This window comes from Amphiprion ocellaris, chromosome 7 (genome assembly GCF_022539595.1).
Source record: "Amphiprion ocellaris isolate individual 3 ecotype Okinawa chromosome 7, ASM2253959v1, whole genome shotgun sequence".
Lineage (NCBI taxonomy): Eukaryota > Metazoa > Chordata > Actinopteri > Pomacentridae > Amphiprion > Amphiprion ocellaris.
In genome coordinates, this window is record NC_072772.1 from 30,470,981 (window position 1) to 30,615,159 (window position 144,179).

Consider the following 144,179-nt stretch of genomic DNA (forward strand, 5'->3'; position numbering starts at 1 on the left):
ACAGGTCAGGACAGTTCAATCCGGGAAGAAGCCAGTGCATTAAAGGCACTGATGAGACGTTGATTCATTTGGAACTAAAAGCAATGAATAAAACATTGGGTATTAGCTTCAGATCCACCTGCTGCTAAGATCTAAAAAAATGAATATAACACAGATAAAGGAACAGAGAAGATGGACTGAGTGGTTCCAATTTAAAGACAACACATTTCACAGGTTCACCTTTAAAAATGATCCAATGAGTCTGACATTGAGGATCAAAAAAAAGGTAGAGTGACCTCTTTTTTGGATCTTTTCTGAGTGGGGTAAATCCATTTAGCAACCTAAACACAAATAAATATCTGTCTTTTATGACTTGCATTTTGGTGCAAAATGTGAAATACTCACATGACATTTTGGTGATTTCCATGTGTTTTTCCCCTTACAGGTGCTAAATTTCCTCACATTTTCTTTCAGTTTGCAGTTAAGAAACCCATATTATATCCATGCTCTGAGCTGAAAACTGCAATAAAGTAATTGGTGCCTCTTCTTATTGGGAAAGTAAAAGTCACTCAGCTTTCTTCCAATATTTTTAAGCCGAGTCTCAGGATAGCAGTGTCTGTTTGGTCCAGACGCAACTGGAGTGACTATAAAATTTGCCACAGACATTAGTGCTCCGTCCACCAGCAGGTAAAAATTTAATGGCAAAATGCATCTAGAATGAATGATTGAATTCCCTCCAGCCCCAGCAGTGTTTTATAACTAATGTTAACATTTTAATGTCAAATTTTAATGCCAGAGTGCCATTCAGAGTCAAAGTCCATCCATTCAGGAGTGGATGGAGACGAAGCAGACCCATGAATCAATCATAGAAAAAGACAAATATTAATTATAGCAGAGATCTTATTAAGGTGACCTCAGCAGCAAACAAAACATGCACCATGCACAAAATTCTCTTTTCCCTCCCCAAGACTGATAAAACAGAAGTGAAGGTTTAGTGTGTCAAAGAAATTTGCAAGCAACTTTGCACGATTTCAAATATAAAGAGTTTGCAATGATTAATGGAAACTCTCAGTGGATAAGTTCAATCACTCAGTAACTCAAATTTGCTTGCCTCACACCAGTATAGTAGTTTGTTAAATTATGTGGGTTGCAGAGAGTTAGTTCTATCAGCATCTATGGGCATCTTTCTGTTGGATGTTTAGGTGCGTTAACCCTCGTGTCGTCCTGCGGGTCAAATTGACCCGTTTTAAAGTTTGAAAATGTGGAAAAAGTAATTTCTGATGTCCACATTTTTTTGTGAATGTTCTTCAAGAAAATATCATAAGTTTTACTGATATATATGTAATCACTTTAGATATTTTAAAGATTTTTTTGGAAGATTTTTACAAATTTTTTGAAAATATTTACAAGAATTTTCTTGCCAAATTTGGGGGATTTCTTTTAAATAAAATTTTTAAAGGAAACTTTAAATTTTCTTCCTGAAGGTTTTGCAAATTTTCAGAAATTTGAGGATTTTTTTTGCTGAATTTTTGGATTTTTTTTTTTCAGACAAGTAAACAATATTTTTGGTGCCCATAAATGAAGACAACAGCAGGGTTAAAGAATTTCCTGGACACAATATTCAGCGCAACAGGTTGTAAGAATGACAATATGTGGATTTCGGCACAGTGCTGGTTCATAATTTGACAGTCTAACCAGAAATGGTGACAAAAGCTCTACTCAGAAACACAATGGTATTTAGTGAGCATGTCTGCAGCAAATCAAGATGTGGGAACAAGTAAAAAAGGCAATGCTGAGTATGTTTCATGTTGACAAACCAACAAAGTAATGTTCAATTCCAGAAAAAAGGTTAACATTTGGTCATGTAAACATCCATCCATCCATTATCTATACACCGCTTAATCCTCAGAAGGGTTGTGGGGGTGGGGGGGTGGGGGGCGAAAGCAGGGGACACCATGGACAGGTAACAGTCTATCACAGGGCTACACATAGAGACAAACAATCACACTCGCATTCACACCTACAGACAGTTTAGAATCCCCAATTAACCTCAGCATATGTTTTGGACTGTGGGAGGAAGCCAGAGAACCTGGAGAAAACTCACGCATGCACAGGGAGAACATGCAAACTCCATGCAGAAAGATCCAGGTCCAGGGCAGGATGCTGATGAAGAAGATAGCACACCTTTTTGCTACAGATACCTTCTAGTGTCACTCCTTCATTCAATTTCCCACTGTTATCCATAGTTCTTGTCTTTTATTTGTTACTGTGTGTCAGACCCTCCTCTTACCTTTTGTTGTCGCACCTTGGTTATTTGCAACTGTTTGCCAGACTCCTTCCCTCTTACCTTTTGCTGCAGAGACTCCTTGATTCAGTTACCTTTTGTTCTTTGTTGTATTATCCTCTGTCAGTGATCAGCAACCATATGCAAATTAACCACTATTCACCCTTGTATTTACATGCGACCCTATCCTTACCCTCTGACCCACCCTCTGACCATCCCTATAAAATGTGGACTCTGCAAACGTTCTGGGTTGGCTTACCTTCACAGACTCATGCTCTGTGTTGGTAAGCCCAAGGTATGCTGGAATGCCAATAAACACCCCACTACAGAAAACTTAGAGGGACTAAGAGTGAACTTTCTTCAACAACACGACTTGGGGATCTTCTAGCTACAAGGCGACAATGCTAACCACTAAATCACTGTGCAGCTCTGTATAAAAACATATGTGCAGATTAGATAATGTTTTTTGTTGTGGTGTCCACATTATAGATCATAGAATTTGGCCTTGCTCTAACATTAAATCAAAGAGCTAAACTGTTTTAATCGTGGTGTTTAAAGCAAGTTTTAAATTAGCACTGTAGACTTCTCCCACTCTCAGCTTCAGATTGTATCATTACTGACACACACAGATCATTCATTGTTCACATTACTGCTGCCATCAGGTAAAAACCTTTTCATGCCGGTGACCCCTTGACCTCCATGCGTGCCTCAACGCTGGGTCAAGTTTCACCCACTTTCATGCATTCAGCTATCTGCACGGAACCATGTGACCGACTGTGACAGGAACAGCTAACTGGGGAGATTATAAGGTCTTGGCCGAGGTCCGCTCTGAGCCAACTGTTTTCTTGCTTGACCTTTAAATCTCCCAATGCAGCCCCCCACCTCCCCCCTCCCTCCCTTATCCCCAGATTTACACATCCATCCCATTCTATTTCCCCACACAATGGGAGCGGAGAAAAGTAGCTCGGATCTCCAAATTGAATCGGCACCTTCTCCAATCTGCAGGGATTTGGCCGAAATCCAAGATCTGTATACACAAATCACCATTATGTAACTTTCACTTCCCGGGGGGAATCACACCTGCAGGCAAAATTTCAAGGAAGTGTTGATTTCTTTTGAGCTGAGTGACACATAACACCATTTGGGAACTATTTGCAGGTAGATATGATGTGGTTCAGCGTAGGCCAGACATTTTGGTACACAATGTATGCTAACGTATCCCGCAACCTTGTCAGTATCAATTTACCACTACATTTTGGAGCTTTGTGTAAATACAAAGACGCAATGCATCCCATGGCCATATTTCAGCGCTATATTTAGCAAATGTTTAGAGAAGCAACACATGGCTGGAACTACAAGGGGGAAGAAGTTTAATCAACAAAATTAGTCTTTTTTCCCTCTCAGATTTAGTGTGAAATGTGTCTCTCTAATGAGGCATCACAGCAGTCCACTTTTGCTTTAATTTCTTATGAGGGAGCGTTCCCAGTTTATCAAATTAGCTGGTGTTTTTTGGGAAATTTTCCTCTAATAGTACGCCATATGTCATCGCACAGGGAGGAGCCTTTCAAACAACAAAACAAATGACTGCTTTAAATGCTGCATTTGTTGACACTGTTTTTAATAATGGTTCCAGCAAAGCCACTCTTGCATTCAAATGTATTTATAAAGTAGCACCTTATCTGAATTTAATGACATGGATCTCGTTTTCTTTCAAATACATCAAACAGCCCCGCAAAGACAACAACAGACATGTAAAACCAACACAGTTTTACCAGAAACAATGCACATTTCCTCCATGTAGACCCTCTGTAGTGGAGCTAAACAGGCAGCTGCTAGACAAAAGGGCATGAGGTCATTACAATCCTTGTCCTTGAATGTAGCCAGAATATCTCTGTAGTTCGAGAGCGAGATTATATTTTCGTGGAAGCATTTTAATTGAGTGTGAAGTGAGAAAAAGTCTGCCAGGGTCACAAGACAGTTCACTGGATTTCTTGAATAGACATTTTTCCTTGGTGTGATGCTACAGAATGTGGTTTTTTTAAAAATTTTTATTTTAGGATTTAACCATGGAGACAAACTGAAAAGTAGTTGTCAAGTTATCTTAACAAATTTGCTGACATCTTCTAGCGGCAAGAGAGCAACAAGAAGCATAACAGTCAGACAAATGAGTTAATGACGACACAATAACAGTAGTAAATTATGCCAAACGAGGCTCCGAATCCTAACATGCTGTGCACTTTTTGCTTCCTGACAATAGAGCTGGTTTTAGAGGTCAAAAGACAACTTCAATTATAACTTCCGTAATTACTGGACTGGTGCAATACAATGCTGGATGTTGACTCTCTCCGCAAAGCTGCTCCTTTAATCCCTCTGTTCACAGTCTTCAGCAGAACATGGCACACTTCCCTAATTCTCATTCTCTGCCACTCCTGCCACTGCCAGGGGGGAACCGACCGACTGGCCGAAAATCCAAACATCACAGAAACCTCCAACAGCAAACACAAATTAGCTCTCTGTATCAGAAGTCCCAACAGTTTGTACATTTGGACACCTAAACGTACAGAACATCGTGACTCAACAGCTTAGAAATGATTTTATCTGAGGAATGTTTCACTGCCACAGAAGGATTTAAATCACTCATAAGCCTTTAATTGCATGCTAATGCTGCATTAGCCTTAGCATGCGATGCAATGGCAACACTTAATTTAAACTCACTGAGAAAAAAGTTTTTTGTCATTTCACCTTTTGTCATGTTGGTGTCATTTATGCAAAAAAATTGTGCTACTTTTGGTAAATGCAATTGTGTTCCTATGTGAACAGGAAATCAAACGCCAGATAGAGAATTACATGCAACACAGGAAGTCTCTTACAGTTCATCTCTTACTGTAGCTGCAGCAGAGTCTGCTGGAGGGCCCTACTTTTCGGACAATTTCAGGATGAGTGTTAAACTGTGACCTGCCTGAACAGCAAAGTCACAGCTCAGCTTTAAATCACAGCGTGGATCCCCCGACAACAACGCCACAGAGACAATTTAATACTTGACTTTGTAAGTTTTAGGAGGCTAAAGGACGTTTGGGAATGGATGAAGACAGGGGTATAAACTGTTATTTGCTGGGATATCGTATCCGAAGGGTTTACTGATACGGCAGAGTCGCCCTCCTTGTGTATATGGTTTATGTTTCAGAGAGAGCAGAATCATAATGAAGAGGAGAGAACATCTCTTCAACATCTCGGCTGAAATGTAAACTCCAAATATATTCTTTTCAGCACTAGATTGGCTTCGGGGTTGCTATCAGATCATGTGTGCTGCTACCGAAACACTATTATTATTACATTTTACTTCCCCTAACACACAATGAAGCATGAAAAAAGTGAGATACACATACATTAAAATAATATAAAACTGACAGTAAGTAATAATTTATGGGTCCATCTTTATATTCAGTCGGTAAAAACATTTAAATGCCAATTGTTAGCAATATAATGCATTTTTCTTGTGCAATACCTAACTGAAAGCAGTATAAGTGACTATTTGTACATTAGCCCTAAAGTGATCCAATATAACATACTGTAGATGACTAAAAAGTACAGTATATCCTGCACACACTCACGTGTGTGCACACACACACTGACATTAACCTGAGGGGAGTGCATGTTTTAATTGCTGACACTATAGCTTCTGGCTCTCTGAACCAAATGGGTCCCCTTGCAGGATACATAATCCATTATCATAAATCAGATGCGCCAACACAGACAGGTGCTGCATGAATAATTAAAGGTCGGTACATTAGCACTTGTGTAGAGGCATGTGTTTGAGCCGACGTCATTGAACAGGCTAAAAGCACCACAAAACCCCTCTATCCACATTAAACAGCTTCATGCTTTGCACTACAAATGATGTACAAGTTGGAAAGAGGAGACCAACCTCACCATCCTCCCCTTCAGAATGCATCCAAAACAGACAGGTCTGAAAGAAGAGTATCCAAGGGATAGACAGTGCTTGGAGCAGCGTTCGTCCTCTCTTCTGCTGTGTGGTCCTATCTCTTGTGGTTGAGCTGGTACCCTTGCCTGAACCTGTGCGGGTGAGCCAGGTTATTCTGCCTCTGTAATGGAGTCCACAGGGCTGGAGGCAGAGCAAGCAAAAGGTCTGCTCAAGCACGCGGGCTTTAGAACTACAGATCTCCATGCTAACATTAATTACACTTCAGGCAAATTCATTTGGATTTCTGCCCAGTGAGAGATAAGCTTTTTACTGCAGACAAGGCAAGAGAGGAGCCTGAGAGGAAGAAGAGATACTCTTGATGCTGCCCTATTTGCCTCTGCAGAGGTTCTTTTATCACACAAAGTTTTGTGGCCTCTAATGCCACGTGTGTGGAATTCAATCTTTCCATATTTTATATAACACTGGGGGAAAGGCTTCTTCAAGAGCAGAACTGTCTGACAGAGCAGTGATATGATAGCAGTTACAGAAGCCATATAGAGACGTCACAGGAAATATGCATTGCTTAAAGTGATATATTTTGGATGCATGAAAGTGCTAAAGATGAAAATGAATAAATTAAACTGTGTTTGACCGATAAGGGTTTTTTAGGGCCAATGCTGATGACAATTATTGGTAATCAGGAAAGGCTAAATTTGGACGCTCTCCTCTGTTTATGTGGAATCGACTGAGATTAATCAGTTTATCTCCTGTAGTTATCTCTGCCGTTCTTGTCTATTTTCTTAATCTTTTACTTTTACTACACAGATCTTAAAGCATTATTAATTATAGTTTTTCAGACTCTGTTTCAGGGTGATCTCTGGCTGCAATCTAACTTAGCCGCTAGCTGTTAGCATAGCCTTAGCCACTGTGAGAGAAGCTAATTTGCGGCAACGACTTGTGTTTCTTGTTCAGTTTCTCCTTGAGAGACATTTCTGAGACCACAGAGTGACATCAGACAGAGAGAGGAGCTGCATCAGACCTAAAGTAGTGCTTTTAATTTATCAACAGTCGGTTGATAAAAATGCAGATACCGATAATCGGCCCAGAATAATTGCCCAGGCTGACAATCAGTCTATCCCTAGTTAATGTTGATGCTTTTCCTAATTGTAAATTAAATAACTTTGGATTCTGGATGATTCTGGATGCCATCTTTGACTTTGGGAAACTGTGATCTCTGTTTTCAGACTTCGTACACAACATAATTATCAGAGTTATCAATGATAAAAATAATTATTCATAAGACCAGTGCATCTTCATGATTGTTCGTTTTCTAAAAGTTAGAAATTACAAACAACAAGCATTTAAAAAATATACATCACATTTATTTGTACTGACACCAGGAGTCCGTACAGAGTTGTCTTTGTCTATTGATGTGTTTGGGCACTACAGGTAAGTACCTGTTTCCTACTTCCATACATCCAACAGTCAACGAACTGTATTACCAAGCATCGCTACCAAAAAACAGAGTTTGACAGAGCTGACACACACCACTGTTTTGTCTCTAAAGGTAACACAATGTACAAAAAGCAAGTCTGGAAATAGTAAGATTCTTGGTTCCATAAAAAACTTTTTTCCCCCCCTCAATGTGTGAATAAGAAAACAATGCACTTATCTCTACTGAGCTTCTGCTGCATTGCTTGTTAGGCAGCCAAGGGGTAAATTGATGCAGATAAGTAATGAAAAGAAACAGGCCGGCTGATCCCTGTATTACTACCACAGCAGCTTTCGAGGAATTGTTCATGCTCTGTAGAGCCCCAGAGCTGCAGGAGCCGTCTGGAAGTGGTTAGATGCCAGTCAACGAGAGGAACACATAATGTTAAAGTAAGTGATTAAACAAATCTTTCCCCACAACGTACACTACAGTACAATACTACTGTGATGTTGGAAAGAACTGTGCAACTTAAACGTCCAGGGCCTCGATTGAAACATGGAACTGAAAATGATGAACTCTGAAGCGCTGCATGTTAACTGGCAGACACAATCCCCTTCGGCAGGCCTCGGGCCCTTCGGGATGGGTAAGGCCAAAGCAAGCAGGCAGTCAGAGGGAATAAGGGAGCAGAAGACTGGTGGCTCCCTTCCACGAACATGACGACAACACAGTGGCCTCACCAGGAAGCTGAAGGCACCAGAAGAACCAGGAGCAGCGATGTCCATGTTAGGCTCTGTGGCAGGCAGTGCACCGAGCACTGGTTGCTTTTTGCTCGGACACCTAAGAAAAGCAAGAAATAGAAAATACATGCATTCATGTTTAATGCTAAATAACTCCACTGATCTTTGCCTGAATTTTGTGTCTTAAGAAGTTGTAAAAAAAACAGCCTTTGTTCCTAAAGGACAGAAAAACAACCTTGAAGGAAACTGGCGACATGGAGTGAAACAGCAATCCGTCGCCTTGAAAAGCTGCCTGGTCGCACACAGGAATGCAAACTTCCGTCCTGTTACTTGGAAGTTAATTGGCTATGCAGGAGTAGGAAGGCTGGTGTGGGTGAGGTAATTAAAACAGTATTAGCCAAAGAAAACTTGGCCCGCACAACAGCTGTGGTGACTCAATTAAGGGCAGGACTTAAGATTGCTACAAAGAGGACACAGCCTGTGCATAGAGATTGGATTTCAGAGGTCGTCAGAGGCGAGAAACCAGCTCCGAGCTTACCAGAGGAGGTGACAACTCGGACTTGGGAGCTGACCGCTCCCTCTCCCCCTTCACTGAGAGCTCGCACTTCAATGATGTAAGTGCCTCCCTCTGGCAGTGAGAGCATGGTGGATGGGTTAATGGTTCTGGTCACCTGGTTGTGGCCTCTGCCCTCCTGTTTGAGTAACACCTGCAGGACATGAGCGCATGGACACTTCAGCTTTACACTGTTTTCATACTTACAAAAAACACATTAGACTTCGCTGCAGTCCCGTCTTTTCTTAAAACACACAGTAGCTGTTGGTAGATATGCTACGCTCTGAGAACAGTCATAAAATACAAATTTGTGTGCATAGAAATGTTGGAAAAGAAGCATTTTGGCAAAACCTACGCCCAGCTGACGGTAAATATACACTCTCATAATACATTTAGTAATTACTTTACCTGTGGTTTCTGGATCAATGTTAAGATAAATACATTTAACATGATTTCCCATAAAATAAGTTAAACATAAACACTAATATTAATTGGTCCAGGAGACCGTGAAAGTAAAATCAATGTTAAGCTCTCAGGTTATCATTTATTTATATGGCAATCTGCTATTAATAATTAGTTGCTTATATGTTCAACCAGTTATAGAGGAACTGAATTCATGTGTGTTCAAAGTCACAGGTTGACTGCTGCCTATAGTATTGTGAGACGTGTCCATTGTACAACAAGAGGTAAATAAAGAGCTCTCAGGTTGACAATCTATCAGGAAAGTCAAGGACAGTAAATACAACAGAACCATAAATGTGAATTTACACTTATATAAGTCTCTCCTCTGCTTTAATATTTTTCCAAAGGGTCATTACCATGTACCCGATGACATCCGATTCATTGTCTTTTGCCTTCACCGGGTCCCAGCTTAGTGACACGTTGTTGCCCTCCTGAATCCACATGAGGTTGGTCGGAGACTGAGCGGGAGCTACAAAGAGAAGACAAGAGTTTAACATTCTTCTAAAGAGAGTTTCAACCAACTAGGTCAATTGCAACACTTTTTACAAGGGGATTTTTGAGCAAACTTAACAGGTAGCCTGTATTCCATATATAGAAGAGCATGATTAGTGTCACTGCTGCACTCACGGGCTTTCCTGGTCTTGGCTGTGACAGCAGCACTGGCAGGACCCTGGCCGATGCTGTTGAAGCCTTTTACTGTGATGAGATACACACTGTTTCCTTCTAGTCCTGTCAAGACCATGGATGTTTCGTTTTTCACAGTCCGTTGTTTTTTCCCCGACTCTTCCTGCTCCATGTCTTTCCAGTAGCTGACCTGTTAACAGGAATTACAGGCTGAAAAATTACTGCTCTCAAACCTCAGCTCATGCACAAAAGCCCGGGTGCTTGTGTGAAATGTCAAATGCTGTGTTTAAACGAAGAAGGACAGACAAGAAATTCACAACAACCTCATATCCTCTTGGTTTTCCAGGGCCAGGATTAGGAGGTTTCCAGGTCACCCTAATTTCTGATGAAGAAATGCTGTAAGCTTTCACATCAGATGGCGCTTCCCTCGGCTCTGTGAAACAAATCAAAATGATAACGATTATTAAGGGTTGAAAACTATCCCCTCTGTACCTTTAAAGTCCACGAATATTAACTCGCCTCCCTCAGCTGAGTGGATGATGACCACTTTGCTGAATGGTCCATCTCCCTTATTGTTGTAGACGCCAACCTTCACTTCAAATGGGGTGAGAGGAGGGAAGGTCTCGTCTCTGTATTTGTACATCGTGGAATCAGCTGAAGTCACCATCTTCTCCTTCCAGCCTCTGGTCCCGTTGGCTCGAAATGCAACGATGTACCCAAAGCCCTCACCGTTTTGGAACTCCTCGGATACAGGCTGGAAATATGGAAGAGTGGGAAACAATCATCAAAGAGTGTCTTTCACTGAATTTGAGAGCAAAAACTGGATTAAAGGCACTTAAACTCTGTGGCTGAAAGTGCATCATTCGCACATTTTCTCATCTGGACAGCTCCTTCAGTACAAAAAACACATTTTCCTCTCTGGTAATACCATATAACCAGCTTTCAATTTCCCTCCCATTTACTGTAACTCTCTGCCAGTGTTAATAAAGATGCAGTCAGTCCAGAGTAATGGAAACAAATCATATCTGGCTCAGTTGTGTCCATTCTGTAGCTATTTATCTTCCCATGTCTGACAGGAGGATTTTTGGGACCCAGCTTTTGTGTGCCGGCTTCACTGATTATCTGTGGTTTTCCTGAAGTGGTGAAACTGGGAGCTGTCTTCCACAGCTGCTCTGTGCTTAATCAAATCAAATGCCAATTTATTAAGTGGGCTCGAATTTAATTAAAATATGAGCTGCAGGGATTAAATCTTTGGCTAAATTTAATAAATGACAAACACCTGTACACCTGTTTTTGGCAAACACGTCTGCCGCTCACGCCGTAATGCGTTGATTTGCATAAGCTTCACAGCAATATCGTACCCCGAAGGCATCATCCATATTAGCCATGTAGTCTACAGAGGGATCGAGTGGTGGATGGAGCTGTAGTTCACATTTCATTCAACGAGGACCAATCACCATGACTACCTAATTACAGGGATGATCTGCGGGAATGAATTAGCTTCCATCAAAGTTATCATCAGAGCCGGCAATGCTTTTAAAAGGATGCCAAGGAATATGGGTCTTCAATAAAACAGCGTGAACAAATCAGAGAGTCAAGTTTGGAAACACTCGCAGGTGTAAGAAGTGAGATAGCGTGGACACGGTGTGACGGGGGCTGAAACAACGGCGGTGAGTCTCGTGGATGAAATTGTGGGACCTGCTGGGCTCGGCGACGGTGACTGTGAGGGCATCGCTAATGGTCGTCCCTATGGCTCTCCCCGAGAAAAAGAGATCTCTCACAGTCGACTCTAATGAGACGGCTGAATGAAGCTGCAGAGACTGTTTAGTCATTCATCCTGCTTAATAACCCTGGCCACCATGGCCGTCCAGGCTCTGACAACTCTCCACAGATGATTGGAAAGGCAGAACTGCCACGCGCTCACATGCCTTGACTGCCAAAAAGGGCTAACATTCCTGCTCCGTCTCCTTTAATATCCATCTCCATTGATCACTGACGGAGTCCTGATTTATTTCCAAAAGCATTTAGTAGAAACAAGAATAAATAGGGCAGAGCTAAAAGGACTTAAAATGCCAAGTACCAAAAGGGGACTGCTGCCTCAAAGTGGGACATCTCAGCATTGTACTGTGATTCACTTTAAAAACTGACAGACTTATGGATGGGTGACAATTCCTGTAGTCCACAATGGGCAGAGAGAAAACATCACTCTTGAGGAAGTGCTTTCATTTTTTACCACAGCACGCTCTGTACTTCAGTAGTGACTGAAAATGTCTGAATAAAAACAAATGAGGAGACTAAGTAATGTTCACTCTTGGTTTTATGCTCAGGCACTTGCTGAAAAATCTAATTGTTCTGGCATTTTTTATAAGTGAGACAGTTTTTTTTGAGCCTCGACGAGAGAATTCTGGGTCAGAAACGGTTTAGCTGAGAATTACTTTTTGTAGTCACTCAGTTTCATTCGCTCTTTAACGGGTTTTTACCGAACACCAATCATGGTTCCGTGTAGTTTTAAGCTTCAACATGTGGTTATAAGGGGGTTGTCATTGTGTTATACTGGCCAAGCTAATGACACTCTTGAGTTATAAATAGGAAATAGTCTACCACCAAACACCATCCCATCTGGAATGGACATTATCCCCCATAATGTGCCACTGAGGTGCACTTCTCCTGATGTGAAGGTTATCTTCCCAGTGGCAGTTGGGCTCCCATACTTAATAACTACAAGAATAACTGTCAGTTGCCTCCACATCTGTTCACTGTTCCCCTGTTAATGTATCCTTCAACTGATCTCAATTGCAAATTCTCAGCTTTGCTCATAGTAATTCTGTACATGCATTGCCCCGAATCTGGCTGAGAGCCAAGCTGTCCACTTGGAAATGGCTCACACTAATATCCTCTTTTACTTGGTGTGAGATTTATTACATTTTGTACAACCATTGTAGCTCGAGATTACAAACAGATATTCATAAACAACCCTGGATTTAGTGGGAACGACTCCGGGAGTCAAGGTTAATCATCATTGTGCCTCTCTGGTGGGACCAAATTTTAAATTCACTACATCTTAATCACTTGCCTGGCTGATGCAGCTCTGTGTACTACACGGCCCAGCTGGCCTCCTTTGAGCTATGTCAGCAACTTTTGCAATTGTGGCCGAGTTATGCCCTCTAACTCTAAGATCCTGGATGGTTAAACAAATTTCAACAGAATAAATTGGGACGCTGTTTAAAATGCAATGAGCTACGGTCTTGAGCAACTGTTGTGCCGTTGTTAATAATAGAGCAGGAGTTTTTACCCTGTTGGTAATATCTTCACAGCTTGCAAAACTGTGACACATGCTCTATAAATCTGACAATTAGGAGTCAATGATAGCTGCTTTAACACCCTGCATATGTGCTGTAAATAAATGCGGAACGCACCCGCAGACTAACTATAAGTCAGTTGAGAGTCATTATATTAAGAAGTGTTTCAAAGCTAATTGGTTCGTATCGGAAAATGACATCAATCAACACGTTATTTATGTTCCAGTGAAGGAAAAACATTCTGTGAACAGTTTTCCTTCACTGGAATAGCTGAAGTCTTTCTACTAACTTGCCACAATTCAATGAAAGCAAGTCAGAGAAAATCATGCAGAATACTACAGCAGATGGGTTGACCTGGTCTCCCTTCTGAGATGGAAAAAGGTTGCTTTGCTCTAATGATGAGCGCTCACCTGAGCCCCTCACAACCCATAAGACCCTCTCTCCAAAGGTACAGGTAGCTGTGAAGACTCCAGCCTCAACCTCTGTGTTATCCCACTGGAGATGATGTGCAACTCTCTTTGCCTTTTTCTATGAACAGGGTCACGGCTTCTTGGTGGTTCAGTGCATCACCAGCTGGGTCAGTTTGCCTTTGTGTACAGCTGTGAAGCTGTCCAGAATGTTTTGCTGACCAGCTGGTTTGCTGAATACAGGACTGCCACAGTAGTGATACTAAAGGATGCGTGCTCTCTGTTTTTTTTTTTAACCTCCAAAACGAAGAGGTGTGGAAATTCTTTTAAGAATTACAGCAATCATTCAGCAAAACACATTAAGGGCCCTTCTTTGAGCCCAATCCAACAGGGGTGTGCCGCACACTTTGGTGTCCTTGTGACCAGCTGGGCCTGGCACACCTGCAGCACACTAGACAACAGGTCGAGAGAAGAAAGAATATATTATCATGCATTATAAGTGGGTGTGTCGGAGCATGTGATACTCTTGGCCACACATATTCACTACTTTTATTCCCTTTAAACACAGGACTTTCCCCGTTTCCGTTTTCACAGAGGATACTCCTTGATTTCTCAAATGTACAAAACTGAATCATGTTTTCTGGCCATAGCAGTATCCCGCTGAATTTGCACATAATGATCCACCACGACGCCATATGTTCAGCGAAAGTGTGAATTTTTTTTGTCAAGTTGTATAACTTTATTTTTAAGTCTAGATTTGACAGTTTTTCAGTGTAAATAATTGCCAACAGCTGTCAGCTTAATCTTTATACTGCTACGTAAATGTGATCCTCATAATGATGATGAATTTGAATTTTAATTCAATAAATATGTATATATTTGTCGAACATCACAATAAAATGTCACATCATATTGGTAATCGCATCAGCATGTCTATCTGTATTATCATTCAAAATATGCATTTCCAGGTAATATTCGGGCCAGATTTGTTCAAATGAAGATGAAGTGTGCAGCTGGGTCCTTGTTGTTTTTGGACGGAGTCAACTGGCAGGAATGTGGTACTGAAAAAGTTATTAGTGGCGAGAGAATTTTTCATTAATTTAAGATTTTTAATAAGAATGTGAAACTGCAGAATGAGAAGTTTGATGTAACTCAAAGGTTTCTGTGGTTGACACACAAAATTTAAACACTGGATCAGTTGCCTATTTGTGGCTAGAATGTGTGTAACATCACCTGCTAGAGACTGCAGAGTCTAGAGAATACAAAACACAGAGTGTAATCTACCTACCACCTATGGATTACAGAGTACGGCTAAGAATCACTACTCATTAATGTTTAATGTGGCACCACTGCCATGATAAATAAATAAAACAGAAGTTCTTCTGACTCTGTGGATCAGGCTAGTTTGTGGAAGAACACAAAATGAATGTGGAAAGATGAATAAAAATTTAATAGATGCATCGGTGTGATGTCAGGGAGCTTTATGTGGGTGTGATTTCACAGAATAAGGTGAAGAAAACTTGACTTGTCAACCACGAGTCACTAAGTTTGCATCTGCACTAAGTCCGCCACAAATACAAAACTTGCATTCAGTGTGTTGCAAAAACATACTAGTTCACATCTAGAGTCTGCACAAGAACACGGAGGAGTTACATTAACTGAAACCAATTTTATCAATAACACGAAGCTGTGCCACTCCGTCACTCAGATCTAACATCTTGTTTATGAACTATTATTGAAGGACTGTGTATACAAACAGTTCTAGTTCTGTTTTGTCTATTTATTACTTCAAGTTGATATAAAATCCGCCTGTCTAGTTAAGAATACCTGCACACAACAGGATATAATTTCCCCCGTGGGTGTTTAGAAAAGAAAATGTTAAAGACTGTATTAACCACGTAGAAGCTGTATGATCTGAGACATGTTACTGACCTGCTGTGCTCAACTCAGGTCTTTAAATACCATCTGTAAACCCCTCAACACGTTCAGCCTTCCTCCATTTTAAGAACATCTCCAGACTCTCTTCATCATTTTCTCACTTGAGCTGCTCAAACTTTTCTTTATGTTTTAATTAGATCCCGCTTTGATGGTTTTGGGAATAAGACGACAAGCAAACTCAGGTCCTCGACACACAGCGAGCGGAGCTGCGGCTCGTCACCATATTTCACCTCCAGTGTACGCAACTGACTGTAAGCTAATTCAATCATCTGTGTATCGTAAAATCATTAGACCATTTCCTTCAAGCTTAGAACCACAAGGAGCAGCGTCGTCCATCAACCATGCTTTATCCCCCTTAATAACGTCTGACAAGTATTCCCAGGAAACAAAAGTGAAGGTTTTTAATGAACAGCACATGCAGTGGCAACCTCTACATGATTATTAAGTCACATTCACATGCAAGATTTATTACTTAGTGACTGTGAAATTCCTCAGTGAACAATGGCAAAGCCGTAGTTTCGGTGCAGATGTTTAAAGCAGTGGTGTAGTGGTTAGCACTTTCGCCTTACAGCGAGAAGATCCCTGGTTCGCGTCCCGGCTTTCCCGGGATCTTTCTGCATGGAGTTTGCATGTTCTCCCTGTGCATGCGTGGGTTTTCTCCGGGTACTCCGGCTTCCTCCCACAGTCCAAAAATATGCAGGTTAATTGATCATTCTAAATTGCCCATAGGTGTGAATGTGAGAGTGCTTGTTTGTCTCTGTATGTAGCCCTGTGACAGACTGGCGACCTGTCTAGGGTGTCCCCTGCCTTCACCTGAGTCAGCTGGGATAGACTCCAGCACCCCCCGCGACCCTAGTGAGGATTAAGTGGTGTATGGATAATGGATGGATGGATGGATGTTTAAAGCATGTTTCAGTGGGATCGTTTTTACTCCTGCATTACATTACTAATCCTCAACCTGCAGGTTCTGATGTGTCAGGATATAAAACATTTCCTTTACATACATATTTAATATCATATTTTTAATCCTGGTGAGTAATGCATTCTTAAATGATGAATATTTACAGCATATAGAATTCTTTCGATTTTTAATTATGTAAATTGTCCTAAAAATAATCACCACTCTGTGCCTTTTACGCCTGAGGATTCAACTATCACAGGCACTTATAGGATCATTTCATAAAAATAAAAATCCCAAAATGAAACATCAGCATTTATATTTATCATGTTGTTTGGGGTTACATTTATTATTAAGCCGACGCTGACTTGCTCTGGTCGATTACGATCATTATTTCTATTTGTTCCTTCTTCAATGTGGCCTGGAGGACTGCAGCATGCTTTTTATTTTCATTGTGACGCTGCAGATTAATATAAACCTGCTTTAAGGGTGGGAAGATTTTATTTGTTTTTGCAAGTAACAGGAAATATGAAAAACACAGTTTGTTGAGCCCAAAGGTTTAAGGAATCATGCTGAGGTTGTCGATAAAATATTACTCTTTTAAGTATTTGACTGCATACTTGCATACTGGGTGAGAAAAAACACAATATTAAGGTATCACTATATTTTCTAAAGTTTATGAAGTTGAACAAATTTCCATTTCATACTCCGCTCATTGCCAGAGGAAAAAATATTTGAAAGCAAGGGATTTTTGAGCAGCTCCCTGGGAAACTATAACATCTTTATCTCCTTTTTTTTTTTTTTTTAAAAAAGGGAACCAAAAACATTATTTTTATGTGAGAGAAGCCTATAAAAAAGCTTCCATTAACAGCTGCTAATCTGAGTTTGCTTAACTGGAAAAACACAGTCCCACTGTGACATTTGTGGTTTTTGCACATGTTGTCACACTTGTGCTATGAGGGGGAAGTTCGGCAGAGGACCTACCTCCCATGAGATGACCAGTTCGTGCCTGCGGCCATTCCCTCCACTAACGTTGGCTGGTGCCACCGACGGGACTGTGTGAAACAGAAAGGTTAACACTGCACCACTGGTCCAACATTTAAAAAAACAAAACACACTTCAGCATATTTTTGGAAAGCTGAAGTGAAGATCCTGTTTTTGACCACATAAATTTGAGCTAACTTTAAACTCATAAATGGAAACTTAAAAATTTAACAGGATCAGAAAACATTGCAGAAGTAGCTTTTGTCTCGTCTTTCATTAAAAAATCTAATTGGGAACCATTTGTGGGTTCAAGTCCTGTGTTTTGAACTGGAACCTTTTGGCTGACATTTGAATAATGTATTGTAACTTAAAAGATGGATTACTACAACAGTGAGTAGATACAGTAATTAGTTTGTTAATTATGCTGAAGAGATGGGACAGATTAAATAAGCCACTCTGGAGTGACCACTGACCTTTGTAATTATTGCATTTTATAGACAGGAAACGAGCAGTTAGTGGAGGAGCACAGTGAATTTCTGCACACCATAAATAGTGTATTGTACTGTGTCGCTGCCTTGGGGCATTAAAGAAGAGGCCGCTTTAGCAGTAACATTAAACTTGTTGAAATTTATATAAGCAGCTTATTTTCAACCGCTTCCCCAATTAAAACTGAGTATATTAATAATGGGGGTATAACACTGTCATGAAGTGGCATGTGGGGGCACCGGCTAATCTCTGCACAATAAATCGACAATAAATCACAAGCTGGAGTTTGGACACGGTATATTAAATGATAATTGTCTGGACTTTCACCACTAATGGATGTACAGAATTTACCTGCTTCTTTAGTCCGAACTCCTCTTGAAGGTGCACTGGGATCTCCGGTCCCGATGGCATTGCTGGCCACCACCCTGAACTCGTACTCCACCCAGGGGTTGAGCTCCACAGCCATGGCCGACTCCAGGTCCCCTGTCACTGGGTCTGGGTCTGCAGACGTGAACGTTGTTTGTGTATTTATTTATTTATTCAGAATGAGCATCACATTACAGTTGCTCCACTTAGGTTCTAATGACGCACAGTAGGAGATGCACAACCAGAAGTGCTCCGCTTTGAGGGTATCAGACAGACTTTTAAATACAAACTCCCCCCAAAGAACAGACAAAGCAGACAAGGTAGAGTTTTTTTAATGTGCAAATATTCAAAAGATCAGACTTTAACCATGCGACTGAACAGCTCCTTCACTGCTAAAGACCAAGTAAGAACTGGCACAGGGCTGGCAGAGCAACACAGCCTGGATTGTAGCCTACAGGCATTCAAAGCATTAACTTTAGACTAATGATGAAGCTTTGATATTATACCACCAAGAATCTTGTCCAATTACTTCAATGAAACTGTAAAAAAAAAAAAAAAAAAAAAAAAAAAGGTTCCAGTTTCTGTACTGTTGCCACCTGTGTGGAAAAGCTGAGAGTTGACATTTTAACCTCATAACTGTTGTTTCATTTTAAATCTAGTCTGCAGGACTATAGAGCTAAAAACAAAACAAAACACAACACTGTCTTCATTCTTAAGGACTCCACAGTTTTTCACCTTCCCTCCAGATTTACTGTGACTTGGCATATTTTGATACCAGGTGTTGATGACACACAATTTACTTAAAACTTGGTATGAGACGTTTTGATGCATGAACAACAGCTTACTATCAGCTTAAGACCGCATTTGGAGGTATAAATCATTACACAGAGGGAAGCTTATTTCAATCAATTTTTGCAGTTTCTGCAGAACAGCGCTACGTAATTAAATCACATACTGGAGATGGGGAAAAAAAATCCAGTTTTATGAATGCATTTAGAACAGAATTACAAGGACGTAATACAAATAATCTAGTTTCTTCAGGACTGCCATAATCAAGCTTTGTCAATATTGATCGTGCAATAACAAACAAACATTGACTGAAAGCATATCCATGTCACAAATGAACCCGAGGTCTCTGAAGCAGTGGAGCTTATATTCTTATCGTCCAAAGCAGCTCACAATGAGACCACTCTGTCAAGCAAGCTGCTCTTCAAACATGAGCTGATAACTGTGTTTGCAAGGAGAGGGAGCTAAAAGCCCAATCCCCTTTATGCTAATCTTAACAAATTCAACACTGACAATATATCACAGAGTCCTAATTGTGCTTTATCGAATTAAATGCAGTTGAACGGACATAATGTGAGAGGAGTGTATACAAACTATGATTTATATATCTGTGGGGATGAATCATTATCGCATCTTAAACTCTGCTATTATTATCACGCGGCATATTAAGATGGATTACACACAATGCTTAGCAAGCCTTCATCCTTTAATGCTAAGTGATAATAATTGATGGTTATTCTGTCAAGTTTCCGGAAAAAAAAGAAGATGCTAATTCATTTCTAAGTGGCGAAAGTGCATTTATACTAAATGAACATGGATAAGTTTTATGATTCAAGCCCAAAAGGTTAATTTCCTACCCACTGCTGATACGACACAGAATAAAATTCACACCAATGACATTTGATATGGGCTCAAATTACTTTTTGCTACGCTCTTCTGAACAACAGCCAAGCTCGACCATAAAAAGACAGTGACCTGCATTTCAACTTCTGAAGCTGGCACCTAAAAAGAAATCCTTGGGTTTATGCTACTGACGCTATAAGATTCAAAATTTAACATATCATGTTAATATACAAAAATAAACAGCTTCAGGAAATTCAGTTCTATCTCCTGAACGCTGTGACCTCAACCTAGCTGGGCTGATTCTCAACCTCCACATATGACTTTGGACAGGATTAAGGCCTTTGTATACGGCCCCACATTAACCTCCCAGATCTAGAGGCTGCAATTTGCTCCTTATTGATTACCTGTTTTGACAGTTTGCCAGCCTAATGAAAATGGGCTCCGGGCCTGTAAATTGTAGGTGCTGATAGGGCTGTGGTTGTCCAGGCCACGAGTCCATGACAGGGTGGCCGTGGTGTCTGTGATCTCCTCCACTATCACCACTCCAGGGGGTCCAGGAGGGCCTGAGTGGAAGAAGACACAGATTAAATTATAGGTGTGAATGTCTGAACCACCGCGTGTCGAGACAGAGGGCGAAAACAAAAACAGTCTCCGCTGCGGTTTGAATCAATTCTTTGCTGGTCCATTGTGATGTCTTCATCGTGGATTGTTACAATTAGACACACTAATGGATGTAACCATGCAAGCATTAGGACGATGTGCAGCTGTGTGCATATGGCGACAACAACAGTTCTCCATCGTAATCTGTACACAAACAAACAGAAAAGAACATGAGATACTAAACTGAACAAGGATTCAGTCTGACAGAGATCCGTTGCCATGGATTTCATGCTGATTAAGGAATACTGAGGCTTTCTTTCTTGGGTTTTTCGGAGGCAGTTTGCCAGTTCTGCTGAGTACGACTGCGTGGTAGACCTTCCTCTGTTCTAATACAGCTGAACATATGTTTACCTCCGTCTTCAGAGGTAAAAGTAATCTGCAAGTGCAGCAAACATCTAAGGACTCCAGGGGAAACAGCTGTACATGAAAAGCTGGCAGGTGGTGCGCTCAGTGAAAATCAATGTACTGTGTCCCCAAAAAGTGCCCATTAAAAGGTTGCTGAAAGGGGCATTTGCATGTTGGGATCCAAACAATTACTTTTGAAATAGTCTACTCATGTCCATGTACTTGTATTCTAGGAGCAAAAACTCTCAAGGGCAGTTTCCACCTGGAATACTTTGGTCGCCTCCAGACCTTTGAATCCATCCACCACACCGACTTGACTGATTCATTTAAAGCTGTGACATGGAACAGCTATTGGTCCAATCAGCACCGCAGGAGAACTCGTGTCTAGTCAATCAGTGCCGTGGGCGGGACTAACATTATTATCAAGCTGTCGTCAAGCTGTGAACCAAGGAGGAGCAATAAACAGCACATATAAAGAGAAAAAAGAAGAATTTGATATGACCCCCTGGGCTAACAGATTTGTTTTAAAAAAAAGGCAGCATGTACTCTCAATTTCATCTTAATTAGTTTTTACCTTGCTTTACTCATGTCTTACATGTCTCAGCCTTGGGGCAAACACATCAACATTTTGGCTTAATGCCAGTTTGGTAGCTTCCTCACCAGTTTTTGATTGGCTCTCATGGACAAATGCCTTCAAAAACCAAAAATCCATATACTAACTTTTGCGAATCTTTGTCTCAGAGATATATATGCTCAATATACAGATCAAATACGCTGATATATTTTTTTTAAATGGGGCCTGTGAAACTTCTTAAAAACTTTTTCAGAAAATTTGCCAAAAATTGACATCATATGGCTTTGAACTTGCTCCAAAGAATCTAGCAGTACTACATTTGTGAAAATCTGGCTTATTGCTCAATAGTTGTGCGCATAAATGCAGCTCCAACATCAACCCACTGGTGGCATTAGAGTGCTTGATGTGCAGAAATTAAACTATGTGAGAAGAATCTGGGGACTCTCACCAATGGGTGTGCCAAAATTCAACACTTCATGATACAATTCTGCAGTCTGCCATTGATCCAATGGAAAAGAGGAAAGATGAAGATTAAGGAGAAGCTTAAGTAGAATAAAAGGTAGAAACACAGCGGGTGCCTTTCTGCTTGGCTCAGTAATTAAGCATGAGAATAATAAGTTAATTCTGTTCCATGGTCGTGGATTAGTTCAATGGGGGCACTGAGTCACTGCCTTCAGTAAAGAGTGTAAAAGACGTCACAGTATATCGGTGCATTGACCGACAACAAGCTTACCTCGCACTAAAAGTTCAGCCTCTGCAAACACTGTGTCAGCACTGGTCTGGGCCCTGCACCCATACTTCCCAGCATGCTTCAACAAAATGCTCCTTATCATCAGATCCACTGTTGAAGACTGCTGCAATTGGGAAAGCAAAGCATAAAAAAGTTAGGTATTAGGAAAGCCTAAATGTGCCTGACACAAAAAAAAAGTGTGATTCCTTTACATCTTGTAGAGGCTCATGTGGCTTGAGAAATTCCTGTTTAATTCAGGTGCTCGCTTGGTGCTACATTCTTCAGCTACTCGTATTTTCTCTCTGTTCAAATGAGAAATGCCTAAGGCAAGACTGGGAATGATTCAAGGTCTACAGGCAGCTGTTTAGCACGAAACCTGATTAAAATTACAAACCATGCACCAGCTAGGCTTCTGTTGTGCCGGTAAAGGATTGTCACTGCAAATGCTTTCTCTCCAGAGCATGGGTTGTAGCAGAGGACACATCGGGACAGATGTGATTTTAATATCCACTGTTGATAAAGAAACGGTAACATCAACAGGACCCCCTGCTCTCTTGCTAATTTGCATTTAATTTCAGTTTATGGTTTAGTCGACAATTACTTTTTTTGTATTGTGGACAGGGGAAATATAAGTTGTTGTGGTATAAAAATACTAAATTAGGTTGTGTGAAAAGCATTGAAACTTGATCACCAATTATTCAAGTGGCAGTAACAAACAAGAAAAAGATCAGAAACAATTCAGAAGCGAACAAAACAGCTGAAAAAAGTGAAGGTGAAATGGGAATGTTAACAATGCAGCCTTGAGGCTGAAGACAGGCAAAGGATGAATAACTTTTTTTGTTTTCTTGACCAATTCTACTTGATTAAAATTAAACAGAGAGAAAGACTGCATGGAAGTGTGCTTTTGCAGTTCAATGCAGGACAAAACACAATGGAACTGATGGAGAATAACTATGTTTTTACAAAGCCATAATTAGAAAAGGAAAAATGTTGGCAGCTTATGTTAAATATTGACAATGTCTCCTTTCTATTTCTCATTCTGAATGACTGCTGACCCTGTTCTGACCCTTACTACCTCTCAAAGCCAGGATCAGTTAGTCTCTATTAGTTTATTCGTTTTCACAAAAAATGTACAGGGGCAATTTTAAACAACAGATTTGACTGATACACATGATTGCCTTGGGGCTTTCTGACCTCCAGCAGAACTGATTATTTTTCCGGTATAACGTGTTTGGTTTAAAATGGTAGTAAATCAGAATAAAGGGGAAAATGGAAACAAATTCAATAAGTTGAGCCACAAGATCAACAGATTTGAGCAAAAAGGAAATCAAATGAATGGAAAACAAAATGCAAGCAACAACAAGCAGACATGTGTCTTACTTTTGCTCTTACTCTTGCTCTTACTGTTTGGATGTATTCAAAGTGGCCGCCGTCGTGCTGGAAGTTGATTGGTCTCTGGTTGAAGAACCACTGGAAGGCCACATCCAGCGACGTGTCATGCGTCGCCTTGCAGCTCAGCACCACGCTCTCCCCCACCGTCACCTCCACTCTGCTCGGGCTAAGCACCACACGCATGGCCTCTGAAAGCACAAAGCTGCTGCACTGTCACCTCAGGCTAACCCAAAGCTCGCGTCAAGCAGCTGCATTCCACTGTGACATCAGCGCCCGAGCCATCATGGGAACCCAACCCCAACCTGGGCAAAAACACTCACCTTTAGTCAGATAAATATCCTGGTTAGCGCCGATCTAGACTGTATGCATCTATGACACACACTGTTACACTGTTAAAGTGTGTCCTTGCAATATGATTCTTGAATGTGAAAGCCCTTCTTCACGGCTGAGCAAGCACAATAAATTTCCTGGCACCCGAGCAAAAGGTGGGGGGAAAAAATGACATTGGGGACTGTTTGCTGGTGGCCGACTTGTGCTAATTTGGCAGAAAATAAAGGCCCCCGGGGCGTCACTTACCTTTTACCCACAGTATGGCAGTCATCTCTGCCGAGCCCAACTGATTCTCTGCCCGGCACACATAGTTCCCCTCATCCGCTCGGCTGGAGTTAACAATTTTCAGAGTGTTGTTCCGTAACAACATAATCCTATAAGAAAGGACACAAAAATCAATACCGGTATGAGTAACAAATTCATGTACGAACAGTTGCACTACAAGTTCAAGCTTGAGGTTTTATGTTTGCGGTTGTGTCGGGTTACAAGAATAGTAATATTCACCAGGGAGGAGATTACAAAAGTTAAAACCACCTCCCGAGATACTCCTGAAACAATCATCCACTACAGATTCCAGCAAAATATATAAAGCAAGAATGTGTTTACAGCTAATAGGTTGCTATCAATGAATGAGGACAAAAATCATCAGACAGTTGCCTGTTTATGTTACGAAAAAGCTCAGAGGACCGAGGAATGTGCAGTCAAGAACAGCGCTTCTATTTACTGTGCATCTTTTAGCAAAACATGAAAAGAAAGGCTTTTTAAGCAAACATCAATCAATCATTTAAATGTGGTAATGAATTTGATTTGCAGATACCACTAAGTGCCTCTATCTGGAACAGGATTAAACACAGATTTTTTAAAGATACAGTTAATGAGGTACAGGTAATGAGGAGACATTTTCAGTAAAAGAAAAAAAAAAGAAGTGACATCAAGGTTTTGATGTCAAGGACAGAGAAAGACCATCATTTCTGCGACTTTCAATTTCGGCGCGGTGCTCGACCTTATCTGATCTTGTGCCTTTGAAAGCACACAATAGGCTGCAAATTGAGCAATTACAGTATAATTTTAAATTCATTAAAGGGAAGTTTCAGTACAAAATCTGCACTACACAACTTGAAATAAAACAGATGTGAGTCTTTGTTCCTCTGCATCAATATTTCCATAAATCTAAACAAACAGTGCATTCATCTGGCGTGGCGCTCGTGAATCCACCTGACAAACCCTAGATGTTGCTGCATTCAATGAATCTAAAGCAAAAACTGTCAAACCCTGATGTGCATATCACCGAGCTGTCCTCCAGAGAAACACAAATGTAAGAGAAGGGGGAAAAAACAGACCGGCAAAACTATACACCTGCATTCATAACTAGCCCCTTGTCCAGCTGAGGGACACTTGCCATGTGGTCTTAACATTTCGCTCTGACTGGTAAGTAACAGCTGGGGAATTTAGAGCTTGACATCAGATAGTATGGGATGTAACTGTATGCAACAAGCCTGGAAGCAGGTGTGCGAGCAGATGGCTAAAGAGCAGAAATCACGTTTAAATATAGTATTGTGATCGCGCCGAGCTCTTGTTCTTCCCTCAGCGTCCACTGCAAACTTCTTTTAGTTGAGGAATAAATATTCATTTGCCATTTGTTACATTTTTTTTGGAAATTTTGTTTTTACTGGAACATGATCAGTTGAGAGGCTGACTGGAAACATGGTGTGACGGAGGGGGGTATGATATACACAGATCCCTGACTGGATTCAAACAAAGGGTATTTCAGTTGGCGCTTCCAAAAAGTTATTTTATATATGAAAATCAAATTCATCCCAAATCAAACAATGGAAATAATAGGGTGTATGAGGTTTTCTTGTCTGTTAATTCAATTCGTATTGTTTGGCATTTATATTTACAACACTAAGCTCTTTCATCATGAGCAAGGTGATTGAAACTGGCAAAGGGAAAACTCACGAGGGTGTGACAAAATGCAGCACAACATACACAATTCAGCAATAATCTGCAGCCAGGACACACTTTTCAAATTAGGGTGGAAATTCACATCCGACAAGGACACTGAGGCAGAAAGGACAAGATAAGGACTGCTGGGTGTACAGAGTATGCAAATCAATTCAACCTTAGGAAATTTAAGGGAAACACTGGAAGATCACAGCAAAAATATAGCCTTTGAAAACACATTTTCAAAATCTGAAGCAAGGCTTCTCAGGTGAAATCAACCACACTGCTACTCCTTATTTACATCAGTAGCCGATGAGGCACTTTCTTCACATTTAGCAGTTTTTATTACAAAAATGCCAAATGCTTCATTTACTGACTGATTCTTAAACAAAGGGTCTGTGGATTTCAAATGACTCTGCTACGTACTTTCAAACTAATGGGATTAATACTTTCAATTTAAGAGACAAAAGCCCTGAACATTAGCGGAAATCCATGTTAATTACGAACCTTCATTAAGTCAGCACAGCTGTCAATTCCAGATAAACGTGAAGCTGTTTCGATTCCGCCCCTGTTCTTCCAAGAATAGAACGTCTCTCAACCCATAAACTCTTTACTAAAGGTAATGGCAGAGAATCCTTGCAGGAGTCACCCTGGCCAGGAGCTGAAAGCTGCTCTTCTTTATTTAGTCTTTTCTATATTTTTTTTCCCAGATGGAAATCACCTTTTCACAAGGTTGAGCTCCAAGTGAACGGTGACTTCTGTAAACAGTGTTATCCAGTTCATTAACTTACTACAGTGCTCTTAAGTTGCTACAGACGTCCTATTAGAGTATCAAATTCAATTAGTGTTTCAGATCATCAAAGCTGTAGCTGCTTAAGAGGAATCTGAGAGAAAAGTTCGAATTACTGACAGGAGAGACGATGAAGAAAAGGAACCGCATACATATATAATGACAGCAACTACCAGTGAATGATAAATTGCTCTCAGGGCAGAGATTAACTGTTTTGCCGATATTTTTCGTTAACAATTTCAGGCCCTCTTGGGACAACTTTATCGGAAGTCGGATTAAAACACGATCAAGGTGTTCAAACTGGTATGAATCTCTTCACGGTGAACACCAGCAACGGTGAAAAATTGATTTGCGAGGGTTTGACAAATACCTCAAAGGCTTTATCTGATCCAGAGCAGCCACAGTCATTAATCACCATTTTAGGGCAACACTTTCACAACCCATCCATCAGCTCTAGTGATGAAAATAGACACCCCGAATGACCTCTGAGGGCTGCGTTTCTTTGACTAAAGAGTAAAATAACTCACAAATGTCCACAAACCAGTGAAATGATAAACCGATGGCCGCATACTCTGCTACCATCCACCTGTTAGAGGCATAAAGATTCGTCGCTGCCTGTTTGAAGGAGCCACACACTGAGGATCTGATAATCAGCTGGATGCCCTTGCTGCGAGGCTGTTGAACAGACTGCTGAATCTTGGCTGATAAACAAAAGGTCTCATTCTCTCGCTCGAAAACTTGAGATGCTCAGCAGTGACTGAAAATTTTCAGCGGCGTCGCTCAGTTTGATTGATGGGCCCTCGTCCTGCTCAGCCCCCTCTAGGTGCGACGGAGAGATGTTCCTCATAAAGGATGATGCCTCAAACTGCATGTGAATTCCAAATGTAATTGTATGGACTAAATTGTCAGCATCCTTGAGAAGGAGGTGGGGCTGAGGATGAGTCTCCGGAGCCTTGCCGGTACCTAAGGTGTTTTATTTTAGCGGTGACACTTAATTTCAGTTACAGTAATGAAAATGTGATGTGTCACAACAAGACATGTATACAATACCTCCAGGGCCTGAGCCCGGATGATAACAGTTGAATTTATGCCGTAAAACCATGATGAATAACAATATAAAGATATTGAGCGAGACAAACTTTTCATGGCTTCATACATATTTTACAGGGCAATTAACTTTCTCTCATAATATTCTTTTCTCTAAACTGTACAGAGGAAGAAAATCGGATGCAGTAATAACACAGAAGCGCAGTACTGTAAATCTAACACAGTCTTCAAAGAAAATGTATACAATCCATCCCGGCGATAACAGCAGCAATTAAGCCATCCTCAAAGTCTAAAATATTTCATTCCAGACACTGAAACACATCCTCCAACCTAATATCATTTTGCAATAAGAGGCTCGAGGAAGATCACAAGTTTTACACTTTGTCTCACTTTTCCAAACCAGGCTTAAGCATTAACATGATATACTGTGCAAATGTAAATGTCTGCTTACATGAAGTCATGGCAGACTCTAGCCTAATGTAAAATGGGCTTAAGTGTGATATTATGCCCTTAATATATGAACCCAGGTGTCAGCTTTTGTGCAGGCAAGCATCAACTAAAACTAAAGACTTGTTGAGCTGCATTTTCAGCTCCTCACAATATGCATGTTTCCTTACACAGATCTCTTACTTTGTGTATTTTAATAATAACAAAAATGAGCCATCCAGTACAGTAAAAGTTACTTCTGCTTGAGAGTGAAACACAGAGCTGCTGTACCTCTTATTCGGCTGTATCCTCCTGTCACCTCTCTTCCATGTTATCCGAGGTTTGGGTGATGCTCTCGGTTTGCATTCCAGCGATACGTCTTTTCCAAGCGTGGCTATGACCCGCACTGGATTGGGGACAAACACAGGTGCTGACGCTGTGGAAGGCAAAAACACAGTAACTTAAAAAAAAACACTCTTATTTTGAAAGGATGTCCAATTATCGTCTTTGAAACGAGCCCTGAATCAAACGACTGATAAAGGTAATAACCAAACAAAGCAACATAAAGTAAAACAATACTGCCTTTGATAAAAATATGAGTAGCCAGTTTTTGCTAAATACCATAGTAACTAATTGTCTGCAACCTGCTCACAGCCTGCAACACAGATGGGATTTTCTTGTTATTCTGTTACTGCTGAATCTGTTTGCCTCACAACTTGACCTGCTTATTTGTGACAGTTTCTTCTTTAACCTGATAGCAAAAAAAACAACAAAAAAACCCCCCAACTTCATGCTTAATGCAGTTTTAATCGCTGTGTGGTTGCTATGTAATAGGAATGATAATAATTATAAATATAACACTAGTTCTGCCTCTTCAACTGTGGCATTTCAGAGTAATTATTTCAAAAATGCTCCAGGGTTCAGACGGACACATCGTAACTCAAAGCGCTGCTAGATCAAAATAATTATTACTTTCAATGAAATAACTAGAATTTCAACATGTAGTAATACAAAGCATGCTTCTGTACTTGAATTCATTTAAATATGATTTAATATATTGTAAAATGTGTCACACTTTGTCTTAATTCTGTGCTTATTTAGTAACCACAACCAGTATATAAATATGCATTTTTTTCGTACACCCTAATTACTGAATAACTCATCGTTCGCGCACATCATTAACATGATGACATGGTCGGATGATTTGTAACTGCTTCTATGAATATTGTTTTTAACCCACATTTAAGCAGGCTGCCTGTGTGAATAATAAATACATAAACATTTTCAACAATTATGACTTGCTCAGGAGAACAAATTAAGCGGTAATGGCCTAAATACGGCTTCAGGCGCTCAAGTAGATGCGGGTCTGCTGGTATACAGCTGCATTACACATCAAGGCCATCCACAGGCTACAGGGCTTTGTCAAGTGTGATTATTCAAATGCTGAATGATGCTTCATAGGTGACATTATACACAATGACAATTCAATCCCATCTGTAGCTACAGGCTGACCCTCCTCCCCGCAACACTTGTGTCTTTGAGCCTGAGTAGTTGTCTGAGTGGCAGAGGTCCCTCTGGACACGGGAAGTAGCGGAAAACAGAGCAGTTGCTGTGTGTATTTGTTTTAATCAAAATAAGAGCAGGCCTGCAGCTGGTGGCAGCAGTACCCATATTGCTTCACCCGCCACCCTCCCAGTAGAGCTGGATCTGGGACAAGATCACAGACGTGAGGGCAGCCGCTGCCCCCCCGTAGCCTCCAGTGATCGCTCATCTGCAGGCTGTTATTAGTCATGTAATCTGTCCTGATAGTGTTTGCTTGTGGACATCTCCGCGGAGCACAGGTCACTGAGAAGATATGCCTGGAGGGTATGGTTATGAAAACATTCGTCAACAGCCCCCAAATATCATCAATGTGACTGTGACTCCAAGGAAGGCACAAAGCACCTCCTCGTCGGCTCAGATAAACCTTATTAAAATCTAGAACTTCTGACTCTTGCAGACAAACCTTGAATTTAAATCAACGGAGCAGCGGCTGTTTCACATGATTTTTACACTGACGGTTTACAGGGTGGACAAAGAACTTTGCCGATTTGCAGTAAGATTTTCAAAATGCCAAAGATTCCCCTTCAAAAAAGGGCAAGGCACACAGACAGTAAATCAAACTGTCCCTCGGGGAAACATGAAAGGGGACTGGGTGTGACCAGATGTGTCTCAGTAGAAGATGACAAGGAGAAAATAGCGAATCAACACAGAACAGTGGACAGCTATTCAGCATAACTGGTATGTTTTTAGCCTGAAGCCTCGAGGCTGAAGAGCAGAGTTTCCTTGGATCCTGGAAGTGAAAGTGATGCAGGGTTTGCTGTTTACAAAAAGGAGGAAACTGTACAATGTGTTTTAGCAATTACTAATTATGAATGATTATTAGATGCACACTGGCTAATAAATACCTGATGAAAGTCGTGTCCAAAGTGGAGATTTGTTTTTTCCAAATAATGGGGATTTTAATGTAGTCTGGGCTTTCATGACAAATGATAGAGCGGAGATAAGACCCTAATGGAGTCATTAAACTCCATCAAAGAAACCATTGATGTCTCTCTCCTAGTGTTTGCTCCCATTAGTATAAATCTATACCTACAAGTCATTGGTTTTCATTCTACTCAGAATAATGTAGAACTGCTCCAGACTCTCTTCAACTTGATGCTTGCAGACACCTCATTGAATATAACCATAAGAGTTGTTCTTTTATTCATGCTGTCCACTGCACTGGGTTAAATCAGGGACCATTGATTGGCAATCAGCACATCTCACAGTTCAGCGTCTCCCACTTGCATTTCAATCTCCCTTACCTATCATCCGGTACCTCATTCAGGATGTCGATACTCAGTCTGCCATTTTATTCTTTGCAGAGTATCAAGAAAAATGCTGAGAGGAGAAGCAACCTCGCAGAATTAACATCACTTTTTGTTTTAAATAAATTAACAAACATAATTCATGCCTACCTAAAATCTTGAGTTCAGCATTCGAGTAGATGGCACCATATTTGTTTTCGGCGACACACTGGTACATTCCTGAGTCCGTCTGCTGCACTTTGTGAACGGTCAGTTCCCCATTCACTATCTCCAGCCGACCCTGTGAGGGGAAAACACATCACACCTGAATATAGTCGCACTATACATGATAATCCTGCATACAGTGGATGTGTAGTTTCACTAGAATAATTCAGATGTCTCACGGTACAATCAACAAAAGGAGACTGTACTGTGCGGTAAAAATGGGTACCTGAGGTGTCAAGGGCAAACCATTACGAAGCCAGCGATAGGTGGGCCGGGGCCTCCCAGTGGCCTTGCACTCCCACTGGAGCTTCTCTCCACTATCCATCTGAGTATCATTAATCATTCTGACCCACTGAGGGAGGGCTTGAAGATGGGGGGAAAAAAAGAATAAGTAATATATCCTTGAAATGCGCACAAGGCACAAGTATGGTTGGCTGTACTTTTCACGAGAAAGAACATGCACGCACAAATACGCTTTGAAAACACAATGCAAGAAGTTGTATTTAAGTTTAGAGCTGCAAAGGTGAATTAATTAAGCAGAAAATGAAATCACTGAATAACTTTTGATGGTTTTCTTGTCTTAACATTACAGTAAACTGAATATATTTGGATTTTAGACTAAAAACGAGACATCAGATAACACCTCTAAGGGCTATCATAAATTGAAAGTGATATTTTTGACTGTTTGTGCATGTTTATTGATTGATCAAGAAGTGTGTCAATAGACAAATCGATTCTAATGACGATTGCTGCCATCCTCTTTAAAATCACTTTTAGTTTATAATGTCTTAAAACTAATTTCCAAAACATGCAAATATATGTTTAAAAACATTCCTCAACAGACAAGGTTACCTACAGTGACAATCACTTTATGTTATTTAAGCCTTAAAATAAACTTTGCTATTGATATCTGTATTCAGTCTCTGGATGCTTGCACACAAAAATGCTTGAATCACTGGAAATCCTTGACACACTTGCTTTCCTTGCTCTCGCACTGCACTCAACAGAGTTAAGAGGTAGATAGAGTAAGAGGGTAAAGGTTTAAATCTATGTACAGTACAGACCTTCAAGGGCTTGTGTCTGGGGTTATACAGTAGTAAACCCAGTATAACAGCCCTCTTCTAGTCAAGATCTACAGCCCAGACAAATACTCACTGACAGAAGCCACCCACTGAATGAGTTTGCCTAAATTATGAATCTAGTATTTGCATGTGCTGTGTACAAAATATGAAGCTGAGATCGTTGTGGGGCCCAGAGTTACACAGATGTCACAAAGATTAAAGCCACCGTCTCCTTTCCAAGTGCTGATCGCATTCATGTTTCTGTGTCATTGTATAACTAACACGCTCGGCGCTGCAGGGAGGTCGTAATAACTGTAGGAAATGAACGAGTAAAAACACTTTATTCAGCTGAGACTTGATTCTGTGCAAAGTGCGAAAGCGCTCCTGCTTTCTTTTTTTTACACTTTTTTTTGCTTGTATCATGTTTGTAAAAATGTTCTTTCTTCCCTCCACTGCTCGGCTGGCCATGGCCTATGCAAACTAGGCAACGGCCCTTCCTGGGGGCCTCTTTACCAGCCAGCCTTTTTATTTTTCTCTTTTTTTCCTTTCCACAGCCTACTTGCTTGTGTTTCCAAGGCTCCATCCACATTTCCTGTCCAACTCCACATACTGCGGAAAATCTCTGTCACAGCCTTAAGATCTGAAACACCGTATAGGCTGTATGTTTTCCTTTTCATCTTGTAGTCTCTTTCAATCGAGTGTGTCTTATCTTTGGTTGCAATTTTTTCAATTCTTGCACATTTACAAGATTCTGAAATTTACCAGAACCTTTCGCTGGGGCAGGATCATTCTGTCAGTCTTGTGTGGGGGAGGAAATGTTAATCAGTCAGTCACAAACCCAAAGCCTTCTCTTTTATTTGAATCCCTTTCATTTGTACTTTTTACTCCTATGTATTTATTTTAGTCTCAGATAAGACATCTACAGATGCACATGGTGTCATCAATACATATGTAATTGTACCCATCAGGCGCAACTGGCATGTATTAGCCAAAAGTAGACTATATTTCTTGGGACAATTTAACTAATTGGCAATGTTGTGCTATTAGTTTATGACCAATGTAATAAATTAATACAAATGAGTAGATGTATAAGGTTTAGAAGACATACTGGCGCTGACTTCACTATAGTTGCGATTTCTTTTTGTTTAGACAAAATCTTTACAAAGATTTCTGACATGTTTTGCTTTGTTTGCTCTTTGTGGTGTATTTCTTGTGTAGTGTGTGCAGACAGGAGGACGCCCCCCCTATCGAGCCGTTTCTCCCACGATAACATGCCAAGCACGCTCCTTTCTATTCTTTGCATATGGCACCTTCGGTAGAATACTTTTTCTGTGGGGTTTGATTGAATGATTATGGGCAGGAAGGTCTCGCTCACAATGAAAGTTCAAACTACTAGCTGACCTGTGTAAATTACATTTAGTGTGAGGCTGCTACAAATTAGGCTCCCTATTCTCCTTGTGATGTCAACAGAATGGAGGTTGCCAAGGAGTGCAGGGCCTTGGAAATGTGTCCCACCAAGGTTGAGGCAGTCCATTATCTTGGTTCTGTGCACATGGCACGCACAGAGAGGAATGGGAGACATGCAGCCTCACAGATAAGTTCGTTGATTGCAGGCAAAGGCAGTAAGTCAGGACTGCCTCTGGGAGCATCTCATTATTAGAAAGCTGAAAACTGCTTTTAATTAAAGTCCAAACTAGAACTCATAGGTAAACCCATGTCCATACTAAACAGAAATGTGTAAGAGACCGTGCATAAGTAAAACATAAATGTGGTAAATATTGACTAAATTTGCACTCTTAATGCTTTAGTTGATGCTTTCGGTGATAAGCATTGATTTAGTAAAATGAATTACTGTGTATACCTGAGTTAGTTTTACACTGAAACTGTGTTAGTAGAAATAAGATTTGGTCCCAATTATAAACGTTCCCAACATCGGCTCTTTCTTTAATTAAGCTTATTATTTTAATTTTATTTAACACTATAAGATCTGTTAACTAAGGTTTATGTTTTTTATAGGGGAAAAGCAGAAACAGGTGCGCAAGTTAATAGTAAGCATTATAACTCCCAGGGCATGCATCTATAAAAGCCACTCGAGAAAAAGTAAAGAAAAAAAAACAATCGTATTATGAAACTACAACAGCTAAATAGAGGTGTAGCTCAGAACAAAACACACCTGACTACTTGTCTAAGAGACCCACATCTCTTTCAACTCAAAGAAACAGCTCATTTGTTGCAGTGATAGATACTTCCTCTTGGATTATCTGGGATGGATGCATAATTAGTCCTCAGACAGTTCTGCAAATTCCCAAGCCTTGAACTGGAGAACACTGTAACTAGAAGAGATTATCTGGTGAAAAATGCTTGGAAACTGCAGAAGGACTAAAATAGCTCACAGAAATGGCAGGGCGGTTACTTAGATGACTATTCCTGGAGTAAGTACATTAAGACTCGTGCTAATGCAAGCGTGCTCTTTGACAATGTATGATGGCTGCACAAATGTAAAAGATCTAAACAGATCAGCAGAGGATAGGAGTCGGAGCAGTCAATGGCCGAAGGATCACAATGCACCACATAACCCTAAAGTCCACTGTTTGACCAATATAGACAAAAAAAAATCCCACAATGAACAAATAAATACAGTAAAAACTATGGAAATATGGTATACTCACTGTAGACCTGCAGATGTCCTTTGAAAGCAGTGCCTCCTCTTGGATTCTCAGCTTTGCATTCATAAGTTCCCGAGTCCTCCAGCTGAATATTGGGAATCTCCAGCACAGCCTGAGACTTCCGAAGTCTTGCTTTCTTTGGGATGTTGCCATTTATCTTCCTCCATGTTATTGTTGGCACTGGACTGTGAGAAGAGAAGAGCAGCGTTATACACAATACTCAGCAACACAGGGGCTTCAGAAGCATTCACATAACGGCACAGGGTGTAAACTGCAACGATGCAATTCACTACCGATAATAAAAAGTGACAACCTTATGGTTTTCTTTAAAAAAGAATGTTACATTACAAAAGTAGAGTAATATGAATGTTGCATGTTCATACATTACATTAAAAAGACAACCATGATATAAGTTCTCTCTAGGTTTTCTCTGGAAATCCGAGTCCCTCAGTCCCTTTTATTATATTGCATGAAATGTTATATGTCCAAGTTTAATGCTCCATCATTTCATTCATAAATCAAATGACCTAAATTTTGCACAGCAAAAACAAGCAACTGGAAGAGTTGTGCTTGAATGTTGAATGTTGTCAATTTCTTGAATACATGAGTAGCCACAATAAGAAGTGAGTATTAGAAACACTGTGGCTTTAATGTTTTGCTCTTCATGTAAATATCTGACCTTTGAAGCACTCATAATATATTTACGATACCAATTGACCTGCATCTGAAGATGCATTTATTAGATCCTCCTTTATTCCAGAGGAATAAGGACAATATTCAAATCAGGTTATTACAAAGGCCAGAGAGCTTTATCTGATTAGTATTCATGCAATGTTATCCGTCCCTGTTTATTCATGAATTTCCCTATAGATGCTTATGATAGATGACTTGCACATGCAGATACAGAATGTCTTACTATATGTTCAGTATCAGTAGTCTCTTGTATGACAACTAGATTTGACAGGCCTCTGAAAGATGGAAATGTGACACCGTACAAACCTCCAGTGAACCCATCAATCATTTAGCCAAGATGGAAATGTTACATCCCTGAGCTTTTTTACCAGTTCTAAATTCACAAGGACAGTGAAGGGCTCTCGGCTGCAATGGACTCAAATTAGGATTCACATCATGCTTCGTATTAAACAAAGTGATTCTTTTTAATTTTGCACTGGAGGTATGTGTTTTACGCTTTTGGGTAAACTATTGCTTTGAAAACTTTCCTTTAATTTGTATTTTCCAATAGCTAATTAAGTAATTTGCAGCAACATTTCACTCTCCTCACATCAGTGATAGTGTGAAGCAAAATAGTAAATAATAGTTTGTACGTTCAAACACTCTTGGGTTACTGGAACTTGAAATTTGTGAACATGGTTACACCAACTAGCCCCAACATTAAAATCACGTGCCTAATATTGCTGCCTTTGTGCTGCCAAAACAGCTCTAAAACGCTGGATATTTAACCTCTTGGGGTGTCCTATGGTTTCTGTTTGGAGGCCTGGTCACACTCTTGGTCATGCTCCTCGAACCGTTTCTTAGCAGATTTTGCAGTGTTGCGTGGTGCAGTGCCTGTCCGAGAGTGTTTTTGCTATGGGAGGACGTTCTCGGTTTGCAGCAGTGTTCAGGTGGGTCAAAGTAATGTCCACATAAATGCCAGGACCCAAGATTTTCCAGCAGAACATTGCATTGCAACAGGATGATCAATGGTATTTACTTCACCTGTCAGTGGTTTTAATGTTGTGGCTGACTTGTATGCTAAACCAGCAATAAAAGTGACTCTGTGCAGCATGTCTACCAGGAAAAAATAATATCATCAAACACTACTAGTGTACTGTAGGTCTGTGTTTTGTATCTGGCTTTTTCATTTTAATGCCGCTAGAGATGTAGAGACTTCAGAATCAGTAAATATAGCATGGAGTTGTTTTGAAGCACTTACTTACAGAGACCTTTGCTCCAGCTTAACTCTTTATTAACCAGAGAACAAAGAAAAATCTATAGAGACCTCGAGAGGAAGGAACATGATGGTGAAATCCATGTCAGAATTTTTCTTCTTCGGAGGATGAATAATGAGCACCAGGCCAGTACATGCTCACAGGACTCGGGGGTGGACAGGAGAGAATAGGTTCACTCAGTTTAAAAATGATAAACTCTTCCTGTCAGCGTCCTCTAAAGCTGCTGAATTCTGCTCATTCTGGTCCATTTCATCAACGTATATAAACTAAACGTTTTACACCCCAACACTGTGAATGTGGTACACATTGGAGTTTATGTAAGGCGTTACAGTTTTCAATTTAAGAGTGTACCCAAAGGCGAGTGCTGTAGATTACATCTTAATTAGCATTCCACACAAATGCTGTGCCCTCATCTGGACTTGTTCCATAATAAAGGTTCAAAATTAAATCTAACACCAAAATATAATGGAGAATTGCTTTCCTTGAGATCATTAAGACCTAGATAATAACCAACCATTTAGTTCATTTTTGCTAAGCTCTCAATTTCTTGGTACCTTTAGGAAATTGTAGACTATTTGGAAAGGAGTATTGAAACGAAACACAAAGACACATTCACCTGTATGGTCCGAGCACAAACAAATGTCTTTCAAAAGCATTACGAGTATAAAATGTGCTGTGTTAAGAGGCACTTTTGATGCTGATAATGTGGTTCTGTATGGCTCAATGAGAAAAGTAACCGCAGGCTTCAAGAGTTTGGTTCCCTCTGGGGTCACTGAAACTAAAAGTATATCCAGTACTCCAAGGCAATTTGGATGAAAGCATCCAGCACATGCCACATATTATATTTTAAGTGGAAATGAGTGGGTTGAGTGTGTAACCTAGCAAAATTTAAAGGCTTTTTGAACTACACTGAACTTCATATTCCAATCTCCCTTGAAATGAAAGCAGCTAACAGCAGCATTGCACTTTACGGAGCTGCTTGTAGAACCAGACTATGAAGTCGGACTTTTAAATTGAATTTGTTATTTGAAAATGTGCAAGTCGTATATCATCATCTATAGGTGGATTTTATCATTCACTGTATCTGTCTTGACCTTTCAATCTGAAAACAAAAGTGGATACAAGCTGAATGGATAGATACTGCTAAAGAGCCACTAAAGGCTGAATGTTTGTGTATCAATGAGGCTGGAAGGCGGACATGTCCTCCATCTTGGCTGTCTATATAATAAATCTACCTTGTTGCTTTTCTGTCCATATTGCATTTATTGCATGTCTGTGCGCCAGGAAAAACCAATCGCTCTTTAGTTTTCTTATATTTTTTTTCAACTGAAGTTTCTGTGAAGGATATTCACAAAGTTCTAAAGACAGAAGGTTGTCATATTCTGTAAAGATTATAAAGTCCCTTGAGGCAAAGTTGTGATCTTTGGTTATATAAGACATGGATTTGACTTCACTTGAAACCAGTAAACTCACAGTTCATATGATGACATTGAGCAGTGTCATATTTTTAATTTAAGTTGAGTCTATGACTGCTTAAAGAATGATATAACTATTGATAACAAAATGCCTTTTAAGCCTAACAAAGATGTGATTGGTGAGCTAAAGCTAATGTGAGAACCGACTGCAAAACACTAAGCTGAACACTGAGTTATTGGACTGAATTCAAGTCTTGTTCACATAAAAGTTGTAATAAGTCTTTAGGAAAAAGTGTTAATGATGCCAATTTCCAGCCAACTTCTACTTTATTTATCTTGTTTTGTATGATGTTAGCTGAAACAGCACAGAAATAGAAGAGATCTCCTGCTACATGTTGTTTTTACAAAATCATTCTACCAGTTACTAAAATAACACACAAGGTGACCACAGTTCCAAACTTCTTCAAGTTAAAAAGACTATTTTTATTGTTGCGTTTTTCATTATCATTGCCTCATTGTTCTTTTTGCCCTTGACTGTGGTCTACAAAGCACTGTCGCTGGTAAATATCACAACAGACAATCACATCAAGGAGCTCTGGCATTCACACACAAAGAGCTTTTCTGTCTCGTACTAGATAGTGGTGCCATCATACATATTGATCAACAGGAGTACAAAACCCATTTTAACTTCATTTTCGGGGCTATATAAAGACTGGCATTTCTTAATAGGGTTCATTGATAAATCATTCATCTCTGCATAAAAGGGTAAGTCACTGGGATCAGTGTCTGACTGAGAGCCATCATGCACAAATTACTTCATTGAGGGAAGCACAGGCCAAGAACTCAAGCTGTCTGGCTGTTCAGCAAGAATCCAGCAACTCCCGCTTTGCTTCATGGGAAACACCGAGGGGTGTGAGATTATAATGCAGTGTCTATATATTTAGAAAAATGACTGACCATAATGTGGATAATTAATTAAAATCAAGGTAAACAATTATGAGGCACTTAGTCATCTGTAGATTAGCGACTGTTTACACTTAAGATAGGAGTCAGAAATGAATAATTTATGATGACTAATTCTAAACAAAATGGAGAAGGGATGATATAAGATTGTGCTGTGCAATAAAAATTATTTCCTGTAATGTCAAACACCATGTCAACCTTGTTGGAAATTTGAAAAAAAGGATTAAAATGTTTTGAATTGAGTTCAAATTTTACACATAGGTTGCTTCCACTTACAGTACAGTTTAGTCATTACAACAACTCTGATAATAAAAAAAGTAAACTTGCATTTTTTTTTTTTTTTAAGGGAGAAAATGCATTGAAAAAGCAGTAGTTTTGTAAACCGTGAAGCCCAACTTCAGCAACTGTGGTAAGTGGTTTGGGTTTTAGTCTCTGTGGACAAGAGTGTTTTCCCTCCTGGCAGACAACTATTACCAGTTTCATTTTTTCAGACACATAACCTTGGCTTTCTACATTCATAACAGACCCTGAAAGCACCCAGGAAACACAGATACATTAGGGCTCTCAATTATAAGAGCACATGGGTCCCTCGGGCTGAATTCCCCATTCAGTCTTCCCTCCCTACCCCCCCATGCACTAACATGCCATCTAACAGCAGAGCTACGATGCTGCACTCTCTACACTCACTTAACATACTGCCTGAAGACAAGATATGCCTGGTTCCCATTCAGGTAATGGAATAATGTAATTTAAAGAAGAGAGAAAACACAGGCGGTATTATCTAAAGGATCTCCCAGCAGCAGAGCAGTGATAGGCTGTAGTTTACTCTTCCTAGTGATTAATATGATACCGCTGTAATAAACAACTACGTATATTTGTGCAATATGTCCTTGTTTACTTACTTCCCTAGAGCAAAGCACTCCAGCCTGACAATGACTCCTTTGGCAGCCAGGACAGATGTAGGGAAATGCACTTCAATTTTGGGCTCATATTCACCCATGACACCTGAAAAAAGGTTAAGAAAGAGGAATGGCACACATTAGAACCAAATGTATTGCAACGGTTACTTACAGTATCCCTCCATTTCCCACCATTTTCTACACAAAGACCAGGTGGACTTAAAAATAACACAGACATCCATTTCCTGTTTCATCCGTAATTGTTTAATGAGCATATAAGCGACAACTCAAAAACAGATTCTTGATGTTGAAATCTCTCAGAACACACGCTACATGAAATCATGCAGTGTGCAGGTGTGGAGTGCACATTATGCACACCATCTGGCGTACCTTTCAACCATCCACCTTCATTTTATACGCTGTTCATTAATAGGGATATTGATACCGGTTTAAATCAGATTCAGAGCATGTAACTAAACAATTATGCTTTTGATCTCCACAGAAAATGAACTGAAACATGGGCTGTTGATTATAAAATGAGTTTAACTAATTTCTTTTAACAGTTTTTTATGTTTTATTATGTTTTGCAGTGAAATTATTTGGGGATATAAGATAAATTCTACACTAGCAGCATGTCACAAACTGTATAAGAAATAGCAAGAGAAGCTCAAAAGCTGCACCATCACCAAAACAAACCACTGGGATGATGTGCGTACAAATATTCTCCAGTGACAACAACCGGGAAAAGGACTCTGTTGTCCTGAAGAATTAGTAATCCACTCAGCAATCCGCAAACACATTGCAAAGGACACAAGTGACAGCGTGTTATCAGTCTTGCTAAGTGCCACTATGACTAACACCTCCTCTCTAAGTCGTAGCCAAAGGACACGACTTCTTTGTTTATTCATCTGTATGTTGGGCCGGCCATTTATTTCCATTTGTGTGGCAGATATGTCAGATGGCTTTGAGCGAATTTGGAGAAACAAAGGAAAACACCGTCATCTGGGAAATACATACTCTTATCTGGTTAATTAAATAGAAGCTAACTGGAAATGTTAAATATATACAATTACTGCATATGAACGCCACTGATGGAAACACCGCTGCTAACCCCAACACCTGCCTGAGCACACATCAAAACACATCAGAACATATGCAGCGCGGCTCCACATGCATTATAAAGTACATGATCAGTAAGACAAATGACCGGTGTGACATTTGAGAAACCATAATTACACTTCCTACGTGTACCTGACACTTTTTATGTGACAAAATGAATGCAGCAAAGGAGTGGGGTTATTGAACTGTGGCCCACTATGTATGAAAAAGGAGTTTTATGATATTTGTTCCAAAGAACTTTTCAATTTCAATCTCATTCTCAACATTTATGGCTCCAAAGCAGCCCTTCACATATAATGAATTTGCAATATTTCATTGGCTCTTGCCATAGTATATTCAATATCATATTCAGTCTCAGTGGGTGGACTTGATAGAATTGAAAGGAATAATGTCTAGACTCGGCGTGCTAAAACATTACCGACCCTCACTCGCAGCGAAGCTTTATATTTTATCTTCCAATTTCCTTTATTAATCGCATGAAAATTACAGTTTTTTCCTCCTGTTGTGCTTTTTCCACTGAAAGCCAATTTCAAAGCAAGATGCCTGATCTAACATTTACTGGAACTTCAAGCTAATAGCATTAGAAAGCGTTTTATTAGCTCTCTGATCTGGCAATTCATGTGTCTTCAGATGCCTATCAAAAGCACTAATGCTGGAGTAAATTCTGAAACTTTGAAAGGAAAATACAAAATATCAGCAGCAGAGTCTTGGCTTCGGACTTCAGAAACACATTTTGCAGGTTTGTAAGTTTTAAGAGATTCATTACACCTGCTTAAATATTCATGACGTGACATCTCCCTCTTTCTTTCTTCATCTCCATACACTTGAATTGGTCCCGTCAATGCCTAGACAGCTGGACTGGTCTATCTAAAAATAATTATACAGCCACATCCCTAATGTGATACTCACTAAAGGAAGCTGCCCTGAAGGGACTGACCCTCCATCTATACTGCATCAGCAACGATTTAAACAAGGGACATGATTAATATTCAACAAATGGTGTAATAAACCAAATGACCTCATGTCAAGTTGCTTTAACTGATTTTGCTTTTATTGATTTTTGTCTAATGTGATGGTTTGATGCTGGAGGCTGGGAAAATAACACTTTATCTAATTAAGTTATTTTTAAAAAAATAAATAATGCTACTGTATGCTCTTCTTTGCCAGAGCAATGGTATTTAATGGTACAGATTGTAGATGAGAAATTTTCTTGACAGCATTCTTGAGGGTAAAAAAACAACAAGGTATTTTTACTAACAGTATGTTGGCTAATAATCCAATACAGCAGGAGGCCTTAGGTTTTCAATAATAATCCACAGTGTAGTCGGGAAAACATGCACATATGGGGATGGCATGTTCCTGCAAACATTATCTTTCACTGATTTTACCACCAGCATGCAGCCAGAAGATCGAATATAACAGTAACAACATCACGGGGGCCGCAACCCAACAAAATACCTATTTGTAAGTAAAAAATGATATGAATATATTGATAAATTTGGGCTGCATTCTTGTATTTATGGAGTTTATGCTCACACATAACTGATTCTAGCTCCAGATGGGTAATTCCCATGTAGTTTCTCTACTAATCATATTTTTCTTCTTAACAGTTGAAGGAGTAGAAGTGAGCAAAACGTCAGAATAAAGAAAACTATGTGTGCACATGAAGTAACCATGGCAGATTGTTCCTGCATGGTACAATGCCAGAGGGGTTTCAAACAGGCTGTGCAAAATATCTAAATTTTTTATTTGCAGCTATTTCATTTCACTGTAGTCTCCCCTTTCATTAACAGACATATGCTTTACGTGTGTTCTCATCCACAACCACTTCAAAGCAATCCACAGTAACGTTCAGCAGTGGATTCTATTTACACCAAAGCATTAAATCAAACAGATAGTATTTCTGAGATGAACTCTGTGTGTTCAAAAACAGCGCATTAGTCCGGAGTTCAGCGTTTAGCCCCGTTCTGCTGAAGGTGGATTGCGATTCGTCGATCAATGGCCTCCAGCTGGGTATAATGGAGCCCAGATGCTTGTTTTGATTAAGAGAGTCAGGGTTGGAGCTGACAGTGGTGAGCTGCGCACAGATCCAGCCTGAACTGTCTGCTGTGTAATAATCAGTCACTTTTACTGAGGCACAGATTGCAGTGTCTAATTGGTCAGACTCCAATGCTTGAAGGGTGCACACAGCACGGCAACATTTGGGTGACTGCTGTGAGGTGCGCCAATGTAATTTTCAGCATTTTAGACCCAAGTTCAAAATATAGAAGGCTGCTGAGCGTCGTGAGACTAGCTAGGAGAGAGTTGCCAAGGCATACTTTGGCATGACGGACGTACAGGTGTAGAGACTTGATTTGGCCATGTTGGGTTGCAGGTGAGCATGCTGTCCATCAACCTGTGTTTTATGGCAGCGTATCACATGGATGCTGCAAAATTGATTTCTCTTTCTTCACTCGTTGTCGGAAAAATACAAAATTCTGCTTCTTTTTCCAGCCACGAAGGCTAATAAAATGGCAACAGCAGCCTGACCACATGCCCTTCCGACTGCATTTGGCATCTCAGCTACTGAGAGACACAAACCAATTTGGCGTAGTTCCGTGCAAAGTATTATGTATGTCTCTGAAGGCCACTTCATACAAGGTTATGCAAATACAGAGCAAGAATCTTGCTGGAAGGCATGTAATCTTTAAGAGGTAAATTTGTGTCGTAACATTTGGAGCAAACCTGTTTCTGAGGCACAGAGGCCATTTCACAGCTTCACCAGGGATGTAATCTCAGTGGCTCTTTGAAACCTTGACAATGACAGACACCTGTGTGAAGTGATGGACGTCTCTCTGTGTAGTCAGATGTAAAAAGCCTGTAGGTGAAATCCACACCTGAATCCAACAAACAGCTCGACAGCATGGCTCCTGAGAGGCTAGTATAAAAGAGCAAAATCCCATCCACAGCAAGGGCCATTGATTCAGTTAATTTTATGCAGGAAAATGATTTCCCTGATGGCCAGTTTCACCAAAGCACATTGTGAGCAAAGAAGGCTCCCCACTCTAATGTTAAAGCATTGCTCACTATCTATTTACGGTGTGTATGGAATTCAGAACGCCTTCCACTAACACAATGCTCAGTGGAAAGCAGAAGACCGGCCCACTTTTATTAAAATATCTGATGGTAAAATTTTTCTCAAAACGCATTATGATACAGCAAAGTGCACCAGCGGTGGATAAAATATGATTTTCATCTGTGCTGAACAAGTTCAGCAGGAGAAAGCACTGCAAAACATCTGAAAACTATTGCAACATCTTTCTACTCAAATGAACAGACGGAGGATTCTGCAGGATTCTCCATTTGGTTTTACCATTGAATACTCACCGTCGGTTTTCAGCGTCAGAGGCGTTGGGGGACTTAGAACTTTTGCATTCGTCACTGTGTTCTTCACCAGACAGATGTAGCTTCCTACGTCAGAGGGTTGCACCTTCGAGATGTAAAGGTTTCCTGTGTCCTGGGAGATGAAGCGCCGACTGTCCTCAGCAACAAAAGAGGGGAACTCATTAAACACCCAGCTGTAGATGATCTCTGTGAAAGCAAAGGAAGACAATACATATTAGAAAAAATGCAAGTTATACACTACCGGTCAAAGTTTTGGACACACCTTCTATTCAGTGTTTTTTTTCTTTATTTTTACTACTTTCTACACTGCAGATACATACTGAAGACAGTAGATGGTTTGGGATGAGATGGACCACAGAGTGAAGGCAAAAGGGCCAACAAGTGCTCAGCATCTCTGGGAACTCCTTCAAGACTGTTGGAAAACCATTTCAGGTTCTACCTCATGAAGCTCATCCAGAGAATGGCAAGAGTGTGTAAAGCAGTAACCAAAGCAAAGTGTGGCTGTTTTGAAGAATCTAAAATAAAACGTTTTGACTTATTTCAAACTTTTTTGTTTACTACATAATTCTATATGTGTTCATTCATGCTTTTGAGGCCTTCAGTGAAAATCTACAACGTAAACAGCCATGAAAATTAAGAAAAACATTAAATGAGAAGGTGTGTCCAAACTTTTGACTGGTAGTGTGTGTTGATTTTTAAAATCTTTTTATATGTTTCTGAAAGTAATCTATGAACTTGGTCAAAAACCCTGTGCCCTGCACTGGTTCTACATTCTTGGATATTCTGAAAAAACACAGTGGCTTTCTTTAATATTCTATTTCAGTCTCTACTTCTTGATTTTCAATAACAATACTAATTTTCACTCTTTGTAGAAAATTAATAGGTGATCATTGACTGAGTTTCTTACAAAGCACAAACCTGGTTTTGCATCTGTTCTTATCTGACATGTGGGCTATTGCTGTGCTCTGATATATAGTTCAACAAATATACCTTTGAAACCAATGTCAGACTGAAGAAAATGATCAACACTAGCACAACATTAGTCTTACAAACACTGTAAATCACTGCTCAATACCCATGAAACAATCATAAATTAAAGAAGTATAGTTTTTGTACAGGGACAAGCATCCTAAGCATCAGTGTAAATCGACAACAACAACAAAAACAGGGCCTTAATCAGCCTGTTATTTACAGTGTTATTTTAAATAAATCACAATGCCATCAGAAAGGTGAAACTGGCATTACAGCTCATTATTTCAGGTTGGACTGATTCCTCTGAGCTCGATCATGTGTGTGTATACATACGTTCAGGGTCATTAAACAATAGGAGACGTCCTCTAGTGTAAACTCAAAACAAGACAGAGCACAGAAAACGATTATTCTGACTTTATAGCTAATAATCTTAGCGTGATTATCAAGGCATTTGCATCTAGGTTGAATCTTTCATAATCTATTCATGAATACCAGTGGGTGTGAGTGTAGGAGAGAAGCTGGGAGACTTGACTGTACAGATGTGGCTCTGTTTAGTATTCTTTACAAATCATACTGATATGCAAATGAAATATTAAAAAAAAGAGAATGGATGGATGAAATATGACTACGGTACGCTGACAGTGTGCTGTTTGCTTAGTGACTGTTGTGCAGAGTTCTGCACGGCCACATCCATCAACAGAGGACTGTCAAACACAGGGACAAATTAATCCATTTAACATTCCTAACAATATTTCACAACTCTTTGATTGTGCATCCGTAATCCATAATAAAAAATGGATCAACCTCTTGTCCTCTTGGTAAATAATAAATAATGGATAATTCAAAGATGCAAAGGCACGGATTTAAGCTAATACTTGGTTGGTGGAATAAGAAGTAAATTGAAATCAAATAGTTTTCGAATATTGCATGTCAACAAATTAATTTGCAATCTTGGCATACTTTGTTTAATCTACTGAGAATACTACTTATAAACATGATGGAAGTAGAGATAGAGGGACAACAAAAACTGTATGAAACAGAGAATGATAACTTACTACTAAACATATACTGATGCAATAAATTTAAATATTTTCCACCACAAACAATCAGCATTGCCAAAAATATTCAAGTTCCGACAGGTTTTGCTCGAAGTTCATCATACTTTAGCCTCATAAAAGGTAAAACACTGTTTACCAAAGAGCATGTAAAGATGATCAAAGCCATGAAATGGAAAATAATAAACTTTTCACATCTCAGTGACTCCAAATTATTTCTACTCAGGAGACTGATCTAATTTAAGTGGCATTTTCATGTCGTTGAATCCTCCCACTGCTAAGATTGTTTAACACTCCCTACACAATATGAATTTAAGGTATGACACGCTCGGACTCACTAAGGCATTCATCTTCAAATTCATCTAAAAACTTATTTTAGATGTAGGAGATCATTATTCATTTCATGTCAGCAACGTTGAAGAAATAAATTACATCTTACCTGCATTATGTATTTGAGCATAATCTGGAAGCATGAAAAAAGAAGCATCAGCTGCCTCCCATTTAAGTAACGCTAACTTTCTGAGTCTAGCAGGATTAGTGTAAAACCACTGTTTGTACAGATAATCACAGGCAAAACTAAACATTAAAGATGCAGAAGCTAGTTTTAGTTGAGGGACTGTAAGCTTTAAAATATAAATCTAACTTTTCCCATGCAAGGCTTCCTCATCCAGCGCTTTGTACCTCACTTTTTAATTATATTTTTAAACATTAATACAGTGAACATCAACAGGAAGCAAAAAAGAAATGTTATTACATGGCAGTAATATTGAACAAGCCAGTGCTCCTTCAGTTAAGTTGCAGGTTGCACACATGTGGCACGATACTGATGTGATTTTAGATTTATTTTCTAATTTCTTGCTGATTTGTCTCTTACAATTAATTTAGCAACCTCAAACAGACAATTCAAAACAGGAATGCAATGATTAAAATCTATTCGCATTTTTCTGAATTGCACTTTAAGCGGCTGAGCGGTTATAAATATATAATACATTCTGTATCGATTTACTCGGTCAATCTAATGCAAGTAATGTAACATGAGGGTTTTACACTGTGTCATTATGACTGAAACCTGCACCAATTTTGTAGTTTAGAGTAGCAAGACTGCAACAAATTCTAAATGACAGAAAATCACTATTTCCATTATGCTTCTATCAGTCCATAACATCATCTCCAGTGTTGGATTTTAATTACATGTCAATCACCTTTTCAACCATTTAAGAGAAAATCCTCCATAAAATGGTGGCTTGATTCATAAATTGTGTGTGAGGACGTACATACACCTGTGATTGTTGGAGAGTAATCTTCACCTACACTTTAAACCGTCTGTCATTACACATCCTTAATTGCATCTTTTTTTCTTTTTTTTTGATGCGCTATTTTGTCACTGACTCACTGGCTGCTATTATGACATGAAAAGCGGCGTCCAGAAACGGGCATCGGTGCTGAAGAGCAATTGGCATACATTCCCACGGGTGCAGAGTAGCAGTATGACAGAGCTGATGCAAACAGAAAACCTGGATGATTCATGACTCGCATAAGAGCTCACATTAGAGGACAACTGTAAAGTGGGATATTTCAAGATGTGCCATTCGAGAGCAGTGCCTATCCTCTGTCTATGTGAAGTAATTGGCTGCATAACATTTCTCTCCATTTCTAATGATCCAGCAAACTTCATCTCTGAGAATCTGGCTCTGTTGCTGCCATCGCTTATCACACTCATCATCTGAACAGCATGGATGGATGGATAGCAGAATGGACAGCTATATAAAAAAAAAAAATCATGAAAATACAATGTGATAAATAAATAAATATATTGAGAGCAATCCTTCACGTTGCCACAGTAATAAAAACATTACATGCTGTGATACAAATTATGACAAATAGTGACGGGTTCAAGAACAATCCCAAAGGAAATGGAGAGAAAAAACACATTTTGTTTTTCTTCTACTGAGTGCGACTGAACAGCTAAATTCTTACCTGGTGAATGAGGAGGAGGGGTACAGATGAGGACCACACCTTGACCTTCACGCACAGAAACTCCACCTCGGGTCTTGGGACTGAAAGCTCTAAGATCTAGAAAAGCATGAGAAGACAGCTAGCGATACAGGAAAATGCAAAATAGTAATGAAGAATTTTCTAAAGGAGCTAGAAAGTTTCTATTATTCCTGCAGAACTAATGCTTCAACATAACTGAAGATAAAGTTCACTCTCTAATTAGTGGTGGTACCTTGGGTTTCATACCTCGCATTCAAAAATCTGCAACCAGATAATTCCTGGAGATCCTGCTCAGAAATCAGCTTAATTAACTGATAAAATAGTTGCTGATTGATTTTAGGCCAATCAACCAACTGATGAACTGCCTTATCTTGTCTACACAGCGGTTGAACTGAACAAAAGTTAAGCTATGGCTCAAGTTGAGCAAACTAAGGTTCCTGATAAAGAAAGGACAAAGACTATTATCGTGGAGAAAACAAAACCAAAACAGCAGCAGTAGTGGGTGTCCATGATCAAAGTTAAACGGTTTACATGCCCACGCACTAAATAGCAATCTGCATCCGGCATTTGCACAAAATGCACCGGATTTCTACCATGACTAGAGGAGAATGGACTGGAACAGGATGACAAAGACAGTTGCAAAGCCATTAAAAACTATCCTGTAGATGCAACGGGCCACTGTTGTTGGACTTCAAAGTGATGGTCATTCTTTGTCTTGGTGCTCTGTAAGCTAAAGAAGAGTTTTCTCAATTAATTTCTGAATTTGTAGAGCTGATTGGACCAAATCGAATTTGATCACTGAATCTACGGTGAAGAACTGGAACATCTCGAATACCTTAGGTTTCAGTTTGAATGTATACATCGGTTTGTTTATGCTCTAATGTGGTTGTTTTTCACAGAAGTAGAAGAAAGTAGCTTTAATCTGAAATCCCAGAACTGAAGCCTTTTGGAACCTCATACTGGCTGTTTAATTTTTGAAGCACTGCCAAAAGTGTTGAAATCTAGTGGCAGGCTGCTTGACCCAGGGCGGGTCTCTGAGTCTGCACTACTTTCCTCCATCACTTTGAGGCACAGTGTTTACCATCACCCTGCAGCTGCTGGACAATTATTCCCTAAAGTGACTTATAAAACCTGCATCTCTGGGACAGTTAATAATGATCATGGTTCACGGCCTTCATCATACAATATACCATGCAGTCAACTTCTTGTCAAAGTTTATTTCTGTATTTTTCAACACATCAGTGCAGTTTCTTTCCCATTTTCACCTCATTACAGCACCAAGTTGCATTTCAATTTATGTACTGGTTGCATAAGCTTTGATATATTTATTTTTTTACATTTTAGCTCAGCCGGTGGTGACAGTCAATGTGATGCCTCCTGACTCACTATGAAAGAAACAGCTAAAAGACAGAGAGAAACAATATACAGAACCAAAAGGTTAATTTGACCCATTCAAAAAATTGTCAGACTGAGGAAAGAGGAGGTATCCTAACCATGTCAAAAAACAAATGAAATAATAACAGAGAATAGTAAATATTTCATGTGGTATGCTGCACCATCTCAGCAGAATCAGCTGGGACAGCAGACCGATATAGAATCTGAATTTGCGAGCGTTCAATCCACACTAGAAATCAATTTGCCATCTCCATCATTTTCTGTGTTTAAAACAAGCCACATCCGGGACTGAACAGAAAGTTTCTCAGCTCCTGACAGGGAGCGATTTTGGAATAAAAATACACAAAATTAGAAATTCTGAGCTACAGCTGACTACAGATAGCATCTCTTGGTGCCCAATGTTATTTATAAATTAACTAAGATTGATTGAACCTTTTACCAATGATTGATTTCCCACACACCGCTCTGCCAATTTAGATGTTAGATGCCTTTGTTCAAACTAGGGGCTGACAATATTTCAGTAAAATACATTTATTTTCCCTTGAAAATACATTAAATTGTGCTGTTTTGCACTTACTTGCACCTTACTGTTGATGTTTTTACAGGCAAGCTCAAGACCTACCTTTTTATTCAGACTTTTGATTGATTGTATTTATCACTCTTCTTAGAACTACTTGTTTTTTAATTTTAATATTTATTCACTCATTTCCATATTTTAGTCTATTCCATGTATCGATTTTTGCTTCATGTTTAATATTTTCTTATTCTGTTTGTCTTTTTTTACCCTTCACCCACATCCCTATCTATTATTATTATCCATCATTTCATTTTTATTCCTTTCATCTGTAAAGCACTTTGTTACATTTCATTTGTATGAAAAGTGCAATATAAATAAAGTCTGATTGCTTATTCCCTTTTGACTGTGTGACTCTCCCAGACACTTTTCAACCATCAAACTACCACTGAAATGTATTTCATCACGCTTCAGCCATGCAATATTTATATTTAATGACTATCTAAAATCTTATGCTCTCAATATTTCCCAATACTGAGATTTTTTTAAGATACTGTATCAAAATTCCAATATTTTGACACTACCACTGCCTTTGACTGCAATCGTAAAGACAGTTCCATCATCTTGGCCCATTTGGTGTGTGTGTGACGTGCGACTAATTTTGATTTATTTGTGCTAACAATGCGCCACAAGAGTTGGGATGGAAAGCCGATGATTGTCACTATGTTCACTATTGATTCACAAGCAGCTGTCACCAAACTGTCTTTTCTTGTCAGTGTAGCTTCCTTCTACCACTTTTCCCAGTGAAACTAAACCATAAATCACGTGTTACCTTTAATCAGTGTCTGTAATTGGCAGATAGACAATGGTCAGGCCACATAGATTTTTCATCTGTTGATAACCAGAGCAAGACGTGAAATGACTGAGTGAGTAATTAGTGAGTAAGTAACACAGACAAAAGACACAAGTACAACAACAGTAATTAGAGACCTGCAACATGACTGTTGGACTTGGCAGAAACTACATGTGTGTGTGTTTCTGTAGATACCTGCTTCTCTTCAATCATTCTGTCAGGCTGCATATGATAGAAAAAGAAATATTGTGTCTTCTAAAACAGCCTGTCTAATTTAATAAAAATATATGTGACTTCCTCCTTTATGCATTTCTATTTTGTGACTCTATAAAACTGCAACAGCATGATAACAATTCAGCCTACAGAACAGTATATCCAGTTTAAGAGACTCATTGCACTTGTTGAAAACACCCAGTAATGGAGGATGTCTTTCTTGGGAAACATCTCCAGGCACACGGGAAATTATACATTTTACATTCCCGGCAACAGCAACATTGGTCATTAGAGAGAAATCAGAGAGCCACCTACATAAACCTACCCCACTGTTTGATTGTCAAACGCGAGGTGCAATATAGACATAATGAGCTTGTCGCATGTGAAATGTTTAGAAAATAAACCAAATGCAGGCCAAGTGGGTGTTTCAGTTCAGAAATGAGATCAGCACTCATATATTACGGAACGAGGAAATAAAGTTCAAATGAAACTCTTTAACGACCTATCATTTCCCTTCGCAAACTACAATTATGTAACCGAATCAATATTAATGACTTTTTAATAATGTAAAGACAGCATGGTCATTAAAGCTTCCTCAAAAATTACAAGTCAACATATGTCCGTATAAATGTTTAAAATCCAGAAATGCAGTGATGAAATTTGCAGCAAGCAGCAGAGCAGGTTCTCAATGTAAATTAGTTATTTCAAGGTCAGTATGAATTCTATCAATGGGCAATAACTCCTGACAATGCAGGGCATCACACAGTGGCACGTGTGTGTGTGGATCTTTCAATGCTCAAGTCAAAGCATCCCATTAATGTCATTACTACTGTACTGCTCAGAGTGGCTCGATACCTGAGCCTCAGCCAGACTCACGTCTGCAAAGAGAGAAGAACTCTTTGGGGAGAGAGATCAGAGGCCTCCTTTCTGCTTGCTGCCTTCAAAGTCACGGCTGAAAAGCAGCCCAAGTGTGAGTTCAGCAGCTCAGAATTTCAAAACAAAAAGAGAGGGAAAAAAAAGCATCCTACTGAAACATCTTTGGAACAGTGTATATGACCGGTGGATGGAATATAGAGAGTCTTGAGAGAACCTTTCCCCATGCACTCTGGCTGGTCAGCTCTTAACCCTCCCCTGATATCCTGCATGAAACAGGGCTGTGTTCAGTGCGCCAGCTCGGCACAACAGAACCTGTCGACTAGACGGTGTCATTGAGTGTCTTTGTCCAGCCCCACAAAATCCATTCTGGCTACCACAACTTCAATTAACTTAGCCCATATGGCCTAAAAACTTTCCCCCCCCTGCAAGATACAGGCACAAAGCTAAAAGTTTAACAAGAAAAATGCAAATTCTCTCATATGTGTGACTGTAGGTACAGGGGCAAAATCTCAAGTAAGACAACAGTACCACAGTCTTAATACTGAAGTCAAACAGGCTGTTAACTGCTTAGTAAATAAGAACTAGCTCATTTTTTTCACAGGCTACATAGAGTATCTAACCATTCAGGTGAGTTGACTCTCAAATCCAGGGTTTCCAGAATCATATTATGGTAATATAGTCACCTGTGCTAGAGTTTCTCCACCAATACAGACTGAATTTATTCCATTCTTATGCAGTATAACATTAGGCTTATCAAGTTTCAGCATTCTGTCCTCGATTTAAACCTAACCTGAAACCTGCAGTATGTTTATGAAATTCAGACACTGCATTCAGACCAGGTTGCAGATCTCTGCTTCATATTATAGCAGCTGCAGTCTGTAATTCAGAGAATGACGTTTGCAATTTAAAAACATAGCTACAAGAGGCATGCTGACTGTAGGTGATAGAGAAATTGGATATTAACTACATAAGTCCAGTAGGTTGACCAATTTGTTTCAGGTCAATAAAGCATGCAGTTACTTCATTAAATCAGTCTGTTTATGAGGAGAGGAATTGCCCACATGTATCTGGATCATGTAAAGCAATCAACAACGGTACCACTGCATGGAAATGTGCAGTGCCAACATGAAAAGGGAAGAACAAGTTGAGCTCCACGCTGAGTGATAAATACCCACCATTTGATATGCTGAAAGAGCAAGGGAAGGTTCTGCATTCAAATGTGTGCTGCAGGGCACCTTTCTTTGTTTCTGTGGCTCGTCTTTTGAAGGGCCACATTTTAAAGGAATGAAGACTATTGCACAGTGGTGCTGCTGAATATGTGTACCGCATAAAGCAAAAGAAATGGTCACACAAATGTGTCACTTCGTAGTAAACAGCCATGGGTAATATTGAAGACAGAATAAATCTGGTCCAGGGATGAATTGACTAGATAGACCTTCTGCTTGCAGATTAGCAAGGCTCAAAATGCAGCAAACAGCAAGCTCATTTAGGAAACAACTGCAGCCTTTTCGATGGACATGATTTTAAATTCCTATTGTTGTTGTAATGACATTACAAAACAGAATATGCAGTTCTCTATAATCAAATTTTATCTGATATCTGTTAATGAAAAGCCTTATGTTTCCTGCATATAAATTAAATTATAAATTAGGAAGAATATAAAATTATTTTTACTTTTCCAACAATTGAATATCAATCTATAATTATGTCTGATAATGCAGACTATGGCTATTGACAATGGATGCCATTTACAGCCGACTGCCCTGCTCTCAGCGTCACTGATTATTTATGAAGGTGGAGCTCACCAGCACATACTGAGAGCAGAGAACCCACAGCTTCACAGGAAGTGCTACACACTTGAGGTTTTATCTCATTATACAGCACACAAACTCGAGTTGAAGATGACGATGCTTGTTATCCAAAAGTCGACCACTAACTGAGACATTACAAGCAATTTATCAAACAGCTGTTGAACAAGCGGAACAAAAACTTACAGAAACATGACGCAGCACGTGGTAACACACTTCACTCCAGTAAATAAGAAGAAGAAGAAGAAGAAGCGCAATAAAGACACATAATGATGTCGCCGGCTAATCAACATTTAATATTTTGTCGACAAAGTTCCCCCATTGCTCTTTGATCATCCACAGACACACGAATGAGCTACAAAGGATTGTCAATTATATGGTTGAGCTACGACAACTGAGCTGTGCATCTTAAATTTACTTGAATTCCAGAAGATTTTGAAACTGAAACCTCTGGAGAAATGTGCGTCCCAGCGGCATCAGGAGGATGACAGAGAAAATGAATGATGCTACAGGGTTATTAACCAGCTTAATGTAAAAGATCTGCACCTTCTGAACAGACGGCTTCAAGGGTTGCGCGCAATTTGTCGATTAAACAATTAAACATTACAGCTCTCACTAGTTGTCATCAGAAATACTAGTCGGTTTAACTCATTATTAACATTTTATTAGTGTATAATGCCAGTTGACTATAGTTACTAAGCTGTTAGGAAGGTAGCTGCCACTAGGGGGAGCTGCATCAAGAGCAAACATCAGCTTTCCTCACTCTGCCCTAAAACAAAAAAACTCTAAGTGGGACATCTTGTGGAAAAAAAAAGCATTATTTGGCAGTATTTTCATTGAGAAAATGAAAATCAGGCTTGGCTGCATCAGAATAAATTTACATGTAATCGATTGACAGAACAACGCATCTCCGTTAACCTGCAAGGTACACATTTTAAAGTTTATTTGTTAACTTTTAGGCTACTTAGTGAGTTTTTGCCATGCCATACAAGCGTTTATATTCAAGTTGCAAAAAAACACACATTTCAGCTGCATTTAAAATAAGTTTTGTTAATTGAAGAATGCGATTAATGGTTCACACAATTAATACACACAATAGCTTATTTTTTTTAAACTTAATGATTAAATTGTGCACAATTTTGATTGTTTTCTGTCTCTCTTTAACTAGTTCAACTTAAAATTTTCATTTAATGAAAGGGGAAATGAGTCTTAAGATAAACATCCCTTTAGTTAACTATTAATCAGCATTTATTCTGTAAAGTTATACTAGTAGTTTGTCAGTGAGGAAAACATTTATTAACCATGCCTTTGCCACAACACACAAATAATTGGCAGTTATTTATGTGTGTTTAGCAGTAAATATAAGTTTCACTGCTTTTTTTTTTTAAACTGTACATATGTAATACTGTTTGCTCTCACTACACCAAGCATCAGGAATTCCCCCACATGGACATTTCTGAGCTTTTTTTCCCCCAAGATGGCACAACACAACATTTGTGACAGGTGAGATGTGGGATGTGTTGCTTACTCAAATACTCTGGTACGACAGAGAAAACCGCACATTTATTCAGCGAGTGATATTTTAGAGCCGTGGCTGCAAACCTTTGCTAATGTACTGCACTGCGAGAAAATGATGTGATTCTGGGGAAAAGAGTCAAATAATAAGGATAGAACTTTATAGGCGATTATAGGCAATTTCTACAACACCTTGAACTTGGCGCAGTCTGTCTGTCGCTGCATCTTTCCACATTATTCCCTGTCACGCCTCCAACAAACAGGACAGTGACTGACCCGACTGTTATGAAAACTAGAAAATCCAATTTTGTGCAAAGGTTGCTTGGCTGAAGCTTATATGTGACAAGTGGTCCTAATCTCGGCTGCCACAAGTGCCAGTCAACCAAACACGACCCCAAACATACCATCACCTCAAATGGGCTTGGTGATTTCTACTGACTACTTTGTTTAGTGCAGATTTTCGCAGCAAAGTTGCATGTAGCAGGTTGATAGCCTTGCAGAATAGAGAAATAAGCACATCATATACTATGCATTGATGCTATTAAAACCTTCCTTTCACTAAATTTAACAAAACAATATTTTCCAGCTCATTTTTTTTACCTCAACAGTCTTTAAACATTACAGCTCCACATGGCTAACACTGAGCACATGGATTATTAACGTATCAGTACATCACCAAAGCCATTTCTTCATTTATATTGACACACATGCTGTTTATACCAACACAGCATGTGCTCTTACTAAAAAATGGCTAAACAGATGCTAAATAAACTGCACATTTCACCACCAAGCTTCTCTAACATGCCAGTATCACCCCTGCAGTTAGCGACAGTAATGAAGGAATCCCTCTTTTCCTCCAGTCATGACTGTCACGCAGTCCTCCTGCTTTAAAAATCTACTTAACCTACTTAAGTAAAATTACGTAAGTATCAGCAGCAAAATGCAAAGTAACTGTACTAAAGCCAAAAGTATTGGTTTGGTCCCTCTGACTGAAATTATAGATGACACCATTAGATGATGAATACTGAAGCATCAGTGTAAAAGCAGCATGTTGTAGTTGCTGCAGGTGGAGATAGTTGAACTACTTTATATGCAGTTATATATGCAGATAGATCTGAGGGGTTGTCAGATGATTAAAAAGAAAAACAAAGTTCTAATACAGAAATCTGCTTTGAGTTTTTGGTCTTTTCCTCTAAGATTTTTAGTGAGATATTGAATCATTGGAACATTTATAGAAATAAAACCCTATGAGGAGCTTGGAGGGGAAAAAAACTGCAGTTTGTTGGAGCTGTTTGAAATGTTTTTTTTGTCAGAAGTCATAAGCCAGGAAGATTGAGAAAAACTGGTTCAATCTTTAGCAATGTGTTCTATCAAAAAGATTATTGTATTATCCATTGTGTGCAATGCTCATACTAAAGCTGTTAAATAAATGTAGTGGAGTAGAAAGTGCAGTATCTCCCTCTGAAACGCGGTGGAGTGGAAGTATAGAGCGGGAGGTTTGGAAACAATGTCTGGAGCCAATTTCTAGCAGGTACCAACACAGTGTGATACTCGAGTGCTCATGTTGCTTGCTGCTAAGCAGGCAGTTCTTGAAAAAGATGGCAAAACTTTCCAGCGTTATGCTATTTTTATGGGAGTTAGTTTTGAACTACAACACAGTGAAGGAAAAATCAGAGGAGGCACTGCAAAACACTGCACCCATTCTTTAGGACACAATGCTGGCAAAATATCATATAAAGAGAATTTTGCAATTTGCCATAATGAATTTGATGGGTAACAATGCCAAACCAGTGCACAGTGTTCATGCAGAACTATAAAAAGCAAGTATTGTATTGGTCACTTTCAGCCCCACTTTAAAAAAAAAAGGCCTCAAGCTCATTTATTTTAAATATGTATGTGACCCTTAAGTGGAGAGAGGAGGAGGCGAGGATCTGGACAGTTGAGAGGACAGATGAGGGTACATGCTGAAGGGCAGCTTGTGTTCCTCACAAACTAGCAGCACTTTTTTTGAAGCCCGTGTCTGTGCTTTACCATCTGGCCATTTCAGCCTGCCAGTGCAGTCTGGCTCATATTTAAATTGGGACCGGTCTTCCTTTGATTTTCGTTCACTTTTTTGATCACATTTATACATATGAAACTTTATGAGGGAGAATAAAAAACTGAAGTGAAAAAAACCCTTAAGTTTTGTTGGCCTTAAGAGAACGGTGCTTGAATAGAAGATGAATCAATCCCTGTCTTCATAGTTTTAGTCTAATCTTGCCATTTGTTTCCTAAGTAATTCTGTAACGACTGTAAGTCCCCATAACAGCACATGAGACCGTGTACTTTTCTTTCTAGCGAAAGCTCAGTGACTGAGAAGGCAAAGTTCCCTGTAGACATGCCAGTAAGGCTATTATGGTCATTGCTCCTGAGGAAACTGCAGCATACACCAACAATGCATTTTCCTCGGAGCATACTGCCCCTGGTCTTTCCATGTGAGCTGCCTTAGCCTATGATGATGTTTTGGAGGTAGGCCAGGGGATTACTGAGGGAAGAAATGTGATTTTTTTGCTCTCATTTACCACTGAGACAAAGCATTTGAGGGCACATACCCTGTTAGCAGTGCAACTAAACAGTATCAGATGGAGCCAGTGGGAGCTACATTCAGCAACAGAACCTAACTGTAGACGGCATAGTGTTTATTTACCCCTGGAACCAAACAGGTTTATTTTGACTCAGAGAGACAAAGAGCTTGAAGCCAATTACTTGCTTCATCTGAGAGGCAAATCCTTCACACCCTCAGTCTGACTAATAAAATGTACATTTATTTCTTTTCCAACACAGACACACAGATTCTCCTGCAAGGGTTTCCAACTGTTATTAGATTATCATATAGGATGAATTTTAAAATATTACTTACATGCAAACTGTAACAGGGCATCTCGACTTAGCACAGTCCCAAAGCTGTTCACTGCTTTACACTGGTACTTCCCAAAGTCAGTGATTTCACTCGCATTGGCAATAATTAAGTTTCCATCAATAAAGCTGTAGCGGTAATCTGCATCCGAATCCACTTCTGTCCCATTGATGTACCAACTGAAAAACATAAGAAGAATAGCAGATTTTAATACATTTGTGATGAATGACAAACTAATGAGCTGTGAAAGCTGAACCGCAATTAGGAGACAGACAAATATATGTTGCACCTGTATGTGGGTGGTGGATTCCCTCGTGCCTCGCAGTGCATCACCACTTTCTTTTCATCAGAATCCAAAGGAAAAATAGCATCATCTGGTTCTTGGATAAAAACAGGTCCAAACTCTTCACTTTCTATGAAGGCGGGGAAAAAAGAAACAAACAAAAAAACAAAGAGATAAAGGCGAGGATGATTGCAATTATCACAACAGGAGCACCACTCAGTTTTACTATCCAATTACCTTCGCTATTATTCCCCAGCTTGGTTAGTGGTGGAACCATAGCAAAAGAAGATGTACAGCTCCATAAAGCGATGCAATTATAAACAACAAAATAGACGGTAACAATAACTAGCACGGCACTCTGCAGCAGACAGTCGATTTTGGGAAAGGTGATATGCAATAATGTGCAACTGATCTGGCTGTTTGACACTAGAAAGGCACATTAGTGAGTCAATGACGAACCCTGGAAGCTGTTTTAATTCTAAAGGAGACAATGTCTTAAGCTAGAAGTGATCATATGATGAGTATACTGTTAATCTTGTTGGATATGATTCATATTATTAAAAAAAGAACATTAAAATGTCACCTTTAGGTTCAGCCCTTGAGCTGTCATTTACTTTTACACCTTTTGGCCGAATGCTTGATCCAAGTGAGAACTTTGCAGTAATATTTCTTGGTCAGATTTGGGAGTGAACTGCAGGAAGTGTACATCTCCTGTCTCTATGGCTTGCTTCCTACTTTCACCTATTTCATATTAAAGCACGCTCATTCAAATAATGTTGTCCAGTGGTAAACAACCGTGTTAAAGGAGCTATAACATTAGGAAGATACTGTTATCTTTCATCTCTTCTCACGGATCTGTTTCTGTCCTTCGACAGAATAATATGATGACCCTTCCACTGAACAGAAAATAGGCATTTTTTTATTTGTCAAGGGAGGAAATCTTACAACACAATCTTATTTTTTTTTCCTTGTCAGTCCTCCAACATGGTTTACTGCCTTTGTAATAGTCTGCAGCAGGCTGTATTTTTATTTATTTTTTTTAAATAACAAGCTCTAAATAAAATAAGCCTATAGTAAAAATGTCATCTACAAAAATGATCCCATCTGGAATTCAGACATTTCACAGCAAGTATTTAGTGTGTGTAGCTCTTATCTTTATGCATTGCTATGATATAACTCAATTAATGTAAAAAAAGAGGCAGAACATTGCATTTAAATTACAAGAGCTCAATTCAAATGTATATGTTCATACCCTTCATGTATTGTTTGACTGCAATATTCTGCACTTTAAATCCAATTCAATTCTGCACACATACCAGCATTAAAATCCAATCAAGAATTCTTACATAGTTTCAGATACTACACACATGTGAGTGTAATTCAAGCCTACATGCTACCCTCAGGTGATCTTTTCAGCTAGATTAGGTTCTGTTATTCAACCTGTAGGTAAATTAAGCAGTAAACTTTAACATATAAATGCTACACGAATCGCTACTAGAAAATTACCACTCACGCTTTAGCCTCATTATAGTCTGCTCCCTTCAAAAGATATCCCAAGTGTAAAGAAACCTGACATTTAGAGCCCTGATTATCTGTCATTATAAGGCACAAGGCATAATCCATGTGTGTGTAGTGTGCAAAGGAAATACTGTCACACTTTTACTCCTTTCATGGGTTGAAGGTTGCCGCATGCATGGGTCACACATGGAAATAATGAGGGATACATTATTATTACTATGGCCATGAAAAATGGAGATTTACCTACTTATTTTAAATCCGTGCCTCCTCATAAAACAGGCTTCAGTAGCAAATACCCAGCTGAATGGTGCAAGATAGAAATCACTCATACTGTCAATCAATTTGTTATATCAATATGAAATGTAAATGTAGAAATGACAGACGTTTTACAGCATCAGGAGTACAGGAGAGAAACACAACACCAGGAAAATGCCACAGATTAGATGAGAGATTAAAGAAATCTGACACCTGACAATGACAAAAAAAGTTGAATCTAATGTAATATAGAATTAGTCCAGGGAACGATTCATTAACTAAAGAAATAAAAATGTAATTAAATTTAAAGATAGACTTATGAATTTAAAGCAGGATAATTCCGTACTATCTAACAATATATTTATTAAGTTAGTGACGGCATATAGCCAGAGAGTGTTTTAGACATTAATGCAATGAAATTTACATGAAAAACAAAAATGCACTTCACTGAAAGCTTAAATTACAAATGCATATATAATGTAAATTTTACAATATTCTATTTAATCTGTACAAGTATTACACCTAAGCGGCACAGTTTCTTGATCTCAAGTTCTCCTGTTGTTGATGTAAAGTCGCTCTCATGTAAAACCTGAACTCTCCCACATATCGATGTGTTTGTTGGTCTGGTGTTTTCTGCTTGACAGTCCCTGTTGTAATTCTCTTCTGTTTCTTCAGAGCACTCTGCTCTTTGATCCAGCCTTCTGTTAACACACAAGTGATGCACTTAGTTTGGAAGGCTTTCCAGGTATATTGCATCTCCGAATGTCAGACTGTATGAAAGACTGCTGTGTTCTTCAAAAGAATTGTTCTACAGAGGACAATGTATTTATGAAGCTTCTACGCCCTGCAAACATTTGGTCTTCGTATTTGCATGTATGTAATTTATTGCACTATATATGTGTTAATGCTGTTTATTTAAACAGAAATAATCACGCTGAGCATTTAGATTCATCTGGATTGTATTTGATCTGCGACAAAACCAATACAACAATGCAAGTCACTCCATTTTGAATGCTTGTCACCATTTAGGAATGAAGTGACAAAATGAGAATCATGGCTTTTTTCTCAGGGTATATGAAATCTTTCCAACCCTTTGTCAGCGATTCACTGTTCTACAGGGAAATAAAAAGCTTTTGAAGTAATATCCTAATCACTGGGGGAAAATGAATCAATATTAAGTTGCAAACCTTGCTATGCATATAAAGCAAAGCACCGCAGCGCTTGTAGCGCTACTAGCGCTAAAAATAAATGAAAGAAAGACAGGTCTCTACATTTTCTACATCTTCTTTTTCACAGCGTTGACTCTGTCCATCCATAATTACACTGAACAGTATCAGTATGCTGCACCTGCCTTGCTTAGCTTGGGGAGTGGGTCATGAAGTATGATAAAATATTGCTATTTCAAACAAAACTGGAAGATTTCTGGTGTGAGGTTCAGCTTAAAAAAATCAAGAGGTGATGCTGGATACTATCAAAGCCCAGCAGAGAACTGGGAGAGAACACCGGTTTCCACCACGGGACATAGTAACTGCAATGAATTATAAATCAGTAATTGTGATGACTTTATATGATGGCTTCTGGTTGTGTTCAATTCTCCAATTAATTGTTATCTCCCAAACTCGAGGGATTTTGCATAAAAAAAGGCTGCAATTGCCACGATATTCAATAGATGTGGATGCAAACACCTTCAAATTAAAGCTGAAAATTGGCACTTAGCTTTACAGTTATTGTTTCATTGTAAATTCAGTGTGTTGGAGCTCAGAGCCAAAACAGGAGTGTCATTGTTCTTCCTGATAGTGCTGTAATTCTGGTTAACACCTGGACCTGTTTCTAAATCAGTATATAATATATATTGTGTTGCAGTCAGCCATAGAAAATGGTGTTTCGCTTGAGCTCACATGTGAAACTAATTGAAGGTTTGATTGACTTCAAAGAATTAAATAAATAGACACTGAAGCACAAATGTTTCATTTTGCCATAATCATCAGATGTGAGACAATATGGGAGACAATTTATATTGTTTTGAATTATTTCTGGAACTGTGTCAACCTGCAATACATTTTTCTGATCATCTGAAAACACACGAGTTAAAAGGAAAAGTGAGATTTTAGTCAGTGATTCTAATCCAATACACATTTTGCCAAATTCAGTAATTAACTCCACTAATTAAAGAATGATGGTGAATCTGGCTTATGCTAACTTTATCTAAGTTTTTTAAGAAGCTAAATATCCACAGTCTTTCTCCAGAATCAGAAGCTCTCCCTTTTAAGGACATACGCAAGAATACAACTCGTCTAAATCAGTCAACTTCAAGTGCCATGGCCATCTGTCAGTCACAGAGCCAAAAAGCAATAACCCCTTTACCCACAAAGGTGCATTTCTTTTTGGCATACATTTTGTCCACTGAACATCAATCCTGTCCACTGGTATAATGATCTTGTCACCACTGACAATGAAGAGACATTACCCTCACCTTGGTTATAGAGACGTAAGTCATTTTATGGCTACATAGTGATAATGGTGTCAGAAAGTAAAAAAGAAAAGAGCGAAAGATGTCCAGCAAGGCACAAAGAGGACTGAAACAGAAATAATGGCAAAAAGGAAGAAAAAGAAGGCAGGAATTGTCACTCCTATTTGGTGGCTGCTTTTAATGTGACTAACGTCATTACTCCCAATGTGTGCTGATCCTGTTTGCCAATTCAGCAACTACTTCAGATTTCCATTAATTAAGCACTCCAGATGCAATAAGCATGATGTGATTAATCATATAATAAAGCATCCAATGTGTCATTACATTCTCCAGAATTATTCATTCTTCAAATCAGGACAGCAAGTGACCCATATAAATTTATGAAATTGTGTTTCCTTGCTGTGTTTGTGGTAATAAATCTTGCCTTCTGACAAAGATATCCATTAAATCTACAGCTTCTATACTGACAGGAACACAGAGAGAGCTGGATATTGCCATGATCCCACTTCAATTTCATGAAGGGCATAACCCGGGCCACGGCAGACCATGCACAGTGATAATGGATAGGTAAGATTCATTTTCAGACCAAATCCAAACTGACAGGAAGCCTGTACAGATAAAGTGAGACTAGAGATGGCAGACTGTTGGCAGAGTGCTGAGATAGCACCATGAATTCACACCAATCACATTTGGAGGAGTCCAGCTACACTCTGAAGTGTCCACTTTTAGTTTGTCGATTTCAGCAGGTGAGAACACTGTCATCAAAACTCGTGTTGAACCTCCCATTTGTGCTAAAACTACCTAAAAATTCAGCCTTCTGTTGTGCATAATGTGACTACAGGCCAAATGGTCAGAGCTGAATGTGTCATCCAGGACTAACAACAGTAAATAACCCCCAAAAAAGTGAAGCTCTGCAGGCATAAGGAGACAGATGCTGACAGGTGCTGACATATATTTAGCAATAATCATATTCAGCGTTTCCTTCCTGCTTTCCTAACTAATGAACACCGCAGTGTGTAAATTATGTCAAAGTGTGCACAAGTGTTCATTATCCTTGGCGAAAGTTGCGGATGAAGTCTGTGCAGGAAGACATGTTTTCAAATCGTCCCATTAATGAGCCATTTTTATTTAGATTTGCTTTTGTGTACAGTTTACTTCTCTGTGTGAAAGTAAACTTTGACAAACCAAAAGGAAAACTTTTCCATTTTGGTTCAGACAAGAGCAAACAAACTGTAGGTTTGACTGCACCATTAGTTTTACCTTCACTCCTGTAGTCCTCCTGAGAGCTGAGCAGGCTCAGGGCTGACAGAGGGTGACTGGAGAAAGCAGGCCAGTCAGGAGTCGCCAGCCCACCACTGCTGTGTTGTCGAGGTATGCTGCGAGGGCTGAGCACTGACGAAGACCTGTCTGCTTTCATTCGTAATACCGCTGCATATGATATAGGCCTTGCTGCAACAGCTCTTGCAAAATCTGAGGGAAAAAAAGATGAAACAGTCAGGATTTTAAGTGAAACTGAAGTTGAATTTGTCAAACGTGAAAAAAAGGTTCTCTAAACATTTAGAGAAACATTTGGAGAGGAAAGAATGATGCAATTGCTTGCTTATAAAGAACAGCACTATTCTACTATTCTGTGTCTCATCCAGCTCTATCAAACTGAAGTCAGTTTTCTATTGTGTGAGAAATCAAATAATTTGCAACAAACTAGGGTCTACAAGGCAGGAACAGGAAGCAAAAACAAAATGTTGAGACAGTAGAATAAAGAGGTGTCACAGTTCAGAAACAGCTCTGACTGAAGTAGGTGAAAAAAAGCATCCCACAATAAATAGAAAATGCACTGGGACAGTGTATGTCACAGGGAACTCCCCTCTAATCATCAGTTCTTTCCATATTCACGTCATGAAAAACAAGATCTGAATTTGATGCTCTGAATAATTCTAAATATATTCCTCTTTAAGGGCTAATATCCACTGAACCTTCAAACCATGGCTCATTTTGTGAAAACATCCTCAAATTGATTCAGTACCACCTCAGGCTCTATGGATAAGAGACATTTGGAAGAATCTTAAAAAAAAAATAATAATAATAAATAAAAAATAAATAAATGAGGGTCCTTATTTTTGTCACCGGGACAGAGTGAGATCTGAAAAAAGAAGATATTTTCAATTCTACCTCATCAAAACTGTAAATTGGAGTAAATAAGAACCTTGTAACAACCAGTCAGTGACACTGATGTTTGTGAACCTGCTCCTGAAATTCTCAGCTGCAGCCCTACCAAATGTGATGCAACAGAAATGAAGCACAACAAACGCTACATCAATTTTAGTCATAGTAGTAGCGGGCGGATGTGAATGTGCCACGCTTGGTGACCTCTGAAAAATTGCACCGGTTACCTTCTACAACAGATATGGTTTGGTACATGGTCCTCCAGGGGGGAAGAGGTTAACATTGCAATCATTTTCCAAATCATCACCACGACACGAGTTAAAAAGGAGTAAAATTACCTGTAAAGACCCTAACTTCTTTGGTGCAAACATCTTGATTCTCTATTTCGAGAACAATGCTGGGAGTCTTCCCCATTTGGCCCCTCATGCAGTCTGTCTCCTACTGGAGCATCTGCTGAGTAGAAGCCATTTGATGTGCTGTCTAAAAAGGCACTTATAATGCCTTAGGTGGAAACATGCAGTTCTTAAAAGGAAACAAAGATATGCTGCATATTCTGGAGATCACTGTCATCAAAGTCTCAAATTGAGTAAAATGGTAAGTGTAGCAGAACGGGAGAGGAAGCAGCTTCCTTTTAAGTAAAAGAGTCCATGGAGGTTTAGAATAATATCTACTCTGACGAAGTAAACTGCAGTGGCGGCTGTCACTAGTCATAGCTGTCACTTTATTCGTCTACTTTTGAGGAGTTCAATCCACTTTATGTTCGGCTACGTGCCAATGCGTCGTACTGTAAATATAACAACTCAAGATTACACAAACAATCCTCTTTCCCATCATGGCTGATCATCAATACACAATTTCCAAAGCTATTGTACAATGTAGCTAAAATAAATGGCTGAAATTACTGATGATATGGCATCGTTTCTGCGCCAATACAATGCTTAAACTGAAATGCAAAAGACTAGAAGCTTGAAGCACAGTAGAGTATAATCAGAGCTCCTCAAAGGGGGTGGGAGTGTTTTGCACTACATGATATGTGCAGTGAAAGAACTGAACAAAATTGAGAAATAATTATGTGTCCTTGGGGACTTGTCAGCTGCAAAAATACTGCTATCTACAAATGGAGAGCGGGCAATTACTGTGTTACATATTCTGGGGAGAAGCAGGATATGGAACTCCATTTGAAATTAAAACTATTGTGAGTTTGAAAATTGAAAAGCAAAGCAATTAGTAGTTGGTTGGTAGTCAGTTAAATCATTTATCCTGCCAAGAATCATCTCAGTTGAACCGCACTCCAGCTGCTGATGCCCACTACTCTGCTGAGCCCTTCACTGCTGATGAAAAGTCGTCTTTGAATGATGGAAAATTTTTAGAACCACATTAACTTCATTTAGTGAGACAAAGTGGAACAGTCTCTTAAGTTAACACATCTACTTCATTGTACCTCCAACAGAATGCCACCAAAGGGATAAACGCAACCCATATTATACAATTTCTGATGTTTAACAGACACTTAACACAGAATACCAATTAAATCACATTTTAAACAATGGTGTTACCTAATAATTGGTATTCTGACATCTGATTAGTCTGTTGCCTAGTCTGAGCTGATCAGTCTGACAACACGAGCCTGTAAACCTGACTCAGGGCAAAGAAAACCTATTAAAAAAACACATAAAAAAGCTTTCCTGGGCTGCTGTAGACATTTTGATTCACACATTGATACAGTGTGGGTTTCACAAAGTTCTGCTTATCATCATGTTTGTCACACTGGGAAAAAAAAAAATTCAATTCACACAAGCCTCATAACATAATCTCTAGCTTTTTATCTGACTGTGACCATCTGTTAGCAACACACTGGATTTTAGCCCATTCACGTATGTATAAAGGCTGAGCGATTCATTTTGCATCAAAATCGTGAAATGTGAAACAACGAAATTAGCAAAACGCAAAGGCTCCAGTTTAAGGTATACGAGTACATTACGCAGTTCATCTGACTGTTGGGTCAATAGCTTTACAAATTCATGCACAACCTCCTAGTGTGATAGCATCTCATGTGGCAATGCTCCATCACACATTTTAAATCTGTTACACAGTGAATACTGAACCAAAGCTTGCTTTAAAAATTACACCGCAAATCAAACCCCAGTATCTGTCAGAGAAATCACAATTAGATATTTTCCCCTAACTGTTCAGCCCTAGTATGTACGCAACATGCGCTCTCTGACTGACAGCTGTGCTGTGACAGTTGCAGTGTGGTTGAGAAAAACTGAGAGTGATGACAAGGAAGCAGCTTGTTATAAAATAGGTTGATCCTGTTAAAAGATGACAGCTGCACTGACTTCATTTAGTCAAGGTTCAAAATACTGTCAGGACAAATGGCTCATTTCTCTCACTCAACACTAGATCTACATGCAAACTTGCCATTTCACGTCAAAGCCAGCTGCCACGCTGCTGCTGTAGTAATAAATGATAATGTAAATAGATTAATCAGGTTTAATTTGTTATTAATAATAAGGACTATGTAATTATGAATGTGATAATACAGCATGTATCATTCTATAACTGAGTCACAGCACTGAAATCAAATCATTAGGATAGGCTGAGATTCTCAGTTCTGAGAAATACGGGCCAGGAGGAAGTAATTAGGACAAAGAAGAAGTGGCTCAAGCAAAAACTCGTAATAAAACAGTGGATGTAAGCCCTTCTCCCTACAGTGTTACAGCAACCTTTTGCTGCTGATTCAGACTGGGCCAAGGCCATAAATAAAACCACAGGTGTGTATATTACGGTGAAAATGCAACATACTCAGTTGCAGAGAGCACAGGACTTTAGCAGAGTAGTCAAAGTGCTTTAGCAACACTATAGTTTCTTAATATAACATGGCGCTGTGGGTAGGTTGTCACAAACCTGACATACTCAGATATGATTCCATGGTTTATTACTATTAATGTCATTGGAGATGGTTGAGGGTTGCTGTATCGGATTATACTTGATGTAGCTGGATGTCCCTACAGTAATAAACTGGCAAACCAGTAACAGTTCCTGACAGCCAGGTTGACTCTGAGGAACTAAAGTACCTGGTCATGGGGGATATTAGGATAGATTTTCTGACATTTCTCATTCAGCTGTTTACTCATAACTACTATACAAATTGTATGAATATGTCGCATTTTAATATTTGAATGAGTCATTTTGAATTTTAAGTAGCAACAGCCTATTAATCAAATTTATGTGACAGAAAATTTAATAAATTACAAAATGGCATGCTTTGGATTTCATATTTCATGAGTGTTTGCTTACACATTTATCCTCATTTCTGTCATAAAATATAACAAGGTTACAGGGACACTCTGTCAAAGAAAGTCTATATATCTTCTGTACTGTTTTATCAAGTGAAAGTTATAAAAGGCATCACTCCCCTTTGCCAGAAAAACACCATTCCTGACTGGGGCTAAATCCTGACAAATACAGCATACTAAAAAAAAAAAGAGTCTCTTTTGTTTGTTTGACTACTGAAGCCGACAGGCACTTGCTCTTGTCAGCTGTCACCTTCATCTGATAAAAGCAATGACCCTTGCAGATCCCACTGATCCCTATCTTTCAGAGGGTGCAAAATCAGAAACACTCATTGTTGTTGAAAGGGCTGCACCTGCTGTATTTCAGGGAGCTCTAGAGCAATGCCATCGGTGATCGTTTCAGGTCTTAACACCACCTTCATGATAGCATCAACAAAGGAGGCAACAGCCATTTTATACTTGAACAAAGAACAAAAAGCCAAACGGTGCTGCTACATTGTCCTTATTATCATACGTATGTCAGACTATTAGACAGTGGGTTCACTGTTATGGAGATTCTACGTTACTATATTAGTCTGTGTTGTTGTGCAGTATAACCAAAATGAGGACACTAACACGGCTTTCAGACAAAGGACTTTACATGCAAACAGACCAACAACAGAGGTGAAGGTGAAGCTAAAGGAGGATGACATGTCTCGAGTCAACAGAGGTGAGACCTGGGGAAACAAAGCCTGGGGAATCGCTGAAAAAACTCATCTACTTGGATTAGGTCACCAGGTCTGCACTGCACGGGAGACAATGTGTGGCTCTTGCGAGGCTCTGTCTGCAGCCTCTGGACTGTGGTGTGAAAAATTAATTAGAATAACATACACTAAGTAGGTGAGACACTCATGGGGGCTCAAGTAGACGGACATGATTAGCCATAGCCTGTAAGATTAATGAAGACCTTCACAGTGAGATTATATTGACTGAAGCTGATTATGCTTGAGACCATTTATTCAGCGGAATATCATTACAGATAGAACAATCCATACATCATATGCAACCTCACCTCACCTTCTATCACAGCGGACTACTTACTAAAACCCAGTCTTTTTTTCTGATCCTCAGCGTACTGAGGGGACCGTATGAGTTGCTTCAACCTTGCCAGCGTGACGACAAAGCCGCAGTGCTGTTGTGTGATGTATGGTATTAATGTGTCATACCACCTAATGGGAAGTGTGGGAGTCATTATCCAGCATGCTCTGTTTTTACTGCCATTTATTATTATTTTTCTCTTTTTTTTTTGTTTCTGCCTAAAATCCTTTTGGAGCTGCAGCATAATCCTACATTAAAACGACACAAAAGTAGAGGTTATATACATTTTCTGCATCTACAATATTAAACAAACTGCAGCAAACTTGTCTAACTGGCTTCAGGCTATGTGGCACATGGTACAAACACAGGCACACTGTATGTATCTGTGTGCTCTGAAATCTAAAATCCCCTGGTACTGATTAGAGTGTTGATCACTGAACACACAAAAGCAGCTTGACTGCCAAGACTTGATTGTTGTGCCCAACTTCTCATGCCCACCAAAATCAACAATGACTTTTTTCTTGTTGTTCTTCGTCTTTTTTTAATTTCATTTCCTTGGCTCAAGTTTTGAGTATAAGAGAGGCTATGACAACGAGGCTCTGCTGCCAGTTGGAGGTAGGCCACCAGTCCCTGATGGTGAAACCAAAAATAGTTTCCACATTTCTAGCTTTCAAAATGCACAAAGTTAACGCAGGATTGTGACGACTGCTTAATGTAAGCACTGACAATGTCATTTGGGCTAGTGGGATGTTCTGAAAAAGCAGTTAACCCTTTATGGCTTTTCCACAGCTTCATATTTTAACGTTTATCTTCTGCAGCAACATATTCTGTGCATGGTCCACCTGTGTGTAGCGCATGCAAATTCTCATTCGTTTCCCCACACCTAACTGTATTTCTGGTGTGTGACTCCTTTGCCCTTGTTGAAAATTACTTCATGCATCACTTATACAGCACTACACATCTATATTCCCTGCAACCCGCTTTTAATACTGAGATACCTCAGAGTTAGCCGAGGAAAAGCCGAATTACCATTCCACACTTAACACTCCAAGCAACATGGTATTTCAATCAGCAGCTGACTGGAAGGGAGTGAAGAAAAAAAATGGCCCCAGACATCATGCCTGCCCAACCCACTTTCAAACATGAGAGAAATCTAATTGTGCTGCCCTCTCTGCTTCTATGTGATTTCAATATCTATGGCATGAAAGGACTGGACGGCGGAGACAGGTACAGAGGAAAATAAAACAGAACAGAGGAGCTACTGTCTTCAAAGTGAGCATTTTCAGAATATTCACAGAGAACAGTAGGTCAATAATCCATTACACAAACCATCAGGTCAAAAGTATTATAATAGGCAAAGACAGCATCACACCCCTTGGGAGGTGCTGCTCAGGGCTCCTGCTGCTGGTAATACTGAAAACCAAACCGGCACTCTAACTAAAATGTGACACATTTCTGATAGTTGTAAGTGCTAAAAGCATACTCAGTTCTCAGCACTGCTCTGACTAGGGTGGAAAACCACTAGTTGCTCCGACATTAATGAAGTAATTGCTGGGTAAAATGAACAGCTCTTCTTAATAACAGAACACACACATTTAACATTCAACATTAGAGCAGTCAGCTTTGACAACTGCAACATGTAAACATTTATTGGTGTAAAAAGCAACGTCATGATGGTATCAGCACTACAGACGAAATGCACAACACCAATTTGACTTCTTATTTGTTATCAGTTTCCTGATAAGGCGATACTCAGCTGTTAATGTGCGGATGGATGATGACAGGAAGTCCAGGAGATCTGATAAAAGTCCACTGAGAGCGCTTCTAAAATAAACACACATGGATGAGATCAGAAAATTTCTCCCGAGGCTGAAACAGAAAGAGAGCAAACAAAAGTAAAGACCTGTCATCCCAGGCCTGAGGACAATACTGATGTATAGCGTGTATCTTATTGCAGAGTTTTTATGCCATGTCTATTAAATTTCATTTGTCTACACTGTGATAAATCTCCTGACCCTGTCATTCAATAAAAACATGTGACATTAATGAGGAGGGAATGCAGACCAGAACTGCATAACTAGAATACAGGAAATACTGCCAACACCAGTGTGGGTGAATGAATATATTTCTATATATGTACAGAAATACCACCTGAATAATATTGTTCTTAATAAAAACCAAGAATATATTGCAATATCTTAGTTGATTTTGTTTAATAAAATCTAAATGGCAATTTTGATCCTTGCGTCATTTCTCGCTCTCTGACTCAAAAATCGTTCCTCTTCTGTCATCGTGGAAGATCTTCCGAAAACCTAAATGCACTTCAAGGAAATTTGAAGTGAGAAGACTTCTGGAAGGCGCTTAGAGCAAGAAAACACAGTTGTATCTCGCACAGAAGTCTTTTATCAAGTGGCATGACACCTAAATGCTGCACCTTTATGAGAGTCAGTTTGATTTGACAGGCGATAAAGCTGTGCAGCAAGTCATAAGTAACTGCCGTCGCTTTAGACTGACGCTATGGAACGAAGGATTTTTCATTTGGCAGCTTCGGCTCTCTGCTCTGCCCTCACGTCCTCTTCCTCATATCTTTCTCCTACATCCTCGCTGGGAGGACCTCAGATTGCGAGGAAGAGAGTGAGGGAGTCACGTTAGCATAATGAAAAGCACCCATAGTCATATGCTTCTCTCCACATGGGGACAGAATGTGAAGTTGGACTATCAATCCAGAAGTAAAATCCTATAAGGCCTTTTAGAAAAAGTCTAGCCATTTTTTCTGAGAGGCAATTATTTTACCAAGCAATAAGACAACAGAAGGCAAAGTAGCAGCTGTGGGCTGACACTCCTATAATGAGCAAGCAGAGCAAATTCTGTCAACTATATGCACCGAAGGTACCGAGTAACCAAATCCTGATATCAAAAATCAATGGACAGAATTGACTCAACCGAAACAAATTAACTGCACAACCCACTAAGTCCCTGTTTATAAAGTTGATAAACTAGTTTAAGTCTTAAAAAACAGAAAACCCCCAGCTTTTCCAGCAGCGGCTTCTTTTGTAATGTAATGTTCAGAGGTTGAAGTCCCCTTTAAACATCTCTAAAAACAGAAGTTTCTTAAGTGCTTGTGTGGGTATGAAAGGCTTTCAGTAGTTTATTTCTCAAGTCTGACTGAGTCATTCATTAACCTGACTGACTTAGATTGAACATGATGTGATGTAAACAGTTTTGTCTTTTTAAAATCAAAAACAGCACACAAAAAAAAAAAAAAAAAATAATAATAATAAAAACATTGTTTTTTGTCCTTGGAAGACAGCACAGTATGTGACAACCAGATAACGAATGGGCCTCTTGTTTTCTCTTGAAGAATTTACTCTAATTGTACTCCATTGTGCCTTAATCTGCCCTAAGAGTCACCCAAGTTGGATGGTCAGTACCGCAGTTTACTGAAATCTCTGCCACTTTGACTTGTCCTCTGCTGTATCTTTGAAGCAGAGCTGCTGAACAGGTATTAATCTGATCTGAGTGTTGACATAGCCAGATGCATATTGCAAGTTGAAGTGGCTTAAGATGTGACACTGCTGAGGAGCAAAAACAAGGAGGAGATGGAGTGCTACAGTGTTAGCAGGGTCGATAAAGCAATTCTTTTAGTTATCTAACTTTCTGTTTTTTTTATTATTAAGGTCCTCTGCAGGCGAAGATATTGTTAAATCCTTCCCTTGGCTTTTTGCTTTTACTGCCAGATTTAGTACTGTACTGCAGTATCTTGCTGTGACATTGTCTCTGAAGGTTTTATTGTGACTGAAAAGTCACTGAAAAGTTGTTGTGGAGTTTGCAACTTCTAAAGAAAAAAAAACTTTGATTACAAACTGTTATAGAGATAAGAAATAATAAGTAGTGAGTTAGTATAGCTTTTCCATTTCTCTCACACACTCCCACGCGTCTCCTGAATTACTTTTATGAAATCCAATGGAAAGTAATCCTTATGCTTTACAGACATTGGTTTAAAATGCATATGATTTGTCTACAACAACTCTATAAGTGTTATGCAAATAAAAGCACACACTGTCCGTCTCCTGCTGGGGTCTAAAGTAACATTACCACAAGGGGCTTGTTAGTGACTTTTCCTGCTAATGCTAGTGGTGGCAGCTTAGGAGCCCAGACTCTGGTTTTCTGTTTACTCATGGGATTGTAACCTGTTCAATGGCGGGAAAGGCTGTTGTGTTTTTGACGTTGCGTATACTTGGTGGGATAGTGAGATTACCATTTTTTCAAGAGATGGAAAAGGTAATTTGCCATCTTCATCTGCACAGGTAGTCTGCACATCTTGCAGCAGCTGCTGTTTATCCAGCTTTAGAAATCCTGTCCATTCCCAGTGTTGTGAGACTGCTCTTCTTGACTATTTGCTCGTCTTTGACCGATCTCTGCCTCTCTGTGCTGTAGCTCGTTTCTATTTTTTCACGAGTGTGTGTGTGGGCGGGTGTGTGTGTGTGTGTGTGAGTAGGAGGGTTGCTGCCAACAATGGTGCTTTTTTTTCTGCCTGCTTTTGTCTTGTTTTTTTCTCTGTTTATGCCAATTGGCAAATGCTAATGAAGATTTTCAGTCATCATAACACTTGACCAGCGGGGTGTGAGTGCTACAACACAGCACAGAGTTGAATTAAAGGTGCATTTTTATTTACTTTTGCACCTAACCTTACCAATATTGGTCTCATAATGCCAGGAGGAATATTTCCTCCCTGACAGCTGCGTCACACTGTGTCCTGCTGTGCTTGTCGGGGGGTGCAGCTGTAATGTTATCAGCAGGAAAGCTGCTTGTGCTCTGGCCAGGACTACCTTCCCTGCCATCAGAGGCAGAGCTTCTGGCACCATCGCCACCACCGCCAGACTCAGGTTGGGTGCCTTTTTTAAATAAAAACAGATTTTTTGGCCTGAATTTCAGACGTCTGGGGGTTGAGGTCTGTCCATCTTTGTTTTGGAAAGACACACGCTTGCTGGCAAAGCTTTTGACGTAACAAGTTGTGGTCAACAGATTTGCTCCTTGTTGTGTGGCCCCTCCACATACACATTAAAAAACAGACAAGACACACACACACTGTCAAGTATTAGAATAAAAAAAAAAAAACTACTGACATTGTAATGAATGTAAAACACCATTTTGACCCTTTTAAATCATATTAACAAATTTTTCTACATGACAGAAAATAGTCATTATTTTGTTAACTAATAATAAAGACACATATACACAATGCACAATATTGGCTATGGGAATATTCTATGAACAACAACATCAACACAAGACCAGAATACTTAAAGTTACTGATTAAGACTTATATTACACCACAGACACGTAGTCAATGCTTTCTAGTCCACTTTGAGGACACTAGATCTGCATTTTCTTGCATACTTGGCAGATGACAGAACTTATATCATGCAAAGCCTAATGTGTGCAGACATGGAAAGCATAAAGAGCAGCAGATGTAGACTAGGGTTACCAAGCAAGTGAGATAAATTTATTAGAGGTAGCTAGCAATAGAAAGATAACACTGGTCTACAAGCAAAATGCTTCCTGGATAAGAGTAGTGAAATTTTACTAACTTTTGGTCACTTTTAAAGAAAAAATAAGTCAGAAGTGCCAATTAGCTATAGTTTTCAAGATACAGTATTAGGTCAAATTGTGAAATTTCTTGAAAATTAATGAGAAATCGAGTCCCATTTCAAATGGGAATATATTTGTCTGAGACATAATCGATTTAAAACAGTGATTCCAAACAAGAATACTATCATGTTGAATAGAAATTTGATTGAGCATCATGTATTTGACACATTACTTGCAGAAAACCTGTGTCTTGAAAGTTAAGGTAATGTATTAATGTAGAGATATTTCTTGGATCAGTAGCACGAGTTGACCTGTGGATTATAATTCCCATGCAGCCGTTTTCATAACTGAAAAGTTGCCAGGACCTGATATTTCTACGGAACTCTTGTGTTTTTTTAACTCTGGAAGCAGATATGCCTCGAAACTGTGTAAACAATGCAGATAATTTCTGTTATATTTGTGGTGAGGTAACCTTTGCATCACAAAAGCGGACTCTAACAGCAATGGTGAGAAAAGCATACCATCTTTATTTTGGATGCAAAATAGGTGACCAGGACAAAAGCTGAGCCCCACATTATTGCTGTAACACATGTGCATCAAATCTACGCCAGTGGCTCAACAAGAAAAGAAAATCTATGCCTTTTGCAGTTCCAATGATTTGACGTGAACCAACAGATCACACTACTGATTGTTATTTTTGTATGGTACCCCCAGTTGCAAGTGGTATTTCCAGAAAGAAAAAGTGGACAGTGCAGTATCCAAATATTCCATCAGCTCTTCGCCCTGTGCCTCATGGAGAAGACCTACCAGTTCCTGATGCACCAGAATCTTACTCCTTGGACTCTGATGATGACCAAGATGATGATCAGGATGCAGCTAGTCCTGAGCCATCAACATCAGCTGATCCAGACTTCAGGCTGTCACATTCCTCTCCTGAACCACACCTTATATCTCAGAGTGAACTGAATGACCTAGTCAGGGATTTGGAACTGCCTAAGAGTGAAGCAGAGCTCTTGGGCTCCAGGCTGCAACAATGGAATCTCCTGGAGAGTGATGTCAGGATCTCTAGCTTTCGTGATCGCCAAAAAGGTCTGGTTGAGTTTTTTCTGATGGAAGGTGATCTGGTTTACTGCAGCGATATCAATGGCTTGATGACAGCGCTTAGCATCACTCATGATCCAGATGGATGGAGACTGTTTATCGATTCATCCAAAACAAGGCTTAAAGCAGTTTTACTCCACAATGGAAATGTTTTGCCATCCATTCCAGTTGGTCATGCCGTTCATATGAAGGAAACATATGAAAATATGAAACAGCTCTTAAGGTGTATAAAGTATGAGCAACATCAGTGGCAGATTTGCGGTGATTTGAAAGTGGTTGCACTCGTACTTGGGCTACAGGGTGGATATACAAAGTACTGCTGTTTTCTATGTGAACGTGACAGCCGAGCCAGGGAATCTCACTATGTTAGGAAAGACTGGCCGCTACGACAGTCCTTGGAGCCAGGAAAGAAAAATGTCCAACACTCACCCCTTGTTGATCCCCAGCATTTGTGCAATAAAACTTTAACATTAAGTATCTTGAAAAGAGTAGCCAACTAAGACTTTTAATGTTTGTTTTTCACTTAATTGTATCAAATTACATAAGATTTAGCAAGTTTTATCTCTGAAGCAGAGACTTCCCAAAATTTTGTAGACCAGTGTAATTAAAGAGAGGAAATTACTTCTTCCTTTTAATATAAGCTGTTTTTGCTGGTATTTATAGATTGCTCACCATATTTTCTCTCCAAGTTCAAACATTTTCTCCACAGCAAGAAATAAATCAACCAACAGTTTATGTTGCTATTTCTTTGTAGGGTTGCAATGCATAACCGGAAGTTGCATATCTAAAGCACTGGGTTCAACTCAAAAAGAAGAATCAAGACTTTCTCTTCTAAAGATTTTGACAATTTATTCAGTCTAACCATCCCTAGAGAGTTAGGCTCAAAAGTTAAGAAGCAGTTGTTTCCTTTTAATAGTACAGTATAACAAGCAGACAAGTGAGGTCAGTGCTGTTTGTATGACTCTTATAAATGAAGCTCTGAGAGAAACCACGGAGTGCACGAACCCTCCTCTGGTGGGTTGAAAGAACCATTAAAAGGGCAGAATCCATTAGTCAAACACATGCTCCAGACCGGCCAAGGGAGAGACTTGATCTGGACTTAAAATTGTGCACTCACTGCAAATTACACTAGTAGAGATATGATACCATCAGAAAACTCAAGCCAGAAGAGGGAGCAGAGCAATGTCATGGTGAAGTGTGGATAAAGCCAGAAATGTGCTTTAAAGGTATTTTGGACAAGCTTTTATGTCTGCTGAATCGAGGTTTGGTTTCTACTTTTTAATTAAGAAGGAAAGTATTTATTAAGTAAAATTTAGCTGGAAATCTCCCACGCCTATTCAAAACTTGTCATGCAATTAGAAGAAGAAGAGCATAGCGGTAATGTGGCTGCATCTCTGGCTGACAGTCAATATGTTTCTGCTATTTACGGCCACCATAGATGAATGCTGAACAGGTATGAAAAATCCTGTCAATTATCCGAGACTCACAAACCAAACAAAGCAGGGAATATTGAAAGAACTGTGTCATTTTCACTTCTTCTCAGATTTCAGTGCAAAATTCATCACTTCAAGTGTGAAAAGCGTCGTCTCTCACATCCATAAATGACTGTTCACCCTGCTGCGTCTCATTTACAGCTGCCATGTCATTATAGGACATACATACCATATCATTTCTTGGAATATCAGCACTTACGAAGATTATTCCGAGCATCTATCTCCTACTATTATTTCTCTTTTTTTTTTAAATGTCTTACCTGAAAGGCCACTGATGACAGACAGGAGGAGAAATGGTTTCCATGGTGACCCCATACTTGTTGAAGAGGGTCCCTTCTGCAAGAATGTTAGCAGGTCTGCTTCTTCATTAAAGCTGTGCCTACAAACACAGAGAGAGAAAAGAAACATCAGTTGGTGGGAGGATGTACATCTGTTTGTCACATACATGCAGAAGGACATTGAGGAGCGCTACGGCCGTCAGTCCATATCACTGTGCAAATCTCGCTAATGGAATCTGCATTTACATTCTTGTCTCATGATCACAGGGATGTTCGCACTACACGACGTGGCCCACAAGAGAGCTACACATGACAAAACTGCCCCCACTCTACAATTTTCATGTAGGATTACACAGTGGGTTACACTCTGCTGTCCCTTTGCGGGTTCTACGCACGCTCTCTAATGGGTTGCAGTCTTTCACAGCCTTTAAATTCCCATTATTCTACAGAACTGACACACATCCAGTGTTGAGGAAAGAAAAAAAACATGCTTCATGGATTGTGACTGGCACCCACATAACTAACTAGGCTGCTGAACTGACACATGCATGCTCCAAATTCGTAGTGTGAATAAGTTGGCAATAGTATCACAGTGCCTGGGCGTGCAGGATGGGGAATGTTTTATTGCCACTGTGCATCGTGGAGTTTTTTTTTTGCTTAACACTTGATAGTTCCTAAATTAATAATATAATCTATGTAAGATTTGAACAGAACGTGGACGGATGGAGGTGCAAAATCATCTGTTTTCAGCCCCTTTTTTTGAGAGTTTGTGGTTAGTTTACACAGTCTGAATAGTTTCGGGGAGTATAAAGGCGTTCCTGTTGTTGCTGCTGTTTAACCCGTCACACTGAATTCCAGCTTAACTCGACTGAAACTTCTTTTCACCTCCAGCATAGGTGCTTCACTAAGTTCACCTATTCCCACCAGACAAAGATGGTACTGATTTGATTTGATTTCTTTCTGATACCGAAAAGGGGAAAATACATCACACAAAATGAAAAAGAAACCCAAACCCTGAAAATAACCCTAAAAACGAGTAGGATGAAGCTGAATTAATAATGAACTTGTAAACTCCCACACATGTCCGTACATTTCATATCTTACTGTTTTTTATTTGTTTCAAACCTCACGTTTATAGGCATCTGACGAAACCCCAAGAACACCTTTACTTTTTCACATAATTACATTTTTCAAGCACTCCTTTTTTGATACTTTTTGATATTGCCGTCCAAAATATTCCATAAAATTTCCCCACAAACTGATAGACATCTACTCTTCAAAATGTAAATTTCCTCCTAATCCATAGTTTCAAATTGAACTCATTGTTTGCTTTGAGTCCTGAAAGTATTTGTTTACTGATGTTGAAGATCACCTTCTCAGACCCGATAACTGATCCCTACCATGTGCCTACATAACAATCACAGTCAGATTAACTGTGTTTAACAAACCGTTGAGCATCAAGAAGGAATGCTGCACTGCAATTCATTCCAAAAAAATGCACACAAGTCCCAACGTTGAAGCTTTCATCATACTTTGCTATAATCTTCAACACCACCATTATAATTTCATTATGGGAATATGACCAAACTCTAAAATTCAGGGGATACTTGTGTAAACTGCATCCATAAGCAGCACAGATTCTCTCCATTTTAGGTCAGAAAGACGAAGAATAAGAGAGTAAGTTGTTCTGACCTTGTTATTCTCTCTCAGTGCCATTCGTCTCCACACAGAAAGTGGCATTTCTCCATTTATCTGAGAGCAGTGAGAATTTGTTTGAAACCTCCCTTTGTTTCTCTTCCTCTCTTATCTCAGTGACAGTGTCTCTCATCTTCATTTAAGTTGTCATTTAGATAATTAATGCGGTGGCACAGACAGCTCTGAGGGTTGAGGGAAGCATGTCCAGATCCAGTAGGAGTCGTCTCACATTCATCATTTATGCCTCCTTGTCTTTGCCTCACCTCATTTGCTCCCCTGCAATGCACACTGCACCAGCAGCAGCATTAGTGGGTTAAACAATTAGTGATTTAGCAATTAGGCTGTTATTTAGAGATGGAAAGAAAGAAAAACAGAGAGAAGGAAAGAGAGACAAACAATTACATCTTCCTTGTAATCTAAGCTGTTTTTGCTAACTGTTTGCAGGCTGCTCGCCACATGTAATCAGCTCCTCTCTGTAATTTCAGGCCTTTTTCTCTGCAGCTGGAAATACATTAACAAACCAAAAATGAGGAGAGATCGTTGATGTTGCTATTTCGACGTTTTCACTCCCTTTGCTCACTCATGTAAAGAACTGAACAGCCACAGGTTTGCTGTCTAGACAGCTGTCTGCGCAGGTTGGTGAAAAGCGCACTCGGTTTTAGAAAATCCTCGCCCTCCTTCACCTCGCCGTGACCTTCCTTGCATCTCACTTGCATACAGGGGCGTAAAAATAGAACACACAACAGCAGTGTGACAGAACATGAGCAGAGACGGGGCGCATACATTGAAACCCACAAATCACCCCCGGAAAAGGAAGCTTTCTCTGTCCCATTGTTTTCAGATTCCACTTTATTCTTGACTGTATGGATCAGCTTGCTGTCATACAAACTCCTAGAAATGTGCTGCACTGAACAACTTCCACAGCAGACAATGGAGTCGGAAACACCATTTGTTTCTTGTGGATTTCTGCAGAAATGGGAATTGCTGTAGAAACCCACCAGCAGCTTCTCTGTTTCATCGGGCCTATGCTTGCATTACATTTTGCATATAGAGCGGTAGTGTCAACGTCAGGTACTAATGATGCCAGCACTTAACAATGCATTATTTCTACTACAGAAATCAGAACTACTATCAAATTCCACTGACTTTGAACACTCCTCCTGCTGTAGCTTGACTGGTATGAGTCATGAAACTGCTTTACTTGTAGTAAGAGTCAGTGGGGAGCAAAATTCACATCAGTCCACTGCACACTTAAGCTGATGAGGGAAACAGGGCTGCTTTTCACAAACTCATGCACCTTCGGTAAGCCAGTTTCTGTGACATGGTGATGACTGGGAATCTCACACTCTGGCTGAGAAGACATTGAAATCCCATATTATCAACATGAGACAATGGCTGGTCATCAAAAGCAATCTACTGTGTAGGAGCTTCTTCTATTTTTCACAGCCCGCAGGGCGTCTCTGGACATTTCCTCTCGCTTCTTCCAGTGCTTGTTGCAAAGTTGTTTGTTGCTGTCTCCTGCTGCTAGCATTACCAAACTCCTTCAACTCTGTGCTATGCTGGGTATTCAAATGTTTTATCAAATTTGTTGTGTTAAATGAGGTGTTGCTCATTCCTCCTCTTCATAATTTAGTGGAGCAGAGAGTCGCAGCCTGCTTTACTTTAGTTGTCACTGCTTAGTTTAAAATCTCTCCTCACTGATGCTGTTTTGTGAGGCCATTGTAATATTGCCATAAAGTGGCACCAGATGTGTTGCGTCAGTGAGGTTCCACAATTATGAGTACATGAGGAGGACATGTGTACAACTTTGTCATTGAAGGGCTTTTTTCCACTTCACACCAAGGACCAAAGCAAGGTTCCTGTCTTGTTGCACTGTTTAGTATAGTATTGATTTCACTTTGCATTTGTGTGAAGGCACTGAAGAACTTTACATAACATACCTGGATTCTGTCACTTCACCTAAATGGGTGACAACTCCCTGTCCTTGACACTGACTGGTGTGTTTGAAAGGGTGTCATTTCAACAGAGAACCTCCAATCGTAGTATGAATGAACAGAAATAAATGTACAAATTCATTCCATTGCTGCTATAATAATATTATGGTATCGGTTCGAGCAGCACCAACTTCAAGTGCAATACTCCGTACTAGTTTGAATTCGTCAAATGAACGTCCTCCTACTCCTACTCCTCCTAGACGCACTTTAAATTGAAGCTGGAGAATACTCTACCACCTTAATGGATGGGCTTGTTGGGAAAGTGCCCAGAAAATGAATTTCACTTCTCTCAGATAGATTGTTTAGCTGTCAGTCTGATAGCACACTGGATAGTCCGATGATTACGTTTTACACAAAGCGGGATATCAGCTGAAGTGTTAATGGCTCACAGACAAGCCGTGTGCATATGAGGGCTTATTCACGAGAATACTCACAACGGATACTCACTGTTGACTGATCAATATCAAAAATGTGTATGTGACATTAAATAATCTCTGGTATTCAGAATAACAACTGTAAAGTCTCTGTGATAATTACAGTGAATGTCGATAAAATGACAACATGCATTGTCAAAAAAATACATTTCTTTGTTCTCACAGTAAGTGGCGTGAATTTTTCTCGACTACTGTCAAGTACTTATCATTGTGAGAGAATATGGTTCCCTTGTGTGTATCAGATAAAGTGCATCTGTACTCAGAGAACCTAAAGTTCATCCCACTTGACTGCTCAGAGCCTCACTCTGCCACACATGTCATTTGTGGACTCAGTTTTCACTTTCCAGTTGACTATACATTTTACATGGGAGAAAAAAACAGTAGTGGAGCTGCTTTTGATTCACAAGAGACGAACCTTTACAATGCATTTAACGGTGGCCTCAATTAGGAATGCATTCCAACAAGCAGGAGATGACGAACAAATATCTTCAGAAATACATAATGCAGATACTCTTCTGCTCTTTTTCACTTATACACATAAATCGCTATGCAGGCTTTAAGTTCTGGAATGGCATCCTATACTGAGAGACGCTGGCAGTCTGTATTATACTGACACCTGTTTTGTATTTCATAAGCCTACAAAAACAGTACAGTAACTGTCACCACTCCACAGTATCCTGCAGCTTTTCTAGGTGTGTGCAGTGCATCACACGGAGGCTGCGAGACTGGATTCTGCAACACTTCTGTCCGGCGCGATCACAGCTCTGCCACGCGATTATTAATGAGGCAGTGCAGAGAGTGCAACAAGAACAAGGCCCACTGACACTTCTCAGTGTGATGCTTCTGCTTGATCTTGTTGCTGTGCTTCCACAAGGCGTGTTATACTTGAAACAAATGCAGACAAGTCAGGCTGAGACTCGACAAACCAAGTCACAAACATTGCCTGAAAACACTCCCACAGTGGCGGTATTGTCACTTGTTGCTGTTATTTTGTGGTGTAATTTCGAGACAACACAGGACAGGGACATGGTGGTGTGCTTTTGACATTTTTCTAAAAATTGTATGAATGATCTGTTCGCTTCCATTGCAGCTGGAGACCCCTTGTGCATTTTCACCAGTTCTGCTGTAGAACTGTACATGAGCTGTGTTTGTCAGCGCTGACAGTTTGTGTATTTTTGGTGGAAATTCAACCGACCTGTCTCTCTGTTGGTGTTTAAAAACAATGATGCCACGGATCTCACCCTTTCGATATTTTAACAAAAGGTATCGGTAGAAAGAAATGTTGAGTCATAAAGGCAGAGAGGAGGCCACGATGACAAATGTACTACCCAGATATACCAAGATTGTGATTGTAATTATCGTTTTTGCACTCCCTCGTCTCACCTTGTCACCACTTCCAATTAGCATACATCTTGTGCATCAGGGAAGGTAAGTCTATCAACGGATGAGACCAGAAGTTTAATCAGTGCCATCCTACAAGAGTAGGCCACTTGTTACTGACGGTGCACACATACACATGCATGTGTGTTTAGCCGTGATTTAACACTGTGTATTTTAAATTACAGCAGTGACAGCATTGAAATAGACAAGAAATGATAAAAATAAATTATTTGTCATTCGTTCAATTCAATTTTACAACTTTATGATTCTTATTTTATGTATTGTCTGACACATTTGTTCCTCTTCTATGAGTAATCCTGTCAAATTTTCAGATTTGATCAAGCATCTCCAAGGCATATCAAGTAAATAAAGTGAGCACTAATACAGTGGTTCCCAACCTGGGGTCCGGAGATCTGAGGGGGACACAAAGCTTTGTCTGCTCTAAGGCTGTGATGTTATAAAAAATAGATTTTTACATTCTGGATAAAATAAGAGTAACAGACTCACTGTGTCATCACAAGTCTACCTATAAAACATTTTTAAAACACATTTTTTTGGTCTTTCTTCAAAAATCCTTTGCTACTTTGATGGCCACACCTCCTTGACCTTTCAACTTCTCTCCACGCTTTCTTCAGGTTGGCTCCTAGTTCATCCAGATTCATTAGTTTGTGTGCAGTTAGAAAATTACTGATGGGAACGATGTCTGAAAAACGCAAAACGGGTGAAGATTCATCAGTACCTAAAAACTCCGGCTATACCTCGAGAGTTACCTTAAATTTGGTTTTATTAAAGGACAAGACAGAATTATGTTATTTGTGGTGAAATGCTCGTAAATGACAGCATGAAGCCAGCGAATTACGGCGACGTCAGGAAATAAAAGGCAGAAAGATATTCACAAATTCGGACTTCCGGCATCAATAACTCATTAAATATACGTTGTCTAAACATAAACGATGCCTCTTTTCCATCGTTGTAAGGTAGAAAATGTGCTACAAGCCCAGTTTAATCAAAACTAGCTTTCCTCCAAGCTGCAGAAATAACATTGGTGTCTATGAGCAGCCGGCTGGGCTGGGCTGGGGCTGGGGTGCAGCTTACCGGGGGGCCAAACAGGTTGGGAACCACTACACTAATAGTTGTAGTAGCATCTGCATCGCATCAACAAATGCAAAACAATTAACAACTGGCACTGGGAGCCACCAACACTTATCGCCTTATCGTCAGTAAACATATGAATATACAGCATACACGCTAAAAATACGTGTAGGAGGCAGCGAGTGAATGACACTTCACTGTTCTATTATGTTCAGTTTGGCTGCATTTGCTCATTGATTTGTGGATGCTGTGACACGAACACTTGAAGGCATGAGCATATATTACACATATCACATGTAGTGACATGAATATCTCAACAACTATGGTTTACATCGCATACACTGCAAAGCAGTACACAACTAAGACTGTATTTTACTGCACTTGTATGTTACTTATTTACTGCAGTAAAGTAAAAATCCAGTTTCTGTGTAATTACAATTAGTTGATGCAGTATTATGATTACTTTTGTGCATAGGCAATTAGGTTTTATTTTTTAGTTGTAAAAGCCTTGAGATTTATTAACACTTGAATTAATAGATTGCACAATAATACAGCATGCAGAGTGTTTAAAGAAATTAGAAAAGCTAAATCATTTGTTTTACGGCATAAATACAAAATGAAATGATGCCAACTTTCTACCTGTGGAGAGAGGACATATTGCTTGGAGATATGTTTGCGTTTCAGCTTGTACAAGCTACTAAACTCTTTAGAATAAGTCTTGCTACACATGTTGGAGGTTTTAATCCGATACTGATATGAATATCACAACAGTTATTGTGTAGATACTATAAAGCAATAAATATAGGTGAGGTTATATATCTACTGTAGGTAAATACCCAGTTTTTATGGAATTACAAATAGTTCATTTACTTTTGCACGCCTTTTATGTATTTTATTTTTAATTGTAAAAGCCTTGTGATTTATTTACACTTGAATTAAAAGCGCCTATATTAAAAAATAAAACAAAAATATGTAGAAATCAAAATGATCTGTTGTACAGAGTAAATACAAAATGAAGTGATGTTGACAGGACACATTGCTTAGAGATATGTTTGCATTCCAGCTTGTTGAAGCTACTAAGCTCTTTAAAATAAGTCTTGCTACACATGCTGGAGGTTTTAATCCAAGTGCAAGGGGTGAAGTTAAAACATGATAATACCAGGATTACTCTCACCACCGTCTGACTACTCTGACCAAGCCAAGCCTATTGTTAATAGGACATCTTTTTCCGGATTAGCCCTTTGCTAATTCATGTTAAAGCCAAAACAAGTTCTGAAAAAAGAAAAAAAAAAAATAACAACTAATAAGAGGGACCAGGTGCAGGAAGGGATAATGGTAGCTGCTGGAGAAGTGGGCTTTTGATTGGCTTTTTCATTTTATGTTCCTGGACTGGAAGTGGTAAAGATGAGTGGCTTTACACTGAGTGCTTCCTTCCTACAGTCAATACTGCTCAACAAGCCCTTAAGCAAGGCATTTTTGTGGCTTTGTAACTACACATGGATCAGCAATAAAACTTCCCCTATACTGGAAAACTACCAAGTATCTGTGCAGGGGGAAAAAAACCCCTCCAAAAACACCTCCACTACATTAAAGAAGGTTTAAAAATAGAAAAAAACCTATCGTATACAACTTCTTCTTGCTTGGAGGTAGAAGGTATCGTTTGTCCCAGTATCCACCCCCTCAGTTGGTCAAGTTCCCACTTCTTCACTTGTCACTCATCTAAAAGAGGCGTCTGCTTAGAGATGGCATGGAGCCTTGGGGTGAGAAAAACAGCATGTACGAAGCTATCAAAGGTGAAGCAGGTGGTGAATCCAGCCAATCTGCTACAATGTCAGTGTTCATGTTGTTTTAGAAGAAATCCTGTCTGCTGCACATTTACACATTCTGCTCTGGGGTGTCTTTACCATTGTTACCTCGGCTGTGGCCAACAGACTCTTCGGCCGTGCCCAGAAACAAATCATGTAAAAATCTCAATTCAAGCAAACAGAGGGGGAACCAAAATTCATTTATTGCATAATTTATTTGCCAAAAAGCAGGTTACATGTTGTAACTTAATGGTGCCACTTTGCAGATTTTCTGTTTTGCATCATGTCATCGCTCTGCTTATGACTGGGATCCAACTGTCAATTCAATATCCTACAATCTCCATGTCAACTGCATTCATTATTTTTTCATTATACCCAGAGCATTCCAGCAAATCCGGCCGGCAGCTATTAAAACTTACCTACGCCACTCAGATCTGCAGTGGGACTGGGAAGTCCTGAGGGAGTTCTGTGTTAATGCAAACCTCAACCTATAACTGCAATAACTGCTGTAGAAAACATCCTCAATTATACTTACACAAACAGCAAAATATAAAGACATTTTTCTGCGACTTCCTCATAGAGAACTATAAGCAGAGCATTGAATGTGGTGCTATTCTTAGATTTATTTGTGTAAATGAAAAGCTTTTTTTCTCTTTATAGTAAAGAAATAAAAACTAGCAAACAGATTCTAATTGGTGTAGGTGTAGGTGTGTTGGCGTATGCACAGCTATTTATAACAAAAGAATGAAGCAAAGAATAAATGAATAAATAAAAAAAATAGGATGGGAAACAAGACTCCTGACTCCTACAGACCCCTTGGAGTTTCTATAACTTCACTACAGTGCATTCTTCCTTTCGTTTCTTTTTTTTTTTGTAAAAGTTGAATTGTTTTACTGATGTGTCCTAGTTGTATTCATTATTTTTGTTATTATGAAGGTTTGCTGTCTTTACATCTCTCCTGGAAACGAGATATCATGCTTTATGAGACTGATTAAATAAAGATTTAATAAAATAGTGATAATAAATCATCTACGTGCATGTTTAAAGATTAAGCTGTATTCATAATATTTGAGAAAAAATTGAAAAAGAAACTAATTTATCAACAAACCAGTTTTATAGTCTACTTCTTTTTGCGCAGCTGTGCACAAAAAGAAATGTTTGAAATCATCAAAGTAGGTCATCAATAAGTGTAACCCGAAGCACATTCATTCAGCAAGTCATCAGATTATTCTACTGGCTTGCTAAACATCTCAGTACTATGATGTTCTCACTGCATGTCTATGCATAAAGAACGACAATTAAGCCATATTTCTTATTATGAACACAATTAATGCAAATACACAGTAAATATTTGCTATATTGCTCAGCCTTAGGTGGAGCCGTTATTGAGGAAAACAAACCTGGCATAGCTGAACATATGTGTGTGTGTTTGCAGGGGAAAGTCCTGTTTAATTAGGTAAAAGCCTGTTGCTGATTATTAAGCAGAAATCATTTTCATGTCATTTATTCTCCACTGAAAACGACATACAGCTTTCAGGTGTGTGATTTTTTTTTTGGTAGCACCGCACTCCACAGCGTAATAAACCTGAATCCGGTCACTTTGCTGAAGAGCAAAGAGACAGACTGTAATACTGATGTCATGTGCACAGAGATCCCGGAGCTGCAGAGACAGTGAATAATGACCCACAACTCCTGAGACACTACAACAGCACCCGTGGTGATTTTACTGGGATATTTCCTGAATCACAGCACTACATTCAAGTAAAATTCATTTTGATGCAATATTTAATACTAAAATCCTCTGAGCCCACAGCGTCATTCATTAATTCAGTCTCTCTGGCTCGGCTCCAAAAAGGTCACCTAATGACATCATGATTCAAGTCTGGATGTTCGGCTTCACAGCAGAGGGAAGCGCCGTGTTTGTAGATGCTGAATTTCGTGAGCAAAATAATCTGAATATCATGATGTAAGTTCTATTTAGAGAGGAATTTCCCTTCAAGGATATTTTTAGCAACTATATATGTACACTGATCAGCCATAACATTAAAACCGCCTGCCAAATATAGTGTATGTCGCCTTCAAAACAACTCTGGCATCTGAGGCATGTAGACTTGACTTCTGGAGGTTTCTTGTGATGTCTAGCATGGTGACTTTATCAGCACATGATTTGGACCCCGTAGGTTACACGGTGGAGTCTCTGTAGATCAGGTTTGTTCCAGATCATCCCACAGAACCTCGATCAGATTGGGGAGTTTGGAGGCTACGTGAATGCCTTGGGCTCATTGCCGTGTTCTTCGAGCTGTTCCTGAGCAGTTTTGTGGTGTGAATTTCCATGTTGTGGTAGGTGGTAGATGTCAAAGAAACATCTACACGAATGCCGGGACTCAAGGTTTTCCAGCAAAAACACTGCATTACACCAAGATGATCAATGTTCACCACTTGTCACTGGTTTTAAAGTTATGACTAATCAGTGTTCTTCTGCAAACATTCTTCAAAACTGGTGTGAAATTTCTGCTTTTCTACAATCCTTTACACTTTTTTAACACTAATTTTATTGTATGTACCAACAATTTTGCACCTTTATTGTAAATACCATCAGTTTTTGCACCATTTTTATTCATCCAGCATGGTTTGCCATGTTAATTGCACCTTATTTTGCACATTGGTTTCCTTTCTTAAATATAAAATCTATCTATCTATCTATCTATCTATCTATCTATCTATCTATCTATCTATCTATCTATCTATCTATCTATGTTCCTGGTCAGTCTAACACTGATGATGGCAGAAATAAAGGCAATTCGTAAGTCTCACAACACAAATGTTCCAGGCATCAAGCAATGTATGGTGCAATAGCAATTATCAGCATTCCCAAGAAATGACTTCTTCACATTTCAAGGCTGTTATCATTTCTCCACTGAGTGTGAAGACAACGTCTTATTTAAACTAACTCCAGGGTAAACAGGGTAGATGATTCACTAATTAGCTGCTCTTTAAGAAACAGGGTTGGGAATTGTTTATGATTTCATGCTTCAGTCTGATTCTATTACTTGGTGTCAAAATCAGATTCAGAATCAACTCTGAATTCAGAACACTTCTCACTCCAGTTCACTGTGTGCTAAACCATTCACTCCAGTTCTTTGCTCACTGAGCTGCAAATGAACCAAGGCTCGCTGTTAAGGTTTTGTAAACTGGTTTAACCTGGAAGCAACTCGCAGTTTTCATTCTGAATGAAAATTCTGAAATTCAAGTGTAATCTACTAGTCAACATCACTTGTTATGCAAAAAAGCTAAGGTTAATTCATCAGTAATTGAGTGCTAAATATTCAAAAAATACTTGACTTGCAAAACTAATTAAGTCATTAAATTTAATATGTGCAAATCAATGTGTTTTTTTTTTTTAGAAGATGAACAAGACAACTCTAGTATGTATGAGATGTACGCCATCTGGGTTCTGCCTTTTCTGCCCAGTCAATATACTAATATGATTTTAAAAATCGATTATTGGCATTCATGAAGATAAGAATCACAGCTCCTATGTGATTTTTTATTTTTTTTTAAATCAACCCCTTTCAGGAAATATGCCCTGCTACAAGTATCACTGCTATGTCCTAAAGCCTCAGTGAGCTGCTAGCACTTGATCTGTACATGGCTAAAAAAGAATTTTGTGTCTAATTATGCCCCAAAAAGAGCAAGCTAATTGGTTCCTACTACTCTGTGTAATAGAGACAATTAAGGATACTTTTTTATACCCTTGCAATAAGTCATCGTGACAAAAAAAGCACACAATTCCAGCCCTGAAATATTACTCATACCATTAGTGTGTATTAGTCCAGATCCACCACTGTCTCCCACACAGACACAGAAGAGAGAACTCAGTTCTGCCCACGCTTCACTGATCAACATTCACTGAGAATAGCTGGTGCAGATAAAAAAATAAAGTTAAAAAAAAATGTGAATGTCACACAATACGGGAGGAAATCCTGGGGATGAGCGCATATTGTCTAACTCTGGCCTCAAACCTGACATTCAACTGACTGCTACAGTGGAAGCAAACGACGTGTGAATCATCAGAAGCAGCCTCCTATTCATTATTTGAACAATTTATCCGTCTCCATTTCCTCCGTTGCACGCGACATCCCAGAAACTACTGACCTGATTTCGACAAAACTTGGTTAAGTGATGCGTCTTATTCCTAAGAACCAGTATTTCACAAATTTACAATGATTTGCCTCAGGTGCACACAGAAAATGAAGTGAAACCATAGCCACAGTTTTGATTGACGTATACCATCATGAATTTTCAGAGATTATGAATAAAGCAGTTCATCATGACAAATGTTCCCCATACTAACACAAGCAATTTTAGATTTTAGAAAATGGATGTTGTCATTACATGCAGCACTTTTTTCCCTCATCAAAGGAACTTCATGTTGTATGTTAACAAATTCAAGCTAATTTAGTCTCCGTTTTTGTCACAGAATTGTTCAGATCACAAAAAGAGCAACGGCATTGTGCCATTTGATCTGAGTTCTAAATGGATACATTACATGACAGACATTAAGTACAGTACGCAACAGAAAACTGTGCTCCTATGATCACTGATGACACCCTCCTACCTTCAACAGACGTCTGAAAAAAGACACAATTAATAGGCTGTTATAAAGCAGTGTAGACAAATCCACTCTGAATAGTGTTTTATTCCTACTTCACCGGGTCTCCCCACACACAGTTATCTCTTCTGTACGTTTTGTTCTTCGTTTCTCCCACCCAGCAGAGCTGTCTAAAGTCTCCTGCCGCCACTTTTCACCCCTCAATGGTTTTAATTGTCCTGATGACCTCAATCAAAAGACAATTACCAAAGGGGAGAACGGCGCAGGCAATTATTGTCTTCAACACGAGACAGAGCACACCTTAATGGAGCTGCCTCCTTTCACAGTGGTAAAATTACATGTGCTGCTGGGATGTTGTGATGAAAAAGTGAGCATTAAGTATGTGTCTGAAATGCTTATGTGCCCTCAGAGAAGCCTGAATATGAGAAGACACTGACACTTCAAAGCCAAACGAGCAAGGTGGCACACTTGCACCAAGGTATGTGGAGGAATTCAGGGCAAGCTGAGATGAGTTGAAAAATAGGTTAAGAGGGACTGTAAGCATACAGACATTCTCCACTTTACTCTCCTATTATGAAAATGAAACAATCATTTTCGGAATTTGGCAGTCCGATGATTATTGACTGTGCATATTGTCATTGCAGTCAAAATGAGGCCTATTCCATAAACCTATATCATCATGAAATGCATTGTCTGACACTGTTAAAAATCCATCATTGTTTTAAGAATCAGTGCGTGCAGGGATGCATATTGAGAGCTGCTGAAATGACAGTCATTTCTTGGACTGAGGGAGGAGTAAGACAACAGAACTGTTTATCATTTCCGCAGCTGTTGGGGATCATGGAGAGGGCAAAGTGTTATTTGGTATATCTGCAAAGACACGGACAATCTATTTCGCAAATAAATCCTCAAAAAAAAAAAAAAGCAAATGGGAGTTTTGGATAATATATTTGAGCCCGTGCAAAGTTAAACTTAATGCAATGTCACATTATGATGCAGTGTAACACACCATGGTCTTAAGTCAGGCGAGGGAATGTGCACAACAACAGTACAATCAAACAGCGACTGCATTCCTGTTGAGTTAGGCAGATTTTAACAGGGCCACCTGCCTGCATCACCTGCCTTGTCATAATACCAGTGTATTTACACAGACATCTAGTCCTCTGAGACCATTAAATTACATATACCTGACCAAATTCCTAATGCTGCATCTGATCAGTGTTTTTTCCTCCCTTTCAAACAACGCATGCTACAATGCTGTTTCCTTGAAACAACCAGAATGCCAAGTCATTTTAATGTTTCATCCGCGGCAGACTCCACCTGGGGAATTACGCTGACCCGAGGTAGAGATAGCTGCCAGGGGAGCACACGCCATCATGAAGCCCGTAAAGCCTGAGAAGTGGCATAAAAATCTAGCTGTTTCACCACGGCTCATAAATCCAAATGTTGTCCTCAAAATTTAAGCAAAGGTAAGAAGGCGAGCATATTTTCCTTTCTTCTCTCTGTGTTGTGAGCACGTATAGTTATGAGAATGTTAATGAATTTTAAGATGATGAATTCAAACTGGCAAAAGAGCAATTCACCCTATACATTACTGGCATCTAAACTATTTAGTGTATATGCAGTAAAAGCTGACCCTCAGTAGTGCAAGTGATGTTAAAACTGGCAGTAATATTAGCTGCAATAGTGGTAGTACTGCAAGTTAAAGCAGCTGAGCACCATAGCAGGCTGCAGCTGGAGTAACACTAAATAATACCACACCATTGTCTTGCATTAACAAAAAAAAAAAAAATCCTGAGGCATATTATAAAAGCTTTAGATTAAAACAATCCTTTTGAACTGACTGGGGCTGAGTCATGCTGCTGCACCTAAACCTCTCCGTTTTGCCGTGGCAAGGCCATATTGTGCATTTTTCCTCAGTTATCTTCCCTTCTGAAACAAGTGCCGGTTGTAAAATTGACAGCCTAAGTGAATCTTTCTCTAAGAAGCTATCTTTAGTCAAAAATATAGACACCAGCTTTGCAGAGGGCACACCAGACATCGGCCATGATTTATTTATTTATTTTGTATTATTTATTTGTCCTTGGCCAACTTACACGAGTTTTGAGCCAATGTAACTTCTCTAGGATGTTTGTGCATCGCCACACTGAATTATCTGTGTTCAGAGTTTGACACTGGAAGGTTGCTGGCGAATTCATCTGCTCTGTGCTCACCTGAAATGTCATATATCTAGAGTCATGATTGGTAACGTTACCACCAATTTAGTTTCAACTGGCAAAGACCGATGTGGAAAGTTGAAGCCTGCATTATACATACGCTGATAGGATTCAGGATGGATGCTTTTGTGGGCACATTCTCAAGTGCAGGAAAGTAATTATGTGTGTTTTTGGAGAGTCCTAAAACGACCTTCACGTCCAAATGACTCCAAAGTTGTGACTCATTTATTTGTGCATTGTTTGTGTGAGGAAAATAAACATTTTAGTTCCATTCATTTTCAAATTATGAGCATGAAACATCAGATAAATTGTGATAAATCGAGAAATAATGAGGCACAGATGGTTTTTTGGTTGAATAAATGATCTACAAAAGGAATGAGACCACTTTGGAGTCATTTGGGTGTTAATGAGGTGCTGACAGAAAGGGCCTATACTTAAAGTTTTAATATTTAATTGCTTAAATTGTTTAAGCAGTCATTTTTTATTATGTGTTCACAAATGAATTTAAATCGTTGAATGTTAATTACTTTTAGATTTTATTGGTTTGATTGTTGCTAGTTCTAGTCTTATTTTGATCTATAAAAACTAAAGAAATTGTAGAATAATTTTTGCATTTTGAAGTATTCTGAAGCTAAAACGGTCACCATTTTGGTGTACATTTACCATGGTTACTGCTTCTGATTGTTGCTCCTTTTCATCAAGTATTAATTTTACTGCAGCAACTCATTCAGGAGACGATTCACTCCCCTGTATGCATTTTAATAAATGTAGATACTGCAAAATATGAAACAAATTAAATATGTAAACTTTCTAATTAATTACCCACAGCAGTGCTGACACAACACTGGATGTCCAGTGGGGAGAAGACATTTTACTGAAAACTAGAACTCAGAAACACCTTCCCTTTTCCTCAGGGCAGGAGTTCAGCAGAAAAAACATGCAATGCCAACTGAGTGACAATTCCTTTACACTGATAAATATTCACTGCTTGCCAAGCTGTTATTGAAAGTTAACAAAAGGTGACACTTTATTGAGGTGAACAAATGTCAACAACACGCACAAAAGCAAGTCACAGATGTTACAATGCGAATTCAATTAGACAACTCAAAGAGTGAGAAAGCGATTAGCACGAGTCCCTCTCAAGCGGCCTTGTTTCTTTTGAATCGTCTTTTTTGTGGATGACAGGCTATTTTACTAGAAAACCATCTGTGACAAGCAAACAGTGGAGTGAAAAGAGCACCAGGATACCTTCAGAGCTGTGAATGATGTGTGTTAACCTCCAGCAACAGCCTGAATGCCAACACCTGAGCTCCATCAAGGCGCCAACTTTAGATCGGCTCATTGGTTCAAATGAGCATCTGGTGATCTGTTTGGATTGCTTTGTCTCTGTGTATCCAAATTTCATTTTAGTTAAGCACTAAAATAATAATCATTATTCTCCAGCAGGTCAATTCTTTGTTTTAATAAGATTACTGTCCAGTAAAGTCTTTTTGTGAGTCCTGTGAATTTTAATTGCTTTCCAGAATCAAACCTGTATTTCTTCTTTACAGAGACAGTGTTTAAATCAACCCTATCAAAGCCAGAGCTCACTCAGTAAATGTCTTAACAAGCTTGTTGCATCTGAATAAACTTTCCTTCTGACAGCAGCAGGATAAATCTTTTATAGCTAAATTAAAAGATCTGAAATTCTCAGATCCATTTAGTTTAAGCTTCCCAAAAATCTATAGCTACTGTGCAATTTCCACCACTTACGAGAGTTGAGTAAAACACGTTCCCCTGGGAAGAGGCTCTACTCGCTCCTCTATTGCTTGTCACTTGCGTCGTCTCCCCACTTCTCTGCGTGGCGCACATTTCCCCAGAGATACATCATATTTACTAGTTCCAGGAAGACACACAGAGGGCTTGTCTTATGTTTGGCTTTGTGTTTTTAACTCCAACAGTAGCATGTTCAGATAAAAACACTTGCTGCGCTGCAAACTGTGTTTTTCGAGTTGAACAGCAAAGTGTGAAACAGATTCAAGTTTCCTGATAGGACTTAGTTGTACTGTGATGCCGTTCCAAAAAATCTTTGGCTTATTATGAAGCAAGTAAACTAAGAAAAAGTCAGTCTGATTGATTGCTTTCAGAAATCAGCCAAATTCCCACAGCCACTGACGCAAGTGGTGTCTCACTTTGTAATGGAAGATTGGAGTAAATATGAGCAAACAGCTCTTAAGATCATTCTAGTCTCCAGTGTGTTTTAAAAAAAAAAAAAGCATTCCCAGAAGACCTCTTAAATCCATATCATGCCACAAATTCAGCACATGTAGCAAAACAAACAGACAGAGTCACGTCAGCTGCTCTTCACTGACGTTCCCCAAAGAAATACAGTCTAATACTTGACTATCCTTTTTATTATAAACGTATGCAACCTTGGTTAGTTTATGCATTTAGAATTTTGTACCACATTGAATACTACTCAACTGTAACCAAATCTATGTTTGACAGACAGTGAAATGCTTTAGAAAAAGCACACACACTATACGTCATGTAGATAAACTGATAAGAGAACTGGCAGGAAACAGTAGTAAGAAAGTAGAAGTGTGTGCAGAAACTCCCAACTAAAGCCTGGTGGAGTTTATGGCTGACCCAGTCAAACTTCCCGCACCTGGTTCACAGTAAAAGCAAAGTTAAAGCTCTTTCCAGATTCTACATAAATTCAGGTCTATGCAATTTGTTGTTCTCAACATCCCCTCGTGGAGCAAATCTTCAGCTGTAAAAAGTAGCCGTGCACTTAAACTGCACCAGCTCTCGCTAATGCCTCTCCCACAACATCACGACCATGAATTTCCATCTGTACAATCCATCTAGATGACAATAAGATAATGGGGCAGCTCACCCCTCTCATTAAAGAACACCAGAGACAAATCTGTGCTCTGAATACTTAGGAAATTAGCCAGTTCAGCTGTTTCCAGCTGTTCTGTCGAAACAATCATGGGGCATGGCACTTGTGTGGAAGAAACTTGTACAGCACAAGGCACCAAAAGTATAAATTATCTCCCACAAAACCATGCCAGAATAGAGTTCAAGTCGGATTTCTGTGTGCATTAGAAGCCTATCAGTGGGTGTGTCATCATGAAAAATAAAGAAAATAAGGGATGAATCATGGAAATAGCGATTTTAGACAATGCAATTAGTAAATCACAAAGGCTGCACTTTGGGATCTATGTTATTCGAAGGGGTTGACTCAGGATTTGAACTATCATGTCAGAGGTTTAACAAACTCATCCTCCTTGTCTGACTGTGTTTGATGGTATCTCATCTATTAGACAGTGAATTCTGAACTGAAGCTTGACTTTCAAAAAATATTGCAAACCACATCAGAATTGCAATAGCTGTCAGAAAAAATTTCCATTAGTTATTTTTCCTAAATTGGTCAGCCTTAGTTAAGATGATCTGACATGGCTCAAGGATGACTCACAGTCTGGTGTGTTGGGCTCATAATTCATCAAAAAAAAAGAAAAAAGCTGAGTGAACTTTCTGCAAAGGTTCTCTTTCATTCCAATTCTCCTATCAGACGAGGGGTTCAGAGAGGTCACGCAATGTGGTAAATTTACTGGATCTGAAATAGCTTGTAGGGCTCTGTCTGCCCATGCTCGATAAAATTCTGAGCATGATTTGTAGGCTAGGCAGTGTGGCTCGATATAAAATACATTTTGCTCTTGCTTAATTGTTGTAATTAAAATCCTTTCTCTGGCCATAAATGAAACATATTTACAGTGTGACACCCAAGTCTGCCAAAGGACACAATCCCTAAAAGCAACTGGTTATTTTAGGATCTTCCTTTCCTTAGAGAATATATATGAATTAATCAGTTCATTATAACCTTAAAACAGTGGCAAAACATTGCTTTGCTACAGGCAGAGGCTGACACACACTAAACAACCCCTCACCCAGAAATATCCCTCTGTAATATCCCTCTGTTCTCCTGCTTGTTGGACAAGGACGACTTGTTTTAATTGTTTTGTTAAAGGGAGACGGTGCCTGGCTCCCACAAACATGAATAAATGGTATGTGAAGCATCATAGAGACCACATTTACATACATAATAATGTGAGCATTTGCATTCACGTACAATCTGCAGAGCTGTGTTTTTTTAGCAGAGGAAGGCTGCTGCGTACAATCACACGGCAGTTGTGAAGCACCTGGAACTTTGCACTTTCAATTTGTTCCTGGCAGAACACAGCTTCCGTGTGTCACACAATTATGCTTTGAATGAGCTTTGCTGAAAATTAAGATTTAATGAGTATGTGATCTGGCGCATGAGGGGCCAGTCTCAAGGCTCACTGTTGGCTCTTTACAGCTCAGGTCAGCACAGTTAACACCATCCACTTGCACGGTTAACAACAAAATGACTGGCTGCTTCAAATGAATTAGCCTGAATCCAAACAACTGAGCTAAAGTACCAACGGTGTGTTATTCTACGCTGGAGTACATGTAATGGCACAGAGGGAGCAGCTGGCAATGGATGTATCTGGATAGAAACATAAAATTAAAACAAGAAGATTTGGTTACAAACTATTTGCCAAAAATCCAAGATGGTGGGAACAACAAACTGAGAAATCCACTGATGACACTAAAAGGCAAAAAGTCTTGCTGAACACTGTCTGAAACTTCAGTGATTCACATTCACGCTCTGATTTCTGCTGATGTCTGACTGCGTGCACACAATTAAGGTAAGAAGCAGAGACGCACACCAAGTGAAGTGAAGTAAAGGTCGCATCCGACGTAGCAATAATGTGACCTGATTTTTTGCTCAAATCAAGAGGCACACGTTGCTATGGTAACGACAGCGTGGCCTATACAATGGAAGCTGACAGTAAAGGTGCGTCTGGAAAACCCTACTTTCATAGAGACGTGATAGCGATGCAAACAGCGATAGCTATTTTTAATAAGTGGCCACATTTGAAGAGTCACATCTGGTGAGTGAAACTCAGCAGCCAGTGAAACGTAGCTGTGGGTTTCTATGTCACGTCCTCATCCCCAGAGCAGCTCTGTACAGTCCCATGGCACATTTGTGGCAATGACATATAGATCTAATTAATCCTCAGTTTATTTGAGTGTGATCTCCACAGTCTGGCTCGCTAAGTGATAAAGTGCCTTCGTGTGCTCTATGGAGAATACAGTGATGCTACTTGCTGTATTTTCATCTGACATAATTTCTTTAATCCATGATCATTAATAGCAATAAACAAATTCTAGATAATAGTTCAAGTGAATGTGACAGTGGTGCACTAATAATAGAGAAAAATACCTGTTTTCACTCATTAGATCAAAAATATTAGGCATTAAACTAACATTAAATAAGAAGGCAACATAATCAACTTGGCTTAAAGAATTTAACTGGGCTCATAAAGATTACAGAGTTCTAAGCTTACATTTATTTTCAGGAGAACTGGGACCTTTGCATGAAAAAAATTGGGGCACGGATGTGAATAAGGGTTTTAGCATTTTATCCATTCTAAATCCAAGTATTAAATTCTCTTTTTATTAAATCCAAATCTTTTCAAATGTTTCAGTGAATCATTTTTCAATCAACTGTTCAACTTTGGAAAGTTACTGAACTTGAAACAACTAGGAAGATAAAGTTGAAATCTGGAATTAAGAGGACACAGTTTTGGCAGCCTAATTAATGTTGTTCCGACCTGAAAATGGGATGAGATTAGGGCTTAAGTCAGCCACAGATACATGTTTGTGTCAAAAATGCTCAGTTTACATAATGAAAACAAACATATACACTGCAGCAGAAGATGGCAAATGCTGATTAAAATATGTATTTACACATTGAAATAACAGTAGCCTGTTAAATTTGAACATGTAAATCATATTTTTTTTTGGCAAAAATGTGTGTAAATGTGTGGGATATAAAGTGATTTAAAATGAAAATCCTTTCTTGACATAAAAATCAATGTTAAATCACTTTATTCTGAACATGTGTAACCTGAAAGATGCCAGCAGTGACTCTAAGAATGTGAAAAATTATTGAATTGCTACGTCTTAAAGAGCAGCTGCAGTTGGATTTAAAATTGCTGGTGTAACTATGGTAAATTTTAAGGGTCATTACATTTATGCATTTATTAATAAGCTCTCACAGCAGTTTGAATGTTGGAGAAGGCATGTACACTCTAGCTTTTCTGCATTTTCATCTCTAAATATCATCCATTTACAGTAATAGCAGAAAAAATCATGTTGTTTACAATGTTAGACCAATGAAATCAGAGGAACGACTTGTTGAAATCAAACTGTGCATTTAGCTGTAATGCAGCCAACTCTCAAGGTGCTTAAATTGAGTTTTTCCAGGGCTTTGAAAATCTGATTTTTCATTTTTTAAAATTTAATAATAATATAAACTAAACATAATGGCTGACTGAATGGTAAGTAACACTCTAAACCACAAAGCTATGGAAAATTGTGCACAGTTTGCAGAGTACAAAATAAGACACGTAGACCATTTGCTTCAAACGTTGGAGGACAGTCTATAAATGTTCTCCGTTTGAAGCTCAACTAATTAAATTACCTAGATACTGTAGATTAATGTGTACGTGTTCCAGACCAGAGAACACTATATTCTCTTGAGCAGCAGATGATTTACATTTATGTTTTGCATAGTTAATTAATTACAGACCTTTAGTTTCTGACCAGTTGAAAGCTGCTTATCAAAAGCCTCAGCTCAATAATTTTACAGCTACATTGCTAACTGAATGTTCTGAGCTCTTTTTTTTAGCTATTTTGATAGGCTGCATTACAATAATTCGACTTGCATATCTACAAACATTTCTGTTCTGTCATCCCTCACTGTCTCATCTCCCATTAATCTCCCATTATGTTAAATATTACATTTATTGATCTACTGGACAGCTGGAAAATGAGCCAATTCAACAGCCTCTCATCCACTGCTCAGCACTCGTCTTATCATTTTATTAAGAGCTAATAATTTAAAGAGATGCTACAAGAAAGGCTGAACTCTGACTTATAAATTATGTCAACCATATGAATAAATTACTGCTCGCATTGAAAAATTGGCACAGCTACTGTGGAAATGCAGAACAAAAAGAATTTCAATCAGAAAAAACATCAATGCTGCACACACTAATGTTTTAATCTCATTTGTAACAATGTAACATTATTCTTTTTGTTCTGTTTTTGTTTTTCTGGACCGTTGCTGCAGTCATAATGCGACCCACAGCAAGCTGACAGCTGGTTTCAAGAAGCGGTGTAGGCCTAAACATCAGCATTCACCACACAATTGTAGCTTTGAATAAAAGCCTTGAATAAAGCAACTTTCTTGCCTTTATTTCTTGTAAAATGCATCAGTGCTTCTGTCTTATCCCAAAGCCTAATGAAGCTTCACATCATCCTAATATCTGGGGGACATTTTACTGGTATTAGGCCCTACATTTATTAAAGCATGCAATCTGTGTACTGACGCAAAATATTATTCATTTTTGTAGTTAAAACTACCAGATCACACGCTCAGCATGGCTTTGTGTCAAATGTATCAGATCAAGATTTTCATCAGAAAGTCACTCATAGCATGAAACCAACCACCAAAACACATTATATGAGTACCATTAGATCACAGTATAACAAAACGGTACTGAAGAATTTATACATCTACTTCACCGGAGAAGAATAAATCCAGTGTTTGTCACAAGAGAATGAATGGGGAGGAACTACACAAGCAGAGTAGAGCTAAGCGTAGCAGCCCTCTTTGTGGTGTTCTGACAGATTCCTACATACACATTTCATCTCTCGGGAGAAAGGAGGCATGAGAGTGGAACGTAACAACTCATCATGAGCCTGCAGGATGCATGACTTAGTGCTGTAAGAAAGGTGACCCTAAAACACTGCTTCTCTTCTTTTTAATGTACAGCATTGGTGCTTTCGCTTCAAAAATGCCTACTGGGTTGCAACAAGAGACACCACTGCGTAGGCTCACGAGTTAGTGGACGGGAAGATGGCCTTAGCTAAAAAAAGAGAGAAAAAAAAACATCAGGGGACTATTTTACAGCATTGTGACCTACGGGGTTCCTTTAATGGATATAAAGTGTTCGCATACTGATAAACCTGACAGTATTTTCTAAATGTCATGCATGATAAGTCTATTTATATATGAGCCAAACAAAACTGTACTCTGGATATATCCACGCTTCCAGTCAAACTTATAACACATAAAATTTGCGTTATGTAAAGTCAAAATAAAGGTTCCAGTGCAACATTACAGCTACATTTAACATCCAATTAATTATCCAAGAAATTATGGTATCTGGTTTAAGACACGCTTTCATGAAAAGCCGAGAGAGGAGCTGAAAATTTCACATTAATGAGCCAGCAAAGAAGACGTGTAAGCAACAGAGCCTAAAGACATTTTCACTAGGGTTAAAGATCAAAATGTAAAAGGGTATTTCTACATAATTACATACAACAACAAATGTAGTGCGGACATCCATTCATCTCTGAAGGTTGCTTTGCTTTCTGAAGATACCGCTGATGCTTGCTCTCCGTCTTTGAGGGTTTTTCATTTACTAAGTTACCACAGACATGGAAAATGCCTCCAACTAATTCTTAATGCCCTGTCTGTAGTAATGATAAACGGAAATTAAATTTAGAGCACAAAACAGACAGTCTGAATGCGCTGAATGGTCATAAGGGACAAGGCCTCGAGTTCAGCTAAAGATTATGCAGAAACCCTGCATGCCATCTCATTCTTTTCCTCCCATTACACCCCTTTTTATCCCATTTACCATCTGCCACAAAGAGGATTGTTTACTAACACAAAAATAATCAAATCATGCAGCAAGACGCATCATATTTTTTGACTTTGTATCTGAAGGTCAAAAGTGTGTCACTAATTTCGGCTAATCTTTCATTTTGTACTATCAGCACGATGCAGATACAGCCTTAGAACCTGTATTTGACTCCCCTGAAACTGCACAGGCCGTTTTTACACCTTCATCTCACTAATCTGTCTACGGCATGAGATTGTTAGACGTTTGGAAGATAAAAAATCAAAGAGTGTTGTGCTTCATCATGGCCCTGCTAGATAAGGCCCTTTACTGTCACATAAAATCAGGAGCTGCCTACTGAAAAACACTCCATCCTCAGGCTATTCCCCACCATCACCATCATCACTACTCTCTCCATACCATCTCCACAACTACTTGATGTTCACTTCACTGACAAACTATTTACAAAGAAAAAAATCAAACCCACCACCACCTATTTCAACACATGAATGATGTGTTTGAGTAAAGGATGCTGCTGTATAGGTTTTATTCATGCAGGCAAAAGGTTTTATCTTGTGTCCCCAGCGGCTTCATATTTCCACAAATAAGACCCACGTATTTTCAATCAGGGACGTGCTATTGCTGCTGTTATTTCAAATACTACACTAACATGCAATTAATAAATTTAAACACTTTTACAATTTGAACATGTAAATGGTGTCAAAGAGGAAGCCTGCGGGTATTTGACTTGCCTAAAGTTAACACAATGAGGACAGCACGAAGACAAACAGATAAAGAGGCTGCATAATTAGCTAACCTGAGGCTGTGGAGCACATTAACCAACCAAAACAAGTTATTTCAGCCATTCAGATCAGCTGCTAAAAGCTGCAAAAAACCAAGGGAGAGAGAAGAGCCACACCGACGTCGGCATGTCACTTGTGTTAATTGCATTACTGCTTAACATATGCACACACTTGTCATGGTGCACGGATTGATTGTACAACCAGCTGGCTGCATCTTAAGAATCAGAGCTTAGATAACCGCAAAGGTGAAGATATGATGCTGAAGAATGAGGCAAATGCTGCAATCAGATTCACAGCAGCAGTATTTTTGTATGACAACATCTGTGACTTAAAATTGTCTGCTTGACTCATTGGACATCAAATTCAAGTCATTCATAACAGTGACAAGTGGAGGGGGGGTGCTGAAAGTCAGTCTTTCTTACGCAGATGCTTCCAAGCAATTATATAAATTAAGTTGTCAGATGGGTCATGAGGGACGTTTGTCTTCCAGGCTCTGCTAGACCACTGGGCCTCCCTTGCAAACAAAGTGCGACACAGGAAGGCAGCCAAATAAGGGTAACCACTGTCAAGATTACCAACATTTTCTAAAAGGAAGTTCTTTAATCTAACAAATGCATGTCATCTCAAATCTTGCCAGGGAGAGATTCCCAGAACCTACATTCTTAGTCACTGTTGTGTTTTCAGAACAAAATTGCAGCCTTGCATCCTCTGTGCAGTGAAAAGCATGTTGTTTACACATTTCTGGATGCCCAGTGATTTCCTATCGCTGCCTCGCCTCACTTTTGTCAGCGTATGAGAATAACTACATAGTGCTCCATGCACTGAAGCCATACACTGTGGTGCTGTCTTTGAATATCTTTGCTCCTATCATATTAAAAAACAGACAACACTCCACAGGGACGTGTCGGGTACAAAGGGTGTTCTGCAAGACATTTTTGCCTATTTTCACTTTATTACTTGCAAATCTCAGAGTGAAAATAGGACTCCCCTGGGTGCCATTGTCTTGGTGAGACAGTTTCTATCCCTAGCCTCTTTCTTGTCACTGCTGAGATGCTTTCTTTTTTCCCCCCCAAGTGTCCCAAAGGCTAGCCTTCACCAGAGTTGTCATTTTCAATTAGCTGTACCCTACATGCATTTGTGTGTTGGTCCATGTCAATAATCATTTCATGTAAGAGGATGGGGCAGCTGCAACTTCAAGACATATTTCATTTCAATCAAGGTTAGCCCGTCTATTAATCTGCATTCCATCTCACACCTGCCCCCAAGAGGATGTACAAACATTTTAAAGCAGGCGTTGCAAGCAAATAACTGATTTACATCTAGTAAGGATGGGGGTAACCTCTGATTTGTGCCAAGTGAAACAGGAACAGCTGCGCTTTCCCTCCACCTTTTCCCATGATATGCAGGTGAATCCTCCTGATTAGAGCATCTGATGACTTCAGCTATACATCCCCTTTTGAGATGAGCCACTTTCAGGTGATTACAGGAAAATAAACTCAGCAGCAGAGTGGGCTGACATGACAATCATTAAAGCACATGAAAGGTATACAATATAGATATATAAACATTACGGCAACTTATAGATCATTTGAAATCACAAGCATGCTTTCAAGCTATACCTCCATCATTAAGTCTTAACCCTCCTGTTTTCTTCATTTGCGTGCACCAAAAAATATTGTTTCCTTGTCTGAAAAAAATCCAAAAAGTCAGCAAAAAAATTCCCCAAATTTCTGAAAATTTGCAAAACTTTCAGGAAGAAAACTCCAATAATTCCTTAAAAGTTTCCCTTAAAAGTTTTATTTAAAAAAAAAATCCCCCAAATTTGGCAAGGAAATTCTTCTAAATATTTTCAAAAAATGAGTAAAAATCTTCCAAAAAAATCCTAAAAATATCTAAAGGGATTACATATATATCAGTTCAACTTCTAATATTTTCTTTAAGAACATTCACAAAAAAATCAAGAAACATTTTTAACATTTCTTTTTTCCACCAAAAAATGTTCAAAGATTTCCCAAAAATGTTGAAAATGTGGACATCAGACGTTTCACTGTGAAAATGTATTTTTTCCCCACATTTTCAAACTTTAAAACGGGTCAATTTTGACCCTTTTGACAGGACAACACGAGGGTTAATGCTCCACACTAGCAACACCGACAGGAAAGTGGAAGTGGAAGTTACATGATTTACCGCTCAGCATGTATAATTCAAAGTTACACTTATTTGAGTTTACTTTAACCTACATTTATTGTTTTTTTTTCCTTCCAAAACCTTGAGTCAAACAGGCTCTGCTTCATTAATTAAATATGGTGCCTACATCTAAAGTGAAATTATTTACCAGTGTGTGACATAACAGTGAGCCAGATATGCTCAACTCAGAAACCTTCAAACAACGCTTGCAGCAAAAAGACTTGAGTGGGCAACTTTTCTTTCTTTGCATATCCCACTCTCACACTATACATACACCATATACGCAAGTGTGGAACCTGCAGGTCAGCATGCGTCAGAAGAGGACTTTAAGCATCACGAATATTTCCTCTATATAGAAAATCATTATCAGTTTTTCACTTATTATTGAACTGTCCATCATTTATATGGATACTGTCAACATCAGCAATGTTTCTACCAGCAGTGTTTCCAAAGTATCACAACATTTGAACAATTCTGCTGTAACTAAAGTCTACACACCACACACCAGTCCCTGTATTTTCAGAGAGGAAAACTGGTCCAAAGGGGTTTTCATTTAAATCTTGAGTCTTGAATATTGTAGTGACATACTTAGTGACTTTAAATTAGTAACTTGCCTTAAAATAGTACAATGCTGTTGCTTGGTGTCTGAGTGGACCGGCATTAAAAATGAAGAAAACCCAGAGCAGCAGAGGGATTTACTGACAGCAGACAGACCTTTAAAGGCTGTATTTCCTCTTTGGCAGACTTAATTCTATCTGCCACCGCTTCGCTAATTGCTGTCATTGAAGAGAAAGTCAGACAAACTTCAAGAAAAAAAAAAAAGAGGAAACAATATCCTAATTGAGTAATGGCTTAATAATACCTCCTTTTCTCTCTGTGCATTCTCCAAACACAGCCCAAATCAATAGGATCAAACAAGACTCTGAGAGCCCCCCAAGCCACAATTCACACCCAACCGTCACTAGCATTGTCAGATGATAGTATTATACTAAACATTCAACTGCAGCGAAGCCGCAAAATTAGGCTTTGGAAAATTTGCATATCTCTGATGAGATAAGTCCTGTGGGTCTACTTGTGTGGTAAGTGGTGTGTTAGAAGCCTCCTGCTCTGCTAACCTAAAGATGCTCTCCTATGAAAAAAGATAAATGAATAAAAAAGAGGACCTGGCTGTGCCCTCACAGGAGTGCCCTTTTCTTTCACAAAATATTGCCATGGATCCCTTTGAGCTCCTATCAAAAGCAGCTGCACCTCAAACCCACTTCTCTGTTAAGTACGTTTCAAAGCAGGCTCTGCTTTCATTGCTGTTCAGGGTTCAGTGTGGGACACCTTTAATTTGAGCCTCAAAACTGAAAAGATTATTTCAACTCCTCCAGTGGGTGATAAATAGCAGGGATGCTTCATTTAGACACTGCATCTTGGCACACTGAACACTTTGCATCAGCCACATGCTTCTTTTTTACTCTTTAGGAAAAAGTAGCAGCCATTGTAGTAAAATTAGGAGACATAGTCATGACAAGTGCGCAGCTTGTAGCTTAAATATTACATTTAAAGTCATCAGCTCCATTTAGGTGATTTTTTTTTCCAGAGATCTCCAACCACAACTTGTATCTCTTTGAGCAACCTCACACAGATGCACACTGCAACCCCGCAAACAAAACAAATAGATGCAAAGTAAGACATTTTACTCACAGAAATACAAAAACTCGTCCTTCCCCTCGTGTTTTCTTTCCTCTCCCGGCTGCTCTGGGTCGTGGTGGCCGCCGTACTTGCCTCTGTCTCCCGACCCAAACGGCGGAATGGCAGCGGTGTGAACAATATCCAGTGAAGTCCGGGTCCTCGCTCTATCTGGTTCGCCAGCGCAAACAGCACATCTCCAACTAAAAACAGCAGTAAACAGGTAGATTTCGGTCGATATCAAGGGTTTTTTTTGTCTCCACCCTCTCTCGGGCGTCAGACCTCTGCGTCCACTTCAGTGAGCTCCGTGCCGGTGCCGTGCGTCGTGGCGGACGGAGGTTTGGTTCAGTCTCCTCTCAGTCAGCATCCACCGCTGCAGCCGGCTGAGTCTCTCTCTGCAGCGCAGCATCCCATCTCACTGGTGCTGAGGAGAAAAAAAAAAAGGTGGCCCTTAGTTAGTTATAAGGAGTGGCATTGCATCAGTTTCTTCCACTGTGCACAGAGATCCTGGTCAGGATGTGTTTGACTACATGTAGGTTGGCCCCCTTTATGAAAATGGATAAATGGTGAAGTTGGTGTTATGAAAAGGCTGTGCATTGCGCGCAAGTGGCATCAATATGTTTCCCCCATTTCCACTAAAAAAAAAAGTGCAGACATAATGACAGAAAGTTGACTCGCGCAATTTAACATATGAGTTAGCACTGTGGGGAACAGGCACATTTTGCTCAAGTTAATTTCTTTTTATTATTTATTTATTTATTTTAAACCTTACCATGTTTTTCTAATTTGTTCTCTATCTAAAAAAAAAATAGTAATAATGAAATTAAGTTGTTAAGCCAGGACTGAAGTTCGCTGTGTGTAGCTAAAAAGTTAAGTCAACACTGAAGCTAACACTGATGTAAAAATTAGGGCTAGGTTAGTACAGTATCAAACATTCATATTTTGCTGAATTAAATTTCTTACTTATCTTTTTTGAAAGTAAAATTAAATGATGAAATTAAGTTGCAAAGCTGAGGCTATATTAATGCTAGCACTGACAGCATGTTTTATTAAAAGAGCTAACTGAAAATGTTATCATAAAATGTTTAATTCAAGTTTATATCCCTAATTATTGATAACTTGTTACTGTTTTTAATAAACCCCAAGCAAACATTTTTTATTCGGAATTTACCCACTTTACCCTATTTTTCAGGGTACACTGGTGATCATTTTAAAGTAAACACAACAGACGCACAATTAAAACATACATCTAAGTAAATTTACAAACATGAATGAAAATAAATAAAGATAAAGGAATCATCTCACCTTAAACATCAAACAAAGCAAGCAAACCTGGAGGCACAAACTTGTGCCATTTTGACAATGACAGCAGTAACATATAAAGCTGGTTTTAATGCACAGGTTAACACAGTGGGAAACAGGCACATTTTTCAGAAATTAATTTGTCGTTTACCTTGCCACTATAGCACTTTCTGTGGAATTTGTCCTATATTTTAGAAAATTAAAAATTTATTAATGAAATTAAGATGTAAAGCCAGGCTAAAGTTCACTGCTTTTAGCTAGTCAGCACTGATATTATTGTACAGCTAACACTGACTTAGCATGTTTAGCTAACACTAATATGGTAATTGGGGCGAGGTTATTAACATTTTGCTGAAATTAATTTCTTATTTACCTTGCCAGTAGAGGGTTTTCTCTGGAATTTGTTGTTTATTTTCTTTAAAAAGTACAATAACGGAATTCATTCGTAAAGCTACGGCTAAAATTCAATATGGTTGGCTAAAAAAATAAGTTAGCACCGATGTTACTGTCAAGTGTTACGTTAGTATCATTAATTACTGATAATTTGTAATAAGCTATTATTAAGGAGGCTCAAGATAAAAGGTTTATTTTGAATTTAACCCCTTTGCTCTATTAGGGTACACTGGTAATAATTTTTAAGTAAACCCAACACTGAATAACACATGCACAAATAAATTCTCACACATAAATGAAATCAAATAAGGATAGATCCCATCACCCAGGTAAGCTGTCCTAGCACATTCCAGGTTGTCTTAATCTAATGAACTCTGGTTGGAAGTCATTAAGCGTCCCTGAAATCTTTGTCATGGTGGCCCTGTTGTTAATTAAACCCCCAGAATGTGTTCTGCTGCTAAAACAGAGCTGCCTATAGTCCGACTGCTCACCTTCTCAAGTAAATACAGTATAAAACAGTAAGAAGATCCATCTGGTGGAACAACCAGGTACTACAGCTAACCTACAATACATTTTCTTACATATATGTAGAGAATGCAGTTTTTTGGAGCCTGTGGAGCGAAGCTACACTCGATCCTCTCAGCACTTCATTTCAGATAGTACCCACGAAATATTAGGCAATAGCTTGGATGTTGAAATACTTTTTTTTCTCAATATACTGAAGAGTTATTCAGATGTCAAGCATGTACACTAGATTGATTTTGATGTTCTTGAAGTGTGTTTTATCCAGGAAAACGGCATCAGATCAGTATTCAGTAGCAGCAGATACTTAAATAGATACAATAAATAAATAAATTGTAAAAAAAGATACATTTATACATTTTAAGCATAAACATTTGAATAGCAACCATCAGCTGTTTCAAAATGAATGTTTTAAAGGGCAACAGATGTAGTTACACACTTTTACCACTGGATCTACACTGCATTTTTAAATATACATTGAACTATATCTAGAGTTTTTTTTATTTGAAAGTGTCTAGTTAGTCTTGCATAGCCACACTACACTTTCATATTGTGTAATTGTATAGAATGGTCATCCTGTGGCTTCAGGGGAAAAAAAACTCTGTGTTTATATTTCTTTGAATCAATTCCAGTTGTCTTCAGCGTGATTAAGAACTGGATGTCATGACAGCCTTTACTCAAAATAGGGATGGGGGAATTGTTTTCTGAGAATAATTGCATGCAGGGAGGCAAAAACTGGCATACAAATGCCAAAAATAATGACTTAAAAACAACTAGGAGGGCTGCTTTATCGCACAATCCAAACTTTCAGCAGATCTCAAAATTTTCAGGCTGGTAGTTTGCTGCAGGGAGATTGTCGTTGTTGTTCTTAGCTTGAAAAACTTGACATGTAACCAGTGGAAGGGGAGGAGAAAGCAAGGTGAAAAGCTGTAACTTACTCTAATGTTGCTTAGAGATAAGGAGGACTGCACCTGCTAGTGTTATTTCTGATCTTGTTATTCTTGGAAATATATTTGCCAAACTAGTCAGTTAACATTGAACTTTGTGTGACAATGAAATGACCCTCCAGTCACTATCCTGTGGTGACTCTTATTAGTCTGGGGGTGACAGGGTGACAGGGCTTTAGCGGCTGGTCCAAGGACTTTCTGACAGGACAAGTAGTTATTGATGATCACAACTGGCTGTAGATCCATGCAGGTGTCCCTAATCAATAGGCCACTTTACTGCCTTGTTGAGCTTCAAAATCAGATTGGGGGTGTCCTCTGAGAGGACAAGACTTTTGTTTCAAGCTTGAGATGATCTGTTTGTTTCCATTTTTTTCCAATTTGTCATCTTCGCATTGAATTATTTATTTGTTTAAAGCAGTTTTCTCAGGGGACTAACACTCTTATTCAACTTATCTTTGTTGAAGAACAAGCAAAACAAAAGGTGAACACAGAGGTGAAGCAGCAGATTGTGATGTACATCAGCATGTACAAAAGATAGTGTTTTTATTGTTTGTTTATTATAAAGAGACACGCCAGCCATAAAAGATTGAATGTTTCCTGTAAATGAAATGCTAATTCCACCGTAACAGTTTCTTTAACTTCTTTTCACGACCCCAAATTGCACTTACACTCTACAAAAAAACTATAACGCTTAGTCATCTGCATTCAGAATAAATTAAAAATGTGTGTCTGTGTGTCATATGGCAGCAACCCTGCCCTCTTAACAGAACATTAATGCTTCTAGACTAGAGAGTATAGATTAGTTCCTTCTGTTTCACATATCAGTTACATAGCTCATATTGCCACCCTCCGCTGTGAGTGTTTGACTGACAATATGGAGCTAACAGCCTATCTCTATCTCCCATCATTAATTAAACAGTACCCATGACTGAGTGCTCTTCCTAGTGCACAATTGATCCATCCCAGTGCTTGTAGCTCTTATCAGCCCTTAGATCACATCTTTTGAAAAGCTGTATTTTAAGGGTCTTTTGTACAGCTTTGCTTCTGGGGACTGAAATCCCTCTTAGAGATTTGTTTATAGGATACAGTTTGAAATGTGTTTTTGACTTTGTTACCTTAAACTTGGTGGTTTTAGAGCTCTGCCTGAATCATGTTTTGGATTCAGCAGATATGGAGTATGAGAAAACCGCTCGATGGGATTGTCTCAGCATTGAATATCCTGTGCTATTACTGTGCGAGAGAAGCCCCGCTTGTTACACGTAATGAATCTAAAGCCACCAATCTGTCCAAATACTTGGAATATCTACTTTATCACAGCCTGCAAAGTCTGAAACACTCAATGGTTTTGAATCTGAGGCTTTATAATTAGGAGGGAAAAAAGGCAAGAGATCATTGTTCTCTGAGACCACATTCACAAATTGGACTGCTTCTCTCTCCTGCAGTTGATTCATCTTTTTGACACAGTTTGTCCACTTACCCAAAGCGCAAACACAATAAGGAAGGTGTAAATAAAGCAAAGATAAACCAGAACGTGCCCCCTAAAACCACACATTAACAGTCCAAATGATTGCATATTTAACATTTTTAATGCAAACCTGTCATAGTGCTTGTGAGAACAAATGAGCTTCAGCTTTTTTTTCGGTATATACTGCAGACTATAGACTGCCTTTATATCAATGATGTCCCAGAGCATGAGATACCAGACACAAAACTTATGCCCTTATTACAAAGAACTAAATCTGAGCGGTCTGTCCATGTTGTTGCTGCTCATTATCCGCTTGTTGTTGTACCACTGGGCCAAACACGCCACCTCAAAATGTCTGGTTATGCGGCAGATGGTAGCACAAACTGGAGAGAGGAACACATTTAGCCAAACTTAACAAATCTCCCATGCTGGTGTGATACAATTTTATCCTCTTGTCATCCTCAGTCTGATACGGCTTTTCATTCTTCGCTTGATTGGCTCAGACTGGTAACGCGTCATTTTCATATGAAACGTAATTACAGTTAAGGAGGACAACCTGACAACATGTTGTTGGTACTAAGACGACAGCCATCACATGTAATTAGGGAGGTGGTGCTTTGCAGCAAGAAAACGATTAGAAATTAAGGCCTGACAACAAGTGTCACATGGTGACGTGAGCTACATGGCAGCATGCAGAACTTTCTCAACTCTTAAGCCAAACTGACATTGGCAGGTACAGTCTGTGAGCAGAGGAAGCTATCAGAGGCAGATTTCCTCCCTGTCGCAGAGCCAATATTTAAATTTGATCCAGGCATGCTAGAAAGCAGATACAAAGCCGCCCAAATGGTGGATTTTTGTCTATTTCTGAGCAGATTCCAAAGTATAAAGATCAGTTGTTTTCGCGTATATTTCACGTGTAAGTAAATCCAAATTAACTGTAAAGACCAGCAGTCAGTCCCGCGAGTTATTGTAGCCGTGTCTTACTTAAATCAACAGCGTGGCTGGAACACGTCTGTGATCACTCATTTTGCTTGGCAGAACCTGTTCTTTACATAATCTTCCTTCACTCAAGTCTGTCTCTCTTTCTGTCAGTGTGGGAATGAACACTTTCACACTTCTAACAACCCAAGTATGTGACATCTGCCGGTTTGCAGGGTGGTACGTGATGTTGCCGCTGACTGAATCCTAATTTCCCAAGAAAAGGCTAAGGAGATGGCTATCCTCAGTGTTTGAGCTAGCACAGCACTATCCACGAGCAAAACGTCTTAATTTGTCTTCATTACACACACTGAGAGCTGCGTTGTGCTACACTGCTCTTCACTTCACAACTGCTCAGACGGCTGCAGCAACTTCTGTTTTTAGCAATGGAGATTGCACCTCGCATGATACAATCTAATCAAATGTACAATTGTGTTAAATCAGTGTTTGATCTGATTTCCAGTTTTGCAAGAATGCTAGAATAATGAGTTTAAATTCATTTTTAGTATTGTATCTGTGTGTGTGCATCTACATGTTGTTTGTGTGCCTTATTTACTGAGTGTAAGTCTTGCATCTGTCTGTTCACAGTCTCCTACCATATAAAGTTAAGGAAAACATAAAGGTATACTAGTACAGATGGTGGGTTGCATTAACATGCCTAGCAAATGTAAGCAATTTATATTTATTGCTCAGCAGATGCTGACTAGATAGAGGTGGTAAATTAGAATTTGGTTGGTAGACTGATTCTTTTCATTATTGGTAGCACCAACATCTGCTGGGTAAAGCGTTTATGCATGCATTTGGCTGCAAAAAGTCACACTCAGGAATGAAAGATTTAAAATCTATTTAAAGGAAGTGAGAGAAACAAGCACAGCATGAATCACAGGTTTGGACTGATTAAAGATATCAAACTTTGGAACAGATTTGGAACAATGAACTTTGTAGAGTACAACCAATATTAAAGCCACTTTTACTCCAAAGAATGTGGATATATTTTAATATTTAAAATAAGTATTACAGCACATTACCCCAGTACATAATAGCAAATGGACTGATTTTAAACCTAAGCATACAAAGTGTTTTAACATTGCATTCGAGCACACATTTCATCTTTGGGATGAAAATAATCTCAAACCAAGGTCTACTTGTGTCCCATCCATCCATTATCTATACACTGGACAGGTCACCAGTCTATCACAGGGCCACATATACAGACAAGCACATTCACAATCACACCTATGGACAATTTAGAGTTACCAATTAACCTGAGCATGTATTTGGACTGTGAGAGGAAGCCGGAGAACCCGGAGAAAACCCACGCATGCACAGGAAGAACAAGCAAACTCCATGCAGAAAGATCCCGGGAAAGCCGGAACGCAAACCAGGGATCTTCTAGCTGCAAGGTGAAAGTGCTAACCACCTCCACTTCTGCTTTTCTTAGTTCTTAGTTGTTGCTCGGCTCTAGTTTTGCTTCCTTTGTTCTTTTTTACCCTTTTATATCTTATTTTCTAAGTGTTTATTTAATGTCTACTGTTGCACAAAGAGAGTAACGTAGTTCCAATTCTTGGTATGTCATGTACATACTGAAGAATTGACAATAAAGCTGACTTTGACTTTGACTTTGACTTATGTCTTCATAATCAAATAGGACTCCTTTACGTGGCTGGGCTGTTGGAGGTGATGCTGTAGGACACTATTGTAATATCCCATGTGACAGGTCGGTGCACGACAAGGACTAGAAATTGCATGAGCACTGGGAACACACAGACACTGTCTGAGAACACCAAGCTGGTCACAGCATCAATAGTGGGAAGAGTCGACGGTTGTCAGCCAGAAATCAGAGGGTGGCTGGAAAAAACTCAAACTGTCCGCTCACATCTGCTCATGAAAACTGTGAGATGTGGTTGGAAAGTCAAAAAAAAAAAACAAAAAAAAAAAACAAGCTTGCAAGTTTTGCCAGTGGTAAGATTGATTTTTCACGATTCCTGCTGTAAATACTATGTAATAATAGTACAAACTGACTCACTTACTCTTAACTGGAAGAAACAGCAGGATGGAGATGAACAACTTTCTGGAGCAGCTTTGACTGCTCACCACACCTCATCGGCCTCACAACAACAACAACACCTACTTGTTCTTTCCTCACATGTACCAGCCAGTCAAAAACTACAGAGGCAAGACTGCAGACTACAGGGCATCGACATTTCCATTCAGCCCAATTTACTTGCTCCAAAAAAGGTTGCGACGCCATGTTTTTGATGTTTGTAATGAATAAATACAGCTCAGAGTGCTGACAGAATGCAAACAGTGTGTAGGAGTGACAATTTGTAGGCGGGCGGTGTTGCAAACTGGGCTACACATGTGATCACAGAGGGGGTCCACTCACACAAAGTGCTCATTTTGTTTGTTTAATGAACAACAATAAGTAAGATGGCGATATGAACAGCATGTATGGCGTAAAGAATGTATGGTTGAGTGAAAGTATGCATGTAAATCTTATACATACAGAAAACTATAGGGCTGTGAAATGTTGAAGAAAGAGGATGGCTTGAGAGAGCAGTGTTTTAGCACCTTTAGCCTCACCCAGCTTTGAGGTGCAGCGGGTTGCTCTGACAGCTCACCCAGGATCACTGGAGGAGTGATGTGTCACCACAGAAAGCGATAACAAGTGAGTAAGTGATAATATATGTAGGATGAAACTGCCACAATTGAACACATTTTCATCTTCTTTTCGAGCACTGAAACTTAAGGGCGTCATATTGTGAAAATCCATTTTTGTAGTGTTTCACGGTTGTAAAACTGAAAATTGTTAGAATATGAAGATGCTTTCTTCTGCTGTTCCTCAAGGCCCACCGCAACTTAACCTACCACCTTTACAAGGTGCAAGAATTCGAAACAGGTGCCTTATAACAACTAACCAACCAATGGTTAATTGGTTTTTAGAGCAAAACAAACTTCTGACCAGCTCTAATACCAGGGGTTACACAGTCATGTTAAAATGAACCATTTTGAGGGTATTTTGAGTCGAAAAACTGAAAGACAGACTGTCGGGATACGTAAGATTGTGCTTAATTTGTCAAAAAAGAGCAAAATATGGGACATATGACCCTCAAACTGGCACTAGGGTCCACTTAGATCAATAGGGGAATTCATATCTAGATGTAGGACCCAAAAAGGAGAACATTTGTCACTTGTCAAGATGGGGTAAGGTTTGGACTCTCAGGAGGACAACATGGAAGGCAGACCTCAATACAAGAGTCAAATTTCCAGACAAAGACACCCAACAAGTGTGTATGTAGATGGCCCAATGGCTGATGACTTGCTCAGAAGACAAATTGCAACCACAAAGTAGAGTCAAAATCTCAAACATTTGCACTGTCATCAGCCGGAATTCCTTTCGCTTTTCTGCAGCAATCGATTGGAATTCTCTCCAAAAATCTCCGAAACTGTCATCTCTTCCACCACTTCACAGCTGCAGCAGACCCTAGCTAACCACTGCACATGCTGACTGTTTTCACTGAATTGCTAACATTAATTTAGGCCGTTTTTAATCCCTGTTTAAACTCTTGTGTGTCCTTTTTTGTATATGTATTGTTTATTTGTTGTCTTTCTTCCTGCTGAGGCCTCTATCCAGGTCATCATTGTAAATGAGAAGTTCTTCTCAAATGATCTAACTTTGTAAATTAAAGAACAAAAAAAAAAAAATCCTGAGGCACACAAGTCACACTAAATCACTGAAGAATTTAAAGACAATTATTCTATTTGCAGAGACCGTACAGTATTAATAATTATGGAGATTAATTCAACTAATTAAACACTGCAGCTAACACAGGAAGGTAAAGCATAATTTGAAAGCATTTGAGGTGTCCACTTTCTCCATTGAGCATCTTTATGTGAATGCAAATGACTTGATTGTAATTGTACACAACAAAATAGGATGGCTGTCCTTTCTCAGTTCAAAAAACGTATTTAAAATAATAAAATTTGAAGTAGAAGAACAGTGCAAAGAATGTATTTACAGAGACTAAAACAAAAACAGGGTGCAGAATGTATAAGTACAAGAATAAATGAAGATTGTAAAAAATATTAGCAAAAGAGAGGTAAACAAAAGTATTCAGGTGCTGTGCTACACCTCAAACATCATATTGCAGAAGATGTAAAACCTACAACTTTAAATATTATAAAGGCATGATTTGTGATTGTGTAGGTGAAAGAAACAGGGCACAGAGGAACACAGGAATGGAACTGTTGGTGCTTTGAGGTGCTGATAAGCCAATGATCAACCTTACCAGCTACATTAACCTTACTGTAAGATATGATGGTCTGAATCATGATCTTGAGAGTAAATAAAACCTCAGCACAACCATCAAGACTTTTTCTTTTCAGTCTGACTCAGAATTTTAACTAAGTTGATATAATTACCTGCCTTTACATAGCAGCAGTGGAAGAAAAAAGCCCCACCAGCAGAGGGCACTGGAGCTGCAGGTGTGCTCCAGTATGATGTCACGCTGGAGGGCGGAGACAGCGGACCTGAACCCGGAAGCTGGACGGCAGGTACGGGGAGCTGAAGAAAACGTGAATTTTGGTGCTCGAATTGGGATTTCATGGCGTTCAGAGGAGATCATGTAGATGAGAAGGTGATGGAGAAGACACGAGGAGGCCTTTGGGAGTTGGAGCAGTACTGAGAAGTTAGATCTTGGCTATTCCTGAAGTGGTGGAAGTTTGGTAGTGTCCATGTACTTTGCATGAGAGATTTCTCAAATGGAGATGGATAGCAGCGATGATCTTCACATCTGTAACGGCTGGTGGAGCAACCAGAGTGAATGGAGGCTGCCTCAGTTTAAAAGCAGGATAAGTGGGTGGGCTGGACTGAAGAGATGAATGATTGGTTAGAAAAACAGGCTTGCGACCAGCTGACTCCATATCTGCCTGATCTAAGCTGAATTTTATTTTATTGCAGTTTTTTTGTTTGTTTGTTTAAGCGTGCAATATTGTTGTAGTTAGTTCTCTTGTTGTAACTCTTTATGTCTGTAAATGTAAATTCAGTCGCCTCTAATGTTTACTGTTCACAATTTGTTCCCTAACTTGTAAAGATTTTGGCTACCAAGCTTTTCTGTTTCATGTAGCATTATTACAGTAAACCTTATCTAATAATCTCGCTGGCTGAGCACAAAGTTAGATTATGTAATAATTCTGCCGAAGCATTCATCAATCCATTTGAGCATACATTTGCTCTACATGTAATGATAACAGACATAAAGTAGTCTGGAATAATCACTTATCCTGTTTCAAACATAGTACAGTGTCTTTAGCAGCCAAATGAACACATCTACTCAGTTAAAGCAGCACGAAAAAGTGAAACCCAGGACCTGCCTGGAGATTGCACCAAAACAGAAAAGTTGAATTTGTCTGTTGTTCAGATGTCATTAGGAATAAATAGGAGAAATAGCAAATGTTCATGTTGCAGAAATGTCATGTGACTATTCCACAAAGTACATGTTGAATGGCTTTAAAGTTGCTTTTATGAAATTTAAATTTGTAAATGAATTGTTTGGAAGTAGAATAGTCTAACCCACTTTCTATAGTTTTTGAGAAAGAGGGGTTCAAAGATTTGCGTTTTCAAGAATCTAACATCCGAAGTGCCACTGTAACGCTATATTTGAGTTGTGGGTTAGACCACTTTGCCACTAAAATCTAGACCAGCCCTATTCAATTAGCGGCCCGCGGGCCACATGCGGCCCAAAAGCAACCCTCGAGTGGCCCTAAAGCAACTGCCGAGTGATTGGGACTTGGGTCCGAGAAAAACAGAAAAACATCTTTCAGTAACACTGACAAGTTCTTACAAAAATTCCAACATTATTGCAAACATTGAATGCAACACTTACCGTAACCTAGCAACTAACCCACAATGCATTGTGTTGAGGAGACGCGTTTGAAAAGTTAACATTAGCAGTTCTATACAGGCGAAAATAGCAGCATGTCTTTTTCTATCCTGAAACGACAAATCGGCGAGGAAAACCGTCGGTTTAATCCTGCGTGGACTGACAAGTATTTATTTATTTACCACCAAGTCCGAACGCCAAACCAATGCGTTTACTCTGCAACGAGTGCGTTGCAGCGCTGAAAGATTATCATGTCCGAAGACACCACATTGAAAAAACATGCCGCGTTTCGGACAAACTTTCCCGAGGGATGTCATGAGAGAGCGGCTGTAATTCAAAGTTTGACTGCATCTTACAACCGGAGCTGTACTACAATGAAGCGGACCTGCACAGCTCAGGAAAGGGCCACGAAAAAGAGGCCGTTCACAGACTCAGAAACTGTGAAGGACTGCATGTTGGCTGTCGTGGATGAAGTTTTAACGGACGATAAAGTTAAGAGAAGTGTGGCATCTGCTATCAAACAGGTCTGACACGTCAAACATTCTCGCCACAGATGTCTTCGAGACATGGTAAGTGCAACAAAGCAGCGTGCTGTAGCAGACACTAAAGGTAGTTTTATGTATTTATGTGACTATTTTCTGTTCACTTATTATAAGTTTAATATTTAAGAAAGACATTTTTTTTGACAGTTATTTCACTTAGTTGCACTTTATTATGCACTTTGATGTCAGCTTTATTTCGTTTCAAAGGGATAGTAACTATCACTGTGCCTACTGTTTATTTTTTTTTTTGATTATATGCACTGAAGATGTGACTGTCTCAGATGAGACCAAATATGGACAGGGACAAACTGTTTTTTATTATTTCAAAAGAAGAATAATGTCTCAAGTTCTGAAAAGTTACTGTTAAGCAAGTTACTTTTTAATGCACTTTGAGATGTGACCAAAACAAAAGATGGTGTTTCTAATCTGCACTTAGTTTTTATGTTCATATGCACCTTAACCTGTGCTTATATTTACCTATCAAAATGTGTTGAAGTTGTGTGTTGTGTAAATGTAAAATTTAAAGAAGCAGTATTTCAGCACAGGTTTAGTTTAAGTACTGCTCTTCTATTGTGTTTATGTCCTTTTGGATGTGGCAATACGTTTATAAACATCCAGTGTGTTTGTTATCTGATCTGTTTGTGTTTATTTTAAATGGTTAACTTTGCTCACTGTCTGCTAAAAACATCCGGCCCAGCTCATGTTCTTAGTCTGAAAATCCGGCCCGAGTCAATTTTTAATTGAATAGCCCTGATCTAGACCATAAAATATTACAGAAATGACATAAAACTCAGTTTGCACTTTTGTAGGTTAGATCACTCTGCTTTAACCCCCTCCAATATAAATGTGTAAATAATGAACTCTGTAAGTTTAAGTGTGCAAATAGATAATGTAAGCATTGCAAAATTATCTTTAACAAACTTAATTTTATGTTTCTAAATGAAACTTAAACGCCTCACACAAACATAATGTCAGTTTGTCAGCTCCTCAGAACAGCATAAAATCAGTTTCTCATCTCTCTCTGGCACACATTACTCACTTAAAATGATTACCCGGAAAAATCATAAATGAAACAGTTGCTCCTAGTGATTAACCCAAAAAGAGTTCGACTAAACCCTGCAGTTCCCCTAAGCTCCGCAGAGCTCTTTGCAGCTCATTGTTTAGCTGTCAGGCCCACGGTTTTCCTGTGTCGCTTCGCCCTCGCTGCTCTCGTGTCATTTTCAGTGGAATACTTCAGCTGTTTTCAGTGAAATATCCCTACAAATCCTCACCGCTGAAGTAGATCGTACAGTTAGTAGCTAGCAGGTGAACGTTAAAGGTGATCAGAACGTGCATATACATTTTCATCAATGAATTTTGTTATTTTGAAGTGACTACACTGAGCCACAAGTGTCTCTGACAGCATGGGGAGCTTTGAGCTTCCCTCGCTGGTGACTGCTGCAAGCTGTGATTCACTCTTCATCTGTTAACTCTGTGGTAAATAACAGGCCGCTGAGCTATTAACCTTATGTTTAATTTTAAGTTTAATGTTTACTTGTATAAGGATGCAGCATTAATCCGGTGCCACATATCAGAGCATTTATAGCTCAACATAATTTACAAGCTGGTATTGCAGATCTTGAATTCGGAACATACTGAACTGATGATAGTTTGAATTAATGATTAATGCTGGACTGAGCTTTAATGTGTTTACACAGTAATGTGTTCACCTACATGCGCACACTGCAGCGCATTTGATCCATAATAGCCACTTAGCTTAGTGAAAAGGTGAACTAACTACACAGACTTGAACAGAATGAAGTAATTTGCATCAACAAAGCGATTTGTGATCTCCACCTCTGAACACGGAGGAGCGTTTAGCAGCTCCTCATTCTTTCTTCACAAGTTCAAGATCATAAATACAGTCAAAAGAGTGAACACAGGTGTTACATTCATCAGGTACACACAAGACTCTAATTAAACGCAAGCACAATTTGTTCACGGTATCAACTTGTGATTTGTCAGTGTTGTTTGATCACGGCACTGCATATCATTGTTTGTTCATATTTAAAATGGAGCAGTTTTTAATTTATCTGAGTGTAAATCGGGCATAGACCAATATGGGATTTTTAGTGCTGGTACTGATGCTGGTTATTGGTTATCAGGAAAGGTTGATAACTGATACTTTGAGTTGATATACACTACTGTTCAAAAGTTTGGGGTTACTTTTTTTTTTTTAAATGAAGATAACATTAAATGATTCAGAAATCCAGTCTAGACATTGTTAATGTGGTAAATGACTATTGTAGCTGGAAACAGCTGATTTTTAATGGAATATCTACATAGGGGTACAGAGGAACATTTCCAGCAACCATCACTCCTGTGTTCTAATGCTACATTGTGTTAGCTAATGGTGTTGAAAGGCTAATTGATGATTGGAAAACCCTTGTACAGTTATGTTAGCACATGAATAAAAGTGTGAGTTTTCATGGAAAACATGAAATTATCTGGGTGACCCCAAACTTTTGAACAGTAGTGTACTTTCAACAGCATGTGAGAACCTGTCATTCATAAGTAGGCTTCATCATGTTTATAACTGAATATGTAAAATAGAAACAAGAGTGATTAAATTCGGATGCCCTCATCTATTTTCTTAGATTTTCAGTGTTCTGTTAATTTTATTGCCCACTACGGTCCAGCTCTTAAAGCATAATTACTCCACCAAGGAACACGGCGGAGATATGTGACGATCGGCATACGTTTGTCCGTCTGTTTGTCCAACTGTTAGCAACATTACTCAAATACGGAGTAACGGATTTGGATGAAATTTTCAGGGAAAGTCAGAAGTGACATGAGGACCAAGTGATTAGATTTTGGCAGTGGCGGCTTATAGTCTGGATCCACAGATTTGTTAAAGATTTCTGTATCATTGAGATAGTGGCACAGTGCCAATGTAACTATGACAACAAGTGAACGCTACATCATCTGCCTGCTGATCACATGATTGCGATCCTAAATGGACCATTGTGGACTTATTGGGATTTTTCCGTTGGAAATGACACAAGGAACAGCTGATTAAATTGTGGGGGTGTTTCCGAGTCCCATCAATTCCTGCCGCCCGCTACATATTTAGGTCACATGATTCAGTATCCATACATAACGTACACATTCATAACACATGTATGTGCTCAGCGCAAGATCATTTTGTTTGTGGGTACATCTATATTAAATGACCAAAATCTATGGTGTCATGATTTTTGCCACAAATTTTTCTCAGGTTAGTCTGTGACTGCCTTCGAACTTAGCTGCTAGCTGTTAGCATAGCCTTAGTCACCGTGAGAGAAGCTAATTTCCTGGTTTGTGTTTCTTGTTCAGTTTTTGCTGTCCCTGCTTGAGTGACGATAGACAGAGAGAGGAGACTGTATCGGACCTAATGTAGCGCATTGAATATATCTGTAACTGGTTGATAAAAATACCGATACTAACAATCTGAACATTGCCAGATATCGGCCACGATAATCAACCAGGCCACTAATCGGTCCATTTCTAGTGAAAATCCACAACATTTGCTGCAAAGAGTAGGATTCATCTCATTACAAATGCATTTTAGCCATAGAATCAAAAGAATCTATCTCCAAATTTCACCTCTATTTCCGCTATAGGGTCACAGTGCACTCTTTGTTCTCCATCCTCTCTCTCCTCACTCAAGTGTTGTGGAAGTCATACAGCTGCCTCAGCGACCAGTAGATCCACCTGCAGAGAATGTGTGATTGTCTGCCATCTCCCTGCAGAAATACAGAATGCATTTGTCAGTGCTTGTGCCAGCAGAACGCTTGTATCTCAAATCGCCCCCATCAGAATCATCTAGCGCAGATAGTCACTCTGGTGCTGTCTGCGCTGCTGAAATAACACACTCCGACTCCATTCAGCTGTGATTGGAAATAACAATCATAATTACCACAGCGTAATCATATCCCTTAGCAATGACTGTCACCAGAGAAATACCATTACTCTAATGTCATAACAAATCAGCTGGTTTCAAGAACAGGAGTCAGAAAAAAAGAAGACGAGGGGAGGGGAGGCTGGACTCTATAATTGGAAAGGTTCACTATCATGTATCATATAATTTTATGCAATTCGGGAAAAACTGTGTCACAATCCCTTTGGTCGGATCCGAAATTGATGCAAGATTAGGTTGGGAGATATTTGTTTTGTGCCTTTGTCTTCATCTCTAAGGGCTTCCCTAATTCATTCATTTGTCTAGCCCTTCACTCCCCCTCCCGGCTATTAACTGCTTCTTTGTCAGTTTGGAGACAAAAAAAAAATAAAGTTGAGGGAAAGAGTGCTGGTGGATGCCGCCATTCATCCTCAATCTCTTTGTTGGGAGGATTCCTCATCTCCCATGTGGCGGCCCATTTGTCCTGGAGTAATTCATTACCTGTTCAGTCAGTAGTGACAACACCTCAATTCCATCTGGCTCCACGGTCTCCTGGGGGCCCAGCAGCCCCAGAATAATAAGGACAGCCACCAGGAAACATATTTGCTCACCTATTACCTCAATAACTATGTAATGATTGATTTCTTGTTGGATTATCCATGTGTCATAGCACAGCCAAGAGCCTCTTGAATGAGAGAAGCACTGTTCCCTCCACCTGTGACTCCATTCCAAATCACAGATGATAAACCAAGCATGCACCAGAGAATAGGTGACAACCGTTGTGGCTGCTTTACAGAGCGAAGTATATCCGTCATGTTGTCTCAGCTCTGTTTTAAAGAGTCGTGCAGAATTGGTTCTGTGAAGAGAACCTGAACAATGAAACTTTTGTCCCTGTGGATGAAAAAACACATCCAACCTGGCCACCAATGAGACATCCCACCAATTTTTCTATGGATTATGAAAATACACAAACATGCTCCGTAATTGCTGCTGCTTTGAATTCGCTCGTCCTAAGCTGTTTTTCTCTCCTCTGAATGCATTCCTTCATTTCTGCGGGAGCTGCATGCAATTTTACACCAAATGACATGGATTACTTCAAAAGAAGAAATATACCGAAGCTGCAAATGTTTGCTATTATGTAAGAGCAATAATCGTGGCACAGCGGCGCAATCCAAGGACACGCTGATATCTAACTGGGGTGCAGTGCTGTCATAACCCAACTGATGGGGCCACCTCAGGAGTTATGTTGCAGCCACCCACCGCAGACTGCACCCACCCAGGGTATCACTTCAGAGGCCAACAGCTGCGCCTCACAGCTGGACACATGTTGCTGTCCTCTCACTGCAGGAAGCACAGGAAAGGCTTTCTGTACCCTCGAGCTACACTTTGAATCCACCCTTGATCACAGCGTCATTACTGTGAGCTGGGAAAATACAAAATGCGAGGCATGTCGCTTCCTATGGTGCCAGTCACACAGTGTTTTAGCCATGCAACTGATGCTTCATCTAGACCAGGGGTGTCAAACTCGTTTTAGTTCAGGGGCCACATTCAGCCCAATTTGATCTCAAGTAAAAAATTTGCATAATAACCTATAAACAGCGACAGCTCCAAATTTTTGGTTTGTTTTAGTGCAAAAAAATAAATCACATTTAAGGAGTTGTCTTTTTACAAAACACTATGAACAGCAAGAAATTTCATAAAGATAAATTCAATTACAACAATATTATGCTTCAGTTTATCATTTAGACATTAAAACTTCCAGATCACGGTGGATCTACAAAGGCACAAAACATTTAGTCACAAGTATCTGGAACTGAACAATCTGGTATTTTATGTCATTATCAAAACGGCAAAAGTTAGACAAAAAAAGACGAACTCCAAAAACAACTAAATCTTACACAAACGAGATACAAAACAACAAAAATGAGACAAATGACACAAAATACAACAAAGAAGAGACAAAAAATTATACAAAAAAAGTTACAAAGGGACAAAAAATGGACACAAACGAGAAAAAAATGACATAAATGACACAAACGAGACGAAAAATGACAGAAGTGAGAAACAAAATGACAAAAAAGTAGACAAACAACACAAATAGACATAAAAAACATAAAATGACAAAAATGCTACACAAAACAATGAAGAAAGCAAAACACAAAATGACAAAAATAAGAAAAAACACAAGCGAGACAAAAAGCAAACAAAATGACAAAAATGAGAAAACAATAATGAGAAACAAAACGACACTAACATGAGACAAATGACAAAAGTCAGACAAAAAAAAGACAAAATCAAGACAAAATGTTACAAAAATGAGACAAAATATTGCAAAAATGAGATTAAAAAATGACAAGAAATTAGACAAACAACGAGACAAGACAAAAAAGAGATAAAAAATTAGAAAAAGTTACAAAATGACAAAAAAATGGACAAACGACACAAGCGAGACAGAAAGGAAACACAAAACAACAAAAAAGAAAATGACAAAAACATGAGACGACAAAAGTCAGACAAAAAAAAACAAAAACAAGACAAAATATTACAAAAATAAGACAAAATGTCAGAAGTGAGCAATATAGTATTTTGTCTTTAAGAACAAAACAGCTTGTCATGGTCTAGAAATGATTTAAAATTTACAGTTTTACAAATTTGCAATTTGCAGTTCATGTCTTCTCTACGATTTTTACACTTTACAAAGTCGTCCCGCGGGCTGAATCGGATGCTCTGACGGGCCAGTTTTGGCCCGCGGGCCGCATGTTTGCCGCCCCGATCTAGAGTGACTTCCAGTGGATGTAGCAGTGAAACGGGCTCCTGATCACCACTAGAAAAATAATTATTTCAGTTAGGAAGGAGTGCAACCATCAGGAGAATCTTTCAGCCAAACATCGAGCCAAATTTTAATCTGATTGTTCTGCCCCATCGATCTTTCTGCTGTTGTTGCGGTGTATTTGTGGTTTACGAGGCACCATTAGTATTTGAATGTGCCCTGCCTCCACACTGTTTGCTTCACACATCGACACCGCACAGATGAACACGCAGCACATTTCTCAGTCTTTTGCTCTTAGGATCATGCGTCTGGGATCCGTTCCAACTCGGCTAAAATTGATTAATAGTGGCTTTAATTCCACAGAATGCTGACTGCGGACTCGGCAAATGTGTGTCTTGAAACATGCTCCTTCCAGTCTCATCATCAAGATGTGTGTTTTGGAGAAGTTAATGAATAAGTCATTAGGAGGTGACTGTGATTGATGAGTTAGAAACAAACAAGCTAGCGTCGGCCGCTGCTCATCGTGGAGACCAGACTGCAAACTGCAGGTGAACCCACTGCAGACGGCACATTCGTTTCGCCATATGTGCATTGTCGTGCCGATGACAGTCTATTCATGTGTGGTTTGCTGTTTAAGCACGCTGCTATCTCTTGCAGCTTATGGGATCTGTCATTGGACGAGGCAGTGAAATTCAGCGTCCCATCACGGAGAGTTTTTGCTCTCTTGAATGCCAAACAGTCGGACTTGTCAGAAGTTGTGATTAGAGTTCCGGTGGCAGACGTCCACGGAAAAAAATGTCTCAGAGTATTTCCAGTTCTTTCAATAGTCAGGCATAACTGCTATGAGCAATTAATGTATAAAAGTCAGCAGGTTGTCCTGCTCGCTCAGTTGGCTAAAGGGATACAACAGGGTTCCCGCTGTGGAATAATTGTGTAGGAATCTCCACATATCAGCCTCAAGGTGAAGAACGTCTCTATCGTCTGCTGAAGACTTGCTCTGCTGTGTGCGAATAGTTGCTCTAACTTATTAAAAAAATCTTAATATCACTGTTTACTCCCATTTTTATTTCTACCAGTTCAGGGTTCCCATCTGTGTCTTTATTTTTGACAGCATGGAAAATCTGATAATTCATTTAGCTGGTGGGAGGCTTTGATCCTCAGCTAAAACCTTCACTAATTAAATTCTGCGAGCGGTTTGCAACTCTTTAGGTTGGGGTGTTATGAGAAACACGCACGCTTTATCACGTTTAAAGTTTAGGTCTGACTCAGGATCAGGCCACAGTTTGCTTGTAAACTTACAAAATATCAAACAAAACCAAGAAGAGAGAAGCCGAACAGTGCAAGGACACAAATCCTGAGTGTATTTGTGCATGTATGAAAATATATTTGATATTCAATGTCACCCCGCATGATTTACTGTTGCATTTGTCTATTCAAAACACACTTGGGTGATTGAAAATACCCACTAGACTGTAGGGGATGTGAAAACCTTCCATAAATGTGTCTTATAGTAATGCAAACTCAACATTTTGCCCTCCCCAGGCTATAATACAGCAGCAAAAGGTAATAAGCTGCTCTAAAGATGAGAATTCATGCAGAGACAAGCTGTTGAACTAGCTCTAAGTTGCATTACCCCGCGACCCTTCAGCAAAACAATTTCAAATGAATAACTGCTGTGTAAAACATAAACTCATATAATTCTGCCTGGGCTTTTTAAAGTGCCATATAAAAAAAATAAATAAAAAAAAGGCTGCAGAAATCATGTGGAGTGCACTGCAGTCATTACAGACGATTATGTTTAAGCTGGGTGATCTAAGCGAAACAGAATGATTTTATTGGTTGCTGGTTGAAATCCAGAAACAAATTCCTGTGACACAAACCACTGTTGTGTCCTTTAAAATGACTCCCTCGAGCCCCCGAATGCTAATCTCAGCACAGGCTGTGGCTGCACTGGGCAGCGTCCAGATGTAAGCGTGCGTGTGGAGCTGGAAGAGTGTGAAATAAGCAATGCAGAAAATGTGCCTGCATACTCGGAAAACACTTTCTGAACGAGTAAAGGCTTATTTACAACTTCATTTGAAGATTTTTTTTTTGCTTATTTTCAATGCTCACACATACTTTGACACTGATGTTGTTTTGACATCTAAAGAATCAGAAGGGAGGATGTTAAAATGTTCAAATATACTCTACCGTTCAAAAGCTTCGCGTCACTCAGACAATTTCATGTTTTCCATGAAAACGCACACTTTTATTCATGTGCTAACATAATTGCACAAAGGTTTTCTAATCATCAATTGGTTCAATATATAATTGAGGGACTTTTGAAGTCCATATATCTTGCATGGAATTTATTAAAAGTAAAAAAAAATCTTGTTTTTTTTGTTCATTATGATCATGTCTTTACAAATTCTGTAATTATTTATTATGGAAACAATCACTTATTAATAAAAAAAAAAAAGACTGGATATCACTAAAATGTCAATTAAATAACTGTCCAAATTTAATAACAACCACCTTCTAATTAGCTAAACAATAATAAAATGAGCTTATTCAAAATTAGTTTTGATTGTGTTCTTTTTTTTAAGTTGAAATAATCATGACAGATATTTATTTTTTTGGCAATATATCAAATTTTATATGGAAAATAACAAATTGTATCTGTGTCTGAAAAATCACTTTCAACTAAGTTACCCATTACAAAAACACCTCTCAAGGAAGTATGTTAATTCCAGATCACATGACCTGCTCCACATGATGTCATTTCCTCCTGAAGAAAAGACTGGCAAGACTCCAAGGCTTTCTGAGTTATTTAATATAAAGTAGTGTGTGAGTCAAGTGTGGATTTATCGCATGTCAACAGGTTTACTACAATATCTTTACATTAACTTTCAGTTTCAATTTTACTCATTTGTATATATAATATTTAGAAGTTTCTTCACACAGTCTTTCTACACCCTGAACTCACTGCCGACTGTTCAATTACTGCACTTCTCTGAGGGGCCGAGATCCAGGGTGACTTTCAGGCCTTTGCAGAGAAATGACAAGAGACCCCCAGCTGCTGAGCATTAGGCTGCATCAACATTAACATGTCGCTGTATTGATAAATAAAAACAATTTTCTGCTGGAGATTCTGCTGTTGCTCAAGGGTGTTTATGCGTTTAAGAGCGTCAAATCAATTTCTGCGAAGCACAGCCGCCTGAGATAAGTAGGTGTTAATTTAACTATATTTATTTAACACATGCATTACAGAAAAGAGCCGGTATGTAGTCACACTGCAGATGGCTGGGGCAGCTTTAGGCCTTTTATTGTCACAAATAAGAAAGTCACTCTTTGAGTCGTGGTGCGTAATTAGCTAATTACAACAGGGATCCAAAAGGTCATAACGTCGTGAAATTTTGTACAAATTGCATTTTTGATGTGAAAATATTCCCGTTATATGTCACTGCAGTCTTTATTACAAGTATGAAACTGATCAAAATGCTGCTGAAACAGTTCTCTAGTTGTTTATGTCTCCTTTTCACCCTGTTTTTGCAGGTGAAGGACGCTTGAATGGAAAGCAGCACATCAGGTAATTACAGTGTTTGCCACTGCCTGACACTCAAATAGCTCACCTGATTCAGGTGAGCGTCTCCTCAGATTATCCTACCTTTGTGCCTCACATCTTATTTATTTTTGCAGCTCCTTTCTCTCTCCTCTCAACAAGCCACCTTTCCTTTACCCCCCTTCTGCCATGGAAACCTTCTTTATGGGGCTCAAAGGGAATTATTCACAGTCTCCTCAGGGCTCTGACAAGGTCGTGGGCTCTCTGTCTCCCCTCTCTCTTGGCTTCTGTTCTGAACCATAATTGATTGGGTTAAGCAGCAAGAGAGAGAAGGTCACGCCTGCAGCGGGTGATCTGGAGCACTCAACAGCACGCATGGCCACAGACACATGCTCTCCATCACCCAGAGACAACTGCGGCGTGGACAGTATCAAGCACACCTTTGAAACGGATCTGCTCACTACAAGATCCATTTAGCTCAAATTGTACCAGCTCCGCATCATCCGATTGTGCACCAGCATCAATGTGCGGACCATCTGTAATGAGAGTTTTTCATTTTAAAAATGCAAACGTACCCATTTTGGCATCAGGCGCCCGTCAAAGTAGAACATCCGGTCACACGCTGGTGCGCAGCGGAAATCTCAAAGTAAATCCTAACAAGAACAGTGTCCCTGGAAGAAGGCGGAATGAAAAGGATGCTGTGCTCAATTTGTGCAGCTTGGGTGCCTCTGAATCAGCTTGGCTTCATTAGTCAGCCTGAAATTGTACTTGAAGGACATAAAACTCAGCGAACTGACATAGGCTGGCATGATGTGGGTACAGTAAATCTCTGGGAAGATCTGAACGCACTGGAATCAGTCAGCCAACACGGCAAATCCAAAAGGCAGCAGCTGCTCGCCCAGGTTGACGCCATTCAGATGAAAATATCAGAAACTAGCAATGTTCACAGTGTGAGCGAGCACAAAATAACAAAATTCAGTCTTCACATACAAAATGTGTTTTTTCCCAGTCGAAGGAAGGTTTGCTTCACACGTTTATTTCTCCTCTCTGATGGTGTTCTTGAAGAGATTTGGTGGATTATTTGGAGATTCGGGGAGATATTCAGGTTCGTTTCGACACAAGAGATAGCGACTTTTTAAAAAAAATGTGACCATGGGGTTGCATTTCCCGCCCATCCCCGAATGGCTCGCTTAGTCACACAAGTAGACACAAACAACTCAGCTGCTGTTGTGAAGGTAGAAGGATGTACAAGGTTTCAGCCCTCTGGTTGCTTGACATTTCTCTAGTCGAGCTCGTTGTTAGACACAAACCAAGTATTCACGGTTTCTCCAGCCCAGTGTTACATGCGAGGCTGAACATTGCAAATTGAAAGTCGACAGAAGGTTGATTGATTCGGGCACAAACAACATGTTTTCTATTCACGGCTGTATACAGACATGCAGATCATTTCTTTTTTACTTTGAGCAAGTTTTGAAAATCGAGATTTGCACCTTCACCTCAGTACAATGAATTTTCATTCGTTGTGCTCACAGAGGTGAAATTTTAAATTCAGTCTGAGCACATGAAACTATACCATCAGCATAAGAGTTTTTTTTTTTTTGGTCAAAATAGAAGTTCAAATACTGTAGCCAGGCCTGGATCGTTCAGCGAATAACAGTGATATTCCATCGAACTGCGGGCATTTAGCACTTTTGTATCATTTCAATTATTAATTGCCCATTCATCTGAATGCAGCTGCTGTTTTTAATTTCCTCTGACTGACCAGGGATCAGCATGACTCAGAGGCAGGATGTATGAAATACGGTACGAACAGCTGCATGTGAATGAGCAGCAGGGCTCGGTTATCCCTATGCAGAGTGTGGCCTGGTGAGGCAGGCCAGAGTGATGATGAGTCCATCTCCCACGAATAAATTGGGGTTGACTTTGTGAGGGCCTTGAAGGAAGGGAAAGGGAATAGAATGAGAATGTGCTGTTGCTATGCTGCGGGATAATATTCATGGAAGATGAGAGTCAATGGTAATGTTCGGTGAGGGAGGCTGCGAAGCTTCATGAAACCTTTGCGAGGGTGAAGGGCGGACGACCCCAGCCACTGGCGTCGCCGTAAAAGAAGAGGAAGATCTCATTCAAATGACAGCTCCAAACTGAGAGGACACTCCCTTTTTCGCCAGTGACCTGAGAGAAAAAATAATAACAGTGCGGGATCTTGGCTCGTGTCATTATGTTGTCTTTTCTCGATGCAAAACAGAAGCTTGACACTGAAAAGAAGTCAAAAATAGCCCCGTGTTGTAACATTCTAGGAGAAATCTCTCCCTTTTTTTCCTTGACAACACGTCACTGAAGGCTGTGCCATCTTTTTTTCTTTCTTTCTTAAAAGGGCAAAGCCTGATTTGAATATTCATAAACAGCTCATTCTGTAGACCTCCACGTTTGAATGTATTTAAAAAAAAACACACACACAAAAATGTTTTTTAAGAAAGAAACAAATGCGGCAGTAAAAACGCAATAAAAGTGTATGACTTTCCGAAAGAGGTCACTAATATTTGAGGGAATATTAAATCCCTTTCAGAGAAACGGCATTCCAAATGTAGCAATGAAGTTGAGCAATTAAATTATTTAGACCTCCCATAGTGTGAAATGGTGCTAATTAGCATCCAGCTTCTTCAGCGTGATGTGATGAGCCAGTATCACACAGGTGCAACTGTCAGTTTGTTTTGTTGAATAATGAAGGAGCTGACACTTGTTTCAAGGGCTTGTTAAGATCTGTGCAGGGAGGATATGCTTGTTCTCTGAAAGGCCACATGTACAAATATCAACGTAATGCCTACTGTTGCACTTTGTTCTGAGCCTGCAGGTCTCCAACTGACCAAGCAGAGACAGCAAGAAGCAGAAAAACGCAACACAGAAGTAGCTGAAATGTTTCATGTACTGTTTTATTGGAGAGGAAATACATGTTCCTCCATTCTCCATCCATGCAATTGCTATACCGACTTTATCCTCTAGGGGGTTGCAGGTGGCTGGAGGTTATTAAAGAGGGTCTGCAGACCAGGAAGCTGCATTTTTAGGACCCCACTTCCAGGATGAATGGTTTTTGTGTCACCTACTGAGTTGGATGAGACACAAAGACCCAATTTCTGACCAAGATGAACCAAAGTCATAGCATGAGTATTGAATGTGAATCCGTTTTATTTGTTTAACTTTAAAAATAGTTCTAATGTCTTTAGTTATCGTTACCCTCCCAAAGTGTGAGAAACACACCATGTTTTGCAGTCTTGTAATGATATCTTGCTGCAAAACCAACTCTTAGATTGTTACTGAAACTAAAAGTTTAAATCAATACACCAGAAATATGTATTTTCCTGTAATACAAGATGAAGAAACAGAAAATATTCCAGTTTGTAAAGCTGTAATCTGAATATTTTTATATATTTTTTTAGCTTAAATATATAAATTAACGTCTGTTACATTTCAGCCAATTGAATCACAGTGCTTTTTAACCCTGTCAGGTAAATCTCTGTATTTCACATGACTTTGGAGTTTTAAAACTGAGACAGGTGACTGGTTTGCTCAAGCTAAAAGGGAAGCAACTGTAGGAGCAGAATAGGCAAAGGTAACAAGGAAGATGGAGGAAAAACCTGGAAAACATCTAAGAAAATTTTCTGATGCTGCAGATAAAAAAAAGAGACTTTAGGAAGAGACTGACTTCATGAACAGACAGTGTTTGTGTATTTACGCTCACTGCAGGTCGACGAAAACTAAATTAAATGACAGATCTGGTATTGAAATTGCAGCTTTAAGTATTCTTTGCTTCTTTATTTAATGAACGTTGCGCAATTTTAACCAAAACTCAACTCCAGCCAGCACGTTGCACTACAAAAGCCTCAGAATATGATTGCATTGTTATTTTACTTGATAATGACCTGAAAGTGTGCTAAGTACAGAATTTGTCCTTAGTTACCAAGTTAAATTACACAGAAGAAGTAGTATTTTCAGTGGAAGAAAGATTTAAAACCATAACTCGTTAGAGAGAACTATTTAGGTGGAGAAAAAATACTAAAATCAATTTAATAAACTTTATTTTTTCCTTGAGGGCAGAAGTTGGACACAGAAGAACTGTACAATAGTAGTAGCATCCATGTGGTAGTTAAAATAGGGTGAATAGGATTAAATTTAAAAATTAATCATGGAACATGCTGAGATAAGAAAAAAGTAAAATACTGTATTGACTGACAACAAATAATTTACATAAGGTGCTAAAAGGGTTCAGAGATGCAAAGTGACTGAATTAGCAGCATGGATACTTAGTATTTACATGGGGTGTAATTTAAAGTGCAGGTGTATCAAACATAAATAAGTTCTGTCAACATTTTGCCTTGAATAAATGTTTAAAGCCATAACTTGTTAGAAAGTGCTGTTTGGGTGGAATAAACCTTTAAATCTACATGAGGGTCATTGCAGAATTGGAGGACATTTTACGTCCCACCCATCAAATTTCAAATAATCCATGTACAAAATACTAAAACATGCAGTTGTTTTGTAAATTTACTTGTCCTGAGACCAAAAACTAGGAGAAAAAAATGTTTGAAAATGTTTTTTAAAACACCAAATTTGTCTGAAGCACCCCCTAAAATGCCGTTTTTCTCTTGTCCCACCCCCCGATGACCAAACTGAATCTAAAATAAAACAGTTAAAATGGAATTTAAGTCTCCTTTTTTTTGGTGTTACTCTTGAAATTGATGTCTCTTGTAATTGTGGGAACTTTTTTTAAATCAACATAATATAAATAATAATTGTTATGCATGTGTCCCAGAACATGCACACAACCCTGTAAGCATAAACTTTTTAGCTGGTAGAAGAAGAACAAAACAGTGAATCACATGAAACGCTAGAATTAACATCATCAAACAGTTTGCTAAAAGAATGGGTAGAGCAAAGCTATGTCCTCTCTTCTATTTTTCATATTTTTCTGACATTGTCAGCCTTGATTGGATGTCTCATTCTACCTCATATTATCAGGATAAGACAAATTCTTTTGACTTTTTTTTTTTTTTTTAACTTTTTTAGATCAGTAAATTTGTCCTCTTGGTCGGCAGTAGCAGCTAGCTAAATATCTAGCTTCTACTACTGAAAAAAGCTAACATTAGCATGTATTAGCAACCCTGTAACTGTGATTAGAATAGGGTTATGAAACAACAAATAAAACATAGAATAAAAATGCTACCATTGATGTGTAAGCTGAACCAGTCAACCCTTTGATAGTTTTTTGCCTATTATTGATGAATATGTAGCAGAAAACTGTAAAAGAGAGGGTTTATTTTTCAAAACTTTTGAAGCCCGAATGTATTATTTTGGGTGGAATAAGCTTTGAAACTATTGGACATCAGGTTCTGCTTGAATAAACCACTAAAACAATAGTTCTTTGGGGTGGAATTAGGCCTTAACACCTATATGCCGAGCAGTTTGGTGATTATTTATTACAGCAGGTGGAGGACACTTACTGTTGGACAAAGAGACAGACAACCCAACAAATTGCTCGCATTTCCAGCCAATTTACAATCACCAATTAACCTGACATGCATGTCTTTGGGGTGCGTGTGGAGGCATCAGGGGAAAACTCATGTGAGCTCAGGGAGAGGATGCAATCTCCGGCTTGATAATTAACTTTTTTTTTAAAAGTAGGGGAAAGAGTCGGTGCTGTTATAAAGAAGGGAAGCATCCAGCTGCTCACTGTCACTCCACCTGTCCAAAGTTAAAGTCCAGCTGTGCCACAGGTTGATTGTTTTGTTCACTTTGTAGGAAACTTCACATCTCTTAGGCATCAACATTAACAAGTACAGTCTATAAGAACAAATATAGCTACATGCAAATGCAAAATCCCTCCATGCTACACATTCACGGTGCAATCTGACCCAAATTTGCTTCCCGTTCATGCCTTTAAGGTTGAGACCTTTTACCTTTTGATCCCAGCCTCCTTCAGTTCAGGTCATAGTTCAACCTGACTGAGCAATGACCTGCTTAATTGCGAGTCTCTTCAATTTCCTGCCTCTCTGAGAATGTCGGTAAAACTGACCTTTAATTCAGGAATAATTGTTTGTTTTCTTAACTACTTGAGAAGATAACACAAGCAATGCAAAGGAGACATGCAGAGAGTGTGAGGACGGTGGCAAAGGTTAATGGCTTTACATTCATACTGTTTCAACGTCGTGGATGCTAGCTCCTCGAGGCTGCACCATCGCTCACACACAACCGCTGCACAATCAGCGTCAATTAACAGCGATGATGCAGGTGTTCCCTTTTTCCATCCGTCTGAGAAGAATTACAGGATCCAACATTAACTAAAACAAATTAGCTGACAAATAGAGCATACTGTTAATGAATTTGGAATGAAAAGGCTGTTTGATAGGCTATGACGGGAGGTATTCGTCTGCTCATATCTGGCTCGGCCATATTTCAGAGCGTTTTGAGTAATCCCGTCATGGTGCGTCTTTGGTTGTAGGAGTGTGACAGCAAAGCAGGGAAGGGGAAAAGAAAAAAGAAGAAGTGGGTTTGGAGGAGGGTTTCTAGGGGTCTGAGCGGAGCACACAGCTTGTTACCCAGACATGAGGATGAGTGGTCGGCTGCACGGCGAGGAAGAGGAGCTCCCTACAGGGGAGTGATGGCGGCGTGCACACCGACAGCATGATGAATGAGGGGGGAAAGCTGCAGGAGGCCATAAATCAATATCTCCTCTTCGCTCCTCTCTTTTAAGGTGGATACTCCCATACACGTCTTCTTGTCCTGTCTCATTTTAAAGATGATGGAGGAACACCCTGAACTAACACAGTCGCATCCCCACTCCCCCTAAACGTCACCTTTGGGCAGCCGTTGGCCATTCTGCATTCCGCTCCCTAAATAGGCTCTTTGTGGTGGAGTAACTGCAGCTTTTCGGCGAAAGCAAACCAAAAGAAATGAAGTCATTGTCTGGGGAGTCTTCGAAACGGAGTGCTCTACCACTAAATGCATTGGTCCGACTCGATGAATGATTTATCTAATGGTTTGTAGATCATTTTAGAGCTGTTGTGTCTCCTGAGCCAAGACTTAAGAGCCTCCTCATTCAGTGTTCCTCTTCACAGTAGCAGAACGCTGAATAAACACACCGTCTGCAACACCTTCTGGGACGGCCATTATCCATACAAAATAATAGACGTATTTATGTGGTGGGACTAACTCTGAATGAAAATTACCATCTTTTTATGTCATCATAAAGACATTGTCCTCTAAGAAAAGTATTTTACTAGACAGATAAAGGGTTGATTTACCAAAATTACTAAAAAGCATTCAGTCCAGCTTCATCTTTATCTACATCTTTCCTGCTTTTATCTCTATTCTACATCCAAATGGTCCAGGATAGTTTCGACTTTAGACACATAATTTCATGCAAAGTCCCTGAAAACTGATTACCTCAGTTTTTTTGTCACTATTCAATACAACATGCTCGATATTAGTACACTGTTTTCTCCCAAAGTTCCAACAGTTTTGGTCATTTCGTCTGCCAGTTTTCTGTTTTCGTACACTATGTAATGATTTAACACCATTTTAATCAAAGTTTAACAGCACCAGTTGGATTTTTCTTCCATCCAATCAGACCAACACAGAAGTGACCTTAAGCTCCTTCAAGTTTGACTGTCTTGTATTTTAATTAATAAAAATGTTGTACTGGAGAAAAACAAACCTTTTTTTTTTCTTTTGATATTGCCCAGAAAACTAAATTACATAACACTGGAAAATGCACTGCATATGAGAAAAGCCATAAAATGTAAGTATGATACGTAGAATAGAAAACGTAATATATGCTTTCTTCTTAATTTTGCTCAAAGAAAGGATTTAAATTCCACACAAGCATTAAGTAAAGTTTGTAATTTATTTGTCTTTTCGATCTTTATCTAATTAAAACTGCAAATATCAGAGTCTGTCTCTCTAAATGATGCTATATAACGAAACTACGTAGTCATGGCAACAGCTCACAGGCACATGTACAGTAATATCAGCTACAAATAAATGCCTTGAAGAGTATAAAGATGTTAAAAATATACATATAAAGGGAGAGAGAGCAGATCCTTAGGAAATGCATACAGTTAATTCCTGACGTGCATATGGAAAATGACAAAATAAACCTAAGGAAACAAATGAAATTGGTTAAAAATTGGTTTGAAAGACAGGATTTTGTGGAATATCTTGGACATGAATTGCTTAAATATGCTCTTTTCACTGCTCAGTGTCCAATTTATTCATTCAATAATTATTTTTCTAACATTCTGATCACATTCATCTTCATTGTATTAGTCTGTGGTTAACTGTGGCACAGGAAGAGTTAAGCTGCAAGGATGCGTCTGAGCTCGCTGAGTGACTGACGGCTCATAAAAGGTGGTGAAGCTCAGGTGTGCATCCTCTTTGTCTGACCGGCAGCAGAAACGCCGAGCTGTGACTGTGTAGAAAACCAGTTAAGTATCATCAGCATCATAGTTACAAGGAATTATTCCAGCCTTTCCGACAAACAGATCCCCCTCTTGTGCTCATTGTGCATGACCCTGAGCACCCATTATGTTTACAATCATTCCGGGAATCAATGCGATTGATTCGGCAGCTTTTTACACAGAGTGAATGCAGAAATCTCGCCAAATTAAACCATCTGAGGCCAAGGAATATTTTAATTCAAGCGATTCAGCCCTTTCAGATATATATTTTAGAGGAGCACTGCTTCTGGAAAGGCATTTGGCCATCCCTGTGCACTGAGCTGAAATTCTCTTCGGTGCTTCCTCCATTATCGACTTGTGTGTATCAGGACTTCCCATGAGTATCGAGCAAACAGAGCAGCCTGCAGAGAGCTGTCTCTCATCATCCCCCCGGCTCTTTACTCTCCTTGACAGCATCAACGGGCAAATATTTGACTTGAGATAAGGTTCACATTACCAGGAGATCTAAATTTGTCGGGCAGCAATGGCTCGGCCACCTTCTTCATTTGGGAGCCACAACTGAGCTGGAACATCCGAGCATCATTGCACACCGATTTGCTGATCGCTGTTCAGTTTTGTAGTCTCGTACGTACAAAACCGGGAACGCAAACATAGAGGGCTCTTAGATAAAGACATTATATGGTTGATTGATTCAAATTTTCATTTAAAAATGATCATTAAAGCCACGTGTGCGTGCATCAATAATCATCCAAGCAGAACTATTTTAACTACACCTGTGAATTCCAGCCTATTCTCGGTGGAAATTTGTCTCACCGAAGCTCAAAAGAGACGAAAAAAAAAAGTTTGACTTGGCACGGAAGCAGAGAGTCATTGAAGCGAGAAGAAAACACACCCAAGGTTCAAAATGTTAATGAAGCCCAAGGTTGTTCAGGGAAGAGAAGTTTAAGTTCTGACAAGGCTTAATAACTTATTAATATGAATTTGACATGAAAAATAACTTCACAAAAAATGCCATCCTCCGTGGATTAAACACACCCACAAAATACTGGAAAAAGCATTGATAGTAAATGGATGATATCAAGTCGAACCAATTCTAAACACAAAGAAAATCCCATTCAATCTCGAGTCCATTTATGTTTGAAAAACGCGGCTTTCAAAGTCTCCAAAAAACTGGCTTTCCATTCATGCATGAAGCTTTGCTATTTGTAACGCCGATTTTTTTTATCTAACATATCAATATCGAGATTAAGCTCAAGAAAGAAAGAGAGGAAAAGAAACAGGGAACAGCAGGAGGTACACTTGTGTTTCGCAGCAATCGATGCAGGTATCAGTGAGCTGCTTCCATTTGCTGACCGACATCAAAGAGGCCGGCTGTAGGGGGCTACTAGCCTCACGCAATGCAGATTGTGCAGTGAAGAACTCAGGAAACAATGGGGGAGTGACAGAGCACTGCTCTGAAAATGCTCTACATTACCGCCATGTGTTTGTGTGTGTCTCGGAGAATGTGTATATTTTTGCATGCACTTTGCACAGAAATTCACCACATTTCAATATCTTCCTGCCTGTTTTTGTGGGTGAGATGATTCAGTGGGAGTCGAGCAAAAGTTGGATATTTGGTTTGGGGCAAGCAGCTCCGTAAATCTAATACCCCCGGGGGCTCACAGATTATTTCTCTGCATAATAACCTGCAGCTCGGAGGATAAGTCTTCACCTTCACAGCAGACGTAGCTCTTTTTTTCCTCCTATAAAGAAAGCAATAGCTCAGAGAATTGCAGAATGCATTTCACTAATGCTGCTACCCAATTGTCAATCACTTTTATGCACAACAGGACCAAACACTGCTCTAATTGCATTTGTATAAGATCTGTTTGGTATTACATTGGCAAACAGCGCTGAACCACCCACTTTCACTTCACTGAACAAGAAAATAGGGCCTCTGTTATGTTGGCAGGGGAGGATAAATCTGCCACTCCTTGGGAACCATCACACCTCTATTGGACTGCAAATGTTACCACACGTGCAAATATCGAAGGAGCATTTTATGACTAATAAGTACTTTGAAAGAGCTGTTAGCTGAAACAGGTGTCGTGATATTCGCCGCATGTCCGTGTGCACATAAAGTCCTTTTAGCTCATGTTATAGCAGGGAAATTTGAGCTTATTCTATGGAATGACCAGCAAAATTGAGTTGTCAAAGAAAGAATAATATTCCAAGCCCTGTGCAAAGCATAAGACTATATGGCATATCTTACAACCTCAGTAAAGCACAGCTCAACAAGGAGGTCAGCAACAGCAACAGCATAAAACTCCAGACAGACTCAGAAGTAATTATTTATTTTATAATGAAATAATAAAAAACAAACCGCCAGAGGGAACAAAAGTACCCCAGCCAACGCCAGGTGTGTCAGTCAATTATACACTTGGAGAGTGAGACATCTAAACCATTTCTGAAAAAATGGAGTAGCAAGAAAAGCCTTCGTAATACTTACCAAGGTAAACAAAACTGTTTGTGAATTCAGTGTAGGTTTGCCTTCTGACTTCTGTCAGCCTCATCCACAACAAACACAAACACGGTGAATGCAAAAGATGTTCTCTAGTCAAACAAAAATGAACAATTTTGTTGTCATCCTCACAGCAGGCGTCACATTAGTATACCGACGAGTGTCGGCGAAAAATCACTCAGGATTCACTGAAGAAGAGCAATAGATTACATAAAAATTGAACACCAGAAATGAAAGAAACAGACTGTTGCTACCTAAATAAATGTCACTTTATCTAACTTGTGGACAGAAGTTTACATATGTTTGCAAAGACTGTGTCTATCATGGTAGTCTTGAGTTTCCAATAACTCTTACAACTCCATTTTCTATGATGGAGTCTTTGACACACAAAAAACAATCATGCATTTTGGTTCTATCATAGTTTTTTTTTATCGGTCTTCTGAAAAAATGACAACATCTGCTGAGTCAAAAATATACATACAGCAACATAAACTATCAGCTTTGGTGATGTATACAGTTGTGGATAATCAAATTGTCTTATTGTCATTTCCTATTAATTTTTTGTGAGTGACTATGATTGACTACAGCTGGTGACTCCTCTGAGCCAATATTAAACATTTGATACACTCATTAGGCTCACCCTCAAATACTACAGTGGAAAAGTCCAAGGAGTTAAGAAAAGATCTAAATAAGCAAAACACTGACTTGACTTGGCACTTTGAGTTATTTGAAAGCTGCAACAGATGCCAAAATCAAATGTGCAAATAATTCTAAGTATGCGAGTCAGTGCATGGTACGATTGTGTCACTGCCGTAATCAGAAATAAAACACAAGATAGGTATGTGCTCAGAGACAACTGGTCAGGACAGTCAAGACTCAACAAAGAATAGCCAGAAAGTTAGAATTAGAAGCTGGTGGAACACAGCTGTCGGTGTCCAGGTAATTTTACATCACTATGGGCTGAGAGGCTGCCATGCAAGAAGTAAGCTCTTTCTCCAGAAACGACACCTTAAAGCTTGACTGGAGTTTGCCGCTGATTAGATGAACAAAGAAAAGGTTTTTTGGAGGAAAGTTCTGTGATCAGATGAAACAGAAATTGAGCTATTTGACCACAACGATATGTCTGGAGGAGAGAACATGAGGCCATTAACCCCAAGAACACCAAACCTACCGTCAAGCATGGTGGTGGCAGTATCATGCTCTGGGGCTGCTTTGTTGCCAGTGGACCTGGGGCTTTACATAAAGTGCTTCCACGAAAACTTCAGGAAAACCTAAAGTCTTCAGCCAGAAGGTTGGATCTCGGACACAGTTGGGTGTTCCAACAAGACAATGACCCTAAAACTCATTAAAATTGAAAAGAAATGGTTAAATCAAGCTAGACTTATGGGTCAAGACTGGTCTCCCCAAAGTCCTGACTTAAAGCCCATCAAGAACCTTTAGAGTGTGATAAAGAAACAAGTTTGTGTCGTAATGCCAACAAATTTAGCTGAATTGGATCAATTCTGACGAGGAGGGTCAAAGATATAACTAGAAACTTGTGGACGGCTACCAAAAGCAGCCAGCTGAGGTGAAAATGGACAAATTTTAGCATTGCTGTACACATATTTTTGACCCAATAGATTTTGTAATTGTTCCAGAAGACCTGTAATTAGTATATCCATCCATTATCTATACACCGCTTATTCCTCACTAGGGTCGCGGGGGGTGCTGGAGCCTATCCCAGCTGACTCGGGCGAAGGCAGGGGACACCCTGGACAGGTCGCCAGTCTGTCACAGGGCTACATATATAGACAATCACTCACACATTCACACCTACGGGCAATTTAGAGTAATCAATTAACCTCAGCATATTTTTGGACTGTGGGAGGAAGCCGGAGTACCCGGAGAGAACCCACGCATGCACAGGGAGAACATGCAAACTCCATGCAGAAAGATCCCGGGAAAGCCGGGACGCGAACCAGGGATCTTCTCGCTGCAAGGCGAAAGTGCTAACCACTACGCCACTGTGCAGCCCTTAATTAGTATATGGAAGAACCAAAATACATCATTTTTTTTTTTTTTATTTTGACAAAGGCACATATGCTTCAGTGATAAATGAGTGCTCTAGGTCATATTCAGATGTGATCATTTATGACATTATTTGCTATTACGTGAAATTATGTATTGTAGTGTCTGGTTCCTTTATTGAGATGCTGTTCCTTGATGTTAAATTTCATTTGTCTGTAGCAATAAACTGTTTTTTGATCTTGCAAGCCTGTAGCTTTTTAGTTTTCTTTATAAGTGTTTTAAGATGGATTTGCTGTTTTTCTGGAGATGTTTGGTGTCAGACTGGCTGCTTTGCATGCAGTGGCAGATTGGAAAAGAAACGAAAACAAAGAAGAGAATTGCTTCACTGTGAACAAATGGGCGAATCATGCCTTCTGTAAATACAACAAAAACAAAAGCTCCACTCATTCAGTTAGAAAACATCTTGAGCAATTGAGAAAAATAACAAGTAAGCAGTGTTGTTGGGTCAAAGCTGATAGAATGCTCTGAAATTAAAATGTTTTCCACTTATTTGGAATTCACTGATGTGCCGTGAAATTATGCAAACTGTTAAAACATGCAGTTATGATTGCTAATATGTGCAGTTTTTTGGATTTATTAATATTTGGAATCTTACGGCTCATGTTCAGTGGTGCTGCATTAAAGTGACTCTCCGGTTCAAAGTATGTTTAAACTATGCCGGCTCTCTGGTGTCCTTTTTTTAGAAATAATTAATCACGCCGGACTCCCTCTGTCTCAATATTGCAATTAAGGAAACAAATGCATGTGTATAAACTAATAACGGCTGGCATAAACAGCATCAAATTCAATAACCCAAGCGATCACATCCATCACATCTAGGTACTTGTGCTGTTTTCTCTCTTTTTCAAACTGACAATAGTCGGACCAGGAGTCAGCCTTTGCATTTACCATTTTATATTTGCTGTAGAAAGAAATTGACATTAGCTTTAAATGAATTCCGAAACATCTAATAAGCTTCTGTAGCTTATTAAACTCCTCCAGACGTACATGTGGATCCATTACTCCAAACTCAGGATCTATGCAGCATAAATGAAGTGTTACAATAAACATCTGGAAAAGAGATTTAAAGGGAAAAAAGCTAATGTTGAAATATGGATCCAACATTTTCACATGTAATAGCAGGAAAAGCACAGCTGTAACCCCTGAAAACCTCAATTAAGACTCTCTTCGAGTGAGGAGTCCCAGTCAGCCGGCAGGCAAAATAGCAGCTTCCTGACATTGGAATACCAAAGTAAGTGCAGCCATTTACAGGATTAGATGCACCTCTGCTTGGCAAGTCAAACTGTCCTCCGTGAGAAAAGCCCATGTGGTCACTTCTGCTATTGAAGTTTTGCCTCAAGTTTGGCTCTTTCACACGTATTGTGTCACTGTGTCGGCTGCTGAAGGAAGATGTCGGTATTTTTACATAATCATCAACATCAGACACAATAATTCTGACCTGATAGTGGCATTTAAAGTTGGTTGAAGTTTTAATTTATTTCCACCAGAAATGTGAATCCCATGTTCGTGCTATACCAAACATCAAGGGGTCATAAGGACTTGTCTGGGCACCATCTGCATCAAGTGCTTTGCTAATTAATTCTCTAAATGCTGTGATATTTCACAGGAAGTCAGTTCATATCATCCTGTGGGAACTCTGAATGTCTGTGCCAAATTTTATTGCAGTCTAACTGATGGCTTTTAAGATATTTGATAACTGAATCTGAACCAAAGTTGTGCCTCCATCCAGAGAGTCATGTAACTAGTTTGACTGTTATTTCAAAAACTTACAGATGCTACGCTACGTTGCTATTACAGGAGGTTGTCAGGCAAAATATTTTAGATCTACTAGTGCCCCTAAAAGTCAGGAGATCACCAACATTGGTACAGATAATTCTGATGG

General features: G+C 39.3%; 1 protein-coding gene across 3 annotated transcripts; it reads right to left on the reverse strand.

Moving 5' to 3' along the window:
• Positions 1-8,027: 8,027 nt before the first annotated feature.
• Positions 8,028-107,490, reverse strand: cntn5 (contactin 5). Of its 3 annotated transcripts, none has more exons than XM_035952914.2 (24): positions 107,038-107,490; positions 78,348-78,466; positions 64,626-64,835; positions 59,129-59,252; positions 58,843-59,018; positions 48,752-48,847; positions 44,730-44,933; positions 40,248-40,350; positions 35,022-35,203; positions 31,518-31,654; positions 31,238-31,367; positions 28,530-28,674; positions 24,278-24,405; positions 23,690-23,889; positions 22,313-22,433; positions 20,405-20,563; positions 18,357-18,506; positions 17,520-17,590; positions 10,513-10,747; positions 10,317-10,426; positions 9,997-10,183; positions 9,726-9,838; positions 8,893-9,061; positions 8,028-8,454 (listed from the first exon to the last, which is right to left on the reverse strand). In XM_035952914.2, the coding sequence occupies exons 2-24, from the start codon at positions 78,400-78,402 to the stop codon at positions 8,351-8,353; spliced, it is 3,309 nt and encodes a 1,102-aa protein (XP_035808807.2). In that variant the 5' UTR covers positions 78,403-78,466; positions 107,038-107,490; the 3' UTR covers positions 8,028-8,350. The 3 variants fall into 3 exon arrangements, with proteins under 3 accessions (XP_035808807.2, XP_023136247.2, XP_023136248.2); XM_023280479.3 differs by having other exon boundaries at positions 23,702-23,889; positions 107,038-107,489; XM_023280480.3 differs by having other exon boundaries at positions 23,714-23,889; positions 107,038-107,488.
• Between the last annotated feature and the right edge of the window lie 36,689 nt (positions 107,491-144,179).

What these genes read in the sequence shown, in the direction of transcription:
- cntn5 (XM_035952914.2), bottom strand. Translation starts at nt 78,402, where the DNA reads ATGGGGTCACCATGGAAACCATTTCTCCTCCTGTCTGTCATCAGTGGC. An exon ending in TGCTGAACTCAAGATTTTAG is followed by an intron (nt 28,675 to 31,237) that starts GTAGGCATGAAT and finishes TGCCTTCCACAG; the next exon opens with CGTCAGCACCTGTGTTTGTC. An exon ending in TGCCATACTGTGGGTAAAAG is followed by an intron (nt 23,890 to 24,277) that starts GTAAGTGACGCC and finishes TTGTGCTTTCAG; the next exon opens with AGGCCATGCGTGTGGTGCTT.